General features: G+C 35.0%; 11 protein-coding genes and 1 long non-coding RNA gene across 14 annotated transcripts; 8 read left to right on the top strand and 4 right to left on the bottom strand.

Moving 5' to 3' along the window:
- The first annotated feature begins 32,631 nt into the window (after positions 1–32,631).
- On the top strand, positions 32,632–34,020 carry LOC126721923 (protein FAR-RED IMPAIRED RESPONSE 1-like). The gene has a single exon (XM_050425009.1). The coding sequence runs from the start codon at positions 32,632–32,634 to the stop codon at positions 34,018–34,020; it is 1,389 nt and encodes a 462-aa protein (XP_050280966.1).
- A 6-nt stretch (positions 34,021–34,026) lies between these two features.
- On the top strand, positions 34,027–35,022 carry LOC126721922 (protein FAR-RED IMPAIRED RESPONSE 1-like). Its single transcript, XM_050425008.1, has 2 exons — positions 34,027–34,192; positions 34,256–35,022. The coding sequence occupies exons 1-2, from the start codon at positions 34,027–34,029 to the stop codon at positions 35,020–35,022; spliced, it is 933 nt and encodes a 310-aa protein (XP_050280965.1).
- Positions 35,023–35,362: 340 nt separating this feature from the next.
- On the top strand, positions 35,363–36,510 carry LOC126724457 (uncharacterized). Its single transcript, XR_007654991.1, has 3 exons — positions 35,363–35,509; positions 35,615–35,674; positions 35,790–36,510. It is a non-coding gene; the product is annotated as an uncharacterized LOC126724457 (long non-coding RNA).
- Positions 36,511–43,896: 7,386 nt separating this feature from the next.
- Positions 43,897–51,205, bottom strand: LOC126724456 (NADH--cytochrome b5 reductase 1-like). Its single transcript, XM_050428985.1, has 9 exons — positions 51,060–51,205; positions 49,998–50,139; positions 49,264–49,354; positions 49,080–49,157; positions 47,951–48,031; positions 47,714–47,803; positions 44,902–44,967; positions 44,269–44,355; positions 43,897–44,129 (listed from the first exon to the last, which is right to left on the bottom strand). The coding sequence occupies exons 1-9, from the start codon at positions 51,160–51,162 to the stop codon at positions 43,980–43,982; spliced, it is 888 nt and encodes a 295-aa protein (XP_050284942.1). The 5' UTR covers positions 51,163–51,205; the 3' UTR covers positions 43,897–43,979.
- A 9,554-nt stretch (positions 51,206–60,759) lies between these two features.
- LOC126721963 (NADH--cytochrome b5 reductase 1-like) lies at positions 60,760–68,031 on the top strand. Of its 2 annotated transcripts, none has more exons than XM_050425105.1 (9): positions 60,760–60,930; positions 62,508–62,649; positions 63,983–64,073; positions 64,182–64,259; positions 65,151–65,231; positions 65,373–65,462; positions 67,017–67,082; positions 67,347–67,433; positions 67,823–68,031. In XM_050425105.1, exons 1-9 carry the CDS (start codon positions 60,786–60,788, stop codon positions 67,844–67,846), a joined length of 804 nt encoding a protein of 267 aa, XP_050281062.1. In that variant the 5' UTR covers positions 60,760–60,785; the 3' UTR covers positions 67,847–68,031. The 2 variants fall into 2 exon arrangements, with proteins under 2 accessions (XP_050281062.1, XP_050281061.1); XM_050425104.1 differs by having other exon boundaries at positions 60,761–60,930; positions 67,550–68,031.
- A 231-nt stretch (positions 68,032–68,262) lies between these two features.
- On the bottom strand, positions 68,263–73,885 carry LOC126721962 (uncharacterized). The gene is made up of 8 exons (XM_050425103.1): positions 73,723–73,885; positions 72,855–73,613; positions 72,587–72,693; positions 72,416–72,486; positions 71,673–71,739; positions 71,218–71,308; positions 71,076–71,138; positions 68,263–69,107 (listed from the first exon to the last, which is right to left on the bottom strand). Exons 1-8 carry the CDS (start codon positions 73,786–73,788, stop codon positions 68,442–68,444), a joined length of 1,890 nt encoding a protein of 629 aa, XP_050281060.1. The 5' UTR covers positions 73,789–73,885; the 3' UTR covers positions 68,263–68,441.
- Positions 73,886–79,118: 5,233 nt separating this feature from the next.
- LOC126721960 (vacuolar protein sorting-associated protein 36) lies at positions 79,119–88,239 on the bottom strand. Of its 2 annotated transcripts, XM_050425100.1 has the most exons (9): positions 87,393–88,239; positions 85,421–85,624; positions 84,465–84,558; positions 84,293–84,350; positions 84,016–84,085; positions 81,833–81,968; positions 81,673–81,757; positions 79,607–79,660; positions 79,119–79,474 (listed from the first exon to the last, which is right to left on the bottom strand). In XM_050425100.1, the coding sequence occupies exons 1-9, from the start codon at positions 88,023–88,025 to the stop codon at positions 79,465–79,467; spliced, it is 1,344 nt and encodes a 447-aa protein (XP_050281057.1). In that variant the 5' UTR covers positions 88,026–88,239; the 3' UTR covers positions 79,119–79,464. The 2 variants fall into 2 exon arrangements, with proteins under 2 accessions (XP_050281057.1, XP_050281058.1); XM_050425101.1 differs by lacking the exons at positions 79,119–79,474; positions 79,607–79,660 and adding an exon at positions 79,748–79,919.
- Positions 88,240–92,397: 4,158 nt separating this feature from the next.
- Positions 92,398–101,673, top strand: LOC126721956 (uncharacterized). Its single transcript, XM_050425098.1, has 4 exons — positions 92,398–92,652; positions 92,791–92,884; positions 93,085–93,189; positions 101,144–101,673. Exons 1-4 carry the CDS (start codon positions 92,480–92,482, stop codon positions 101,411–101,413), a joined length of 642 nt encoding a protein of 213 aa, XP_050281055.1. The 5' UTR covers positions 92,398–92,479; the 3' UTR covers positions 101,414–101,673.
- A 7,649-nt stretch (positions 101,674–109,322) lies between these two features.
- On the top strand, positions 109,323–110,258 carry LOC126721921 (uncharacterized). The gene has a single exon (XM_050425007.1). It carries the CDS (start codon positions 109,323–109,325, stop codon positions 110,256–110,258), a length of 936 nt encoding a protein of 311 aa, XP_050280964.1.
- A 279-nt stretch (positions 110,259–110,537) lies between these two features.
- Positions 110,538–110,948, top strand: LOC126721920 (uncharacterized). Its single transcript, XM_050425006.1, has one exon. The coding sequence runs from the start codon at positions 110,538–110,540 to the stop codon at positions 110,946–110,948; it is 411 nt and encodes a 136-aa protein (XP_050280963.1).
- Positions 110,949–111,674: 726 nt separating this feature from the next.
- LOC126721919 (uncharacterized) lies at positions 111,675–113,114 on the top strand. The gene is made up of 3 exons (XM_050425005.1): positions 111,675–112,208; positions 112,311–112,547; positions 112,710–113,114. The coding sequence occupies exons 1-3, from the start codon at positions 111,675–111,677 to the stop codon at positions 113,112–113,114; spliced, it is 1,176 nt and encodes a 391-aa protein (XP_050280962.1).
- A 2,225-nt stretch (positions 113,115–115,339) lies between these two features.
- LOC126721918 (stress response protein NST1-like) lies at positions 115,340–116,377 on the bottom strand. Its single transcript, XM_050425004.1, has 2 exons — positions 116,312–116,377; positions 115,340–116,218 (listed from the first exon to the last, which is right to left on the bottom strand). The coding sequence occupies exons 1-2, from the start codon at positions 116,375–116,377 to the stop codon at positions 115,340–115,342; spliced, it is 945 nt and encodes a 314-aa protein (XP_050280961.1).
- Positions 116,378–139,768: the final 23,391 nt, after the last annotated feature.

Here is a 139,768-nt window from a genome sequence, read left to right as displayed (position 1 = left end):
TTTTCTTGCTTTTTAATTCAACAACACGCCAACGGTCTAGCACACCTGCTTTGATGGCTTCTAGTGGTTGGACTAATTTGACTTTTTTTTTTCCAATGACAGAAATATAGGCATACATGTTCACATAGTTAATTTTGTCTTAAATATTTTTTTTATTGATTTCTTTTTTAAAATGCCCTCAATCCATGTTAATAGGGATTTTACTTTTTTTTTTTTTTTTTTTTTAATTCCATAGTTGAGGTTCCAGATGGTTTTATTATAATCACAAAAATTGTCAGAGTTACAAAGATCTTGGCATGTTAATAGGGAAGTTAGTGTCTTAATTTATTGGTAAAAAAAAAAATGTTATGTCCACAATATTTTTACAATAAATCTTAAGTGGCTGATTGTTTTTTACTGATAAAAAAATAATTTTAGTAGTAGGTTTAAATTAGAATCAATAATAACTTACCACTTAGAATTTATTACAAAAATATTATACTTCTCAAAAAACAATCATTATGAAAGGAGATGAAGCTACAAGGCTCTTGGCCTGTTAATAGGAAAGTTGGTGTATTGATCTAATAATAAAAGGCAATCATTACGAAGATGATATTTATAGGTTCAAATCCATTGCATCTATTAAATCCCAAAAAAAAAAAAAAAATGTTATGGTATCTCTGCATTTCGATGTTTTAATTTTCATAATTCCTTCATAATTATGAGTTGGGCTTACTTCTAGTATTTTTTTTTTTTTTTTTAACTAGACATGTTCTTTTGTTTTAAATATACAATGGCAGGTGGTAGTAGGTTTTAATTTCCACATTTTATTTAGTTAGTGGGTAACGTAGTAATCTCTCATTAAAATAAAGAAGACTCCAGTTAAAAAAGTATTGAAGATAAGCCACACCTCATAATTATTTATAAAAGGCTAAAACTAAAAACACTTGAAATAAAAAATGAGTTCAATTTACTTTCAGTACTTTTTTTTAACTGGAATTTCTTTTTATTTTAATGATAAACTGTCACATTATTCATTAACTAAATAAAATGTGAAGATTAAAACTCACTACCACTTCTCATTATATATTTAAAATAAAAGGACATGTCTAATTAAAAAATACTAGAGATAAACCAAACTCAAATAAAATAATCATAAAGAAGTCCTGTATAATAAATATATTTTTTATTTATTGTTAAGTATTTTTTTTTTTTTTTGATAGGATTGTCAAGTATCTTTAAAAGCATCTTCAGACTATTAATTATTAAAAAAAAAAAATCATAGACATTTGTTTCTGTATTAAAAGTCTAAACTTAGTTTCCTTCTTTGAAATACCATTACACCTTTTCTCTTCCAAAAATCTCTCACGTTTATCTCAGCCTTCCTTTTCATATCGTGTACTTTGGACTCAGAGTTAGCTTCAAAATTAGGTGGAAATATGGAATCCCTTTTACACGGATCACATCAAAATTAATTATCGTTTGAATTCTCTAACTGAACATTCTAGATAAACTGTACCAGATAATGTGTAAAAGTTTCGAGAATTTTTTCAAAAATTTTTTAAGTTGTAAAAGTTTTAATTAATGAATAAATAATAATAAATAATATCTTTGGGCCAAATTTGTTGTTGATTTGATCCTATATTACTGATTATTTAATCAACATGTACAATATCTTTGGGTTAAATTTGCTGGTGATTTTAATTCTATATTGTTGATTTTTTTTAGCAAAAAAAAAAAAAATATATATATATATATATATATTGTTGATTATTTAATCATTTTTGTCAAAATCTGAATCCAATTATTGATATAGGAATCCAAGTCAGGTCTAGAAGTTTTTCCAAATTCCAAATAGTCTGTTTTGTATGAGATGGTATTTTCATCAATTAATGTGGCATTAGCAGAGGCCGACATATATGGCGCCAGATCATGACGTGATATAGATCCCTTGTGCATTATCTTTTCAAGCTCCCATTAACTGCACATAGACTAACGTGTTTGTCACGTAGATTAATTAGATTTCTCTCATCTCTCAAGTTTTTTTTTTAAGATAACCATATCATTGAATTTTTAATAATGTTTTTATGAAATATGTGAATTGGATTTTGTCATATGGACGTTAAGTTTTACTTTCTTTCTTTTTTTATGTAGTGACAAAATTCAATTTACTTATTTTATAATAAATGAATAATATTTTTATAGTGAAATTATCTTTAAACTTTCAAAACATGTGATCTTTATCACGTCAGAAAAAATGTATCGTATAATTTTTTTTCATAATATTAATTAGACTCATGTCAAGAACCGGATTAAATTGTAACAATTTAAAGAAGTAAAAAAAATTTTGAATGAAAAAAAAACATAGTGATAATTAAATTGACTCAATTGAAATCACAAATAAAATAGTACTCAAATCGTAGTTTATCCTTAATTGTTCCTACATTACTAATTTACTAGTACTAGAGTACTACCCATTGTGATGATTAATTATCCCAGGATGAAACATATTTGTATTATATTTTGGGAGATTGACTTGATTTAAAAACTTTGAGATGATTGTGAGGCGGTAGTACAAGAGGCATGGAACATGGCAGGTAGTAGGGAGTCCGAGCTAGCAGCAATTAAGGAGAAAATAAATGCTTGTGGGGTGGATTTAAAGGCATGGAGAGCAACAAAGAAGTGGAGGCAATCAAACAGCTACAGAATCGGCTTGATAATTTGAATAGGGTTGATTGTACTGATGCTAGACAGGTCGAGTTCTTGGAGATGAGCAAAAAATTGGATGATCTTTTATTAAAGCAGGAGATTTATTGGGCGCAACGGTCAAGAGTGGGAGAGATTATAGAGTCCTCTGGTGGATCACGTCGCTTGTCCACCATTCCACTAAAAAACTTTCATCTGTTTAAAATTACTGAGTCAGTAATTAATTTATATTTAAAAAAAAAATTTATAACTAACAATTTTAAACATGTGAAAGTTTTTTAGTGGAATGGTGGACCACATCACTTGTCCACCATGTGGATCTTATAATTCTCCAAGAGTGGCTTGGCTAAAGCATGGGGATAAAAATACAAAGTTTTTTCATTCAAAAGCATCTCAAAGGCGAAGAAGAAACCATATAAAGGGTATTAAGAATCTACAAGATCATTGGGTGGAGGAGCTTAAGGATACTGCCAATGTAGCAATTGAGTATTTTGATAATCTATTTAGTGCAAGTTCATGTGATCAGATGGAAGAGTGTCTACAAACAGTTTCAGCTAAGGTGACACCTGATATGCAGAATCTTCTGTCCAGTGACTTTACTACTGAGGAGATTAAGACAACAGTGTTCCAGATAGGACCAACAAAGGCTCCTAGACCAAATGATATGAATGCACCATTTTATCAAAAATTTTGGCATGTTGTGGGTGAAGCTATTGTTACTGCTATTTTAGATTTTTTGAATGATGGGATTATGTTGCCTGCTTTAAACCATACTAATATTGTGCTTATTCCTAAAGTAAAGAATCCGGAGAAAATGTCAGATTTTAGACCAATAAGCCCTTGTAATGTTATTTACAAGATTATTTCCAAAGTTTTTGCAAACAAGCTGAAACAAGTGCTCACTAATATTATATCCCTCACTCAGAGTGCTTTTGTGCCAGGTCGCTTTATTACAGATAATGTTCTAGTGGCATATGAGACATTGCATACTATGCATTCCAGGAAGAAGGGTAAGATAGGTTCTTTGGCATTAAAGCTAGATGTCAGCAAAACATATGACCGGATGGAATGGCTCTTTTTACAAGGAGTCATGTAGAGAATGGGTTTTCCAGAAAAAATGGATTAATAGAGTGATGAGTTGTGTTACTACTTCATCCTTTTCAATTTTAATTAATGGGAAACCCTATGGTAATGTGCTTCCATCTAGAGGGCTTCGTCAAAGAGATCCTCTTTCACCATATTTGTTTTTGTTGTGTGCAGAAGGTTTTACATCTTTACTAACAAAGGCAGAAAATGATGCAAGAATCCATGGAGTATCTATTTGTAGAAGGGCACCCAAAGTCTCTAACCTTTTATTTGCAGATGACTCATTATTATTCTGCAGGGCAACACAAAATGAAGTGGTGACCATTTCAAAGATCCTTTAAACCTATGCCAATGCATTGGGATAGTGCATTAATTTGGAGAAATCATTAGTCTATTTCAGCAGTAATACATCTGATAGTCAGAAGCAAGAAATACAAAGGATTTTGGAGGTACGGGAGGTGAATAGATTTGAATCATATCTGGGGCTACCAACATTAATAGGGAGAACTAAATACCATACTTTCTCATTCTTGAAGGATAGAAGATGGAAAAAATTACAAGGTTGGAAAGGTATGATGTTATCCAAGGCTAGTAAAAAGGTGCTTATTAATGCAGTGACTCAATCTATTCCCACTTATGCTATGAGTGTAATTCAACTCCCTATGAAACTTTGTGATGAACTTGATGCGATGTGTGCTAAATTTTGGTGGGGTTAGGTTGGTAATGAAAGGAAAATTCACTAGAAAAATTGGGAAAAGTTTACGCTTTCAAAGAAAGATGGAGGAATGGGTTTTAGGGATCTAAAGGCTTTTAATTTAGCTATGTTAGCTAAGAAGGGTGGAGGTTGCTACATGATACTAATTCTTTAGTGTATCAGTATTTTAAAGCAAGATATTTCCCAAGATCTCACTTTCTTGAAGCTAAGGAGTCCCAAAATTGCTCCTTTGTGTGGAAAAGTATAATGGCTGCCTTACCTACATTAAAATCTAGGTGTTGTTGGAGAGTTGGGAGTCGGCATTCAATTCAGGTTTTAGGGGACAAATGGATTCCTAATTATCAAACAAATTCTATTATTCATTCAGCCATGGAGGATATCAGAGATGCATTGGTTTCAGAGCTTATAAATCAAGAGTTACATTTGTGGAGGAGTGATTTTATTATGGAGATGTTTGAAAAGGAAGATGCAGAAGCCATATGTAGAATCCCTTTAAGCAGGAGGTATGTGGAAGACTCTATAGTTTGGCTGCCTAACAAGAAAGTACTGTTTACAGTCAAATCTGCATACAAAGTGACTAGGGAAGCAGCATGTCCAATGTGTACTAGGTTCCCAGAGACAGTTGTACATGTGTTTTGGGAACGTGATGCAGCTCAGGATGTTTGGGCAGGGAGCTTAAAATCATTGCAGAAAGGGGTCCATGGAATGACTGATATGGTCCAGCTATTGGAGTATTTGATGGAGCGGTTGGCTTTAGAAGACATAGAGCTGGTGTTGGTTCAAGCATGGTTTATTGAATCAGTGGAACAAAGTTATCCATTGTGGAAAATTTCAAGAACCAAGTTGGTTGAATAAGTGTGCACTGGAGTATTTGGAGGAGTATCGGGCCACACGTGATCAATTGTTAGCAAACCAAATGCAACAGTCCAATCGGGATTCCTAGAAGCCTCCTCCACATTCGATCAATAAACTTAATTTTGATGCAACTGTGTTCTCAGGTTTGGACAAGTTCGGTTTTGGAGCAGTGATAAGAAACGATAAAGGGGAGGTCATGGCAGCCAAGGGACCAAAGGTTTTTTGCAGTGAAGAAGCTGAGTTCCTTGCATGTAGAAAGGTAGTTGAATTTGCAATGGATGCTGGTTTTTTTGAGTTTATCATTGAAGGAGATAACAGCACAGTCATGCATGCCATATCCTCTCCAAATGCAGATCAGTCATTGATGGGAAACGTGGTGGGGGACATCCAACAAATGATTAGAGCATTGCATTGGGTGAGTATAGATTTTACAAGAAGGGGGGAAACAAAGTGGCTCATGTGTTAGCTCAATATGCAAGAACTATTATTGATGACATGTATCGGATGGAAGATTTACCTCCATTAGCTATGGAAGCCTTGTATCAAGATGCAAACTTTATTGATTAAATGAATGAAGAGTCCATTTTCAAAAAAAAAAAAAAAAAAAAAAAAAAAAAAATTTCCCATTGTGTATAATGTGATAGTATGCTTTATTTATTCATAATCAACTTATACAATGAGAGAGAAAGAAGGGACATTCTTAGAGTTAAATAATGGTCTCCTCATTCTCTTCTATTGTACTCATTGGCAGAATCAATTTTTCAATTAAAGAGGGGGGGGGGGGGATTAACAGACATAATTAGAGGCGAAATTAATCTTATAAATATTAATCAATATTACTAAAAAATAAATAAACAATTATACAATAATGCAATTGTCATACAAAAATTAAATTCAAACATTAAGAAAAAAAAAATCAATTCATGGCATATCAATAAACTCAAGAAATTTATCTAAATACATAAAGTTCAAATATATAATTTGATTATTCAAAATAAGAGTATCACAATATACTTAAAAAGTTGTATACGGACCTTGATTCCTTTAAAAAATTATGTATTCAATCTTTCTTTTTCTATTTTTCAATTTTTTTTTTTTAATTATTAGGAGAGGGTGTCGGAAATTAACATTTAATCATTTTATTCAAATAAGTATTAGTACATAAGGGAGTTTTGGGGGAGTTCAGGGGCAATTGCATTCATGCCTCTCCTTCCCCCTTAGCTCCTTCTAAGCAGTACTAGCCTACTAGCAAGAGTTAAAGCAACATGATTTTATTTTAAAATGCAAATCTAAGATCTAAGCTAAGTAATATCTCCTTAAAACTCTCACAAATCAAAGTAATATATTTGGATACTATTCAGGTATGGATATTAACGGGTATTAATAATCGGATATTCATGGATAAAATTTTTGGATCGAGTATGGGTATACCTGATCCACACCCTACCCATGACCATTCCTAGTAATATCTTCTAAAATCTTAGCAATCTTCAAAGGGCAAATCAAATCCAAATTAAGTAATGCCACCACCTTTTTCTCAAAAAAAAAAAAAAAACCATTTATCTAACAGAAAACCAAACCTTTTCTCATGTTATGTCTGCCTTAGCACTATCTCTAACCATTAATTTTCATTGGAATCATACAGTCCTAGCCCACATGTCAGCACTAATGTCGACACTAAATTTTTTTTTAGGGCCCCGACGGATGGGAGTCTTAGTGACACGTGTGTAGATGTGTGATAACTTGTGAATGACACTCAGAATGATGTGTGCATGAGTTTGTCTTTCCATTATTTTAGAATTGTAAGAGCATTCGTATTCGTAATTTTTAACTATTCTATTTTATTATCTCAAAAGTTATTTATTCATTATATTATATTATTTTATAATATATTTAATATTTTAAATTATATATTTCTATACAACACATTAAAATAATATATACTCCTTTCGTCTTACTTTTTATGTCATGTTTGAAAAGTCAAATTTTTTAAGAAAATATCATTTATTATCTTCTCTACCTTTTAAAAATGTATAAATTTTCAAAATTATCCTTAAAAAATTTATCAAAAAATTGAATTAGTAAATTAATATAAGTATAATAAGAACATTAGTAAATTAATAACTTTTATTTTTAGAAGTAAGGTAATATTTTGGAATATCTCAAAATGAAATAAATGAGAAAAAAAATGTAAGGGAGGAAATATATATATTTGCAATAATAAAATATCTCACTTTCCTCTAATTTTGTCTCTCTTCCTCCCCCCCCCCCCCCCCCCCTCTCTCTCTCTCTCTCTCTCTCTCTCTCTCTCAACCCCTCTGTCACCGCTGTGAACAAACCCAAAACCCCATACAAACCACCATTTAAACCCCACGACCCCACCACTGCTGCACTCACGGCAAAAACCTGCAAAATCACTGCCTACAAAATCATGGCAAAAACCATAGCAACCACCACGCAAATCACAACAAATCCATAGTAACCATAGCAACCAACACAACTTGCAAAATCACAACTCCATAGCAACCACCACACCATAACCCCCACTGCAAAAACCCATGGCAAACCCATGCTGGAGAGATCTCACTGCAAACCCACTGCAAAATCGCCGGAGATCTCACATTCCACACCGGGTGAGACGGTGGCCAACGGTGGCTTAGGCTTGGGCATTGCTGGGTGAGACAGTGGTCAACGGCGGCCTGGGCTTGGCGTTGCTGGGCGATATGGTGGCCAACGGTGGCCTGAGTGAGCTAGTCACTAAGAGAGAGACGTAGGAGACGGAGAAACAAATGCTCTGAGAGAGAGAGAGAGAGAGAGAGAGAGACATGTGAGAGAGACTTGAGAGAGTGGGAGACAGAGAGTTGAGAGAGAATTTATTAATTTAAAATTATACCATTTCGCTATAGTAATGTCTTGCAGGTAAGATGGTACCGTAGCAGTATGGTATAAATTTTTACAATTGTAGGTTTGAGTGAAGCATGTCTTTTGTGCTTTGAGGGTAAAATTTAGCCTATTTTTGCCAATCATGAGAATTTTTTGCGTGATTAATCACCTATGTCTAATAAATTATATTTCCTACCAAGGGATTAGTTAAAGGCTCATAAGCTAGAAAGAAAACAAAGAAAATATCTTGAATTAAAAGACATGGATTCAGAAGCTCGGTTACATGTAGCGAATGTGTTAGGCACCCCACAACAGCCATCTTACATTGGTACCTCGTTTTGCTTTGTTTTGATTCACTCCCTAACTTCGTTTTTTGAAATGTAACTTCGATATTTAGTATTTACTTTTGAAAAATGCTTGTTTTAGATAATCATAAAAGAATTAATCTTGAATAATTAATATTTTTATTTATTTATTGTTAAGTATCTTAAAAAAAATCTTAAGACTATTAATCACTAATACAAAAAACATAGAATTTTCTTTATGAATTAAAAGTCTAAAATTGGTTTCCTTCTTATACCAAACCCCATTTTCTTCCACCACTCTCTCATGTTTGTCTTAGCCTTCCATTTTATATTGTACTAGACTTATCACACGCACTTTGTGCATGCAATAATTTTTTTTTTGGCTTAGTGCTATAAAGATTAAAAGTGATATATAAATAACCGTATATATATATATATATATATATTTTAAAGAATGAGGTAAGGTAACGTGGAATAATGTTTAAAAATGAGATAGAGAACAGTAAGAAGTTGAAACATAATAGGACATTTGAATTTATTGATTGGGCTAAGAATTGTGATAAGTAAGTAAAAAAAAAATAATAATAATTTGAGATTTGAACAAAAGAAAGATGATATATGTGTTTTTTTTTTTTTTTTTTTTTTTTTTTTTTTAAAAAAAATATATGGGGAAAGATGATATACGTTAGTGTAGATGGATGAGGATTTGTGATAACTGTATAGAATTTGGATAACAAAAATTTTGGAATGTTTTAAAGAATTGAAAAAAAAAAAAAGAAATTCCGGGATAAGAATGAGTAGTTTTTACTTTTTACGTGAGATTTTTTTTTGAAGAAGTAATTTTGTATTTTTTTTTATAAAGATAATTGAAGTATTTGAATTCAAATAGATAACAAATATAAATACGAATTGGACATTTGAATACAAATGGGTAGTGAGAATAACAATTTTTTTTTCTTTCCCTTTTGTACGTGAGATATTATTACTGTTTTAACATTTTTTGCTTTTTGTTAGGAAAAAAAAAATTAAACTAAAGGTTATGTCATTTCATAATTTATATGAGGATATTTTGGTATGCCAAAAATTGAAGACGAAACAGGTGAATCCTCTTATTAATGGTATAGATACTTACTTTAAAGTTAGCTGCAAAATTAGGTCGAAATGGAATCCCTTTTACAAGGATCATTATCAAAATTAATTATTGTTTGAATTCTCTAACTGAAAAATTCTAGATAAATTGTATTAGAAAATGTGTAAAATTTTCAAGAATTCTTTTATTTCTTAAAGTTGTAAAATTGTTAATTAATGAATGAGTTATTGATAAATAATAAATTGGGTCAATTTTGTTGTAGATTTGATCCTATATTGTTGATTGTTTATCTTTAATCATAGAGTAATGGTTATTATACACACAATATACGCACACATGCTTTTAACTAATATTGTAACTTCAAGTTATGATTTCAGTAAAAAGTATGTGTAGATTTCAGTTAAAAGCATGTATATGTGAACAATGTGTGTGTTGAAGTCATGATTTCAGTTAAAAGCAAGTGTGTATACATGCGTGTGTAAGAGTTCGTATGTGCAATTTAGATTTGAGCTTATTTATGGAAGTGAAATAGGTTATCTAACAATACATTTGCATGAGAAAGCTAAAAAAGATGCAAGTTTTGACATGACACTTGAACACTAAAAACAAGAAATAAAGAAAGTGATGGTAGGACATGAAAAAGACGCACATTTAGACAAGAAGAAGAAGATGATTATCAAAATAACACAAGATGTACAGGGAAAACCCTAGAGAAGGGATACAAAACCACGGTTTGAGCAAGAACATAACATTCTTGCTCGGCTCAGCTTGTATTATGTATCAGAAGGAGATCAGTTTACAATAAATTTGCCTTTCTTTCCTACCAACTCTCCACTTTCATCTCAAAATACCTAGTTGGGTTCTTGCCCTAGAAGTTCAGCTGCATGTTCCTTTTATACTCTAAGGAACATGGCTAAGTACAAGGACAGGTGCCAAGTCATCATATTCTATCTTTTAAGATCTTTTTTACAGTTGTGATGTTATCTGCTGACTAAGAGATAAGGATTGCGCCAACATGGCACTGGGACCCGTGGGTGGGTAGCGTTGCTACTACGTGAGAGACAAGTCTTGGACATTGAGAGAGACATCAGGATTACTGTGATGGGTATGCGTGTTCCCAAGGTGACTCATGGTGCACTCAACCAATAAAAGGTGTATTCATAGTCTCTGACTTTAAAAGGTCACTACCTCCCTTTTGGTGAGTGCTTAAGTACCATATCACGTGTAAATTTTACTTCCTTCCCAAGGTAGTCACGCCTTTATCACTGACCAAGACAAAGTTTCTTAGCCAACACCTGCTCTCCCTTCCTTCATAGCTGCTCCACGTGTAAGGTCCGGATTCAACCACTCATGCATTCTCCCATGCCTTAGTGGTGTTATGTACATTAGCTTCCTGACCGTCAATGGCATTTAATGGCAAAGGCCTTTGACAGTCACATTGGTTCAGGCATTAACACTTCAGTACTCATGCCTTATGACATTCAAAATGGACACGTGGCTCGAAAGGGTGCTTCTAGCCGTTTTGGTGCCTCTTTGTTTCTTACATTAGACAGACATTACTTCTCATAAATGTCATGTCTATTTACTCTGCAGCTAAGAATTTAAATAAAGAATTTTCTTCAATCTTCATTCCTTTTGTATCTTTCTGATCTTTCTTCAATCTTCATCCCTTTTGTATCTTTTTTATCTTTCTTCAAAACCTTAACGTTCACGAAAAATGTTAAACTCTTCCTCCAATAGCTCAAACTCCCCACAACACTCCTCAGGCTTTTCTGAGAATGCTTCTACTAATCATAGTCCTTCCCTACCACTAGGCCTGTCCAACAAAATCGAAGACCCAACCCACCCAGTCAAATCGACCAAACCCGAACCGTCCGCCGTCCAACCCGACTACTTGGAAATCAATGGCGAGTCCCTGCCATCCCAACCCAATTTCGACTGGTTGAGTGGCGGGTCTTCCCTTCCAAAACTCAATCCACCCGACCCAACCGTCATATATAATCTTTAGTCAGTCTTCAGTTCACCCTTAGTTTCTCAGTTCACTCGTTCTCTCTCAATCTCTAGTTCTCACTCACTCTTTTGATCTCTCAACAGCCGATCTAAGATTCTCCTCCATCTGTGATTCTCAACAGCCGATCTGTGATTTTCCAGTTCAGAATCTTTAGATCTTTAATTCTCCACCATCATCGATCTGCAATTCTCCTCCATCGCATCATTGCCAATCTGCAGTTCTCCATCGTCGATCTGTTGTTCTTCATCGTCAATCTATAGTTCTTCTCCATCGTCCCATCGCCGATTTGTAGTTCTCTATCGCTGATCTACAGTTCTCCTCCATTAGCCTATCTTCGATTTACAAATATCTTTGTGAGGTTTAATTTTCAATCATTTTCTCTCTTTATTTCTTCATTTCAGTCTCTTGTAAGTTCAGATTTGCTATCATCTCTCTCTATTTCTGTTTGTGTTCTTTAGATTTGTGAGCTACTGGTGTTTGGGTTTGTAGATCTGTTCGTAAGTATAATCTTTGTTCTTTCAGATTTGTGAAATTTGTACCAAGTTTAGTCTTTGATCTCTGTCTTTCGGTTGAAGTTGGATTTAACTGCCATCCACCCGAGCCCAATCCGACTCGATCTGTGGTTTTTTACGGTTGGCGGCGGGTCCTCCGTCCAGCAACCCGACATGATCAGATTAGTTTCAAGTTGAACCTAAACTTGAACCGACCCGACCTCTGGACACCCCTACCTACCACCAAGCCCCTTGCATCCTCCTCTTCCTTTTCCCATTTTTTCTTTGCCTCCTTAGGTCTTCATTATTGAGGAAGTTACTCCCTTCGACTGGAGTGACGAGGAGGAGGAGAACTCCGAAGACCTTTGATTGAGGGCCGAAGAGGAAGTTGAAGATGCAGTGGCTGCTGCATTCCTGGAAGCACCCATTCGTTGTAGGAGAAGGCGAAGGCTAGGTCGCTTAAACTCAAAGTCCAGCACTTTAGGGCTTTCTGACTCCCAAGAGGCAGACTCTTCTGACCGCTCTTCTAAGGGCTCTTTTGATGACTCCGACTCTGGGGATGATGAGGGCGAGAAGGAGGAAGAAGAAGATGATGGTGATGATGAAGAAGAGATGGAGTACTTACCTCCAAGCTATCTCCAAGAAAACTCTGGGGATGACACGAATGCCTATGTGCCAAGGTCTCTTTGAGTTGCTCGTCGTTGAACCTGTTGTTTTTTTTTTTTTTATAGGTTTATTTTGTTTAGCCAAACTTTTGGCTTAAGTTTTAAAAAAAAAAAAAAAAAAAAAAACTTTATCTTTCTTATTTTGAGTATAAATTTTTGTGTTCTTCTGTAATTTAGAAAAGAGGTGATAGGTCATAAGGGCCAAATCATTTAAATCCCTCTTTTCTGTTTTGTAAAAAAAAAAAAAAAAAAACTTTTAGACACAAAAATCTATAAAAGAAAGAAAGTTATTTATTATATGTTTATTTTCTTTCTTTAATGTTGTATTATATGTTTATTTTATTATTCCTGCACAACATATAAGAATAAACATATCAGTTTATCAAATGTGAAATGCAATGAATTAAATCATACCCGTTAGTGAAGGGTTACGCCTTTGCCCTTAGACTGTAAAGGAAGTTTTCTTGATTTTAGCACCATTAACGGCCATTCTTTGTCAAAAACTCAGTTTCTTCCCCCACACTAACACATGTCAATTTTGAAATGATGTCTCGCTTTTTGAACTAATTTCTTTTGGAGGGAAAATACTAACTCCTTAAATTATAAAAGGAAATAAAATTATTTCCTTCCTTATTTTTCACTTTTCTCCCTTATCTTCTTCTTTTCCTTCTTCAACCTGAAACCCAAAACTCTTCCCAACCATAGGTGTGAAACGCAGTCTTCGATCTAGCTCTGCCAAATTTGCAAAATCTTCTGCTTCAAAAGGTAACAAACCCCTTCTAAGAGGAAACGAAAATCCTTCCATAGAAGAATAGTGGATCATCCCTTCCTTCTTTGAAGAGTAGCTATTTGATAAAAGTCTTGATTAGAACTCAACTCCCTGCTCCGTTGACCCTCCTTTCACATCATGCGGGGAACCTGATGACCTTCTAACTATGGATCTGGAATTGAAGCACATTCCAAGGCTTGGCACTTGCAAAGAATATTTTGTACCCACCATAGATGTGATTTTTAAATCTCATACCTCAGTCTCTAAAGGTTGGAGAACCTGGTATCAAAGGGTATTGGCTCACCCTCCTTTCACGGATATCTTGTAGAGAGTAAAGCTCATGGAGACCATCATTGTATTCTCTAATTTAGAGATAAGTAAGGATAGTGAAAGCTTGCTCTCTTTTTTATACCGTTGGAATTCTGTTGCTCACACATTCTTCATAGGGTGTCAAGAAATCTCTATATCTTTAGAAGATGTCTATGAGATATTGAGGCTTTCCCTATTCGAAGATGGTGAAGTAGTCAACATTTCATTATCTCCTAATGAGTCTAAAGCTGTGAAGTTCCTTGAAGATGCGATGAAGAAAACTTTGAAGAAACCAGTTTTGAAAGCAGCAAGGAAAGGGAAAGTCCTCAATGATGAAGTACCAAAGGATACTAGTGTTGGCAGAGACAAAGGCTCCAAAGCCAACTTCTAGGGGTGGATCAGATATTTTTGGAGGAAGTATGCTGATGGCATAGATGAGGAAGCCAATGGTGACTCTCTGAAGGAAGGCACTGACTTTGTTGTTGGAAAAGGTAACCCTAGCTCCTATGAACTTGAAGCCTTTATTGCCTTCTTACTTTCCCACCATCTGTTTAAGGGTTATCCTCATGAAAAGATCCTAAGTAGACATTTCCCTTTAGTTATTAAATTAGCTAGAGGACAATCTTTCCCCCTTACCCCATATTTTCTAGGAACTTTATATTCTCACCTAGATCATTTTACCCTTGACTTGCAACGTTCCTAGGGTAGATTCCAAGTTGAAACTTTCATACCCGTTGCTTTTTTACAAATATGGTTGTGGGAACACTTTAGGAATTATGCTTCAGTCCCTAAAGTGTTAAGCTCTTATAAGACTAGTTTGCCTTCACCTTAAGGTTTGCCACGCTCTTAACGTTGGAATAAAGTAGCAGTATCTTCCAACAATTTCCTTAGAGAAAAGTGCTAGATGACCCAATTGATTGGACAACTAGACCTTATTCTGCTTTGGAGGGTGGACTTCCTCTACTGTTCACCTCTTTAGAAAACATCTTTGTCTCTTGTTACAGAGACACCCCTTGGTCTGAGGAAGAAATTTCTTTTATTGCTTGTGCTTTTCCTTCTCAATTCTAGGCTCGTTTTCAAGATGAGTATGAAACTCAATCCTGTAACCCCCATAGGTTTGCCCGCCAACTTGGTTTTAACCAAGGCATCTTGGGACATCTTTCTACCTCAGCTTTGCCTGTTGTGGTAGCTTCTTTAGCCTTTAAAAAGGAAAATTTTATCAAGATTTTAGTGTCAAACCCTGAGATCCTCTTCACTTCCCCCACCATAAATGGACTACCTTCACCTAGGTTTAAGTCATGGTGGTTTGACATCAAGGATCGTGTTAGGAATTTCAGGGAAAGCGGTGCCCAACGAGTGGACATTCCACCCATCTTTCAAGGAGATTTGACTTTGAAACCCCTTCCAAAAACCAAACCTTCAAGCACTAAGAGAAAGAAGAATACGAATACCCCTTCTAGTAAGAAACCCAAGATACACTTTTTCTCTATAGTAATTGTCTTGTAACCTCTTCTTTTATCCCTAAACTCAAGTAACTTTTCTTCTTTTCTCTATTTTTGACAGGTTACAGACTTTGTTCCTCAAGCTTTCCCCAAAGCTAAAGTCACTTCTTCAACCCCAAAGGTTTCTGTACAAGAAGTGACTTCCAATGCAGAGACAGAGTTTGACACTGAAATCGGGTGTGCACCAAAAATCTTCAAGAGAAAGGAGACTCCATAGAAGCTACTTCCAAGGAATAAGAGGGTGAAAGCACTTCGATAGCATTTGATCCATTGCTCTCACTAGTTTTTGCCAATCTGAAAGTAACTTGCTCTCTATTACACTCCAAATATCCCGAAACCATGAGGGATACTAGCAAGTGGACCTTGTCATTTAGAGGCTTTCTCCTACAACAAATTGGGTCTATCATATCCCAACTATAGTCAAAGGGTAAAGAGGAATGTCTGCTCTCCCCTTTGATAATTTCCTTTCCACACTGAGTGAGGCTGAGAGCCTAAGTGTCAATGCCGGTCGGTTAAAGAGCCGTGTCACTGTATTGAGGGACTTAAAGGAGGCAAGACCCTCTGTTCATACTTCCTTGTCCTCACTTCATGAATTAAGAGTTAAAGAAAACTCGTGTATCGACAAAGCAAAGGAAGTAGAATCAGCGTTATAGGTGCGTGCCGCTTTAATCACTCAGCTCCAGGAATCAATTAAAAGACTTCAAGTGGAATTGTCACCCCAACAAGAAGCAAGTTTTGCCCTTCAAGCTTAAATAGAAGGTGTCACTGCAGAACATAGCTCTTTAAGAAAAGAGATTGAGAAATTGGAAGACGAGCTAGGAGCTCTGAGCGATTTGGAATTCTCCCTTGAAAATTTTAGTTTTCTCACAAATATTCTCTAATTTTCATGTTGTAATATTTTTGTGGTCTTGAAAGGCCATGGGGTTGTACTCTAACTTTACCATGCCTTATTCCACCAAACTATTTAAACTTTGCATACATAATATGAATAACATCATATGAAATTACTGCATATAAGTCCTTGTTTATAGTATGAGTTTTGCAAAACATAAAATCATTTTTGACATGATGGCCACACAAAAAAAACAAAAGTGTTTTTACAAGGTTACGCATGATATTTCTTAAGGTGAGCTCCGCTAATGGGGTTGTACGCCTTTATACCTGCTTGATCCTTTAGCCAATAATTTCCTGTTGCACGTGCTTCCTCTACTATGTATGGTCCTTTCCATTTCGGAGAAAACTTATGTTTAACAACTCCAGCAACCCCTCGTACATGCGGGGCAGTTTTCCAAACAAGTTCTCCCACTTGAAACTTCCTTTCTTTGACTTGGCCTTCATGCCTAGCCTTTATGTTAGCCTGATAAAGGCGATTATGAGAGGTAGCGTTGTTACGCATTTCCTCCACAATTTCCAAAGTGTCTTCTTTAGGTATTCCTGCAATCTCTGCCAGTTTTACCGCTGGCCTTACTAAATTTATTGGGATAATAGCCTCTATGCCATAGACTAAAGAAAATGGTGAAGCTCCTGTAGCTTGTGATTTGGCTATTTTATGAGCCCATAGAGCTGTAGGAAGCTCCTCCTTCCACCCATTTCCATATTCCTTAGTCAGTTTTCCCAATATCTTCAGCAATCTTTTGTTGGAGGCCTTAGCTTGGCCATTTCCTTTGGGATTATAAGGTGTGAATGTCATGTGAGAAATGGAGCACCATTCTGTTAAATAACGCACATCCTTATTTAGGAATGGTGTACCGTTGTCAAAAATAATTTTGTTGGGTACCCTAAAATGACATATTATATTCTCCCTTAAGAAATTAGCCACTGAGCTACATGTTGCCTTCTTCAAAGCCACAGCTTCTACCCACTTGGTAAATAGCTCAGTGGCTACCAGTATCCATGTACATCCTTCAAAGGGGGGATTTATAAGTCCTATAAAATCCAACCCTCAACCATGGAATGGATATGGAGCCACAGTTGGATGAAGACTCTAATGGCTGGTGTGTTTTTCATCTCCCTGCCTTAGGCATTCTTGACACTTCCTTGCAAAGTCTTGAGCATCTCTTTGCATTGTGGGCTAGTAATATCCCTGGTGCAAAGCCTTTTGCCACAACTTCCTCCCACTAAGGTGTCCTGCTGGGTCTCTTTTATGCAGGTTTGAAAGAACGCCATTAACTTCCTTAGCAGGAATGCACACCATCCATCTCCCTTGAAAACTTCTCTTGAACAATTTTCCATCTACCACTTTAAACCTGGTCACATATCTTTTCAACTTCTCTCGTTGTACATGATTAACAGGCAAAATACCTTGCAAAAGGTATCTTAAGTAAAGTTCCTGCCAATCCTCTTTCAGTAGCTCGCTATTAAGCACTTCTGCTTGTTCTGAGGGAATAACGAAACAAGTTTTATAGCTCCATTGTTCTTCCTTAGCATCATTGGCCATTTCCGGCCAGAAGATCCCTAGCCTTCGCAATCTTTTATAGAGGCTGACATCAAGAAACAAATCTAACCCAACACACTTCCTTCGCAATCTTTTGCTCTCCTAAGAAACAAATCTCCATTGATTCTAAAGAAGTCTTTCATGTTTGCTAGTAACTCTGACCCAACACACTTCCTTTGAGCCATTGCCTTTAACAGGGGTTCTCGCCAATCTTGAGGGAAACATAGTTCATCCTGAGCTAAACCAAGTTGGTTCTCAACTCGGGGCGTCATCTTTTCTTTCTTTAGTACAGACTTGGTGGCTAGAGTAGCTAGCATATCAGCAAGCTTGTTCTCACCCCTGTTAACCACCTTGTACTCTATGAAAGTAAAGTGTTCCATGACTTTTTGCACCGCAGCTCTGTAAGCAGCCAAGCTAGGATTCTTCACTCTATAGATTCCCTCAACCTGTTTTATCACTAGCTCAGAGTCACCAAATACCTTCAATCTTTTTATGCCTAACTTTCTGGCAGCCTTCAGCCCTACCAACAAGGCTTCATATTCTGTTGCATTGTTAGAGCAAGGGAAATGTAGTTTATAGGTAAACATATGCTCTTCCCTTAGTGAATTCAAGACTACTCCTATCCCTCCTCTTTGAATCGTAAATGAAACATCAAAATACATTGACCACTCTTATTCCTCCATCACTATAATTTCCTGTTGAGGGGGTGAAAAATAACTTGTTCCAGGAAAATTAGCTAGCAGATAAGCTACTGCCTGGCCTTTGATGGGGGTTGGTCATATGCATTCGATATCTAGGCATGATGTCAGGATGGCCCATTGCGCCATTCTTCCTGATAACTGAGGGTGTGTCAACAGATACTTCACGAGATTACTCTTAGTCACCAGCTGCACATGATGTCCTAGAAAGTAATGATTGAACTTTGTCACAGCAAAAGCCAAAGACAAACATACTTTCTCAGTAGTTGAGTACCTCAATTCTAGTCCATTTATAAGCCTGCTTATATAGTACACTGGCTTCTCTACCCCTTCCTACTCTTGAGCTAACAACGCTCCCATGGATTGCTCCGTATTTGCTATATACAATAGCAAGGGTTTTCCAGGTACATAGGCCACCATAGTATGGGGATCCACCAATATCATCTGAATCTTCTTAAATGCTTTCTAACATTGATCACACCATACAAAGGTTACTCCTTTCTTTGTTTGCTCCATAAGATGCTCTAAGATCTCAGCTAGGCCTGTAATGAATCTCCTCAAATAAGAAACATTTCCCACAAAACTTCTCAACTCTTTTAAAGTTATAGGAGGACTGAGAGTAGTTATTGCCTCGGCCTTTGTAAGGTCCAAATCAATTCCCCTATAATGAACAAGAAACCCTAAGAATTTCCACGAGGACACTCCAAAGGCACACTTGGAAGTATTCATCTTCAAAAAATGCTCTCTACGTCTTTCAAAGACTTGTCTTAGGTGCATTAAGTGCTCAAAAGGATTCTTTGCTTTTACTACAAGATCATCAATGTAATCTTCCATGGCTCTTTTGTACGTTGCACCAGCATTCTTTAGTCCAAAAGGCATCACCATATAGAAGTAATTCCCAAAGGGTGTCCTGAAAGCAGTCTTTGGCGCATCTGTTAGGTCCATAAGGATCTGATTATACCCATTGTAACCGTCCGTAAAAGAGAAACACTCATGACCAGCTATTGCATCTACCAGAATATCAACATTAGGAAGTGGGAACTCATCCTTTGAGCAGGTTTTATTAAGATCCTGAAAATCTACACAAACTCTTATTTGGCCATTTTTCTTCTTTACAAGAACTATGTTAGCTAGCCAGCTCGGGCATTCAATCTCCTAAATGAATTTTACCTTTAAAAACTTTTGCACTTCAAGCTTTATCTTTTCCTCAACATCTAAACGATATTTCCTCGGCAACTGTTTCATAGGTTTAACATTAGGATCCACCTTCAGCTTGTGCACTACCAAGTTCGGACTTAAACTTGGCATTTCTTGATAACTCCAAGCAAAAACATCCTTGTACTCTTTCAACAGAGCTACCAACCTTCCTCTCTCCTTTCCGGATAGATTCTTGCTAATCTTTACCATTTTCTCATCTTCTTCACCATCACCCAGGTTGACCTCAACGATCTATTCTTGCACGTTCTTAACACCATCATTCATACACTCAAAGGCTTCCTTCACAAGCTCCTTAGTTGTATGAACTTCCTCTGGCTGTTGTGTTGGATTAAGGGAATTAGGCTCGCCATCCTCCTTATCCCCTACCTTTAACCTTCGAAATTCATACACCACCCGGCCGTCAGGCCTCGTGACCCTTCTTATCTTGGAAGACCTTTCTGGCTTTACCACTTCGCCATCATCTTCCCCTTCTGCTTGCAAGGCAATAGGATTGAAAGGAAGAATTCTATTCTCACCTTCAGGTTCGTACTCTTGATATAAAGCTGCTTCGATGAAATGAAGCTCTGCTCTATCAAAAGGCATCTTGGTGGCCTCAATAACTACCTGCTTGTTCTTCCAAATGGCCTTCACACATTGATGATATATGGAAGCCACTACTCTATACGCCTTTAGCCATGGATGCCTAAGATGATGTGGTAAGATGTATTCCCTTCATTACATGCATGAGAGTAGGTGCCCGAATTGGCCCAACCCTAAGGTCCAAAGACACATGCCCAAGAGTATTCTGCTGTAGAGCTCCTATTCCTACCACCTGCATTAGCTCTGGAATGATTCTTTTCCTTGGGATTCCCAAAGCATCAAAAGTTGGGAGAGATAAAATATTAGTGGATGCACCAGTGTCCACCAATGCCCTTTTTATTCGAGATGCTCCCACAAAGGTAGTAACATACAAAGGTCTATCATTGTCAACAGCTCGGTTGACTAGATCTTTATTAGAGAAAGTGACTGAATCTTTTGCTTCTTGATATGCCACTTGCACTAAACTCCCTTCAACAGCAGCCACTTCGTGGTTCCTTTCCATTACCCTGATCAGAGCTCGGGTTGCTTCTCTTCTAGCCATCGATCTAAGACCTATTCCTTCAAGAAAGGAATGTATTTTGTCTTTCTGCTGGATTCTCGCTATCATCTCTTCTACTAATGATGGCGGTGCTGAGCTACTGCTAGCCATGTTCTCTGCTTCTTTCTCCATAGCTTTTCACGACCTATGAAGAAAGTCATTGTCACCTCTGGCCTAGGCATTCTTAGGTCAGCTCTCTTCCTAGCTTTGATAACCAAATCTCCCTTGGCTACCCTATCATGGAAGATATTTCTTAAAGCATAGCAATCCATAGTATGGTGGTCACATCTCCTGTGATATCTACAATAAAATGGATTACACTTTTCCTCTTTTGTAGGCTTATGCTTACATTCAGGTAATGTCACTACACCATCTTTCACCCAAGCTTCTAGGATGCTATACAACTCTTCAGTGGACATGATAAAAGGAGGGGGAATACCACCTTTATCCCTCTTCTTTCCTTTGGCCATCTTCTTAGATTCTTCTGTCATAGCAACCTCAACTTTCTTGTTTTCTCTCCTCCATGGTATTCTAGTAGCACTCACAGTTTGTGAAGTTGAACCTTTTGAAGGCTTCCTTACAGGTATGCTTGTCCTCCTTGCAGCCTCTACAAGTCTCGTAAAACTAGAGATCTAGAGATTCTCTAAGTAAGGTTGATATTCATACAACATACCTGCGATACAAACATCCATCAACCTCTTTTCCTCCATAAGACCATAACACAGCAGAGAGAGATCTCTAAACCTGTGGATATACTCCAGCAATCCCTCAGACACCCATTGCTTCTCATGTTGCAGATCTAACAACATTAACTTTTCTTAAAAAGCAAAGAATTTTTTCATGAATTGTGTTGCTAAATCGTTCCAACTTAGCACTGACCTTGGTGTGAGACCGGTATACCAAGTAAAAGCTTGACCTTCTAAATATTTAGAGAACTCTCTGAGCCTCAAATCGTGGTCGTGAGAGTGTGTTGTCAGCGCATTTACATATCGCCTGATATGCTCTCTAGCGTTCCCTGTTATGCTATTATACTTAGGGAATATAAGAGGTGTATAGTTAGCAGGGTAAGGTTTCCAGCTATTTCTTTAGGATAAGGAGGCCTGGTATCAACATAGACAACACTTTCCATTTTCTTGGCCTCAAATAGAATATCATGTTTATCTTCCCTAGTTAGGTAAGGAGACCTTTGAGGAGCCTGAGGTGCGGCTGTCTCCTGACATAAGGACTGGAACTTTGCCCACATAACAACTTAAGAACGTTAAAGGTATTCAATGGCAGCCATCATTTCCCTGCTCTCACGATGAGCAGTTCCACCTGAAGACCCTACGCCTTCAAAATGCATGGATATGTGATCTGTACTTGGTTTTGACCGATGGTTCTCACCTACACCAGTCAATATCCCAGTACCCACTTTCTTCTTCGGAGGCATGGAGAAAGTGACCACAGACAGATGTATAACCTAATAAAAACACCCTTAAAAAGGAAAATAACTAGAGGTCCCCAGTGGAGTCGCCAAAAATTTACGTGCAAGTTAGATTAGAGCTTATTTATGGAAGTGAAATAAGTTATCTAACAGTAGAATGCATAAGAAAGCTCGAAAAGATGCAAGCTTTGACATGACTAGACATGGCAAAATGGGTTAGAATTTTCTGACCCGACCTAAAAAATACCTGACCTGAACCTGTTTTTTTTACCCGAAGCAAAAACGGGTTGACCCGTGACCCGACCCGTGTTTTTTGCGGGTCAACCCGACCCAACCCGCGACCTGACCCGAACCATTTTTTTAAAACTCTTTTTTTGGTAAAAAAAATAGTGACATTAAGACAATATTGGTTTAATTGTTTATTGTGAGTTTCAAGGAAACAATTGATACATTTATATAACTGCATGCAAATTAATTGAAAGATAAATGGTTGAGCATTTTGTAATGAGTAAAGATTTTTAGATATCAAATAGTAAAGTACATGCCAAGATAATCTGGTTATAGTAGAGTTAAAAATATAGGTTTAAAATTATAGACATATGTGAGAAACATTTACAAGTGTGTAAATAGTGAAGTCAAAGTATCAAATTAGCATAAATTATGAATGCTTAGACTTATCTTTTTAACAATTTATGTCCAAAATAAACGGCTTTTCAAAATAAATTGTGATATTTCCTAGAGTGCGTGTTGCTTAACAACGATATGATATTCATAAAAGAGACCATGTATAAATAAGTAAGCAATCAAACTTTAATGTATATCTCAATTGAAATAGAGTGCCAACCACAATTGATAATAGATTATAAAATTAATTTTCAAAATTGTAAATTTCTTATATGTTTTTATTCTTTATCAAATGAGTTATCCAATAAGTCATTTGTAATTTTGTTTTATATTTTGGAATGTTGATATTGTGTAGAAATAAAACGTGTGTATTTGTTTTACTTATCTTTGTATTATTTTGTTTTAGATAGCAATGTTAGGATTTGTATAATTTTAAAATTATTGAATAAGTATTAATAAGTTTAACTGAGTTCATTCTTAATATAAGTGGTGAATTCAAATTAATGCATTTTACATCAAGTAATTTGTTGCATAACTTTCCAAATGGCAAATACATGTTGTTTTCTTTATAAAAAATAAAATTAAATTAAAAAAAAAATTTATGTGAAAAATACGGGTTAACCTGACCCAACTCGCAACCCAATTGACCTGACCCGACCCACCCGTTTTGCCATGTCTAGACATGACACTCGAACACTCAAAACAAGAAATAAAGAAAGTGATGGTAGGACATGAAAAAGACGCACATTTAGACAAGAAGAAGATGATGATTATCAAAATAACATAAGATGTATGTGGAAAACCCTAGAGAAGGGATAAAAAACCACAGTTTGAGCAAAAACGTAACATTCTTGCTTGGCTCAGCTTGTATTATGTATTAGAAGGAGATCAATTTACAATAAAGTTTCCTTTCTTTTCTACCAACTTTCCACTTTCATCTCAAAATATCTAGTTGGGTTCTTGTCCTAAAAGTTTAGCTGCATGTTCCTTTTATACTCTAAGGAATATGGCTAAGTACAAGGACAAGTGTCAAGTCATTATATTCTATCTTTTAAGATCTTTTTACAGCTATGATGTTATCTGCTGTCTAAGGGATAAGGGCTACACCAACATGGCACTGGGACCCATGGATGGGTAGCGTTGCTACTACGTGAGAGACAAGTCTTGGACATTGAGAGGGACATCGGGAGTACTGTGATTGGTACACGTGTTCCCAAGGTGACTCATGGTACACTCAGCCAATAAAGGGTGTCCTTATAGTCTCTAACCTTAAAAGGTTACTATCTTCCTTTTGGTGAGTGCTTGAGTATCATATCAGGTGTAAATCTTACTTCTTTCTTAAGGCAGTTATGCCTTTATCACTGACCAAGACAAATCTCTTAGCCAACACCTACTCTCCCTTCCCTCACAGTTGCTCCACATGTAAGGTCCGGATTCAACCACTCATACATTCTCCAATGCCTTAGTGGTGTTATGTACAAAGTTATTTCACTTAATCAAATTCTTCCCTTTTGTTAAAATCCTTGTAATGTGAATCCAGTACTTGACAGGTATCCAAGTCAATCAAATTCTTCCCTTTTGTTAAAATCCTTGTAATGTGAATCCAATTCTTGATAGGAATATCCAATTCAAGAATTGAAGAAGTTTTTCAAGTAGTATGTTTTCTACGGCATTCTCATCAATTAATGTGGCATTAGCAGGATGCTGACATATATGGCACCGGATCATGACACGTGCCCTCTCTTTTCACATGAGCATTATCTTCTCAAACTCCAATTGACGGGACATAGACTAATGAGCGTGTCAAATAGATTAGAATTCTGTAACGTTTTAAAGATAACTTGATTATGGAATTCTTAGTCTTGTTCATCCATTATGAAATACATTAATTGGATTATCATATTATGAGTATTTAAATGAACAAGTATTTTTTATGTAATTAAATTATTAATGACGTAACAAAATTTAATTTACTCATTTTATAATAAATGAACAATATTTAAAGAATATTATAGTAGAATTATCTTTAAAACTCCACACATAAAAAATTAATCTAAGTCACATCATAAAAAATGTATCATATAAATTTGTAATATTAACTTTTACAATGGGATGGTATGCTTTATTTCTTTGGAATAAAATTTTACAGTAAGAAAGAAAAAGAAAGGACATTCTTCTAGTTAAATAATAGTCTTCCTAATCTCTTTTGCAACACTTGTAAGAGCTAAAGTGACACGATTACATTTTAAAGGACTACTAACAAAATAAATAGATCTAAAACTCACACAAATCAAAGTAATATGATATCTTCTAAAATCTAGGAAATCTTCAATGGACAAAGCCAAAATGGGCATTTGCCCCTTTTGCCCAAAAGATGTAGCAAAATGCCCATGTTCTAAACCTATCTAGCAAAATGTCCCTGTTTTGAAACTCAATTTTTAAAAAATCGAGTTTCAATAAAAAAATCGATTTGATGAAAATCGAGTAAAGTGAGAAATTTTACATGGAACTTGAGTTCCATGTTGTTGTTGTTGTTGTTGTTGTTGTTGTTATTGTTTTTTTTTTTTTTTTTTTTTTTTTTTTTTTTTTTTTTTAGTTTGATTTCACATAACTCGATTTTTAGAAAATCGAGTTTAAAACAGGGGCATTTTGCTAGATAATTTCAGAGCATGCAGCATTTTACTGGAGAGTTTTAGCAAAAGGGGCAAATGCCAATTTTGGCTTCAATGGAAATATCTTATCCGAATTCACTAACACCGCCAACTCACTAAGGTTTGCTCGCAATAATTTGGGAAAAAAACATATTCTTGACAAAAAAAAAAAAAAAAAAAAACCAAGGCTTTTCTCATGGTACGAATTATTGTCCACAAAGGGTTTGTACCTTAGTACAATCTCTCACACAAGGCAGCTACCATTTTCTCCCTGGAATTATGGACTAAGATACCTAGTCCGCACGTCGATGTTAACGTCAACACCAAGTTTTTCAAGGCAAACCCCCACTAATCAAAGTCTTGGTGACATTGCGTGTAGGTGTGTGATGACTTGTGTACAACATTTGGGGTGATTTGTGTGCATGAGTTTGTCTATTCATCATTTTACAATTTTTAGGGAGTTGCCATCAACCATAGAATTTCTGGGTGTGGTTGGCAACCTATGATTAATCAATTTTACCTTCTAATTAGCTAAGGGTTGACCTAAGGGATCCAACGCTAGGGAGGAAACGATAAAAATTTCTTGAACCAGAAGACATGAACTTGGAAGCTTAGTTATGCGTGAGGAAGGCGTATAGGCACCCTACTATGCCCATCTTACAGTTGTACCTCATTTTGATCCACTCTCTGATTTGGCTCTTTGAAAAAGGTTTGTTATGGAAACCATTTGGGAGGCATTATGTGGTCTTTACACATGCTTTGTTTTTCGGTTGGATTTTCTACTACATTTCTATAATGAAAATCTTTCAATGATGTAGCCTAATTTTCACCATGCGAATATAGTGGAAATCTAAGTCATATATCATGGTTGGGTGTATGTATGACATCATCAAATAGCACCAAACTCTTGGTGCCGCTCTCAGGATGCAACAAGCCTAGTCACCTAGCTGTATATCCTAATAAATCTACCCCACTTATATGATGAGAAACTCTCAAATAGTACATTCTTGAACCCAAAATAAAATATATCTTATAAAATTCGATGCTGCAAAACTCGTTGCTGCATGAGAAGATAAACAACTATTTTTCTTTTTCACACACCTTTGGCAGGACAAATAAGGGCGCATGAAATTTTGCAGCAAAAGACAATTCCTAATTGGATTTTAAATGTCGCAAATGCATTTGCTTTGAGTATCCTATCAATTAATAATACATTGAATCAAATATGGTAAATCTACGTATATTAAAGGTAAAACCGAGATAAAATCCAATTAGATTCTATAATTGAAGTCCAATTCTGCACCATATATCTTAAATTATTTATTTTTAGAGAGAGTTTTATTTCTTAATTTTGGAGTCAAATGTGAGATCATATCATAAATATACATTCAAGTGAGTTATTGTGTACAAAAACCAAAGAGTCTAGAATTAATAAACATAAAAAAATTAAAAAAATGAACAATTTACATTTTCTACCTAATAATATTCTTACAAGACTTTTTAAATTTTAAAGAGTTTAAAAAATGTATAAGAATAACTATCAATAATATTTAATTATATATATAATAATTATACTATAGTTTACCAAAAAATATATAATAATTATACTATGCATCTTGTTGAGGAGGAAATTGATGTCTCTGAATAAGATGTTGGGAAACCAAACCAAAGCTCGACTATGGGCTTTCGATATGACACCCAAAGCAAGGAAACAAAGGCTGCATTCAACAAAACAGCAACAGAAGCCTAATGAAAAATAATTTATGATAGTTAGTACATTAATGGTCCTTTTCTGATAGTTCAAGGGAAATAAATTCTCCAGCGGTAAGGGTGAAGTTACATTTAAGTCCAAAAGATAAATTGTCCAACGGTAGGGATGGAATTACACGATCCAGCAATCAATAATTAGATAAATTTAGGAAAAACTTTAGGTCCTATGTGTCTTATTCAAGAGTAATTTATTGTACTTTCAGCCATCATTACATTAATGTGAGGGAAGGGTTCGATTGTTACAAATAAATTGTATCCTTTAACAATAAAGTAAAAAGTAAAAATTAAAGGTTCCATAGGAAGAAAAAAGGGAGGATTAATTGGCATGGTGTGAAGAGAGAGAAAGATCCCAACTAAATGCAGCAAGTATTTAAACTAAGACTTCGGTGAATATGTGCTTATAAGTTATAAGGCATGGACGAGCTGAATATGGGCTGTTCTTGAGTGAGTGAGACAAGATTGATGCTGAGATTGAAGCTTTTTATGAGTAGTGGGTTATTTGTGACTAGTTAGAAGACGTTTATGAGCTGTGATAGTGTAAAAAGGGGGAGAAGAATATCTGGGATTAGATGAGTGTAGGTTAAAGGTGATGGGTGGTAAGCTAAAAGAGAGCTGAACCACCAGCAAAAATGGCCCACGAATCTCAAAGTCTCAGAGGGGTAGCTAGGTTGTCTTTTTGGTTAGTTGCGTATGTTTCTATAATGGAGCTTTAGGGAAGCATTAATTGACAAGAATCCAAAAACGTATGACTACTCAGAGGTGATGAATCAAGGTCAAGCTTTCCTAGGATTTTTGATTAGAAGTAGGAAAATCCATTTTAGGGGCTGACTTGCTTCTTTGGTAATGATGGGATTTTGAGTGTTTTGCATTAAATGCTAGGATTTGGGGTTGAGCTTAATTATTGTGATTGAGGCGTGTATCAAGAGTGAATCCTAATGCTACAACTGAGATTCGGGCCCCTGAAAAGTAAGATTTAACACCCCCAAGCCAGGTGTCAAGCTCTAGTCTACTTTAGGGGGTTTCGCTGAAAATCCCTTTATGCCCTCCAAACCACATGTACCTAATTTTTCCCCTTTAGGATTCATGGGCTTGGCACTTGGATCACATCTTGAACGTTTTCAACTTTTATAGCATCAAATTGTTGAAGTTTAGATAATTTGGTTTTCAGCTCCCCTTCCGCTGGAGGTGCAGTCTTGAGAAGAATGATGGAGTTTCATCATTCTTTAGACCTCAACTGACATGACAACCCTCGGGCACTATTCACGTTAGGTAGAGGGTGGCAGAAAACTGATGGGACAACCTTTAGTCCATTCTCAAGGGCTTGGTTCCATTGTATGAGTCTCTAGTTACTCTTTTTTTGTTAGTGATGAACCAAGGTAGTCAATACCGTACCGGTACCAGCCGTACCGGCCAGTATGTATACCGGTATCGAAATATCAACGTTTCGTACTAGTTTAAATACCGGCCATATCGGCCATGTACCAACCATACCGGTCAATTTTGGGCAATACCGGCCAGTACACCAAAAAAAGTTTTATTTTTTATTTTTTTATTTAAATTTTTTTAATTTTTGAATTTTTGTTAGGACAGAATGGTAACTAATTTGCATTAACTTATTAGTATTATTTGTTTTCTTAGTATGTAATGGTAACTTATAAGCTTTCTATTTTTTATATTGTGTTTTTTTTTTTTCTTTTAATTGATACTAAAGTCTAAAACCATGAATAATTAGTTTTGAATTGAGGAAATGTTTTATGGTAAACTTTTATATTTATTATAATACACACACACATACATACATATATATAAATTTATTTATAAATATAAAAAATAGAGGTAAACTCGAAACGGTACACCGGTATTGACTGGTATCCAAAATATATCATACCGCTAGCCAAACCGGTACAGCCTCCGGTACGGTATTGACTCCCTTGTGATGAACAAGGGTTGGTTGCCCACTCCTAATCCTTTGCCCTCTGCTGATGTCTTTTGGACTAGGCTGGTTCTTTTGGGCTTGTGTGCATCCTACAAAATAGTCATAACACATGTTTGCCATGGGTTTTTATCCCTCATGGATTTTTGTTAGTGAATAGTTTGGGTTTTTTCATAAATACTCACGATGGGCCTTTGGGCAATTAGTTGTATTGTTTGAAATAATAGGACAAGTCTCAAATACTTTTGTAAATAACACTTACTATGATGAATTCCATATTGCAAGTAATGTTCATGGTTTCTAATAATTTAAATGATGAGCTTGTGGGTTTGAATGTTTTACCACGAGTGTTGAAGGTATATATTATGGATGTCATGATGCAAATGATGTCCATGTATTTCATGGGTCTATAATACTAGAACATAATCCTCAAGATAACTCTCAATGAGTTTTTTCTTTTATAAGATGATTGCCATGGTCCTTTTTTCCACGGCAACATTTTACCATGATATTTTTTCTTTGCCAAGCGTTGATAATCTTGGGCTCTTTTTCTTTTTGACAAAGTAGTGCCAATGAAAATTGGGCTTTGATGTTGCCAATTAGAATTAGGCTTTTTGATAAAGTAGTGCCAATGAAAATTGGGCTTTGATGTTGCCAATGAGAATTGGGCTTTGATGTTGCCAATGTGAATTGGGCTTAGGATAGATAAATTGTCATGGGTTTAAACCATGAGCTTTGATTATGGACTTGAATTCCATTGATAAAATTGTTTTGCCACAAACTTAAATCATGGGCTTTTCAAATATTGCCAAGCATAAGTACTCTTGGGTTTTAAATAGAATAGGGTGTGTGTATTCGAAAGTAAATAGGTGGTACTTACATAAAATTAGGTGTAATAAAAAAAAGTACCCTAACACATCTTAAGGAGTATCTTTTAATTATATTCATGCATATGCATAGGGTTACAAACTAGTGAAATATAATAAGAAATAATTCTCAAATGAATACAAAACTTATTTGAAAGAAACCTGATGGTATGAAGAGATATTACCATTTTGATTTGAAAACAATATATTATTAATAATGAAAATAATTTGATTTCATTTTTTCAGTTAAATAAGCATGTAATCATTAATTAAAATATAATGATTTTATAAAAATACTCCAACAGAACAGAATCACTGCGGTTAGTAATCTACCTTAAATTCCACTAAGAAGATTTTTTTTTTTCCCTTTCCAATTTAGGCTGCATTTGGCAATATGTAAAATATTTTCCAAGCGTAAAATATTTTTAGGTGAAAATATTCTTGGGAAAGGAAAATATTTTCAAGTGTTTGACTACATTATGAAAATTGTTTTAGAAAATGTTTTTAGGTGTTTGGTTGCATTCTGAAAATGCTATTTTTCTACTAGTTTCTCACATTTTCTTAGCTTCCAAACAAATTTTATAATAGAAAATTACAATATATAAACTTAAAAGAAACAAAAATCAAAACAAAACCATTCGTTAAACTCAAACAATTCGGCCAAACTGAGCGAGGGAGGAAGAGAGAGTGATCGAAAATTGAGGGAAAGGGATAGGTAGATCGAGAAAGAGAGAGATCGGTCATGGGTGAATCTTGGCAGCGTGATCTCGGCAGTGCTGGGGTGCGATCTCGATGGCATGATCTCGAAGGTGAGGTTGAGTGAGAGAAGAGAAGAAAAGGGAGAAAACTCACCGGCGATGAGGGTAAAATGGCGGCGCTGCTCGTCTGAGTGTGGGTGGATCTCAAACTGGTGTCGACGTGTAGGGTGGAGCTCTGTCTCCCTCTCGTTGGTGCGTGGGGTGGAGTTGAAGAGCTTGGCAAGTCGGACCGTGTGGAGTGTGTGAGGAGTGAAGAATTTCGGAAATGTGTTGAAGGTAAAATGACTTCTACATTTGTTTTACGGGTCTGAGGGCTTTATTTTACGGTCAACGCAAATGTTTTCCGTTTGACCAAATTTTCCATGCGCAACCAAACACACGGGAGGGTGTAAAATATTTTCCCAAATCCATTTTTAGCAGAAACAAATGCAGCCTTAGTCATTATAAACAAGGTGACAACATTTATAATAAAATAATAAGAATTTTCAAATAATAAGAATAACACCCTATTACAACCGTCACACATGACCAAGACTTCGGCCCCCAAGACCCATCACTACTCATCGCCACTATTTATAATATAATATAAAAGTTGGATTTCAAAACTGGTGGATGCATGCTGCAATAATACTTATTTTGTTTTCAAAGCATACTACAATAACACATGACAAATTTATATATTTAACTTTTTTTTATAAATAGTTCCTATATTTAATTGGAATGATATAGCACATCAATCATAAAATTATTTGTACATGTCAATTTACTTTAGACGTGGACTTTTCTTTTTCTAAATTTCTTATTTTTTATCACTGCGTAGTAAACTTGAAGTTTCATTTGGGGTAATTCTGATGCCACACCCTCTCCCACAACTTTTTGCACAACTTTCACATGTGGCAAGCCATCTCAGCACCTTGGGCCCACCAACATACCACAGCATCAGAATTACCCAATCACTTAAAGCCTGAGTGCCAAAACAAATTCCACTGTAAACATTACTCCTTTAGACTTCTTCTCCCTCCCTCCGTGAAAAAGCTTGAGCGCCAAAACAGATTGCAGCTGCTGGAGTATTGGAACTATGGTGCGAAAATGAGAAAATCACTCCGGAAAGCACCATCCTACACCAGAAAATAAAAACCCAACCGTGAAAAACATAACCTCTTCACCGAAAAACCAAAACCCACCGCTCCCCAAACCCGCGAAAACCATCGTTCGTATCAGCTCCATCTATTGTGGAAAAAAAAAAAAAGTTCTCTTCCAAATCTCAGAGTTGATCACCATCTGCCATCCAAGGAGGTGATTTTTCATTCCGCTTTTCCTAGTATTTTCTCTAGATTTCTTCGTTACTCTTTGATTCTTTGTTTTCCCCTGTATTATTGCTCTCATTCAGTAAAAATTATTGTGCATTTCTGTTAGTTTACTATGTACTGTTGTGATATTAGTTTACTTTGTCCATTGTTTGTTCTGTTCTCAACTAAATTGTTGCTGGGAGGTTCCTTGTTTTAGGGTCCTCCACTGCTTTATATACTCTCCTTGTACTCTGTTCTGTTTCAATGAAATCTAAATTGAAATATCAACAAAAAATGCAATCTTGAAGTTGTGAATTTGTTGCCTGTAATAACTAGGTTTTCCATTTTTCTATTGCATTTGGAAATGAGATTATGAAGCACAAAATTTTTGAAAGGATAAATTATAATATTTAGAATTATTAATTTTCTTATGATTAAGTGACTTTATATTTTGATAATGTGTTATGAATTATATTGTATAGGCATGGCAGATGAAATATCAAATGTTTTCTCACATGTGAAATTAAACGAAGATCATATTGAGAATGATATGATGGAGGGGGATTCAAATGAAGATATTGAGAATGATATGGTGGAGGTGGAGTCGAATGAAGATAATATTGAGAATGAAATAGTGGAGTTGAATGAAATGGTAGAAACAAAAGGTGTGGAAAACAAAGCAGAAGACCCTAAGTTGGTAATGATGTTTGACTCCATTGATGATGCTGTGATATATTATAGAAGATATGCTAAAGAAAAAGGTTTTGCAGTGGCTAAAAGAACTTCTAAAAAGGGGAACGATGGGGTGGTGAGGTATGTGACCATTGTTTGTAGTTATGCTGGAAAGCCAAGGATTAGATTAAACTGTCCTGGAATTAAAAGGACTAGATCTACCAATCCAGTTCAATTGAAACCTCAAACAAAAACAGATTGCAAAGCTCAACTTAGGTTGTCTCTATGCCCAAATGGAAAGTGGATACTTAGATCCATGGTACTTGACCATAATCATGGATTGAGTCCTAGTAAGACCAAATTTTACAAATGCAATAGAATAATAGATCCACATGTGAAAAAAAAGCTTGAATTACACGACAAAGCTGATATTAGAATGAACAAGAGTTTTAATTCATTTGTGGTTGCAGCAGGGGAACATGAGAATTTGTCTTTTCTAGAAAAGGATTGTAGAAATCAAATGGAAAAAGTCAGACGTTCACATCTTAGGGAAGGAGATGCTAGTGCAATGCACCATTACTTTTTGAAAATGCAAGCTGACAATTCTGAATTCTTCTATGCAATGGATTTTGATGATAATGGTCGGTTGAAAAATGTATTTTGGGCTAATGCAAGGAGTAGGGCAGCATTCAAAGAGTTTGGTGATGTAGTTACATTTGACACTACATATATGGTTAACAAACATGAAATGCCATTTGCTCCATTTGTTGGGGTGAACCATCATGGGCAATCAACATTGCTAGGATGTGGATTGATCTTAAGAGAAGATACAAATTCATTTATATGGCTATTTAAATCTTGGCTTGCATGCATGTCTGAATGTCCTCCCAATGCAATTATTACGGATCAAGACAAAGCCATGAAAAAAGCGATAGAGATTGTTTTCCCTAATGCACGACATCGATGGTGTTTGTGGCATATCATGAATAAGTTGCCTGACAAATTTAAAGGGTTCAAAGACTATGAATTAATAAAATTATGTATGAAAAATGTTGTTCATGATTCATTGACAAAAGAAGAATTTGAAGAAAGTTGGGGCAGATTCATTAAGAAATATCAACTTGAAAGCAATGAATGGTTACTTGGGTTGTATGATGAGCGGCATCGTTGGGTGCTTGCCTTTGTGAAAGATATGTTTTAGGCAGGAATGTCAACAACGCAGCGAAGTGAAAGCATGAATGCTTTCTTTGATAAATACATTAATAAGAAAACTACTTTAAAACAATTTGTTGAACAATATGAGAATGCTTTGGCAGCAAAGGTGCATAATGAAACTGTTGAAGATTTTAATTCTTTCAATTCACGGATTTCTTGTATAACTATTTATGATATGGAGAAACAATTTTAGAGTGCTTACACTTTGAAAAAATTTACAGATTTCCAAAATGAGATAGTTGGAAGTATTTGTTGCAATTTGTCTTCATGCAGAGAACATGACAATTTTTCAGAGTATGAAGTACGTGAAGATATATCACGTGGAGAAGATCAGCAGAGCGTAATTTTTCATGTGTATTTTAATGAGGATAACAGTGAAGTTAAATGCAAATGCAAGCTATTTGAGTTCAAGGGGATAGTATACAGGCATCAAATATTAGGGTTTATTCATAGGAAGATTTATCGAATACCAGACAAGTACATCTTAGACAGATGGAATAAAAATGTCAAAAGGAGGCACACTAAAGTTCGAATAAGTTATGACAATTGGTCTTTGAAACCTGAAGCATGTCGCTATGAAAAGATGTGTAATGCCTTTTACGAGGTTGCTAATTTGGCAGCGGATTCTGAAAATGTATATAAGAATGTGATGACACAAATATGTGAAATGAAAGGGGAGCTCAAGGAAGGGGGGAATGCTTGTGGTAGCAATAAGCCTATTTCTATAGATATTCAGAATGATTCCACCTCATGTGACAATGGTCATGTAACATCAAAAGAAGCTAGAAAAATTCTTGATCCAGTGGTTGTTTCTCAAAAGGGGCGACCATCTTTTAAAAGGAAGATGTCAAAGGTTGAACAAGCTGTGAAGAAAAAAAAGGAAAAGGAAAAGAAAATGAAAATGAAGACTATAACTAACGAAAGGAATGTAGTTAACCAAGTTGAGACTTCAATTCTTGAGGAAACTTGTGAGAAGGTTAGGCTATAATTATATTATTTACTTATTTTTTTGGATAATTAATCATTGTTATTACCAATATTAACTTTTGTACTTTGTGCTTTTGTAGGATTCTGCTAAGGTTGGAAATGTGCATAATACAAATTCTACCATGGGATTTGGTATGCTTGAAATGCATGAGAGTTTTAACTTTAATGTAAGGCTCTTTATTTTCTATTATCAAGATGTTGCTAATAGGTTTAAATTAAGTATACTGAAATGCAATTATATTGTATATAAAATGTAGCATTTTGAAATGCAACAGTCACAATCACAGCATATTGGTGATAAGAGTTGTCAATTTTTTCCCCAATCGTTTGTGTGGCCAAACATAAGTGGAATTCCTAATATCCCTGGGATACATCCATATTTTGGCCAACAAAATATGTTACAAGGAGGAACTTTTCCATTTCAAACAAGTATAACAAGTCAAAAGTTTGGTATGCACCCTTTTCTTTCCCATGATAATGTATCTCAGGTATGCATTTTTTCAGTTAGCTATTTTTAAATTTTTAGTGAAATTTACGTTGCTAATTTGAGTGTATTTATTATAATATATATTATCATTCATTTTATTTTGTAGGGTCATCACTATCAAACGGTTGGTATGAATCAAAAGAAGAAAGTTGATAACGAATCTCAGGTACAATTTTTTCCCCTTAACTATTTTAGAGATTTTATAAATTTATAGCAAATTTGAATGGCAAAACCCCTAAACCCACTGAAGTTATACTAACTGCCCAATCTTGGACTTGCAGGTTCAAGGAAGCTTTTGAAACAAAGAAAAACCATGACAGACCTAACAAAGGAATTCAGTTTAATCACTAGAATATTGGACGAGGCTGGGATCTTATTATCAAAATAGCAAGAGCTAGGAAAGCTAGACCAAAGAGGACCTCTTTTGTTATGAAGCTTCAAATAAAGAAGGATCATGTTCTCAGGTTGTGCCAGCAGTGGAGCTTCTACAATTACTGCAGCAACGCAAGAAGCTTTAGTAGTGTCTGCTGTTAAAGCAAAGAGTTTGGGATTCTGCAGAATTTTGATCATGTGTTGTAGTAAAGGTTTAGTTAGTGTTTGTAATTTGCAGTGTAGTCCTAACTGGCAGCAAATAACCTTGCTCTCTAACTTGGCATTTCTGCAGCAACAGACCCTTTTTGTTCCTCGGGTCATCTTAGGCTCAGTTTGTAACACAGCCAAGTTTGCTCTTAAGTTCCCTGGTCCTTGTTGCTGGGTGCACCCAGCATTTGTATAGTTTGTATTCCTTCAATTCTGGTATTAAAAAAAAAAAAAAAAAAAAAAAAAAACGTATATATTGTAATTGACAGACTATGGATTTTGAAGACTTTTGGACAGTTAACTGCATTTGTACAATTGATAGGTACTGTAGTGTGACTCTGGATATTTGCAGATATTTGTAAATGTATGCATATGTGGATATTTGCTGATATTTGTAAATAGGTATTTGACAGTTGTAGGCTATTGATATTTGTAGATATTTGTGAGTGAGTGTAAGGGTGTGCACAAGTGGTGCCTATATATCTGTTGGGGTGTGAGTGTGTAGGTGTGACAATTGTGTGTGTTAGGATGTGCAGGGGAGTGTGCGTGTGTGTGCAAGGTGGTGCAGATATAGCTGCCAGGGGGTGTGTGTGCCTGCATGTTGGTGCAGATATAGCTGCAAGGATTGTAAAGCTCATGTAGATAAGAATTTCATTGTTTCTTCCCTATTATTTCTCTCTACCTTGTTCTTTGTTCCAAGTATCAATTCTTCTTCCCTTTCTTCCACTGAACTAGAATCTTATCAACAATACACAATACTACAACATAATTGGAATTATACTTTGAGCAAATCAACATAACAACAAGCAAATATTACACAAAGAACAAACAAAAGGAATGTTCCACAAATTACAAAGAACAAGTTTTAATTTTTTATTTGACTTCCTTCTGTACCAGAGCAATCTTATAGTTGCTATGCATCCATTTTCCTCCTTTAAGCTTGTTAATGCCTAGTCCATATCAAAAGAGCAGCACGAATCTGCCCAGAAGTTACATTAGCTCAATTGAAGTTATTCCTTTACTTGGATGGAATTCAAAACACAAACAAGATTTTTAAGTCCATTGGATGGAATTTAAAACACACAAAATTTGTAAGCTCATTAAGAAATGGGTTTTTGTTTTCGGTAATGGATTAATGTTTTGCAAGGATGGGTTTTCATTTTCCGATTTGGGATGGCGTTTTATGGCGTGGGATTTCCGTTTACGAGCCACCGTGCCAGTACTCTTGCAAAGCAAATCTGAGACGGACGATGTCTTTCGCGGATTCAAGGAGCAGTGGGTTTTGGTTTTTCGGCGGAGAGGTAATGTTTCTCAAGGTTGGGTTTTTATTTTCTGGCATGGGATGGTGTCTTCCGGGGTGATTTTTCCATTTTCGCACCACCGTACTCCAGCCGCTGCAATTTGTTTTGGGGCTGAAGCTTTTTCACATATGAGCTTTGGGAGGAAGAAGAAGCAAAGGTAGTTACGGTGGTATTTATTAATTGAAAATTTGAAATAATTAAAGTTAAGTGCTGTGGTATGTTGGTGGGCCCAAGGTGCTGAGGTGGCTGGCCACATATGAAAGTTGTGCAAAAAGTTGTGGGAGAGGTTGTGGCATCAGAATTACCCTTTCATTTGTAATGCAATTTCTACCTTGACTTTTGTGTGTGAATATATATATATATATTAAAAGGAATCATTAACTTTTGTATATTTAGTTTTAATATTAAAATCACATTGTGATCTTCTCATAACTTGATTTATGTTTTGTTTCTAGATGGATTATGACGCCTTTAAATAAGATTGACATCATCAACTCCGTCATTGTGAAAAAAAGTTTGTCTAAAGATTACATCCAGATTGTTCCAATTGATGGTTATAATTTTTGGTTCATAGGTTTTGTTTATTATTATAAAGCAGTATAATCGGTGGTGGTGTATTAGAAGAGTGACAATAATTGTTAAATTCTTGTTTAGCTTTTTCTTTAAGTACCGGTACATTTCTCAATTCTTTATTTCTACTTATTATATATATATATATATATATATATATTTTTTTTTTTTTTTTTTGGTTTTCCGTTTTTTAGAAGATTTTTTTTTTCTTTAAAATGAAGCATCATTAACTTTTTTATATATATAATAATAAGGCTATTGCCATCGTTATTTTTTCTTTCAAATCAAAAATTCCCGTATCAGATTGATAACAAATATATGATTAATTGGGAAATATTTTATTAAAATAAAAAATGATAAAGAAATTAAAAAGGAATTGAATATCTTTGACATAAAAAGAAACAACCGTTTGCTTAGTTTCATTATAATTTTTTTAATAGACACTATAATTTGTTTTAGTTATTACAAAAACTTTATTGAAAAAAAAAAATCATTCAATGCACGGACCAATAGCTAGTTAAACATTTAAACTTTAAACCAATTACATTGTCGGCGAAAAACCATCCCAAACTTCATGGAGAGATAGAGGTAATGGATTCGGCTTGGATCCAGTGCTTTTGGACTCTTCACAATACAATCCAAATACATGTCCAATATACGTGTCTATGTGGTATTGGGTTCAGTACAAGAGCATTAAACCCAACCTTTTTCTAAAAGGTAACACTAAGGATGACAATTTTGCCTCGTTCCGCTTGACCCGCCCTTCCCCGCATTGTCCCAAGAGGGTTTTTCTCGTCCCGTAAAGGTGGTAGGGTAGGGATGGAGGGAGATTTTAGCCTCACAGCACAGGGCGGGGCGGGGATGGATTTAGACTTTTTAGACCCAACCCGTACCACCCCACCCCGCCCCGCATTGATAAGGGTGAAATTATAAATTTTTCATACCTTAAAACCCTACTATTTAAACAAACATATCATCAGCTTATTTTATTCTACCCAAAAGGGCTTTCTACCTCTCTTTTTTTTCTCTAGCAAGGTTGGAAATAAGGTACCTGTAGACACTGCATTGTGTACCCCTTATGACTCGGGCCCCCATTCCCCATTTTGGAAATAAGGCTCAAGGCCAATTTAGAACCCAATTAGATATTAAATTGACTTAAGGAGTGTTAAAATGGAAAATATAGCATTTTAAATAAGCAAAAATCTATTTTTGGAAAATTAAATGGCCAAAGTGGTTCTCGGCCTGCATACGTGAGTCGCGGCCTGTGTACGCGAGCTAAAGCATGCGTAGGCAGGCACATTCTTGCGTATGCAACTAGGGTTTCAAAAGCATATGAAAGGCAAGTTTTCTATAGTAATGGTTGAGGTTTGGAATGAATCCCACCTCGTCTGGGAGCCGTTCCAAACCCCATTTTTTCAACTATAAAAAGTCTTACATGGTACATTTTCAAAACACACAGAAATCCCACGGAAAAAAACCTAAAATTCACTAGAAAATAATGAATCAAAAAGAGAGTTTTTTACAAAAAACCCTCAAGTCTTTTTATTTGATTAAGACCTTTTCTAGCCTTAATCCTTTGAGTTTTAGATTACTAATTACTATTTTAATGAATTGTGAGAGATTTGATTGAAGGGATCAGTCAAAAATCAAGCCTAGGAGCTTTTGCTTTAAGGTATTCTTTTGAAATTTTCTTTTTCCTTTTCTACCTTTAATCTTTTCTTTAATCTATTTCTTTGTTTAGTTTATGTTTATATATGTTTGTTTAGGTTAGTTTTAGGCTTTCTTTATGTTTTTTAGCATGTTAGGTTGCTAGATTTACGTTTTTGTATCTTATTTGGTTTTTGCTCTGTTTTGTGTTAATTAGGGTTTCTAGGTAAGGATTTACGTACGCATGATCTAGCTTGCGCACACAGGTTGAACTCATGCGTACCCAGACCTGTTCTAGCGTGCGTGATGTCGTAACCCAGAAACCGTAATTCTTTTTTGTTTTGTTTCTGCTTTCATATTTTTGTTCTATGTAGCCTCTTTTTCATATATTTTAAGCCCCATAACTGCTTGTACATCTTTTAACATGTTTATTTGTTATTACATGTTTAGATTAGGGTTTTATGCTTGTTTATTGCTTCGATGCCATAAACATGCATTCACATGCCCATTCATAATGCCATAAGTGCTGAGGTGCTGTTTGGTAAGTAAGGTAAGTTATGCATTCACATGAATATGCATGTTGATTATTTAATCCTTCCTTGATATATGTGTATGAAGTTTATGCTTTGTTTTGATTTATGATGTGATTTGTTTTGCTACCATGTTTGGGTTGCTGCCTTGCCTTGAGATGTAAGATGGGGTTTCACATGCTAGAATTTCTCATATGTGTTCAGCTCTTTATTGCTTTAAGGATGGATATGTGTTTTGGGATGAATGATGTCATGATTGTATGCTTAGATGTGTGCTAGTGTGTGTGTGAGTATAGATGCAAGTATTGAACATGTTTTTAATAAGGTTAGGATGTAAGACACAATGATGGGAAGCCAACCTTAGGGTTAGGCGATCTTGGGTGCCTAACATCTTCCCAAGAGCGTATCTAAACTTTGAACCCATACTCTGGTAGTAAGACCAAAGGTCCTTCCGAACGTTATATTCATGGTTCCTAGACCATATAATTAGGTGGCGACTCCGACACTCTTTCCCTTGCATCCACGGTACCAATTTTAACATTTTATTTTGTCTTTGTTATAAAAAAATTTATATACTATTGAATCATTGATTTTGTATTATCAGATTTTTGTTTCTGTTGTGGTATTGTCTTGTTAAACACTTTAATAATATTATTCAATTCTTGCTAAAAAATAGTTTGATTTGATGGGATAAATTTATTTGTAATTTCAAGTATATTTTTATTAACAAAATAGAATTTATTAAAAAAATTGTAATAATAGTGAGAAAATTAACAAGAAGTAGAGTTTTACGAAGTGGGGCGGGGCTTCGCGAGGTCCTAAAGGGTGGGGATGAGGTAAGAAAATTTTTTCTATCATGCGGGGCAGGGCGACAATGGGGTAAAACAAAATCATGCGGGGTGGGGGTGAAGACCCCATCCTTCAGATCTGCCCTCGCTCCACTGCCATCCCTAGGTAACATGGCTTCTTTGACCATTTCACCACGTTCTCAAACCTTTGGTTGTTGAAACTTGAAAGTTTCTTAACGTACAAATCCAATGGTTTAAAAACCAAACTATTTAAATAACCAGAAAACAGAACACTTTCAAAGTTTTAAAGTTAGCGTTATTCACTTATTTGGAGGTTAAACTGTGATGAAAGTATAGATAATGCATTATAAATAATTTTAAAATATGCAAAATTAATGTAAATATATATATATATATATATATATTTTAAGTGATAAAAGTTCCATGTTCCAATTTTATCGGATGTCCCCGAAGGCACCGAAGGAAGATGCAATGATTTTTGCTCTATAAATAAGTTAGAGATTTTAATACGAAGGACTACAAGTTCCACATTGGAACAAAAAAAGAAAAAAGAAAAAAAAGGAAGATATTATACTTTTTCCGCTAAAAATAACGTCCTCCTTAGTATTAAATGTGTAGATCAAGGGTACGTTTGGTAAACTGTAATAAGCATTGTAATGTAATAATGGTCATATTTTTATTACAGGGAATAATCATTCTTTATGAATAACTATTCTTTAAAATGATGAAAAACTATTCATCTCTAAAAGGGTTATAATAGTTATTTCTTAGTAAATGTATTAGGGCCTAATTGGTAAGAGCATTTTTGTTTTTGTTTTCAAAATAGTATAAAAAAACTTTTCAAAAAATTGAACTTGAAACTAGTTTTCAGATAATAATTTTTATATTTTACGTGTTTGGCTCTCATTTTTAAGAACAATTTTCAAAATACTAAAAACAAAAAATAATTGTTTGGGATACCATTTCTATTTTTGAGATTTAAAAAAAAAATACAAAAAGTAACATGTAGAATCTGTAGATTACTTTTTATGTGGATAATAATAAGGGAACAGAACTCATCATTTTTTTTTTAATGATAAGTTTCAAATTTGAAGTGTGAGAATTTTTTTTGTGATAAAAATAAACTCTTTAATTTAAGAGATAAAAGAGTTTGATTTTATATGGGGTTCACTGTTTTCAATTTATTTACAATTATATCATTAAAAACATTTTCTGTATTCTGAAAACACCTCCTTAGCCATTTTCAAAATCTTGTTTTAAATCAGGAAAATATGATACAGTTTTTTGAAAACTGTATTTAGAAAAAATTAGCCAAATAATAAATTCAAGTGTAGAACCCATAATTTTATGGATTACAAAACAAAAAATTATATTTAAATACTCTTACCAAATAGACCCTTAGTTTCTAAAATTAATCTATTTCCAAATAAACAAACTTTCTATATGCACATAACAATTATAAAAATAAAAAATCATAAAAAAATAACTAATCTCTTTTTCAAATTTTTTAAAAAAAATATTATTTTTTAAGAAATATAATTATATGAGTTAGATATTTCTTAAAATATATCTTAAATTTGATTTAAATCTAATATCTTCAAGGTTCTATTATTATGTTATCACCAAACAAATGAATAGTAATAAGTATTACTTTACAATATCTTGTATTCCTTGTAATACCTATTCATATTTTTATGTAATTACTGTTACAGTTTGCCAAATGTGCCCTAACTTTTATTGGGTCTGCCAACAATTTTGTAACTCAACTAGTTGACATTTCTTGGTGTTTAATTTCTCAATTTAAACTCTTTCTCCCTAAACCCCCCAAGCACTTTGTGCATGGAGATGTGTCAATTAAGTTATAAGACTCTTGACTTCTTAAGTTAATCTAGTCTATTTATTCTTATAATAATAAAAATAATTTTTTTTTAGGCTTGTCAAGGGTCTTGTAACTTAACTAGTTAATATTACTTGGTGTTTAATTTCTCAATTTAAACTTTTTCCACCTAAACCTCCGAACACTTTGTGCATGTCAATTAAGTTACAAGACTCTTGGCTTCTTAATTTAAATGAATAATTTAGTTTATTTATTCTTATAATAATAAGGATAATTTTTTTTTGTGAAATTTATAATAAAAAAAAAGTCAAGTTTTTGATTGGTTTTTGATCAATTTTTAATGTGGTTGGTTTTTAGCTAGGACTGGATCGCCCTAACCATTCATTCACTATTAAATTGGTTCTAATGACTGCTAATTGGTTTGATTTTTAAACCGAAGCCTCAGGCTTTGTTTATTTCATTGAAAAATAATTTTTGATGTAAAATATCTTACAATTGAGAATATATTTAGGTGTTTAATTACTTGTAAAAAGTTTGATCCCAAAATTGGTGGATACATGCTGTGATAAAATTTATTCGTTTTCCAAGTATATTACAATGACATGTGACAAGTTTCTATATTTATTTATTTATTTGATAAGTAGTTCCTATATTTAATTGGTATGATATATATATGCTAAGACAATGGCATCTGTCATAATTATTTATGCATGTCAATTAACTTTAGACATGGCTTTAATATTTAAACTAAATATACATTTTTAATGATTTCTTTAACATGTTTTATGTTTTGTTTCTAGATAGATTATAATACTTTTAAATAAGATTGACATCATCAATTCCGTCACTGTGAAAGAAAGTTCATCTAAAGAGTACACCTAGATTGCTCCAATTGATGGTTATGATTTTTGGTTCATGGGTTTTGTTTATTATCAGAAAGCAGCATAATGGGTAGTGGTGTATTAGAAGAATGACAATAATTCTTAAATTTTTGTTTGGCTAGGACTGGATCGCCCTAAGCATTCATTCACCGTTAAATTGATTCTATCAATCGACTGCTTTGGTTTGATTTTTAAACTGAAGCGTGAGGCTCTGTTTATTTCATTGTAAAATAATTTTCGATGTAAAATATTTTTCAATTGAAAATAATAAAAATATATTTAGGTGTTTAATTACTTGTAAAAAATCAAAGTGCCCTTCAAGTTCTCATGAAATCTCGAAGAATGCGTTGGACCACTCCATGACCTAAATCACAGCAACTCCACTCCATGGACTCGAATCGTATCTCTGATTTGTATCCAAGTGAGTTAAGTTGAGCTGCCATGGCTGCTGAGCCGCACCTCAGTATCTGCAAAATAATTAGTTTTGGCTAAGTGATCAGTAAAATATATTTTGCGACTCAATAACTAAACTAACAATTGGAGTTACATGAGAAGTAACTTTTGATAATTTTGCTTGGAAATAAATAAAAAATTTCAGAGACCAACCTGTGTATCTTGGGCTGGTTTGCAAAAGCTTTGAATAACTTCCCTGGATATAGTCTTCCCAGTGCCACCATTCCATGCCACAGGAGGCTGGTCATTATGGATAGAGAGAGCAGAGGCAAGATGTAGAGTTAGTTTTCTGTCATCCTTGGGGTAAGGTGCAAGTATGGAAGGTGTTCAAGTACACAAGGCTTAAAAGTCTCATATACATATATTCCAATCTGATTATTTGTTGATTCAAAAGTTTCATTTATGCATATTTCAAAATGTGTTTTTATCTTTTATACCAGTGTCATTAATTTACAGTGTGACACATACACTGTTATAATTATAGTTAAGTGATTAAATTCATCATTTTTTGAAAGTTAAGTTTTTAAAACAATTGGTAATCCAACATGGTATCAAAACAAGAGATCCTAAATTCGATCCTTGAAAGTTTAGGCCACAAGCAAGAGAGAGTATTAAAATTATGACTAACTGATTAAATTCATCATTTTCTAAAAACTTAAATTTTTGAAATAATCGGTAATTTAACATACACCAAAAGATATCTTTTACCATTGTTTTTAAAATAATCAAACAAAAAGAAAAGGAAAAAAATAAATTTGAAAGAAATGTTGAAGCAAAGGAACTGACCTGACTCAAAACATAATAGACTTCGAAACGACTACGGAATTTGCTAGCAAAGGCATCTAGCTCCTTCTGCAAAAGTTTATAACAAATGCATTACCCATCAATGATACATAGAAAGAAAATAAGAGTTGTGAGTTGTGACAACCAAAGAGACCTCTTTTGCAAAAATATGTTCAAAGAATAATCTATGATATAGCTGAATACAAATCATCTATACCACTTTTTGTATTTTTATTTATGTTTTTCCACCAATTATAACTTACTATTTATTTATTTAACTTTCTTTATAAAATAAATAAAGTTAAAAATGGAACAAAATTAAACTCATAACATATCATAATTAGTGGAATATAAAGAGAAACATAAAAAATGGTATAGAGGATTTGCATTCGATTTATCTACTTGAATACATCCTAGTGCCTCAAGAGTTTTTGCTGGTATTAGGCACTGGCAACCTGGTAGTTCTGAAGGTCTAGTTGGTATACAAAAGCAGCTGCTTAACTCTGCCTATTAGTTCAAATCAGGAACGTTCAGTTCTTTTTTCTTTTTTAATCTCTTTTTGCTTTTATACAACTGTTCAGCTACTTGAAATGCAATTAACTAGAGGTTCACTTCCTATTGTTCTTTGTTGGAGAATCATCCTGTTTCTTAACGCCATTACAATCCACTAATGAAAGATTTTTTCAACGGGCTTATGGGGTTGTTCTCTGCAGTTTTAGTAGAATTTTTATCTATGGGAAGCAGAAGTCACTATTTTTATGAGAACTAGTCACAGATCCATATGATGTGTGAGAATATATGATTACTTTGAAATTGTGGTACGATGTATAATATGTTCTCTCTAAAAATAAAAAAAATTCTAAAATCATTTTTCATCTATCCATCTTTATATATATATATATATATATATATAAATATATCATTTTAATATTTTAGGTGTGTTTGATTGAAATTATTTCTTTTTGAGGTGGTCCATATTTTTTAAAATTATAATATGGTAAGTTGTGTTTTCCTTCTTCTTTTTTTCTTACAATTAAATTCTTTAAGTTTTTTACTCAAAAAAAAAAATCTTTAAATTTCAAATATATTATTCAAATTTCTCATTTCTAAAATAAGATATCATGATAATCAAAACTCATTACAAAATTACACCTGATATTACTCAAAAGTTGAGAAACACATTCAAATGCATAGCAAGATTGTATTTTAATATAAATTCTAATTTTCACTTTCAAAATAACTAAGTATTATGTCAAACAAAAGCTATGAAAGGGAGAGAGAAGGCTTGTGATGGAGAACTCAAAAACACACATAAAATTGTATATTAACCCAAAATAGTGTTATAAAAAAAAAAATGATTCATCAACCTAAAGTTAAGTTGCAAGAAAGAATAAATAATCGAGAAAGAGAATAATCACATTTTTCGAGAGAGACCTAAATTTGATAAATTTATAGAAAATAAGATAAGAAGAAGAATAATCCAGATAAAAGATATAGTCACACCAAATTATTTAAATCATGTTATGTTTTCAGGAGAGACCTGAATTGGATAAATTTATAGAAAATAAGATAAGAAGAAGTATAGTCAAAATAAAAGATATAGTCACACTAAATTATCTAAGTCATGTTATGTAATTGAATAACATTATATTTTTATATATATTCTATCTTTATAATGCAATATGATAGCATTTAACAATAAAAAATAAGATAAGAAGAAGTATAGTCAAAATAAAAGATATAGTCACACTAAATTATCTAAGTCATGTTATATAATTGAATAACATTATATTTTTATATATATTCTATCTTTATAATGCAATATGATAGCATTTAACAATAAAAAATAAAAAATAAAAATAGAAATAAAATCTTGAAAACAAAAAACCAAAAAGTTTGGAGCGTGAAATTCAATTCAATCCTATTTATTTTTTGAAGGGGTATGCATCAACCTAAAGTAGAGTTTTAAAGAACACACAAATTCATCAACCTAAAGTAAAGATATAAAACATAAAAAATAAATAAAAAATCCACACACAAAAAAAAAATATATATATATATATATATATGAGAGAGAGAGAGAGAGAGAGAGAAAGAGAGAGAGAGGGAGAATAATAGTAGAGTTCTAAAGAACATGGAAATTCATCAATGTAAAGTAAAGATACAAAAAAATTTTTTTTTTTTAAAACTACCAAAAAAGGAAAAGAAAAACACGATAAAGAAAGAGAGTAATAGCCTTTTTGTGTGATAAAATATGTATAGAGTGAAAGAGATTAGCAAATTTATAGTGAGAGGATGGAGATAAGAATAGTCAAAATAAAAGGAAGATGAAGGGGTAAAGGAATAGTGATATTAATGTTAATAGTAGTGGGGAGATGAAAAGGTAAAAGGGAATGGGGAAAATTGGAGAAAATGTAACCATAAACTACAAAATTAGTAAATAAATAAATAAAAAGAGTCAAAAAAATAAAAGAAAAATGATTGAAAATAAGTAGGTGATATGGTCACTGACGTGACTCAAAAGAAGAGTAGCAATAATAAATACTACACTTCAGCTTTTAAATATATATAGATGTAGATGTGTGTTTTCTAGAATGATAGGCAGATGACAGATTGAGAAGCTAAGCTCGTGTGGGTTGATGTTGAAGGCTTGGAAGTTGGAAGAGTCTGGCTTTTATCATAGGGCTTGTAAATGATTCTCTGATTGCAGCTACTTTAGATGTTTTGTACTAGGGTACCACTGTACTTGTTTGCTTGATTGAACTAAAGTTTCTAATTCATCCCAAGAAAAGAATAATTGAAGCAAGCAAATTACCTTTAACAGCATGTCATCCAATGTGACACTGGCATAAATTAGATGCACATTGGTCTTATCTTTTGGGTTTTCTAGTATGGCTCGAATGATCTGGAACCAAAGAAATAAAGCAGTATATGTAAGATCCTTAAAAACGTTAAAATGCTTGATAAGTAGGAAAAGAAAAAACATAACAATAAATCAATAATGACAATAAACAAGACAAGGTTCCTGCTTTTTGAATGCGCATGTTCGTACCTGAAACATTGGGGTTATGCCAGAATCACCAGCAAGCATTCCTAATTCTCGAGCTTGGCCAGGTTTGTATTTGAAATTCCCCTTTAAGCATGAAAGAATAATACATATGATTCTCAAACAAAGACATTTTAGAAAGTTTGACCCTAATGAATATAGATGTAATCATTCTTTACTCCCAATTGATGTTGACATACATTAATTAAAGCTTCAATACTAGATCAAGATTAAAGTTTTGTAGCTAATGCTGACCCAAAAGGGTATCACCCATTACTTTAGATGAACAGCCAATCTTCTACTGCACTTGAAAAAGAACAATCTTCCACAATGTTTTGGTGCTAACTGATAATTGTTAAATATTATGGCCCAAGAGACTCAAACTCATTGTAGGCTCATTACTCATGTACTTATAAAGCATGTAAAGTAACTAAAAGCTTACTTGTAGTGCAAGTACTACAACCCTAAAATTAGTATATATAGGGTTAGCGATTATATGCATGCCCCGCGTTGGGTCCCTTATTGTAACAAACAATTAGTATGTGTTTTTTCCTTGGATTATAACAAAGGATTATCAAAGAATAGATGACTAGAATTTGGAGATTATCTATATATATATATATATATAATTGGAATAGAACCCTTTTAGTTTTAGTGTCTTCTTTTCTATACTTTCTAAAAATAACACAATTATCTAATTGAAAATTATTATTTTTAAATAAGGATATAAAAATAAATTGAAAATTTTGAAATTTAAATTCAAACTCTATAAAAATGGGCACACATATTTCATTTATATACACATACACACATATAGACACACCAGTATAGCCTAAGTGAGGAGTCTAGTAAATAATATTATCATTAACTTCAAGATGACAACTCATGTAAATTAAAAAAATTATGAACCATCACCATGCATCCTTGGCGTGATAGTTACTTTACAAATATAAGTGCTTGTAGAGTGTGGAAGGTAAGGATCGGGATTCAAGTTTTCAGAATGGAGTTTTATACAAATATACACTTAGATTAGGCTAGAATTAATAAAGATATTTGCATGTCTAACACTAACATTAATTTGTGTGTGCATTTACACAGCCTAACATATGATTATCTCCAAAAACAGAGCATGTACCTTGGGGCCCAGAACAGACAAGTAATCACCTTCGCGCATCTCTCTGAAATGGTGGGACATCCTTCCCTTAGGATACATCTTTTTTTATGAGAAAACAAAATGAAAAACTAAGTTCCGACTGAAACAAAAAAATCAGAATGGAATGCTCAAAGATGTGTAAATATTGAAGGGAGATAAGATATACCTTTACAACCAGTTCAAAGTAACCAACATCAGAGTCCAAAGTGATTGGGGTATACCGTCTAATCACTTCTAAACCTTCGCTATCTATTCCCCTGCTTAACAAAATGGAAACATGTTTTCTAATATTTGTCACTTGTCTCATCAACTTGGTATCCATAAGCATATAGAGAGAATAAATATTGAGGAATTCCAGAATGGGGGGTATTCAAGTTTAGGATTTGATCAAGCAAACATAAAGAGAGTTGGAAATCCTGTTGCAACGAACAAATTTGGTTTGCTTAACTGGAACAGTTCACAAAATGGTCAAACAATTACTGGTCTAGAGAAAGGGAAGATCAAGTTGTCTTAGGTGGTGAAAAGGCATTGGTATCATATCATGCATCAAAATCATAGTGTGCACATGCACAACAAAATTCTTTATTCAGAGTTTTGAGATTTCAATAGTTAGCTATATATTTCAAGATGGTTTCAAAACCTTACTGAACTTTGAAGTATATATTCTCGTGAATAAAACACCAAAAAACAGTTTTGTAGAAGACAAGTACGCATTAAGTGCGTTGTGTTAAATTACTAAAAAAAGAGAGTAGGAAGAATGGCAAGAGATAGGTAAGTATTTTTTGGGTAACTTATCAATCTTTGCCAATAAAGCAATATCATAACAGGTATAATTGCTTTTGGCCACTAAGAAAACTATAATTTGAAACTACAGATACTAATAAAGTGAGTTACTTGAACCTGCAAATTATATGTTGTCCAACGGGAAGACCCAATACTGAAGTAGGTGTAGGAAGAACAAATCTAAACTTTGCAGTGTTGGGGCTTAGTTGAGTTTTCTTTTCAAGTTTGAATTCCATAAACTTCTCCGGATTTAAGCAACCTGAAGATACATCACACCGAGTAGTCATTTTGCAGGAAAAAAGAATTCAATTTGGAACATATGAAAATACTCAGATCATTAGAAATTAAACCAACATCAAGGAAAAATAATTGTTTTGCATGAAAAAAATTTTACATGTATTTTCTCTTTGTAATAATATCTGGACCAGCATTTATAGCCTAATCTAATTTCAATAAAGTTAATTGATGCAAGGGTCATTTATGATTAACATTTTGTACGTTTACATACTATATATTTGGATTAGGTTTAAGTTAGGCCTATGACTGTATCACTTAATAATCTTTCACTTATTCAGCAAAGGATTCAAAAAAAAAAAAAAAAAAGTCAATATATCGTAATCAATACTTTGTCAAACCCACCTTTTTTACACGTTCATCATGCTTTCAAACAATTTAAGAAAGCATTTTCGCGAAAAAGGGAAAAAAAAAAAAAAAAAAAAAAGTTTGAAGCAAACCATTTTATGAAAACCTTATCAGACATAAAACTAGATATGGCCAATCCACTCTTTAAACCACGCAAATAATTAGTGGTTCAAATAACAAACTCCAATATATAATCCATTTTAAAGATTCTTTTTTTTTTTTTTTAATATTAAGAAATCAACACATGCATATTTAATCTTTTAAGACGTTTTCATTAGCTTTGTTGTAATCCATTTAAGATAGTTACAAACAAATAATAATGCAGTGACCAAACACATAATTGTTTTTTTGAGGAACACCAAACACAATACTCTCAAACAACTCATTAGACAGCAACAAACGCGCATTCATGTTGACATGCATGTACGTACTTCATCATGTATGTGTGTGTGCATGTAAAAATAATGTAATATTTCCAAATACAGATAAAAAGATGACAACTTTTTTGATTGATAGCTAGAGGATGCGTATTCACACCTTTGGGTTTGTTGTAATACAAATAGGCAGCAGCAGTGCCAACCAAAGATAGAGTAACTGTCACCCCCAGCAGCTCGGCAGGGGAAATGCAAATAAGCTCCATTTTGAGAGACACAAAGATCACGTTCAAAATGATAACTTGAACTTTTTCGGCAAACAAATTTAAACCAGATTACAACGACATCATATGGATATTAAATACCATTATCTATGTTAATGTTATGCTTGACTTGTTCTTCTCCCTTCCTTTTTTATGGATTCATAGTTGGTTGAACAAGTAACAGCATAGAATATTAAGAGAAGGAATAAAGTAAGGGATCGATCACCAGAAAAGGCTTATTATGGATTTTATCAAAGAATTCCTCATGGTTTAAATGATGGTCCACATTTCTTTAAAAGGGCGGTAAACGAAAGTTTTTTTTTTTTTTTTTTTTTTTTTTTTTTTTTTTTTTTTTTTTTTTTTTTTTTTTTTTTTAAGTTTAAGGCGAAAGTACACATTTGGTCTCTACATTTTGGACCGATTTTCATATTGGTCTCTATTTGATTTTGCTACTATTCCAATCCCTAAAAACAGAACATCAATTCTATTTTGGTCTCTGCCATCAGTGGCGAAAGCAAGATTTAAGTTGGGGGGGGGGGGGGCTGTGGGGGGGAGGGATTTGTAATGATACATGTGAAAAGCATGCTAGTGGAGGACTTGTAATTGCTTATTGGTTCATTTAGAAGTAGAATTATGCTCTATTTCAAGGCCAAAGAAACAAAGTGGAGTTTTAGTTGACTAAATTATCATTAAATGTGAGTGAGTAGAGCTTTTGGTTAGATGATATTCCTCTCAGCTTAAGAAAGATAGTCCAAGTAGATGTATTACTTTGATCTAGACTGCTATTTCTATTAAAAGAAAAAAGTACGCAAAGGTTTTTAATAAGTATTAACTAAAAACTAAGGATTTTTTCTAGGCGGGTTAGGGGGGGCAACTCCCCCCGACCCCCCTTGGCTTCGCCCCTGCCTGCCATCAACCCACTAACATAAAACTTCTACGTGGCAAACAAAACGCTTATATGTCAATCTCACTAATTTAAATAATATTAAACTAATCGTACGTGTAGGAGTGTTCACCAAACTACATAAACTACACAAACTGCACCAAAACTACCCACAAAATGGCATAACCGCACTACGAGTAACAATGCACCACTCCGCACTACATCGCATGGTGCAATGTAGTTTTCAGTTTTATAATGAGAAAACTGCACAAACCACACTGCACCCTCTCTATATTATAATATATTTATTTTTTTTAATATTAAATATATTATTAATAGTTTAATAACTTTAGTTTTCAAATATATATATATATATATATATATAGTTTAATAGCCCTATCAAGTGTTGATTAGGAAAACCAACCCAAAATAAAGAAAAACTAGCTCAATAGCTTAAAACTTGGCCCAAAACAAAGGGAAAAGCAGTTTTGGGTTAGGCAAGAAAAGCCCAGAATTCAAAAAATATATAGGTTTTATATCATTCAAACCGCATTTTAAATACCGCACCGCACATATGACTACAAAAATGACATGCGGAGCGGTTATAGTTTTAGCTAAACTCTAAACCGCACCACACATGTGATTACAAAAATGAGGTGCGGTGCGGTTATGATTTTGGCGAAACCACACTGCAAAGTGCAATGCTAATAATGACCTAATTAAAGCTGCACTGCACCGCACCATGAACACCCCTACCTATATGTACCCTGAAGCTCACGTGACCCACACTTGACCATTCCACTTCAGTTTCCCGCCACTCAGCCTCATACGTGACCCCACTCATCAACTACCTCATTGATTACTCAGACCTAAAACCCTCAAATTTCAGTTGAACCCTAAAATCCCCAAATAATCTTGCCGCCCTCCTCCTCATCCCTAAACCCTAAAATCCTCAAATCAAACCCATTGTCAATAGAAACTTAAATCGTTGAACTGAGATACTGATTCACAGAAAAATCACTTTGAATCTCGCTATTTGAAGAGGGAACAATAATGTGATTGGAAGAAGGAGAACGTCGCAAGAATCTGTGATTTGGAGTTTCAAGTGTGTAGCAGTGGGTGAAGTTTCAAGTGTGTAGAAGTGGGTCTAAGTTTGAAGCTTGAAAAGGTAACTTCTTTTCACTTTCTCTCTATCTCTGTGTATGTATCTATGTCTCTCTCTCTCTCTCTCTCAACACATACCATATCTGTCTCTCTCATGGGTTAGGGACCACTATTTTAAATTATTTTTTATGCTTTTATTTCTATAATGTTGTCTGTTTGGTTGGTGTTTTCTATTTGGCCTTTAAGGGATCAAGTTGGTTCATGTATTCCCTGTTATCATTAAGCTTGAATTTTATATTGTTTTGTATTCCATGTTGGAGGAATATTGTTTTGAATGTAATAGTGTCAGTGCATGTTTGACTATTTGGTTAGGTTTTGTCTGTATTGGATTAAATATGTTGACTATATGTTTCATGTATGCAAAATGGACGAGTTCTTTACTTTGTATGTGCATCATGGTGGGTATTTCAATGAAAATCCTAAGGAGTATGTAGGGCGTGATGTGGAGGTAGTAGATGATTGTGATCCTAAAAGTGGTCTAAGGTAGAAATTGAGGCCATTTGTAAAGATTTTGGGAATACATCTGTGAGTAGGCTCTGGTACAAAATGCATGGGGATAATAAGGAGGGTAGGATGTTCTACTTGATTAATGATGATCATGATGTAATGTTCATGACTGATTTGGCAATGGGTCATGGACAAATTCATGTATATGTAGAGCATCCAGTACATAAGCCTATCCTTATTAATGGTGGTAATGGTGTGACTCTAGATCTTGTTGTAGAGCCTGAAGATGTAAGGCCTTTGGATGTTAGTGAACTTGATGGGTAAACTTGTAGTGAACCTGAACTTGCTTATGATGGTTTTTATAATGGTTAAGGCTATTTTTGTAGTAGTGGTTCTAATAATAAGGAGGAGTTCTATGGTGGTGATGATGATTGGGATAGTCATCAGAACTTCTATGAGGGTGGTATGAATGCTGGTAGGGATGGTGGTAGGGATGAGGAGTTCTATGATGATAGTGGTGATTGGGATAGTCATCAATACTCTGATGAGGGTGGTAGGGATGCTGCTGATAGATATCATGATAGTGAAGGCCCTGCTGCTCCCACTAATGTCCATGATAACCAAAGTGACTTAGAAGTTAAAGTACTTAGGTGTAGGAGATAAGGTGTGGAACTAGTTGTTGAGGAACCACAAAAGGATGAGGCTGTCACCACTAATAGTAATGAGAGTACTAGAGATAGTGATGTGGAAGGGGCTAGGGAAATGGACCCCAACTAGAGATATTTAGGTGAAGATAGTAGTGACAATGACAGTGATGTAGTGGCGCAAATGACAGATCAGATGGGTGTTGGTGTAATGAACTCAGACTACACAAGTAAGGAGCTGTTAAGTCTAACTAAGTCATCATCTGATAGTGAGGGTAAGAGTGATGGTGATAGTGACAATAAGGGTGATGGTACTATCAATCATGGATATGGTCCAACATGAACAATGTCACCAAGAGGAAAAAGTTCCCAGTGTTTAGACCAGTTTCCAATCTTAAACACCTAGTATTTGAGAAGGACATATTATTTATTTCACCTAAACAGTTCAATGAGGCTATTCTTAAGTATGCAATTAAGGCTGTGTTTGGTTCGCGTAAAACCATTTCTGGAAAATATTCTATTTTCCGGAAATGCTATTTTCCGAAAATGCTATTTTCTGGAAAGGAAAACGTTTTCATGTGTTTGGCTGTCACAAAATTCATTTTACGGAAAATTAATTTTGGTGTTTGGTTCATTTAAACGTTTTACCAGAAAATGCATCAAATCCGGCAAAACGCTTGTCCGACGAGCGGCGCGATCATCCGACGAGCGCGCTCGTCGATCGACGAGAGACGAGCGCGCTTGTCGATCGCGATCGTCGATCGCGCCGCTCGATCGACGATCGCGATCATGCACCACGCCGCTCGTCGGCACGGCGAGGCACAATCGTCCCTCTCTCTCTCTCTGATCTGGGCTCTCTCTTCTCTCTCTCTCTCTCTCTCTCTCTCTCTCTCTCTCTCTCTCTCTCCAGAAGTAATTTGAAGTGAAAATGAGGGGAGTAAATGATTTCTGGGTCAAAGGTGAAAATAATGGTCAACTGGAAGTCATTTTCTGAAAAATGCTATTTTTCGTGACAGCCAAACACTCCGGTTTTACGGAAAATGATTTCCGGAAACAATTTTCACCCAATTCAAACACACCCTAATGGTGAATAAGGGGTGAAGTTTGTGAAGAATTATAAATTAAGGGTTAGAATCAGATGCCAACCTCCCTACAAGTTTACAACTAACTTAGAAGAGATGTCAAGGGAGATGAGTTACTAGTTAAAGACCTTGAAATTGAAACACACATGTACTAGGGGCTACAAAAATCCAAGGTGTTCTACCAAGTTCCTTGCAAGGAAGTTAGTGAAAAAAGTAAGGAGATAACCTTATATTAAGCTGAAGGACATTCAAGATGTTGTGCATGAGAAGTATGTAGTAAATATCAGTGTAGAGAAGGCCCAACAAGGCTAGGGAAAGGGCTCAGGAGTTTGTTGATGGGTCTTGCATAGAGCAATACAATCAGTTGTGGGATTATTGTGCAGAACTAAGGAGATCCAGTCCTAGTAATACAGTTCTAATGAAGAAACACACCTTTAATGAAGGAGACTTGGTAGCTGAGATGAACTTACAGACTGGGGTGCCCTTTTTTGAAAGGTTGTATATCTATTAGTATGGGTGTAAGTAGGGATTCCTGATAAGTTGCAGGCCAATAGTTGGTCTAGATGCTTGCCATCTAAAAACCAAGATTGGGGGGCCAACTGATTGTTGTAGTTGCCAGAGACTCTAATGAAGAATATTTTCCTCTAATAGTTGCAATGGTGGAAGTTGAAACCAAGGACTCATGGACATGTTTTATAAACTTGTTGCTGACTAACATCGGTGATAACAAGAGGTGGACATTCATATCAAACCAACAAAAGGTATCTCCAATATTTCTATTTTGAACTTAATTGAATACAATAAGCTAATGTGTAATGAATATATGCTAACCACTATTGTCTTTCTTGGCAAGGGTTGGTGCAGAAATTTGCAGATAACTAACCACAGTGTAAGCATAGGATTTGTTGTAGATATTTGTACAACAACCTTAGAAAGCATCATCTCGGTATCTTGATTAGGGATTTGTTTTGGAAAGCAGCAAAAACAATATATGCACATAAATTTGAGAGGGTCATGAATGAGATGAAGGACATTGATGAGGGTGCATATGTTTGGTTGAAAGGGCATATCACAATAGTACGGGCTAGGCACATGTTTAAAAGTGATGAGCTAAATGATGCTGTCCTCAACAACATATGTAAAAGATTCAATAGCAAGATACTAAAATTCAGAGGGAAGCCCATCATTAGCATGGTATGCATATTTTATGAATTTAGGTACAAGGACTTGGTTATATAAACTATATCATGCACTAATATGTGCATTGTTTATGTTTGCAGCTTGAGGACATCAAATTGTATTTAATGAACAGATTCCAACAAAATAGACACAGTATTTTGAAGGTGGAGTCTGAGCTATGTCCTAAAGTTTGTAAAAGACTACATAGGGAGAAGATGGGCAGTGGTAGATGGTTAGCTTGTTGGACTTTTGACACAAAGTTCAATGTGAAGAATAATTTACAGAGCTTCATTATAGACCTGGCTAAAAGGATGTGCAGTTGTAGGAAATGGGATATCACTATATCCCATGCTGCCATGCAATTTCATACTTATTCTTCAACAAAGAGGCAATTAAGAAGTACACCAATGACTACTACAAAGTCAGCACCTACACAGTTTGCTATGAGCCCATGATTGATCCAATAAATGGTCAACATATGTGAACCCCAATTGGTCTCCCACCTATGTAACTTTTCATAAAGAGAATGCCACTAGGCAGGCCTAAGAAAAAGAGAGCCTTGGAGCCTAATGAACCAAGGAAGGGTCATAGCAAGGATGTAATTATTGCTAAGAGGTGCAAGTCATGTGGGAAGCTAGGCTACAACAAAAGAAGTTACAAAGGTGAGGTTGGAGGGAATTCTTCATTACCTGGTGGCCTAAACCAAAGGAGATCTAGACCAAAAAAGGTAAAACCTATCACGTGTCTACATGTTTTGAAATTTAGAGTTTTGATGTTAACTAAGTTGTATATGTTGCCTGTAGACAATTGATAGAGCCCATGCTAATGGATCAAGTGGAGGAGTGACCATCAATGAACCAAATCCCACAAGGGTACCAGCTAGCAACAATCCAACTAGCAACTAGCAAGTCAACCAGTAGCCATCAAGTAGCAACCAGCAACCCACCAACCATCAATCCAACAACCATCAGTGCACCACCCAATGTTACCACCTCCAATCCAAGCAGGAACACCTCCAATCCAAAGAAGAGAAGGGGACTGTCACAAATGAAACTCTTATTGTATCAAGAAAAGCATCAAGGTATAGAGAAGTATTGAGGTTTGTTGAGAGCTAATCATATGCGCATGGTCCGAGGGTATAAATTGGTGGAGTGCTATAGTGTCCACTTTTTTGTTCTTTTTCTTTTTTTTTTTTTTTTTTTGGTTGGTAATAGTGAATTTGAACATTTGTAATTGGCTGATATGGCCTATTTTTTGTTGTAATGATGGCTGAAGTATGGTTGAATTATGTAGATTTTGGTATTCCAATCACAGTGGGAGTTAAGTACTGTTAGTTGGTTGTTCTTGATATGACTGAATTTGTTTTTGTTGCCTAATAATGGCTGAATTGTTGGATTCTGTAAGTGCCTTAAACATGTTGTTTTTGGTATAGCAATCAATTATTTTGTAGGAGTTTGTCAATGCCTTAAACTTTTGTGTGTTGGACAGAATCATGTACTGCCCCAAATGTGTAGTTGGATTTGTATGTTGTCTATATATGTTGTACATTGTTGCTTGGTATCACATGGTTTGACAAAATTGGTAACTTAAGTTCAATCCACTACACACAATGAACAATTTAACTTCAATCGATTACACACCAATTTAACAATGACCAATCTAATTTCATTTCATTCATACTAAAATACAAGGTGATTGGAATACATAAGATAACAAAATGTTCCACATTGCCAAATGGAAACACACTGACAAAAAGCATGCCACACCTTGGCCCAATGCATGCTATTCTACTTCTTTTCTCTGCCTTAACCTTACCTAAAGCCACATTGATCAAAACATAGTACTCCATAACCCACCCATCTAACCCACTAAAGCTAGAATCACACAAAGGCAGATCCCACACAGCACCAATATCAATATCAAGTACACTGTCAAACACTTCTCCCTCTTCTTGCAGGTTAAAACCTCAGCCTAGAGTCTGAGAATAATTTGCCTCTGTTCTAGGATAAACACCTTACCATGCTTACAAATCTCATCATCAACTCATTGAAAAATTTGCACTTCCGACCAACCTGAAATTTAACCCAAATTCAAACCAAATCAACATACACAATGTGCAAACAAAAAAACAAAAAATACTTCAAAACCAACATCAACCCAAAACAAAGTAAATGACTATAAAAAATAACTAATGAAGAAAAATAAGGAGAAATAGAAACAAAGAACGCCAATTTTCCTAGTAATTGGGACACCCATAGAACCTTCTGCCTAGATTGTTCACTATCCAGGACACCACTAGAATGGGTTTAGCAGGGGAGGGGCAATAGCACATGCGTCGTGCTCTCCTCCTCAAGCATACCTTGGATGATGCCGAGCTTGATTCCATCCACCCTCCCTCTTTTTATTGCGGTCTAGTGTGAGTTCATGTGGGTGATGCAAAGGCATAGCATGATTTAGGGTTCTTCGAGTGTGTCTAGGTAAGGGATATGTGAGGTAGTTGATGAGTGGGGTCACGTGTGGGGCTGAGTGGTGGGAAGTTGACATGGAATGGTCAGGTGTGGGTCACATGAGCTTTAGGGTACACATAGGATTAGTTTAATATTATTTGAATGGGTGGACTTGACACATAAGCGCTTCGTCTGCCATGTAGGAGTTTTTTGTTAGTGGGTTGACGGCAGGGACCAAAATAGAATTGATTTTTTTGTTTTTATGGACTAGAATAGTAGCAAAATCAAAATAGGGACCAAAATGAGAATCAGCCCAAAATGTAAGGACCAAAAGTATATTTTCACCTAAGTTCAACAAAACTTTATCTTCTTTCTTCATTAATTTTTTCCCTATATATGGTGTGAAAGAGTCCAATCACATGCATATGGTATAAATTGTAATTTACTCTTAATAAAATTAGCTAAAGCTATCATGAAAAATGTATAATAAAAAAAAAAATATTCTACCCTTTGTTAACAATAGAAAAATATCTATCCTCTGATTAGATTGAAGGGAAGGAGGGAGAGTATAGTAGAGTTAGAAAAAAAATTAGTCTATTTTTTGCCAACTCTACTCTACTTTCCTCCATTTCCCCTCCTTCCCACCCCCTCAATCCAAACAGGTCCATATATATATAGTCACAAAAAGTAGAGTAATGCTACAAACAACAATTTTCACAACAGCTAAATTGATAAGTTTTTATTGGTTATAATCTGATCCACTATTGACATTTCTTTATCATTTAACACTAACAACTTGTCACTTTGAGAGTTATGAAATATTTTGTAAAAATTGTTGTAACTCTGAGGTGAGGTGGACTATCATTTTAAGGATGAGTAGTTTCAGTATATAGTTTGATAAAATCCAATAAAAAGGGGAAAAAAGAAAAGGAAGAAATATGTGATTTGAATCTTGGGACTGACGCAAACCTAGGTTAAATTTTGGACCTGGCCCAACACCAGCCTAAAAATAATTAGGTTAAATTGCAAATTACACCCCTAAAGTTTAGGAGTTTATACCTTGAAATTTTAGAATTTAGATTTTACCCCTGATGTTCTATTTCATTTGCATCAACAACTCCTCCATCCATAATTTCTACTAAGTGTCACATAATCTTGCCACACGTATTTAATTTGTCAAATAAAATGATGCCATATCATTTTTGTAGCCTAAAAATAATTAAATAATTAAAAATGTCATGACATAATAAAAATGACGTCACATCATTTTATTTGATGAATTAACATGCGTGGCAAGTTTATGTGGCACTTAACAAAAAATATAGATGGAGGGGCTGCTGATACAAATGAAATAGAAATTTAGAGAATAAAATCCAAATTATGAAATTTCAGGATGTAAAATCTAAATACCTTCAAACTTTAGATGTGTAGTTTGCAATTTAGCCAAATAATTATTCAAAACCGACTTGATTAGAGTCAGGCTTGATTTCATTCATCCCAGATTCATGCCTATTTTCAAACTTATGATTACAAGAATTTTATATCTATTTAAAAAAATAAATAAATAAATAACTTTTTATGATCCCTTACTTCATTCCTTTGTTTATCTTATGCTGCTACTTGTTAGTAACAAACCAACTTTGAATCAATAAAAGGGGAATGAGAACAATTAGAAGAACACGTAAAGCATATCTTTTTGGATAATGTAAAGCATAATCGACACTGGTATTTAAGAACCCGGCCATATGATGTTGTAATCCAGTTTAAGTTTGTTACAAAAATGTTCAAGTTACCACCCAACGTGACCTTTGAGTCTCTCAAAATGGAGCTCATGCAAATACCCCAAACCGATCTCTTGAGGATGGCTGTTGCTCTAGCTTTGGTTGCCATTGCTGCCTATTTTCATTACAACAAGAAACCCAAAGGTGTGAGTATGCATCTTCTCATGTGTATTTGGGCATATACATTATTTAATTATTATTCATAATGAATTAGTTTGTACATGCATATATCTACAGGTGCATCTTTAAAAAGAATGACTATGGAGTTGTTTGAGAGAATATTTAATTATGTGTTTGGTAATGCATTGTCATCTGTTTGTAACTGTCTTAAATGGATGGTAAGACATTGATTGAATATAATAATAATAATAATGAATCTTTAGAATGTTATTGGTATATAGTAACAACTAACAACTATGCAAGGTTCAAATGGTGGAGTGGTCATATCTAGTCTAGTTTAAAAATGGGTATTGTTATAATGTAAGGTTTTCATAATGTGGTTTTGCTTCCAAATTTTCCCTTCCTATCTCTCGCTTACTTTAACATGAAAAATATCCAATTAAGGGTCAAAATCAGCGAATACCTGAGATTAAATTAGCCAATTTAAAAACTCAACAACTAAAGTAGTCATCATTTCGCCCAGGGATGAGCAATGCCCCACCAATACTACTTTAGTATCTACCCTTTATAGCTTGCCAACTCAACGGTTTTGAAAAATTTTGTGGGGAAAAAAAAAGTGAGGTCACCACTGCCCACCAACACTACTTTAGTATCTCCCATTTTATAGCTCACGAATTCAACAGTTTTGACAGTTTTGGTGGGTAAAAAAAAAAAAAAGGTCACGCACTGACTCACTCTAGACTTATTGCTGATGCCCTCTCCCTGAGGTCAAAATTTGTTTTAAAATGAAAAAAGAAAAAAAGTTGTCATTTCATTTCTTCCCTGTTAAGAAAAGAAAGTGACATGGGAATCCCCATGTAAAGTGATCAAGATTTTCTGATTAAAATAACTTTCTATATGTTTTTCTTCTTTCATTAAACTCTATATGTATGCCCACCAAAAACACAAATCTTGGGAGTTCGAAATTCATTTATAAGTGCGCGATTCTATACATTTTGGTTTTCGAATCTTGGAAGCATGATAAACATGTAAAGATCATAGGATTTAATTGTGAGTTTGACAAAATCTTGATTAAGTGAAAGATTTTATTTATTTATTTGCTGAATTAGTGAAAGATCATTAAATGACATAATATTAATATAGACACCAACCTTAACTTTAACTTAATCTGAATAGGATATAACATAAGTACAGTACTTAGGTACTATTTCTTAGATTCTCCTTTTAAAATTCAGTAATGTTACTTTTTTCTCATGAGATGGAAGTGTATTTTTAGTTAAATACTGTCACATGGCTGAATTTTAAAAAGATAACCTAAATAACAGCACCTAAGTATTGTATCTAAGTTTTGTCCATCTAAATATATGCATACACAAAATATTAATCATAAATGACCCTTGCATTAAGTAACTTTAATTATTGAAAGATTAATGTTGGCCCTGATATTTAATTATAAAGAGAAAATACATTTTATCACGCAAAACAATCATTTTCCTTGATGTTGGTTTAATTTCTAATGAACTGAGCATTTTCATCATATGTTGCAAATTGAATTCTTGTTTGCCTGCAAAAAATGACTACTTGGAGTGATGTCTTTGCAGGTTCCTTAAATCCTGAGAAGTTTATAGACTTCAAACTTGTTAAGAAAACTCAGTTAAGCCACAATACTGCAAAGTTTAAATTTGCTCTTCCTAAACCTACTTCAGTATTGGGTCTTCCAGTTGGACAACATATAATTTGCAGGTTCAAGTAGCTCACTTTATTAGTATCTTTAATTTAAGAATGGTAGTTTTCTTATTAGCCAAAACTAAAGTAATTACTTTCTATGATATTGCTTTATTGACTGATTGATAATCTAGCCAAAAGTACTTATCTATCTCTTGCCATTCTTCCTACTATCCCTTATTAGAAATTTTTATATTCTGCCTCTGCAATCGTACAGAACACAATTAGGGATGGCAATGGAGCGGGGTGGGGCCAAAGGATAGGGTCTTCGTCCCGCCCCGCATGGTTTTGTCTTACCCCATTCCCGCCCCACCCCACCCCGCATGACGGGGAAAACTTTCTCACTCCATCCCCACCCCTTAGGGCCCCACAAAGCCCCACATGCCCTGTAAAACTCTACTTTCTGTTAATTTGCCCTACAACTAGTACAATTTGTTTAATGAAACCTATTTCATTAATAAAAATATACTTGAAATTACAACTAAATTTATCACATCAAATCAAATCAATTTTTAGAAAAAAAAAATTGAATAATATATCCAAGTGTTTAACAAAACAATCACACAAAAAAAAAAAAAAAACTCATAGTATAACACATAACAAAATAAAAGCAGAGAACCACATTAAGTAGAATAAAATAGGCTAATATTGATATGTTTGTTTAAATAGTAGAGTTTTAGGGTATGAAAAACTTACAATTATAACCCTTAGCAATGCGGGGTGAAGCGGGGTCGAGGAGGGGCAGGGCGGGGTGGGTCTAAAAGGTCTAAACCCATCCCTGTCCTGCCCCATGGTGCGAGGCTAAAATCTTGCCCCATCCCCACCCCACCACCTTTGTGGGGTGGGGAAAACCTGTGCAGGACAAAGCGGGGAAAGGCGGGTTAAGCGGGACGGGGCAAAATTGCCATCCCTAAACACAATGCACTTAATCTACTTTGTCTTCTACATAACTTTGGTGTTTTTATTCATGTGCATACGTACTGCAAAGTTTTGTAAGGTTCTGAAACCATCTTGAAATATAGATAACTATTTTGAAAACTCAAAACTTTGAATTAAGCATTTCCTAGTGCATGCACGCACCAAGATTTTGATGCATGATACCAATGCCTTCTTACTCCCTAAGATGACTTGATCTTCCATTTTGTGAAATGTTCCAGTTAGTCATTCGGAATTTGATTGTTTAAAACAGAATTTCCAACTTTCTTTAAGTTCCTTTAATCAAACCATAAACTCGAATCCCTCCGCTAAGGAATTCCTCAACATTAATTATCTTTATGTGGTTATGGAGACCTAGTTGATGGAATAAGCGACAAGTATCAGAAAACAATGTGCTTTCCATTTTGTTAAGCAGGGGAATAGATAGTCAAGGTGAAGAAGTGATTAGACCGTATACCCCAGTCACTTTGGACTCTCATGTTGGTTACTTCGAACTGGTTGTAAAGGTATATCCTATCTCCCTTTCATTTTAACACATCTTTGACCACTCCATTCTGATTTTTGATCTATCAGTCTGAACTCAGTTTCTCATTTTGATTTTTCTCATATAAAAGATGTATCCTAAGGGAAGGATGTCCCACCATTTCAGACAGATGCGCGAGGGTGATTACCTGCCTGTTCAGGGCCCCAAGGTACATGCTCTATTTTTTGAGATAATCACATTCATGTTAGGCTTTGTAACATGGACGCACACGTTAATGTTAGTTTCCAATACAGATATAGTGTTAGACATGGAAATATCAATCAATTGTTTATAAGTGTTTTTATTGTACCTGAGTTGGTATTTTGAAGTCAATAAACTCCGGTTGTCCTTCCTTAAAAAATCAAGTACAATGTGTTTATAAAAATAAAAAATCAAGTACAATGTTGGTTGAGGGAACTATATTTTGGATTTCACTTTATAATATTGAGTAGTAGCTAAAATAACGGAGTTCAAGGAAGTTTTAGTTTGAGCATAGGAATCGGCATTTCTAGTTATGAAATATCATGCAGTGAAATTCTAATTTAGTTTTTGTGGAAAATATCTTCCAATCACAATATTGAAATTGAAACCCTCCATTCATAGTTTGCATTCTAAATTCATTGATAAAACCATTTAAGATTTTATACTCAAGTAATTTCACTTCCAATTGCATGATTGAATTTTGTGCCCTATACGTTAATGATTATGATAATTTTTTAAAACCTATGAACCAATAAATTGGCTAACACAGTATTGCTTGTTCCCTTCAGCAGCCAACAAGATTCAACTTTTATCTTCAAATATCATTTATTTCGTTATTCTTATCACCAAAACATTGTACAAGATTAGTTGTTCATCTACAGTAATGGATTGGATGATACCCCTTTTGGGTGGCCATTATCTAGAAGCCTTTAATCTTAAGCTAGTATTGAAGCTTTAAATTTATGTCTACATCAGTTGGGATTTGGGAGTAAACATGATTGCATTTATATTCATTAGAGCCAAACTTTCTAAATTTTCTTTATTTGAGCATTTTCTGTATTATACTTTCATATTTAAGGGGCGTTTAATATACAAACCTGGCCAAGCTCGAGCTTTTGGAATGCTTGCCGGTGGCTCTGGCATAACCCCAATGTTTCAGGTACATACATGTGCATTTAAAAAGCTGGAACTTCTTCTTGTTTATTGTCTTTATTGTTATCTTTACCATTATCTTGCATTTGAATGATTTTAAGGATCTTATATCTACTTCTTTCTTTCTTTTTTTGATTTTTTGTTCCAGCTCACTAGAGCCATTCTAGAAAACCCAAAAGATAAGACCAATGTTCATCTAATTTATGCCAATGTCACATTGGAGGACATTCTGTTGAAGGTAATTTAATTGCTTCACTCTTCTTCTTTTTTTTTCTTTTTCTGGTATGACTTAGAAAATTTAGTTCAACCAAACAGACAATCACTTATAAGCCCTATGAAGCAGGACACACAAAACAGAAGAAACATAATAAAATAAAGCACATTACAGAGACACACACACAGACAGAGAGATCAACAGAATCAAACGACATCTGATGGGAACATCAATAGAAATGCCTCATCTTTGACAGAATCTGTGCTTCATTCTTAAGTCTTTAGTCTTCCCGCACTAAGCAGCTCAACCTCAGATTAGCAACAGCAACTGTGTCTGGAGCCTCTTCATCTTTGCACACTTGCATATGATTCATTGAGTTCCCTTCCCTCCAAATATGATATGTAAGTCTTGCCAAGCTAGATTCAACAACACAATAAAACGCCAGACCCTTCCAAGCCTTCAATGTCCAATCGAGCTCAGCTTCCCAATCTGTTATTTTGCCTATCACTGGAACAGTTTGCAGTAGCATCTGAATCATTCTAGGAAACGTGCATTCTGAAAAAAAAAAAGTGACTTTTGCTTTCCATAGATAAAAACCTTACAAAACTAGCAACAACATTACAGCCCCTTGAATTAATCTGTCTTTAGTGGAGAACCTATTTTTAACAGTTAACAAGGCAATGAAAGAGTGCCTTGTAATAGCTGTAGGAAACCGGATGATTCTCCTTTAAAGAACTATAGGAAGTGAACCTTTAATTATATTTCAAGTAGCTGAACAGTTTTAAACTCCTGATTTGAGGCTTTGCAAGTAACTGAATCTTCCTAATTCAAACAAAACGGCCTAAACATTTGCTTTTGTATATCAACCAAAGCTTCAGCACTAGCAGGTTGGCAGTGCCTGTCGCAAGCAAAAACTCTTAGGGCACTAGGATTCAAGTGGCTAGCTAAATCGTATATTATTCTTTGACCATATTTTTGCATAAGAGGTCCATCTGGGTTCCAATTAACATCCAATTGAAGAAAAAAAAAGTTGACTTTCCACTGCCAATTTGATGCTTTAGATATTGCCTTGCCACCTCTTTAATCTAGAAGAAAAACAAAGCTTCACACATGACACATCAATACAAAACTTCTTCATATTCTCTATGTGGCCTCAAAAGTAATGGCTTATTTGAATTTGAGGGGAGGTCATGAGACCTTGTGCTTCCCTTTAGTTTTTATTTATTTTTTTTTTTTTAAGTTGCATGAATTAGCTTTAGCATATTTGGACAACTTGTATACAATATGAAGAAATAATCCATGTTTTGACAGTGAGTCTACCAAGATTTGGCTTGTCCAGCTTAACTACTTGAATAAATAACACTATGAAATCTCCAAGTCCTGATCCTTTTTCTGCAGATGCTATTTTGCTTAGCTAGGAAAAAAAAAAAAGAGATGTCTCTCTCTCTCTCTCTCACAAGATTTTCACTCAATTTTCAACTGCAAATCATTACGTATTATGAAAATCTTCAAACTCTTATTTTCTTTTGATGTGTCAATGTCATTGATGCGAATGCATTTGTTATGGACTTTTTGCAGGAAGAGCTAGATGCCTTTGCTAAAAAATTCCCTAACCAATTCAAAGTCTATTACGTGTTGAATCAGGTCAATTCCTTTGCTTCAACCTTTATTTATTTTTATTTTTTTGGAGCTTATTTTAAAAACACTGATAAAAGATATCCCTTGGTGTATGTATGTATCAGTGTATGTCTACAGACACACGTTTTGAAATGTGCATATGAACATATATGATAGTACTGAATCAAGAAATAATCAGTAATATGTGTTTGAGACTTTTAAGCCTTGTGTCAAAATAACTTAGTATCAAAATGTTTTATCACTGATGCTCACTCTATCCATGATTACCAGCCTCCTTTCGCATGGAATGGTGGCATTGGGTTTATATCCAAGGAAATCATTCAAAGCCATTGCCCGGCACCAGCCTCAGATATACAGGTTGGTTTCCAAAATTTTAATTTGTTTTAAAGCAAATTGGCAAAAAGTTACTTGGTTTAGTTGAGTCACAATATTTTTTTTTTTTGCTCACTCAGCTAGTACTAATTATTTTGCAGATACTGAGGTGCGGTCCACCAGCCATGAACAAGGCTATGAAAGCTCACCTTGATGCACTTGGATACCAATCTGAGATGCAGTTCGAGTTCTGATTTACTATTGTTTATAATTTTCGTTTTATTTGCTTCATATGTTCTTTATGTATAGTTGGCTGTTAACTCGAGCAAAGCATGAACATCATATAAGAAAAAATTTACTATGAATGTTGTAGTGTTAAAATCAAACACTTTGAGTCAAACACTTTTTGAGTCTAAACTTTGACCAATGATCAGGTTATTCTTGGGATCCCTCATTGACATTCTATGGAGGAACATGCGTTGCACAATTTCGAGTGGCAGACGTGTACTCATTTAATTTGAATTTTCATAAGACAGCCTCACTTAAGAAAGGGATTACAAATTATCAGACAAGTCCTTGATTTACATTTTTGGTGTATATACACTATGATAAATAAGTTTTAACATGTGCATTTTAATTGACTCGGACATTTTTGAGTGGCAGGCATGTCAATCATTTAATTTGAATTTTCATAAGACAAATTGACTATGAATTGAAACTTAAGAAGGAGATTACACATTACCAGACAAGTCCTTGAATTACATTTCTGTTTATATATACTGTGATAAATGAGTTTTAACCTGCACACTTTAATCGACTGAGACTTTGCATATCAACGAGCCTTGGACTAAAAATTGTGCAACGACAAGGAGACTCATGATAAGGGAGATTCAAGTGGAATTTTTCTAAAACTTACAATTTGTGTGTGTGTGTGCGCACACCTGAGGCACAGAGATCATGTTTTGCTTTAGCATATAATTACATTGAACTTTTCATCCCTGATTCTCTCAAAATTTTAATTGTTTGATAACCTGAACTTTCAGCACAATGCTTTTAGAGAGGAAGAGTATCATTATAGTCAACAATTTCACCCTCTTCCTCCTCAGGTATCTCAGTTCTCTCCCCGATTATACCTTCTATCCTAGCAAAATAAGACAATTCATTATTGTCATCACCTTCATTCTTGTCTTCATCTACACCATTATCATCTTCATCATCATCTTCATCATGGGATTTGTTAACCACAGCCTTGTTGCCACCTTCAGCATCTTTTCCCACAGGTGAAGATTTCTCTTCAACCACCTCACTCTCACACCCACTTTCTTTAACTATCACTGAAGGAAATTTTAGAGGTTTATCAGGCCAATCGGTGAAGAAAGAGTTCATCACCATGAACCTAAAAATCTGCAATAGGTGGCTTTTATCTCTCCTTACATCTGCACTGAGAAGCTTTTGCAGTAATGTTGGCTTTTTCTTGTTCAAAGAAGGGGCATCAGATGAATCCTTGTCTGCAAGCTTCTGCTTCTTAGCAAACCGGTCTTTTTTTTCATATCTTCCTCTTTTATCAAACCTGTTTCGGAATCTCCCTTTCTTTGTAAATGGCATTCTGTTTTCTTCCCTTCTCTGCCCTTGTTTCTCCGACTCTGATAGATAGTGTAATGGTACCTCTGCAACTTCAACTCCCAATTCAGCTTGCTTTGCTAGAATCTCCTTGAGTTGCTGGAAACAAAATTTGTAACACATTTAACAGAAATCAAAGATTTTTTTTTTTTTTTTTAATAAGAGAATTCAAATATTATTCATGATACAAAGTTTTAAAAATAATGAAAGAAAACATATTACCAGAATTATACCAATGAGAAAATGAATTGTCAAGTAGGGAATGTCTTAGACATTTGTTTCTCTGTTTCTCTCTTTACTTTTTCCACTTATTCACCCTCTTTGGAATTTTTTTTCTTTTTTTTTTTAATGTCTATACATTTTGTGAAAAAAAATAAACACTTCATTACCTGCCTCTCCAATTAAATGGATTAAATTAACTTCAACAAAATAAGTGTGAGTTACCTATGGGTCCTCCATCTGTTCTGTTGAGACATTACTCTCCCTGGTAATGAATGGACCATATTTGTGCAAAGGTAATCCAGATTTTTTTTTTTTTTTTAATTCCAAAGTAATTTCTTTTTCTTTCTTTTTTTTTTTTTACTTTCATTTAATAAAAATGAAAATTTGAATTTGGACTATTTATAAATTATCAATAGCATTAATCAATATAAACAACCTATATACACAACACATATGTGCATATATATGAGTCAGGTTTAAGTTAACCGAAGGAATAGCACAATCAGCTGGGATCACACCTTATGAAACAAAATTTGCTAGCTCAAATGTCCCCTTCCCCTGGGACAAAAAACTTAAGTTACATATGATAACTAATATCTGTATTAACTTTTGCATACCTAATGAGGCAGTAAGTTCTGCTTCTTCTTTTTTGGGAAAAGTGAGAAATAAGTCCTAAGTTTTTCCACACACACAGACAAGGGAAAAAACAAAAACAACATGGTAAGAAAGTACTTCAAAGTGATTGGAACCTGTCAAAGGAAACTACATGGTATCAATGTATCATCTCTTTTTTTTTTTTAATAAGTGGCATCAATGTATCATCTTGTGAAACATAAAAAAAATAAAAAAATAAATTCTCTTAAGGAAGGTTATTGGGGTCTGAAAATATTGGTGGTTTCCAATAACTATAACATATTAAACAAACATAGCTAAAATCCATATAAATTTAAGTTACATCAAGTTACAACACTAGACAATATTAAACTTTGTCAATTCTGTTCTCATTGTTTCTGGTTATGCAGTGTATCTAGATGTTATGTTGAAAAGAGCTGTTTGGCAGGCAGGTAATTGAAATTTCTGCTTCTGATGTTGCATTTCAAGTGGATGGCACTATCTAGTTATTATTCTCTCTCTTCTTTTCACAATTTTTTGAATATGTCAAACTTCAGTCATAGTCGTATTTTGGTTCTTTCTTTGTTTTCTTTTTGTCTTGGTGCTTCTATTGTGTACTAGGATTATGACCCTCTCATTCACCTATTTAATAATATTTTACATCTGAGGGGGTAAAACACCAGACTATAATCAAAGGGAAGGAAAAGTAGGAGGAACTAAATAGGAAAGGGAACTACCTTTTCTTCATAAGTCTAATTGACCATAAAAGGAAAAATAAGAGAAAGTAAATATTGAACCCAAATAGATTAAAATAATTTATCGAATACACTGTTTCACATTCCTTTCTTTCCATCCACTTGGTGGAATAGCAAGGAACAGAATCCTTTTTTACCCTCTTCAATTTCTATCAAGGCAAGGTAAACACCCTTCTCTCACCTTCCACTTCCAAGTGAGAAACATGGAGAAAAAAGGGGAAAAGAATTTAAATTTGTAGATACTATTCTTTTGAATTTAGCAGAGTACAAAACTACAGATCTCCATTTCTTTATTTTCCTTTGTCCATTCACTGTCCATAGTTGAATATTTTTCTCTTTTACATGTACAAGTAACAAGAACTGCCTTATAAGTTGGCTAGTGTATTGTAAGATCGACTTAAAGGATTTCTTAATTTCCAGTAATATCATATCACATGTACCTGTAGGAAAAATATATATGAAAAGGAAATTATTGTACCTCTCTTCGCAGTTTGGCCTCTCTAGCAATACCCTCAGCATCTGCTAGCTTCTGACCCTGCTTCTGCAGGTGGTAAATTCAATGTCAGAAATCTTCATCAGATGAAAAAAATATAGCAGGAAGGTACTGCAATAAATTAGACCTTCTCTACGGTGGCTTTTGATGGGTAGTTCTTCCGACGTGCTTCACACCACTGTTGGATTTCTTGTTCCGTGTAGGTCAAAGAAAGAGATCTTTTCATTTTAAAAATGACAGAAGACACACCCATGCACATCAAAATAGTAACAAGTTAGGCACTTTAAAAAATAAAAATAAAAGGAAAGGAGGGAACTAGCATATGAGAATGTCAAAGAGGCAGTGTGCAAAATATAGAGCTAATAAGCATACAAAGCCAGTTCATAGGAGATAAAATAACAGACTGCAGTATCCAAACTGGAACACAGAGGAACATATTACATTTTAAACTTTTTTTAGGACCACAACAACCATTTACACAGAATATTTGAAAATTCTAGCATCTCTGCATGCAATTAAAAAAATTTACTCTTGAATTTGCAAGTTATACTTTACCATATGGCGAGATCAAGCAGCTATTACCTCTTCTGACCCCTGGCTTGGTTGTTGGAATTAAGACCAAACTTTCCTGCCTTCTCCTTGCTAAACCCTGGTTGTGATTGAGGGGTGTCAAATGAAAACTCAATGATATACTTAGTAATATGTGAGAGAGAGAGAGAGAGAGAGAGGAGGCACACTGCCTTCTAAACCACATTACTTCTATGCCTAAATCAATTATTCCAATAAAAAGACAATGATTCTGCCATATAAAATTTTGCACAAAGCTGAAGATCAAATAAAAAATGCTACCCTAGGTTTGCCAAATGCCTTTCCAGGGGGAAAAAAAATCACTTCCCCTCCTTAACACCCCACTGAATGTTCTGGCCTCAAAATCACAATTCCAGCCATAACATCATATTGTTACCAATACCAACCCTGCCGAATTGAAAGTGTATAGCAAGTCCAGGGAAAAAAAACTATTAGCTTCAAGTTCCAATCTTGGACTGCTTAATATCCTAGCACATCTAAATAACAGCTTGGATGTCATAAGAGCTCTTTGCATGCTGTTGGTAAGTTTCTAATAGAGGCTATTCCGATGAATCTATGTAATACTAAATGCTAATAACAAGAACTTACTGTATTGAGTGTATTCAAGTTATAACTTACACCTCTCAAGAAGGCATGAAAACTTTAACCTTTTTTTTTGTGGGGGGCAGGAAGGGAGAGGCATGTGGAGGTGTGTTTGAGGAAATTTAAACATACCAGCGAGGTATAAAAGCACAAACCTTTCCCCTTGTGTTCGTTAGGAAACCCTCTCTTTGCATTTTTCATACGATGAAACTGAGACTTCTGAAATCTACATAAATTAAATTGATTGTAAATTGTAAGCAACCAGCTCAAATCTTTGAATAAAAAGATGGAAACAAAATTAATCCAAAAAAAAAGAAAAGGCATACCCCCCTCGCAATTGCCCTCCTTTTGGATTCATAGTATAGTTTTTGTTTGGTGAATCTTGCCTGTTGGAGCTTGGGTTATCAATCCCACCATTATTAACAAGATTCCCCTGGAATAATTGATAAAAAGAAGCGTCAATTACAAGCACCACAGATCATTTAACATAGGGTACACATTAATTATTTCGGAAAATGATATCACAGAAAATTATTCTTCACAACAACAACAATACACCCAACAACTCATGTACTGAGGGCAAGATAAAGCTACCTGCGGTTGAACTGAACAGTGATTAGGCAGTGCAGGTAAGTTCCCTCCTTGCAATTGCTGAGCTGCAAAAGGCGATGGTTTTAATGCATTTGCATTTGCCGTAGGTGGAACCAAGTTTTGCTGATTCTGATTAACTTGCTGCCTGACCTGATTACAATGACCAAGACCAAACTGCGAATTTGCGAAAAAGGTGGGATTTTGAGGAACTGTGGCCCGAGGTGCTTGATTCGGAACACCCATGTATGGAGGACAAAAAGGGATACCATAAGAAACAACTTGAGAAGAATTTGGCATTTGCAAGGTGGGCATAAATTGGTTCATATTTTGCAACATATTGGGCATACAAAACTGCCCATTTGGAAAACCCATGTTTTGATTGAGCTGTTGGTTTGAACTCTGCATATTATGCACAAAAGCAGGCTGAGAAACATTGACTTGGTTCGGATTCTGCGCCATATTGCAGAATTGCCCATTAACCGGAAACCCTTGAACCGGGTTCATATTGCTTACATTGTTTTGTGCACTGAACCCCACATGGGACTGACTCGGTTGAGAACCCAAATGGGGCATACCCAGATGAGAATTTTGCAAAGGTGGGTTCATGAAACCAGGTCGATTTATGGAAGGCCTCATATTGGAATTATTGAAAGGGACTTGAACTTGAGGATTGTTGTTCATGCCAAACTGGGGTCGAAATTTCGTGGTGTTTTTTTGCACTGAATTAGATGAATTTGTATTTGAATGAGTAGGTGGCATAACCTGAAGAGTGAACAAAAATAAAACCAACAGGAAGAAAGAAAGCTTCAAATTAGAATGAAGTATTTATTTCACAGAAACTGTAGAGAGAGAGAGAGAGAGAGTGTGTTACCTGTTGAGAAGGTGGAGCAGTGGAGGAATTAGGTTGCTGAGGAAAGGAATTGTAGAGAGGTCGCATGTTTGAGCATGGAGTTGCAGAGAGAGGTCAAGGAGTAGGGTTTAACGTTTAGCTAAGGGTTTTGAATTTTTTTTTTTTTTTTTTTTTCTGTTTTTGTTTTTGTTTTGTATTTTTGTTTTTTGTTTTTTTTTTTGAGTTCTGTCTTCTTTTCCCAATTGCGCCGGTGGTGGGTGCACTTTCGACTTTCGGGTACTCGTACGGGCTGAAAACCAAACTGGGTCGGTTGGTCCGAGTCCCTTGCAAGAATAGGGGGAATAATTTGCCCCATCCCCGCCCCCCAAACATTTTACTTATATCCGGTCAAAATTGACACTTTACTTACTTAAGATTAGTTCCATTTATCTCTTATTACTCACCTTTATTAAAAATAAGGATAAATTTATATTTTTGTTCCCCTTTATGTTTGGTAACTGTTTTTTTATCTTATTTTCTGTTTCCAAAAATAATTTTTTATTTTTTAGACTAAAAAACTTGTTAAAGAACCTAAAATTGACAGAAAACAAAAACTGTTTTCAAATGGACAGAAAACAAAGAACTTAATTTGTGAAAGAAACTGAAAACATGCAAAAGGCTGTTTTCAGTTTCTAATTTTCAAAAGTCAATAAAAACATGCATTTAATTTAATGAATCTATCTCATTTAATGAGTTAACATTAGAGTTCAAATCCTAGTAACAACATATTTTGGTATTTTCTATTTTTTTTCTTCAAAAAACTATATTTTTAATTTCAACTAACCAAACATGTTTTTTATTTTAAAATTCAAGAAAAAAGAATTTTTCTTTATATTCCCAAAAACAAGTTTTTGAAAATATAAAACAAAAATTGTTACCAAATATAACCTAAAAAATCAAGGGAAAAGAAAATCTAAAAGCTAGATTTTGTATAAATTAAAACCTAACTTTGATTTGCAAAGCCTTTTTTTGGCAAAATTTGCCCAATAGCATGTTTTTAGAAAAAAATTAAAAAAAAATAGCACACAGACGAAGTTAATTAGTTAAGTAAACTGTTTTTGGAACTCGAGTTTGTCAACCTCAAGTTTGGGCTAGAACACTACTTGGAATTCGAATAGATTGTCATTTTATATATATATAAAAGAATGTCTCTTGATAAATGTCAGGAACTTGTAGAAATATTATTACGTATATGGTGGATAACTCTCAAGAAAAGCCATATAAACACGTAAGGGTTTAAGTGATATCCATATGAATTTACAAGGAGTTGCTATCCAAAAGTAACAATAATTAATCATTATTATCTATCAATACCTCATTATTTATCATCAGACTAAGACACAATCGGTTTTTGGTGTACGCAGGGATTAAATCTCAGATCTCTTATTCAACTATTAGAGATTTTACCAATTGAACAAACTAGAACCCATGACAACGGAGTTGATTGAGTCATTTTAAAACGATCAAATATAAAAATATTAAATGCCACCAATTAAAAGGTCACCCTAGTTTGGACCCTCGTTCATTACACTTTGATTGCGTTTGACTAAGTCAAGTTCAATTGAAGATCAACCAAGCTCAAAAAGACAGCTGAACTGTTGAACACCAAATTTAATGATTTTATGATCAATTACATGTTCCAACTTCCAAGATATGCTAAAGTTGAATTGGTTTGATCAATATTTGATTGAAAATGCAACCGTTTGATTAGGTTAAATCGATGTCCATATGAAAGAAATAACTACTCATGCACTAGGATTGAACTAAACTGAATAAGACATCTGAAAATCATCTAAAAATTCCCCACACATTTGTTATTTCTTCTAAGTGCTACCATGTTTGACTATCAGTTTAACTGTTATCAAACAATGTTGAGTTGACACAAATGAGATGTAATTAGAAATATCTTGATCCAAGAATCAATTTGGATGGCTTTGAGCATGGAAATTCAACACAGTTAGAGAGAACTCACAAAAATACGAAAAGTGAGATTTTGGAGCAAAACATGATCAAAGGACACATTTGGGACACGTTTTCGTGTCATAATTTTCCAAATAGTTGAGTGTTGGGTTTTGTAGAGCCCAGTAGTGTTTGATTCGGATTATAACCCAACCCGTAATAATATTGCTATGGTTTTTAATGAGAAATTTTCTGAGGTTTAGTCCATGGAGTAGAGACTTGAGCCAATAGGTCTAAGCTCAGAGGTCTGGGGACAATGCCCCTGGGAAAATTTTTTGGCCCGTTTTGTAGTCCATTTTGAATCCTTTGCGCAGGATAGAAAAATTGTTGTTTTGGATATTAGGGTTTTATGTTGTTTTGGAGATTAGGGTTTTATGTTATTTTGGAGATTAGGGTTTTATGTTGTTTTGAGATAGAAAACTGTACTGCCGCATCTTGTATTTTTTCCTGAGAATAGTTAAATTCCTGCAACTCTGTGGACATAGGCAAATTGCCGAATCACATAAATACTGTCTTATGTGTGATTATTTTTCTTAGGCGTATATTTTTCCCTATTTTTTGCATCTCACAAATTTGAGAATTTCGTGTATATTCCAATCATTAAGCTTAACCTTGATAATTTATATAAGGCCAAAATGTAAAACTTATCCTCTAAGTTTTACCTTTTGTCAAGTTTGACTTTTATCATTTCAATCCTCTAAGTTTTAATTATACACAATTCAGTCCTCCGTTTACTAATCGTTAAATTGCACCGTTAAATTATCCAAAACGACACCGTTTTACACTTAGTTAATATTTAATTTTTTTTAATTTCTGAATTTTAGAAAAAAAAAACATTTATTTAAATAAATTTAAAAACAAAAACAAAAAATACTAAACCCAAACGGTAGGGACCGAGAGGAAGAGAGATTGAGAGGGAGAAAGGGAGAAAGAGGGACAGAGAGGAAGACGGCGGCTGGACTCCGTCCAATGGTGTCCTCGGCTTCACTCCACCGCTTCAGCAAGCAGCTCCAGCCATTAATTGTGGCTGGGGTTCACTAAAAAAGAGTAAGACTTGGGTTTCCCTAAACCCTATTACTTGTTGTTTATTTCCTGAACATTTTTATATCTGGTAATTAGATGTTTCAGAAATTAAACCCCAGTAAACCACAAATTTTTCACTTTGCTAACCCTTACTTGTTATATTTCCGATAGATTCAGTACGTAGAGGGCCAGTTACTGAAGCATAAGCCTTGATATAATTTTCTCGTGTTTGAAATTTTGGTTTGAGGAAGCTTATTCTCATGAATGAAGACAATTGTATTGGCAGGGAAGGATCACGGTTGCAATTATCTTGTATATCTCAATAGTCTGAATTTTGACCAAGAGGAGTAAGCATATTGATTTCTGTTGCTGCTATACTTCTTCTTCTTTTTTTAATTATTTTTTATGGGGAGCAACCTTTCGACCAGCCTCACGTTTCAGAAGCAGAGTTTGCAGAGGCAAACTAGTAGAACTGGGAGCACGTATTTGATAGCTAAGGCACTAAGAATGGATTTTGATGACAAGAAGGAAGCAAGTGGTAGTGGCCGGAGTCGCCTCCTGAAGCGGCGGAGTGAAGCTGAGGACACCACTGGACAGAGCCCAGCCGCTGTCTTCCTCTCTGTCCCTCTTTCTCCCTTTCTCCCTCTCAATCTCTCTTCCTCTCGGTCCCTACCGTTTGGGTTTAGTATTTTTTGTTTTTGTTTTTAAATTTATTTAAATAAATGTTTTTTTCTAAAATTCAGAAATTAAAAAAAAATTAAATATTAACTAAAGTGTAAAGTGAAATCGTTTTGACTAACTTTTAATGGATAGTAAATAGAAGACTGAATTGATTATAATTGAAATTTAGAGGACTATAATAACAAAAATCAAATTTAGAGGACTGAAACAACAAGAAAGTAAAAATTAGAAGCTGAGTTTTGCATTTTGACTAAAATATAAATATCTAGCACGATGCACAAAGTCATTACATAAAAGCAAACAAGTAGCGAAACCAAAAAGCAGTACAAAGTACAAACTGCTAAAGCTATTACATGTCCAAATGGTTTGTAAATTTAAAGGGGAGGGGGGCAAAAGAAAATGGAATTGGCATAAGATGCATCATGGCTCAATGACCCCTCCTATGGATCCAGACACCACATCTGAGGTCAAGGCTGTTGTTTTGCTATCCCTATCCCCACTAGCCTCAACATCATAGGACTCCTCCTGGTCTCCCACATAAAGGTCCTATGAAAGCCGGGTCAACTCAAACTTCAAACCCCAACCCATCTAGAGAGTAAGGGGCTGTTTGGATTTATTGTTTTCCATCACCCATCATTTTGTTTTCATCACCCATAATTCAAAACTATTATGTCCCATGGTTGTTTGGTTTGTTTGGATTTGTTTTCAGTTTTTGTTTCCATCACTCAATTTTCTAATTTTTGAGTGATTAATTATGGAAAATGAAAACAACTTTTAGATGTTTTTGAGTTATAGAAACAGAATTATGATGGCATTTTGGTAAATACACACATATTTGAAGGACCCACAGTCAAAGAGTAGTCAAATCCAATCAGACCTTTTACTCTCTCCAAAACATGTTGTCTTTTTTTTTTTTTTTTTTCCTTTCACGCTGGGTCGAGTCTTCTTCTTTTTTTTTTTTTTCATTTTTTCCTTTCACACTAGGTTTGGTCTTCTTCTTCTTCTTCTTCTTCTTTTCTTTCCTTTTCACATTGGGTTTTTTGGATTTGGTTTCTTTTTTTTTTTTTTTTTTTTTTCTCACATTGCGTTTGGCCTTGGTTTCTCTATTCTTCTCTTCTTCTTCTTCTTCTTTTTTTCCTTCTTTTCTTTTCTTTTCACATTGGGTTTCTGTGTTTGGTTTCTTTTTTCCTTTTCTTTTTCTTTTTTCTATTCCTTTTCACTGGGTTCAATGAGTTTGGGTATTGGGGGTTGAAGGAAAAAAAGAAAAAAAAAGAAATAAGAAGTAAAAACCACACCAAGTCAATCCATGGGTCTCATAAAAAGTAAAAATTTTTAAGTTATCAAAATTTGAAACAAATGCCAAACATGCCACCTTAGGAAGTTGTGGTATTTTCAGTGATAAGTGAAGATATTTGAGTGATGAGTGGGCATTTTTTGAAATCCAAATAGCCCCTAAGATTTTGTATGTGGAAATTGGTCTTAATTTAGCCTGTTAAGTATCCATCACAATTCCATAATTTTGAGACTAAGAGTCCGTTTGGATACTGCTAAAAATTGAAAACGTTGTAACAAAATAATTTTTAAATATGTGAATAGTGCTATGAAACCCATTTTTAATGAAAGTTTTGCTGAAAAAAAAAAAAGGTTTGTGAGTCCCATGCACGGGACCCACCGGAAACGTGAAATGCTCTTCTAAAAAAAAAAAAAAGCAGACGTTGTATCTAAGATTTTATTATTGTTGTTGTTCTAATATTCAACATACACTATTCGAAAGATTAACCACATGAGACAAAAACATGAATCACCTAACACTGTTCTTGCCAATCGCCTCCATTGCTACAAATGGCTCAACTTTTCACTATACTACAAAATGCAATCACAAACAATACAGTTGCCTCACCCCTCCCTCAGCTTTCCCCAAATTTCAACGCAAGCACGTCCAAAATGAGAAGCACCAACACTAGAAAGTGCATTGTGCATGATTTTTTTCTTTTCTTTTTTTGGGTCTGTCATGTATGTTAAATGTGTCCAAGGCATGGTTTTGGAACCTTGACTGTGCAATCACTCCAACCTAGAATTTTCAAATTAAATAATTAAAACACAAAAAAAAAGTCAGTTTATTTGTGAAGTTGTCAATCCATCTTAATTTCTTTTGATTATTGTTGCATGAATAAGAAAGTGTGTTAATGAAAGCATCTCTTACCTAGAAGCAGAGGCCACCCTAACCCATGTATTATAGATCCCATAATCTTTCACCCTATAAAAATACAATAAACATCATAATTACCAAAGATGGAGAAGATAAAAATTATAAGACAAAGTGATAATAACTTCATTGATATATGACATTCAAATAAATCTTACCATTGTAAATTTTGCTCCAATTGATACATATTAATTTTGAGCAATGATGGTAATATAAGTTTTCAATGGAGGATCCCATGAAGCAGTCTAAGATTCTAAAGTATAAACAATGATACAAAGCCATTGACCAGGGCAAACGTGGTAGCCATCACCTGTCCAAAGCACGGTGGAATCGGTTTTAGGAAGCCCCATGCTCTTTGGGTACAAGGGAACTCTACTTACCATTGGTCAGCAGCAATTCTTAAGTATTGAAATTAATGTGGATGGCACAAAATTTGCAAGACCAAATTTGCTTTAGAAAATAGGTTCCAGTTAAGCTGTGGGATTTCAATTCGAATTGAAAAAAAAAAAAAAAAAAAAAACAAACAAACAAACAAAACCAAACCTAAATTGTTAATTTTTAACTAATTACCTCCAATTCATGATTCTTTTCAGTGTTGGTGAAAGTGTGAGGCACACCTAAGCGCAAAGGCTTCTTGGAGCCTAGGCACATAGTACAAGCACGTCTTTTTGAAATAAAGCACACATTTTCACAACATAATGTATAATAACTTCTAATAAAAAGATTCACAATCTATACTACTATAAAAGAGTAACCAGATTTGGTCTCATCTTTTGATTTTCCTAACATATCCCTACTATAAATGTTCTTGCAAAATCAAGAGATGTTAAAAACTTTTTTTTTTTTTTTTGGATAGGTAATAAGAAAAATATTATTGATAAAAGATAAAGAAAGGAGAATACAAGGTGATCAGGATGATGAACACAGGGTAAACAACAACCAAAAACATAGAAACAAAGAAATCAAGAAACTATTCTAAGAGAAGAAAGAAACTCTATAATAGAAGAACAAACCTAAAATAGTAAAATAACACAATTTTAAAATTCAAAAAGTAGCAAACTTATCTCCTACATTTGGCATAGTTTTATATATCAATTAACTTCCTCTTTCCCCTTCTCCATAAGTAACTATTTCTTTATCGTTTCCCACTAAATCAAATAAAATTCTCCCTCTCTCCATTAAAAAAAAATCCTCAAACATGCTCAAAGCACATTTGAGGATGCTAGTATATAATAAAGAAGTTCAAGAAATAAATATATTTAGACCATCAATTCAAATGGTTAGTCTTATGCAATTGCATTAAAGTTGTAGGTTCAAATCCTCCATGTAGGCTAGTTCAACTTCTTAAAATTTCTATGTAGTATTTTTCCAACAATTATTAATGGACAATAAGACAGTCAAGTTATCAGCTAATCATATAAAATTTAAACAAAGCATTTTGTATAATTCTCTTGCCCTTTACAAAAGATACGCAACCATGACTTTTGATTGCCATGACCACAGTTACATACATGGTTGAGTCAAAATATACAAAGGCAAAGAACAAAAAGTACAATAATAGTAAGTAGTGACTTTTATGTCTAACATAAGCAATGTAAGGCCATCCTAAAGCAAATATTAATCATGCATTTTGGTTTGGAATATTGCGCTTCACGCTTTTAGCATGCTTTGACCAACAATGTACCAAATGGCACACAACTATGTCATTTTATAAGAAGTAACGAAAGATTTTATATTTAGTTTTTTTATTAGATATAAGAAGTAATGAAAGGTACGTGCACATATACAGTAAAATAACAAAAAAAAATTAAATATACATTGTAAATATCAAAAAAAAAAATGCTATGTCCACAATATTTTCCCAACAAATCCTATGTGACAGGTTATTACGGATTGTCATTAGTGAGGTAAAATAGTAATTTCAGTGGTAGGTTCAAATTAGAACCAATAACAACTAACTACCTATAATTTGTTGTGAAAATGTTGTGAACATAGCACCTCTCATATCAAAATATTAGGAGAAAGATCAATAACCAAAATCAAACGATAGAATATTTACTTACAAGTAAACATCATCTGTATTAATTTCGGGAAAGAGGTTGATGTAAAATCGGAAGCCATCAGGGCTTATATCTCTGCATAGTAAACCTGCCATACATTCAATGGTCAATTAAAGCACAACAACAGCATTAATATTTTCAACAAAGTTGTGAAGCAGGGTACCTTTGCTCTCAGCAGTTAGAAGATGCTCCTTCGCCATGGCTGGAGCAATTCCTAATGTCATTGCAGCATCACTTGCACTTATCCCAGTTCGTAGGGTATCAGGATTTGTTACAAGGGCCTTGATTCTTGCAAAAACCTACATTTGACGGCACTAGTTGGTTATTGTCGTGCAATTTTAACTAGCTTCTGACATTGTGCAGAAAAAACAGAGTGAAAGATATTCACTTGACATGGTCAAGATTTTTCCAATTTTCTTGTTATATACAAAAGCAGATATGAAAAGAATAACTATGTTTTGTTTGCTCTGCCATTTACATTAGGCCACATGGTAGGAAGGCGGGAAAAAAAAAACGAACGTACTTTTCCTTCAGCATATGTTTTTACTTCAGATATTAAGATTTAAAAGATAAAGAATGATGGGGCAGCACCACTTCAACATTAATGGAGCCTCACTCATTTTCGAATGAATTTATAAGGTTAGGTTAAAACTGCCAAATAAATTTATAGACAATGATAGTAGACATTGCCATGTCATGATTTATCCAAAAACTTAAAATAGAAGCAGCTACTTTTGCCATACAGGTACTATTGGTGTTCCAAAAGTACCTTTTCGAAGTCCTGGAGAGGTATGTTCAAAAATCAACGGAAAAAGGCTTTGAGCAAATGTACAATATACACATGGCATACCCAGAGACTTCCTGGTCAAACTTGTTACTTTGGATGAATCATTGGGGAGAGAGAGAGAGCATGTTTAGTTATTAATTTCTTTTATAGGTGCACTATTAGTTATTGAAAAAAGTTTTTGAACTTCCATCTTCTGTTTTCATTCCCACAATGAAGAGAAAACCATCCACTATTATATTTAGTGTACCTACAAGACCTTTTCCAACTTGCTTTTCGGCAAATCATTTTCATCTTCAACCAACAGCAAGCAGCACTTTCACATGGATTTTCCCATTTTAAAAGACAAAAGCAGAAAACAGGAACTTTTACAATAAGTGAAGCTGCCAAAGCCAGAAATGATGACCACACTTTTTCTCATTCCCACACCCCCTCCCCCTTTTTCCCCCTTAATAAGATGGAAAATATCTGGAGTGTCAAACAATACAAAAACATATTATCTCACGTAGCAAAATGTTTTAAAAACATTTCTCGGCAGTACCACTGGGCATGACTCAAAACTTGAATGATACATAAAAAGACAATACAGAGTGTCACCCTATTTAGAAACTTCATTAAATTCATCAAGTTGTGGTTTTAATATTCCCCCAAAAGTAAGATCCTTGGGGAAAGGCTGTCTATTATTTGAGACATAATAACTTAAATGAATGAATGATTGACATAAAGGCCTCATAATGATGAAGGGAAGAACTGCATTCAGTTCTGCTATACTAGTCATAAAAAGATCTACTATTAAGAGCTTGTTTGGCATTGCATTAGCAAGGCTCCTTAAAGCTCTTTCGCAATTTTCTTTTACTTCATTAATCATAATAATCAAATAGTTAAATATTAATTGCATATTTGAATTAAGTATGAAAATAAGTATTTATAAAATATAATAGCAACACTTTTACAATGTCTTCTTTAGTCATTCTTGCATCTGAATGCTTTTTATCAATTTGACTACCAACCCGGTGTAACAGTTTCAAAACACTACATAACTGTAGTCTGCCAAACACTAGCAACTTTTCAGTTAAAGCTCTACTCCTACAACCCAAATGGGCACTAAGTAGCTAATTCTTAAAGTAAATGCTCAATTTTTTTTTTAAGTAACAAAAATATATATATCAGAAAAAAGGAGTTACCCAAGTATACAGGAAATATACTGGGGGTGAAACAATCAATTACAAAAATGGATTTACTGTTGATTTTACTCAATACAGTATGCAAAGGTGTTCTTCTGTTATGTACCACTAGAGAACTTTTTCTTATTTACCATAATTTTTCAAATAAGTTAACAAGCATATTGCAACTAATTTTAGGTAAAATATAGGACAAGAAATTAGCGACCATCTACACCATTTCACTATTACGTGTTGGATAGATTAACTAGTAAAATCTCTTAGTAATATCAAATCCTGCTTTAACTAGGAAAGTTTCTCTAGTGATATGATAGGGCTTTCCCTTATAGGTCATTGTACCCTCCAATAGGCAAAAGTATGAGAGAGAGAGAGAGAGATCACCTCCTCATCACTGTGGGACTTATTCTGGATGACCATGACTCCACTATCAAACTTCCGAAGCATCACTGGACTGTCATAGAAAGATATGATAAATGACTTCAAACATTATTTTATTTTACTTTTTTTTTATAAGTAACTTCAAACATTTAAATATGAGCTTTGAAAAAAATTTCCAGTGACTATAATCTTGAAATAAATTATTCTGTGATTTTGCACTCTTTATCTCAACTATACAGCAGATTACAAAACTAATAATTTGAAGAACTGTCAGACATACACATCAAACTTCTCCCAGAGAGAACATGCTCGCAACAAATCATCCGGTGAGATCAATTCTGCATAAAAAGAATATACAAAAAAATAGGTTTCATCTTCTACAAAAGCAGCCGATATATCAAAAACTTATGCTGCAAGGCAAACCAGGAAATAAAGAGTATGGTTAAACAGACCTGTGCCTCGAGCACGGTTGAAGAGACAATAGACATCTATAAGATTGATCATTCCTCCAGCTCTCTCAAGCGGAATTCTGACATAATCTGCCAACTAAGTGTTATAAAATAAAAGTTAAAATTTTCTTTTCTAAGAAAGAGAAACAAATAAAAAGGAATCCTATATCAACACATGGAAATCAACAACTAAAATAATGATACAACACCAGAGAGAAAGAAGTGGACAGTGCTCCCTCTTTTAATCTTTTTTTTTTCTTTTTCTTTTTCTATTTAAAAAATGATTCTTATTTCTTCTTCCATAATTCCATATTTAAAAGTTGGCACTTACATAGGGACAAGATTGTCACACACTTTTTTTTTAAAAAAAAAACAAGATTTAAGGACATGACGTATTTCATTGGTCTACACAACACATGCTCTTTTTATCTTAATATCTTTAATACGCATATAGAGGAAAGAGTATGATTAGACAATCTCAAAACACATGGATGTGATTAAATTAATCCTTAACTAACAGCGTACAATTAAAAAAGGGTCAAAGGTAGAGTGCTTTCTGTACACTTTACCCTTTTTTATGCAGGAAATTCCATAACAATAACAGAAGTTCCAGCAGCTCAACTTTTAATCAATGATACATACTCACAGTCAAGTCACATGAAATGATAGGCAAGTGCAGAAGTTGGCAATTATAAAGAAAAGGAGAGATCTCATATATAAATCTTCAGTTATACTTGTTATGCTGATGAGTTGTAGCTCAAGCAGCACACCCTCCCCCAACCCACTGGTGCATGTTAAATTTTACCAAGAAAGTAGAAACAAAAAAGCACCCCCCAAAAAAAAAAACCCTTCAATTATCAAACTTTGAAACACCAGCCTCTTAATTTTCCCACTCTCTTTGTATAAAGATACGCTAATAATACTAGAATCAATAACACATAATGAGGAAAGAATAGAACCTGGCGGGACAATTGTTGATGATACAGCGCTCCAGCAGACTCTTTCGTAACAGGGGATACAATACCAACACTCAACAACCAATCTTGCATCGCTTCTTTAGAACCCACTTCATCATCATTTGTTGCACTAGATTTAGAGTTTGAGCCAGACAAAAGTTTTTGCCTCATTTTCTCTGCTAGTATAACCATCTCTTTAGCCTTACTCTGTATATCCAAGATGGTTCATATATTTAGAGCAGCAAAAGCAAATAAACTAAACAATAACATAGCAATAACTATAAAGTGCTCAATTATTTTAAAGCTCAAAATTTGAATTATTTTCCTTCCCTACATTTTCTCAGAAATAACCCAAATGGTTAGGATTAAGTTCAGTTTATCACTTTCTGTTATCCCACATTAACCCATTCAAAAATATAGCATAACAAATTCCAATATTTTCTCAGCAGCCAAAAATACCATAATTACACCTAGAGATTTAAAATATAAATTATTCCTTTCCTACACATTTTGAGCAATAAAACAAACCCTTTCTCTTTTCTTTTTTTTTGCTTTTATTATTTGGATGATAGCTTTTTATTTAAACCAAGGAAAACCTGCGGAGCAGAAAGAAAATATACAGAAACAGAACGGCTGCAACCTAGCAACTGGCCAAGACGCAACTGCAACCAACAAGCACAAAATACTGCCACTCAAACAGCATGAAAGCACTGCCAACTACAAGAAGCAGATCTAACAACGAAGGCCCAAAACAGATAACGTAGACTAGATATCAAACACAGAACAGGGGATCCTCTAAAGCTTGCCAGGGACATGATTCTCTATCTTGGACTTTGAAGCTAGACAACTTCTCACATCAAATATAATTGACTTCATCAACTCCATTTCACTATTAATCTTCCCATTATGCACCCCTTCATTTCAATTATTCCATGCCAAGCCAATTTGCAGATAGCATGCTTCAGAACAGTGCCCTATGACTTCTGTACAACCCAGTCCAGCACATAATCCTAACTATTTACATGTCTATTAAACAGGTATCTTATAAGGATCAGCTACCATATCCCTTTAGTAACAGACAGATGATCCCGTTGATTCAATTGTGCTTCTACAGAATTCACAGAACCATTGTAACCCCATTTTACTAGCATTTCTCATTGTCAACTGGGTGACGAATGCATGTTTTGGAATAAGACCTGGAAACCAGAGAGCTTCCCACCAACTAATAAGAGCCATCTTTTCTCTAACTGCTTTCCCAAGTGACAGAACAACTGAAATCCCGATTTGCAGTCGACAGACAAATAGCTTTATTTGCAGAATGATTCGAAACATCTTCACACAGCCTACTCTGAATCAGAACCAACTGTTCTCAGTCTTCTGACCCAGCAAGAGGCTAAAACCACTTTCTTCTTTGATCATACAATAACACCCAAGCCTTGGTCCGAAATTTTTGGGATTGTCTATGGATCCTAAATAAACTAGTTAGGGTAAGCCGCATGTATTCTTTAACCATACTATGCCCAAATTTCGGTAACAAAGGCCCCCTCTAGGTGCTAATCATCCATAGCTTCCACATTCCCAACTTTAAATTTCAACAGAGGCCTAGGTAAGCTATAAATTTGGAGTAATGTCCTCCAACTACAAGAACAACTCCAAGGAATTTAAATAAAGGAAAAACTTCATTTAAGTTTAAACACATTACTAGATTAAATTTATTTCTCCTAAGAAACTCGTAAATAATGAGTAAAACAATACTGCTCCTACAAAATCACAAAAATAAATATTGGATGCGGATTTTAGTCCAGAAACCAATCTCTCCTAAAACATCAAGAGTAAGGCTCCTTACCAATCACCTCGTCTAGAACCCGAAAAAATGGGAGCTTTGTAAACTGTGTACGAACCTTTTTAACATAAATTCAGCATAGCAATTAGAAAACAGAAAAGACAGAAAAAGAGAGAGAGAAAAGTCAGTTACCATTAGAGCATTCAAATCCTGAAAAGCTTCCTGCAAGCTCTTGTCAGTACTTTCCCACATCTCCTGCTCCTTCCTCAGTATCCCAGACACCCCCACCATTCTCACCGCCCCTTCCCTCGTGTAAAACCCACCAGACCCAGAACCGGGACCCGACCCGGAAACCGAACTGGACCCAACAGCACCCTGAGTCTGGGTCTGAACGTCGTTCTCCCAAGCCCTGGCCCTCCAGTTCTCCCAGAACTTGGCCAGAAACGCGTCCGTATCGCCCTTCCCTCTCATAACGACGGTCATCACCACCGATTTGGAGGAGTCGAGGGAGGCTTGGAAGCGGACACGCGGGGAGTGGAAGAGGGTTTTGACGGACTTCTTGGTGGAGAAGATGTGGGTTACGAAGGAGAGAGGGAGAGCCACGGTGGCGGAGGAGGTGGAGGTGGAGGAGGAGTTGTTGTCCGGGAGCCAGAGGAGGCGGTGGGTGGTGAGAATGAGGAGGCCGGATTTGAGGAGAGGGAAGTTGGGGATGTCGTCGCATTCGAGGTCGACGGAAGAGAGGATGGAACACTCGATTTCGTTTGGGAGAAAGACGGGTCGACCGCTGCTTGTGAGGTCTGCTTTTGGGAGATAGTTTGTTGCCATTGATAATGATGATGATGATGATGTCGAGAAGAGAAGGTACACTACTACTACTGCTACTACATGGGATGGAGTTGTGGATTGTGATTGATTTGAGTTGAGACTCAAAAAGATTTTATCAATGGGATTGAAGTCGAGCTGGTGTGGGAGCGAGCGAGAGAGAGCAGGAAATGGTGTCGAATTAGTTTTTGTCAATTTGGTCGTTATCGAATGAAATTAACCACCGAAATAAACTGTTTTATATGGTGCTTTACATTAGGTTTTTTAATTAAATTTAATTAATTTTTTAAAAAATAATATTATTTATATTTTATTAAACAATATAAACGTGTGAATTTAATTTAAAACATCTAAATTTTATCATCTGTTCAAATCTAGAGATTGTTTATATATATAATATATATATAAGATATTTGTATCATTAATTAATAATATTAAAATGTTGTTATTATTATTATTGTGAAATTAAATCCTTTAAACTTTAATAGAAAGTAACAAGTAACAACAGAAGATTTGATTTATCGTAAACAGAATTTCCATAGGTTTATTTGGATAAACACTTTGCTGATTTGTTAAAAATTAGTTAACATTTAATTGTAGTTAGAAAAAGGATTTGACTTCCATTGTTTACTACTAAACTTTATTTTATGAAAACAAAACTTTTATTAAAGTACTAGCAGAAATAAAACAAAATCAAACAGAACCAACAAAACATGAACTAAATAGATGCCTCTTTCAATATGACATGAACAAAACTTGGAGGACAATGACCCAAATCAAAACACCCAATCAATCCTTAACTAGAAACTAAAGTTTTTTTTACTTATATAAAAAAAACTAAAGTGTCATCTCACCCTATTTATAATGTTTTTATTTATTTATTTATAATTTAGAAGTAGACCATTATGAGTATTATTGAATGACTGGTAAATTAACAAGAAAAACATTATATATGGGTGGTGAAATAGACTCCATCCATACTAAAACATGAAAAGAAAGTAATGCTTTCTAGGCTAAAGCACGTGCTACAAATATTGCAATGTGGAAGGGTATAACTGTATAAGAGAAGGAAAAGCTCTATAAAGAGTTAAGCTAAGACAAAATGTCTTTTACTAAATAAGCAAAAGAAGAATGATGCATATCACCAGTTCACCACACCATAGAGAGTTTATAATGATCTCCAAATCACCTTTAAAAATTGACCAGTGGATGCGGATCCCAATCTCTTGAACAAACTATATTACCCTTCTTGTTGCAAGTAACTCCAAGATGACCATAGAAGAAGGCTTTGGAGTTTTTTTTCAACAAAGCAACCATTACATTACATCACCATGTCTATTTCGAATCACCACCCCAATATTGTTGGGTTTTGTAGAGTCTAGTTGTATTTAATCTGGATTATGACCTGACCTGAAATAATGTTGTTACAATTTTTAATGGGAGATTTTTTTACGCTTAGTCTATGGAGCGAAGGCTTGGGCCGATAAGCCCAAGCCATAGCATTGCCCCTAGGAAAAAATTTTGGCTCGTTTGGTAGCCTATTTTAAATCATGTGCACAAGATAGAAAATTTGTTGTTTTTAGAGATTAGGGTTTAATGTAATTTTTGAGAGAAAAACTGTACTATTGTATTTTATCTTTTTTTCTTGAGAATAGTAAAATCTCTGCAACTCTGTGGATATAGGCAAATTGCCAAACTATATAAATATTATCTTGTGTGATTGTTTTGTCTTTGGCACATATTTTTTCTCTATTTTTGCATCTCACAGATCTAGAAATCTCATAATATTCCCCTTCAAATACCTGCTTCATTAGAGGTACCCTCAAAGATTGATTCATCAATGTTAGTTTTGAGAGTCACCAACAGGAGGAACCCAAATTTTTCTTTTGCAGGGCGTGTATTCATTATAGAAACCACACTACACTATTTGAAGCTTAAGAGGTATTTATTGGCTAAATTCGCAACTTTACCCAAAGGCACCACTGGTTCATTTAATTGAATTTTATTGTTATGATTCTATAAAACCAAGCTGTGACAGGAAACAATTCAAAAGTGTGAGACCTCTCTCGTACCTTTTATTCCTATTTATTTTGTAATAACATACCAAGTTTGTATTTATATTTAGCTTACTATGAGTAATGAATAATGATAAGGGTGCAAAATTTTTTGTTTTTATTTATTTATTACAGTTATTGACATGACAGGTTACGATGAAAAGTGTCCAAATGTTGAAAGGAAATCCAAGAGAAGTTATTTTCATGATATTAATACTTCAAGTGCCCCCCCAAGTACTCCAAGCATCCAAGCACTATATAAAGTTCAAGTGCATGGAAATAATACTTGGCCTCAAGCTCCATAGTTTGTCTTTTGAGATAGTCATGAGACCACAATTAGGTCTCATGAGATAATTTCATAAGATACATTTTCTTTAAACTTTTCCAATTGCTTCCAACAATTGTTAGAGATATCTTGGGTTATATTTTAAGTTTTCATATAGTTGGAGTTTAGAATGGCATCAATGTCAATCTTGCAATCCCAATTAGAATAATTTTTGAGAGCCTTAAATGGGAAATATATCTCGAATTTAGAGTCTACACTAAAAATTAAGTGGAAATTTGAGAAGAAAAAAAAGTCATTTGGGAAAAAGATAATGATTAATTAATGCAACCATGAACAATGGTTGGTCTATAAGGAAGAGAGAAGAGGCAAAGAGAGAGGTTACTATTGAGAGTTGTGTGTGCGTGGTGATTTGTTGAGCATGTGATATTTTGTAAAACGCTCTCTTATTTGAGAAAGGTGACATTTTATGTTGACTTGCATTTTCTGTTGTATCAAATACTAGAAAATGCATAAAACTTTTTCCACTAAAACAAATAGGGTGTCCTCTCTCTCTCCCAAAAAAAAAAAAAAAGTGTTAATGCCCATAAAAAGAAGGGTGTTAATGTCTCAAAATTTATCAAAAGTTTAAAGAAAAAAATTTGTACTAATTACATTAAAACCCCTATATTTTAGGGATGTTTCAAATTAAATTCTATAATTTCAAAAGTTCATGATTCAATTTAATATAAAACTAACAAAACTATATATAAGTTGTATTTTGTAAGAGTTATAATATCATTATTGAATCAATATAAAACTAACAAAACTATATATAAGTTGTATTTTGTAAGAGTTATAATATCATTATTTAATTTGAAACTTTGAAAATTGTATTAATTTAAACTTTGAAACTTTCTGGGCTTGACATACATTTTATAAGTTAGGGCTTAATTTGAAAATAATAAAACTATAAAATTTAATTTGTATTAATCTTAAACTTTAGTTGTTTATTTTAAAATTACTGAAATTATAAAATTTAGGTATTAATTAACTTAATTTGAAACTGACCTAAGGGTGTGTTTGTTTGGAGGTGAAATAGGGATAATGAAAAACTTTAAAGAAAAAATAAGAAGAAAAACTTTTTTAGAGTGTGTTTGATTGGGTGGAAAAGAAGGAAAATAAATAGTGGAGTCAGAGTTTTCTTTTCTACCAACCAAAAAGTTTTCTCTCCAAAATGGAGAGAAAACTGAGTGAGTTTCCAAAAATACCCTTAAAATTCACCTTCAAATCTCCAATGTGTTGGCTTTTTATTTTTTCCTTTCATTTTTTCTTCCTTTGTTATTGACGTGTTGACTTTTTTTTTTACTAGATTTTTTTTCCTCTATCGTTGATGTGATGGTTTTCATTTTTTATTATTATTTTCTTCTTTTCTTTTGTCCGAACGTAGCTTCTTTTCTTTTCTTCCTTTTATTTTCTTTGACTTTTTCTGGATGTGTAGCTTTCTTTTTCTTTTTTCTTTTTTGCTCATATGTTTATTTTCTCATTAATTTTGGTTGGTTTTTTGTTTGTTCTGCTTTTTTTTTTTTTGAAAACATATTGTTATGCCTTTTTTTTTATATATATTTTTATTAGTGTTTATCTATACATAAATTTTTAAAAAAAAGTATAATGTGTTATCTTTTATTTTATTTAATAAGGATATAATAGTTAATTTATATAAATTTTATTTTTAATAAAATAAAATTTTTTTACATTCATCCATTTTTCCATTATTTCAACTAAATACAAATAAAAGAAACTAAAATCTTTTCTATTCTACCACTCTTTCATCCTCTCAGCATTTTCTATCCTCTCACTTTTCTATCCATCTAACCAAACGGCCCTAAGTATAAAAGATAAATTTTCCAAAAAAAAAATCTAAATTTTTGCCCTAAAAAAATTATGTTTTTTTTTTTCTTCCTTTTAAGAATAATCCCATTGTTTTTAACTTGTGTTCGCTGGTCATTTATGGTAGGTCACAACTAAAAGTGCTAAACTCTAAAGATTTGGCGAGAGAGAAATAATTTTTTTTAAAAAAAAAAAAAAAACCTGAAAGGGTTGTGGATTCTGAAAAAATTGGGTTTTTGGGAGAGAAGAGAATGATGGAAGATTTTGAGAAGAAGGTTTCGATAACAGAAAAAATGGAGTCTGACATTGACGAAGCCACCTGCTCCTCCTCCTCGACCGCCTCTTCCTCCAAAACCGTCCATCTGCTTCGCAGTTTTCTTGCCATTCAAGAACGCAGAGCCCAAGCCTATTCCAAACTCAAAAGGTACTTTCTTCATAACCCACTTCGTTTATTTTCAATTATTAGTCTTTGTTTCATACGTACATAAGAGACCCATTTGGATTTTATCTCTGAATCATATTATGTAATGAAGAAACTTGTTTTGTTTTGTGTTTTTGTTAGTGGGTTTGCTGAGTATATGGTATCTGGAGGAGAATTAGCTTATCAACAACTTTGTAGCGAGATCACACAAGAGTTCAACGATTGCTCCAAACAAGTACGCCCCCCTTATTATGATTCTTAGTAATATTAGTTTGATAATTCGATAGTTACAATAGGGGACGGGCTATTTGAACTTTGTACGTCTCTGTTGGAAACATCAGAAAGTACCAGTTGAGCTACAAGCTCTTTGGTGTATAATCTTATTAAAAAAATGAAATATAAAAATTGTTGCATTTCTAAGTTAAACTAGTGCAGGTCCTTGAAATGGAGTCGCTATTTATGAATCCTGATTACTGCCGAATTGATCTAGCTCAGTTGCTAAAAGCTGTTCAAACGCAGGAAAAGCAGAAGTTGCAACTGGTATGGATTTGTAGTTCATATTTATTAATTAGCAATGCCCTTTTCAAATAATTAACTTAATAATTTTTGCTGGGAAATTGGTTTAAATTGATTTGTACGATTTTACTCTTTTCTGCTGCACACTTTTTGTCCATGTGAAGTGCAAACCTATAACACGATTCTTCCTTTTGTTTTAGTATTCGATTTGTAGAAATTAAACAAAATGCAGCTGGATGGGAGTTATACACTTTTATCCAAATTCAAATGCCTATCTATAAGCTTCTGCTGAGTTTTTAAATTTTAAGTTCAACATTTTATATGAATTACTTTTTTGGATGTGGGGTGGTGCCTTCAATATTACCTTAATGTTTACTTTGTTAAATGTGTACTTCTGCTTTTGCTTGATGGACCTTTGTTACAGTCTGGAGTAGTTAGGGATGCACTCATCTTTTAAGGAAAAGATTTCTATTGTAGTTTAACCTCTATGAATGTTATCTTTGGTGTGATGGCAAGTGCCTCACCCCAAAGGGGCATTTCTGTAATTTGGTAAAAAGGTATTAGGGTAGTTTCATACTTTAATGGTCCGTTTGGATTAAGAAAAGAGGAGGAGGAGTGGAGTAGAGTAGAGTAGAATTGGCCAAAAATTAGCCTATTTTCTACCGACTCTACTCTACTGCCCTCTACTCTCCCTTCCTCCCCCCTCAATCCAAAAGGGTCCTAATTCAACTTTGTAAGTCTCTTTCTGACCCTCTCCTCATCAATTTTGCTGCAGATTTTATGTTTTTGTTATTGTAAATTTCAGTCACATAATCTTTAGCTTTGGTAGTTGTTCTCTATTTTTCTCCTCGATTTTTTATAATATAAGCTTATTGTAAAGTCGATTCTTAGATTAATTAATAGAGCCTCCTATCAATGTGAAAAATTCAAACCATACCTAATTAGCATATATGCATATATCATTAGTTCTTTTTTTTTTTGGGGGATAAATTATATATCATGAGTTTTATAAAATCATTGCTAAGGTCTTAGACAACAGATTTCGCATAGTCATGGAAGATATAATTTCAGCTTCACATAATGCTTTTGTGAGGAACCAGCAGATTCTTGACCCTGTACTTATTGCTAATGAATGCCTTAATAGTAGATTGAAAACTAGGTTGCTAGGACTACTTTGTAAATTAGGTGTTGAGAAGGCCTTTGATCATGTATGCTAGGGATTTCTTATGCAGTTACTAGAAAAGGGTGGGTTCTCTACTAAATGGCAGTAGTGGATATTCTTTTGTATATCTACAGTTCGTTTCTCTATTCTGATAAATGGCTTTCCTTGTGGGTTTTTTGAGAGTTCTAGGGGGTTGAGACAAGGTGACCCATTGTCACCTTTGTTGTTTGTACTGGTTATGGAAGCCCTTGGGAGAATGTTGGATAAAGTTGTCCATGATGGTCACATGTCAGGCTTTGGTATGGGTTGTGAAGAGGGAAGATCATTGGCGGTGTCTCATCTTCTCTTTGCGGATGACACTTTGATTTTTTTTGGTGCTGATCTGGATCAGGTTTTGTTTCTTTGTATGATCCTCATTTGGTTTGAGGCGGTCTCTGGTCTAAAGATAAATTTGGGTAAGTCAGAGTTGGTTCCTGTTGGTATGGTGGATAATTTTGACTTATTGTTGATTGTCCTTGGCTGTAAACAAGGTACTCTCCCAATGAAGTATTTAGGTCTTCCTTTGGGAGCTAAATTCAAAGATAGGGCAATATGGAACCCAATTCTGGAGAAGAGAGAACGGAGATTAGTAAGATGGAAACGTTTGTACTTATCCTAGGGAGGTAGAGTCACTTTAATTAAAAGCACTCTATCTAATTTACCCACTTATTTTCTATCTCTATTTCCTATTCCTGCAGCTGTGGCTAACTGAATTGAGAAACTTCAGAGAAATTTTTTATGGGGTGGCATTAGAGATGAACCAAAATTCCATTTGGTTAAATGGGCTACTGTTTGCAGTCCCATTGCTTCGGGTGGCTTGGGGATAAGGAAGGTAAGACTTTTTAATGAAGTTTTGCTTGGGAAGTGGTTATGGGGATTTGGGATGGAGAGGGTTGCCGTTTGGAGGCAAGTGATAGAGGTGAAATATGGCAGTGAATGGGGTGGTTGGTGTACTAGGCCTGTTAATGGTCCATGTGGTGTTGGCTTGTGGAAATATATTAGTCGGGGATGGCCTTCTTTTTCTCGCCACATTCTATATGATATTGGGGATGGGTCTAGGGTGAAATTTTGGCAGGACCATTGGTGTGGAGAGACTTCTCTTGCAATCAGCTATCTTGAATTGTGTAGAGTTTGTCGAGATAAGGAGGTTACAGTAGCTGAGCTTATGAAGCTTGATAATGGAGTCCTTTTTTGGGATGTAAGTTTCTTTAGAGGTGTGCATGCTCGCGAATTAGAGGCACTAGCTGGTTTCATGGATACCATTTATGGTGCTTCGGTGAAAGGGTTTGGTGAGGATAAGATGTGCTGGAAACTTGATAGAGAGAAGGGCTTCCTGTTTAAAGACTATTATAGTCTCTTAATGGGCTCTAATGACTATTGCTTTCCTTGGAAAAGTATTTGGAAAAATTTTGAAATTGGAAAGAAACTGGAAAGAATGGCTGGGTTTAGAAGGTAGTCCATGTGTGACTATAGGCCAGACCATTGTGAAAAATTTTGATCCCTACATCCTTAAAATTTTACAGCCTTTACCCTCTTCACAATTTGAATACAGAACAATTTTTGCAATTATCTGAAGAATACATTCCCTGCTTTAACCCTGTAAATGTCTTAAGCATTCTCTTTCAAAATTAAAATTTTTCTCTTAAAATATTTTTGGAAGCTTATAGAAAAAGGAAAAGAATGGTCAACACCCAAAGTGTCTGGAGAAGCTGTAGGATAAACAAATGGAGTAGAATGAGCCAACATTGACATCATTTATCATTTATGCCCTGACATGAATCACTTGGTTAATGATAATATATCATTATTTTATATGATTAATATTGCCTAAAAATGTTCCTAACCTAGGAGATACTCAGACTAGAAAACAATTAAACTAAAAAATATATTACTGAAGCAATAGAAACTAAAACAAAAGTGGAATTCAAAATAATTTTAAAGGAAAAGGAAAAGGAAAAGATCAAGCATATCCAGAAATGAATGTAACAAAAAAGAGCCCAATGCTAACATCCAATCATACAAATTTTGGAAGAAAAAAAAAGCTTAAACTCGGGGATAGTTTTTTTTTTTTTTTTTTTTTTTGAGAAAACGGGGATAGTTAATTTCACCAGTACTCAAAACTTCGAACATTGTGTTCCCGCCAAATGCACCAAATCAAACAATGCGGAATGGCTATCCAAATAGCTATATTCCGATGACGCCCAAACCAACCTTGCCAAGAAGCTAGCAACTCCACAACACACTTTGGCATAACCCAAGAAACTCCAATCAATCCAAACACCATAGACCACAACTTTCTAGCGATAGGAGAGTGGAGTAAAGGTCCACACTCTCCCCATTGCATTTATACATATAACACCAGTCTATCACATGTAAGCTTCTCTTCTACAAATATAAATTACCTAAAGTTGCAGTTCATGTAAAGAAAGCCACTTTGGGAGGTACCTTCGACCTCCAAATGCTTGTCCAGGGAAAAGATGTATCAAAAGTACAAATCAACGAACGAGAGTATCTGTCTACCTCAAACCCCCATCTTTTAGCTAGCTTCCAACCTCTCTAACCCCTCTCACATGCATAGAATAGATTAAATTTGTAAAAACCCCCCAAAGGCCTCAACTCCCAGTTCTGCATAGCTCTAACAAAATTCTGATCCCATTGTAGGGTATCGTTGCAGAACTTAGGGGGGGTGTAATAAAACTTACTACTTACCAACAAGAGTAAATAAACACTTTGAATGTGCCAACTAGTGTTGGTGAAAGTCTCAAGCGCACTTAAGTGCACAAGCCTCTTGGAGCCAGGGTGCAAAGTGCAACTATGTGCATGATTGAAGTAAAGCACAGATTTTCAAATATAATATATAATAATCTCTAATAAAAAGATATATAGCATATAATAAGGAAAAAAAAAGTTAATAACCTCAAAATGGTAATATATTTTGCTAATTAGCTAAATTGGATGGTGCAGTTGCACACTTTGTAAGTTTAAATTTTATGCAAGTTATTTCAATTTAAAAAAAAAAAAATTCATATAGTAAAATTGAAAACAATAAAATAATAATCCAATAATAGAAAGTCTAAACATAACATTTTGGATAATTCTCTTGTGCTTTATAAAAATGCATAAGTATATGGTTAATGGCTCAATGAAAATAAATCCAAAAGGCAAAGACCAAAAACCACAAGAATAGTAAATTATCATTGTTCATGTCTATCGATATGTAAAGAAAAAATTGTTTGTGTAATGGAGCACCTTGAGAACAATGTTTGTATATCCAATTTCCATGTCATTTCCATCAAGATCAAGGAGTTGATTTTAGTGATTCATATATTTTTTTAGCAAAAAATAAAAAGCGATCCTAAGCGTGTCTTTTACTTCTTCAAAAAGTGCTAGAAAGCCATGTCTAAGGCGTGTTCATTAAATGAGCTTCGAAGTTTGAGCTTTAAGTGTGCTTTTTCCTTCTTCAAAAAACGCTAGAAAAGGGTGCCTGAGGCGTGCTTCATTAAATGAGCTATGCGCTCAGACCTTGAGGCTTTGAACTTTGAGAGCACTTTTAACTGTCCTATCCCCTAAACTCGATCATGTTTACAAATACTCTCTCTATATAGTCTCTATCTTCAAACTCCTCCCCCCCCCAAGCTACGCCATAGAAGCCTCTCTATTGCAACCGATCCCAAATAACTATGGAAATGCCGCCTTTAAGGAACTGTCCCCACACCACTTGTCATACCAAAACTTCACTCTGGACCCATCTCCCATCTCATACTTAACAAAACATGAAACCTATTGATGTGTTTTTGTTTTGCTTTTGTCCTGTGTCAGTCTGGGAGGACCAAACTTGTACAAGAGTGAACTGGTATTTTCACTAGTAAAATGCTGGACCCTAGTGAAGTTTTTCTCTGCGCTTTGATAGTAACCATGGTTTGCTACTGATAGATGAACATACTTAATGGGATAGTAAGTGTTCATTTGGGGATTGATCACCCATAATTTTAGTTCGGCAAAACTAGACCCTTATAGGTTTTCATTTGTCTAAGTTAAGGTTTAAGGCCTACTTGTTCCGTTTTGCAAGTATCTATGTGGTAAAATTCTCAACTGGATCTGGAGAAAGCATTTGATTATGTAAGTTGGGACTTTCTCATGTATATGTTACAGTGATGTGGGTTCTCTGAGCAGGGGAGGAAGTGGATTTTGTTTTGCATTTCCATGGTGAAATTTTCCATTTTGATCAATGGTAGCCGTAAAGATTTCTTTGGGAGTTCTAGGGGACTACGTCTAGATGGGGCTGTTCTGGCTGGTCATATCTCTGGATTCATAGTGGGTCCCAGATCTCATACCCCCTTAATGGTGACTCATCTCCTTTTTGCAGACAATACCCTAATTTTCTGTGATGCTTTACCTACTCAGATTGGCAAATTGAGAGACATTTTAGCGTCATTTAAGGCTGTGTCAGGGTTGCATATTAATCTGGCTAAATCCGAATTGGTTCCGGTTGGTGATGTGTTAAATATGGGAGAGCTGGTGGCCATTTTAGGGTGTAGGCAGTCCTCACTGCCAATGACTTGTTTAGGACTTCCGTTGGGACCTAAATTTAAGGATAGGGCAATTTGGAACCCTATTCTTGAAAAAATGGAGAGAAGATTAGCAAGCTGGAAGCATTTGTATCTATCAAAAGGTGGTAAGGTTACTCTACTTAAAAGCACTCTCTTAACTTTGCCTACTTATTACATATCTCTCTTTCCTATTCCGGTGGAGGTTGCAAATCGCATTGAGAAATTCCAGCAGGATTTTTTATGGGGTGGTATTGATGAGTCCCACAAATTCAATTTGGTTAATTGGGCCCAGGTGTGTAGTCCCTTGAAGTTTGGTGGATTGGGTTTGCGAAATTTGAGAAAATTTAACCAAGCTCTGCTTGATAAATGGTTGCGGAGGTATGGCATAGAGACAAGCCACCTCTGGCGGCCGGTTATCGAGATCAAGTATGGGAATATTTGGGGTGGGTGGTGTACAAAAGAAGTAACAGCTACTTATGGTGTTAGTCTGTGGAGAGCTATAAGACAAGGCTGGCTAGCTTTCTCTAAATCCATCATCTTCAAAGTTGGCAATGGTAGTAGAATTAAACTCAAAGTTGGCAATGGTAGTAGAATTAAACTTTGGCATCACTTATGGTGTGGGGGTTGTACTCTTTAGGAGGCATTTCCAGAACTTTATAGCTTTAGCTGTAACAAGGATTCCTATCTTGCGGATGTTATCTCTTTTCCTAATCAGCGACTACTTTGGGATCTTCGATTCTATAGAGAGCCCCAAGATTGGGAGATGGAACAATTTGATATTTTTTGGAATCTTATACACTCTATGACCTTTATTAGTGATGGGCAAGACAAACTTTGCTGGAAGTCAACAAAGAATAAGGGCTTTAAGGTTAGTGAGTTCTATTTATCCCTTTTCTCGACCCCCTGACAACCTCTTCCCGTGGAAACTTGTGTGGCGCTCAAACATCCCTCCTAGAGTTGCTTTCTTTTCTTAGACTGCCGCCTTAGACAAGATTTTTACCCTTGATAGATTGTGGAATAAGGGTGTACCTGTCATGGATTGGTGTTATATGTGTAAAAGGAGTTGGGAGTTGGTAAACCATCTTCTTCTTCATTGTCCCATTGCTTTCGAGCTATGGTCTATGGTTTGGAGCCTTTTTGGTGTGATTTGGGTGATGCCTCTAAGTATTGCAAATTTATTTGCTTCTTGGCAGGGTCCATTTGGTAGACAGCGCAATATAGACCTATGGCAGGCTGTCCCACATTGTGTGTTATGGTGTCTTTGGCGGGAAAGGAATAGTAGATGCTTTAAGGGGACGGAAAGGTCGATTCATGAGATTAAATCTCTCCTCCTCCACTCTTTATTTGATTGGTGTTCTGTTCTCTCTCTCTAGATCACCCTCATCAATTTCATGTCCTAGTTTTGAAGAATTGCTCTGTCCCAGTTCTGTGTCTGTGCTTCTTGGTTTTTTGTCATTTTTCTTTTTTGAGGGGGGTAGTTTTACTGCAATTCTCAATTTTTGCAGTTGCAATTTTATTACACGGCCCCACTATGCATCCTCTGGTAGAGGCAAGGCTTATATGGGTTTAAAGGTTGTGTCACAAGTAATGTAGCTTTGGAATTATTCTATTTTATTTGATTCAATGGTTTAGCTTTTGGTGATTTTATTTTTTAGTCTCCCAAATTCCCCTAAAAATAGCTTCCTCGCAATTCTTTCTTAACATTTATATTGCCATTTTTTCCCCTTTAATTTCTAATTATAGTTCTTTTGAATTTTGATAAGTATGATTTTATACACACCCAAAGAAAAAATAAAAAGAGTGCAGTTTAATTAAGAAAATAGAGGAATGATCTCAAACATACTGGATGTATGGAAGGAGAGCCTCTGTATCTATCAAGTAGCTTGTGCTTCTGCATTTTTTCTTTTTAACTTGCAGAAAGAAAGAGAAATGTGTTCACTACCTATATCACATGTATATTATTGAAATGATGATATTCACAAAGCATATTAATCAAATTGTTGCATTCAAGTATGATTGTTTTATAGATGTTTCTCTATGTTCCACTACTTTTATCATAGATAATTAATATAAATATAATAGCATTTATGTATGTATCTTTTGTTCCGAATGCAGCTTTGATATATTGAGGTCTGACTGTAGTGATCCCTTATTTTGTTCGTTGTAACTCAACATTTAATATTGCTTGCTTCTGTGTTTGCTGATAACTACAGAACTCTTTTTGTAGACAGCTACAATTCAGGTGTTAAAGAAGGCTGGTCGTCCCTCGGAACGTCTAGTGAGCCATGAGAACTGCAGGTATAAGACGGCAATGGAGCATGAGTGTGTCCACGTCCATGAGATAACTGAAGATGCCGGAACTGAAGAGGCAGAGGCAAATGCTGAGTACGATAATGCTCTCAAGGAGGCCATTAGGGGTGTGCAGAATGCAGTGACAGCTATAAATGAACATTTAGAAGAAGTCAGATATGAAATTGCAGCCCTCGAACCTGAGTGACTTTAACATCTTTGTTTAGCAATTTGCTTGTTAAGAAGCAGATCTATGTCTGTAAGCTTAAAGGATGGAGGAAAAACAAAAAGACTGAATAGCTAATGTAAATCTTTGTGCCAACTTTAAATCAGTATCTTTGCTTGGTCACTGAAATGTAGGTAGATCAACTCATTTGCCATTACCTCTTCTGTTTTTGGGTGGCATGATGGGAATGATCTCTGGTGGCAATTAAATTTAATACAGGGACTTCCAAGGCTCTAGATTTATTGTGCATGTTGGTCCCAGTCCACCGATGGGCCTTATCCTTTATAGTTATAGAAAGAGTATTATTTTTAGCTAGGTTCGTTTTGCTTCTTTGCTTTTTTTCCTTAATAAGAAGGTCAAATGAGGTTGATTAGTCATGGTGATCCTACTTAGGTGTAACCATAATAACTATCTGCAATTGAGAAAACAATACGTAAGGGGCCTAGACGGTAAGGGGTCACAAGTGTTCCCTCAGGTGGGTGGAACTATAGCTTGACTTACTGGTCTTTAGGTCAAGTGGTTTCAAGCGGTGGGAGGCAATAGTCCTTGATCCGAATTATCATCAAATATTGCTTCTGAAAGTTTAAACCCATGATTTATCTCATACCAGAACTCTAAATCAGTAATCACTGCACCATGATTTTGGGTGGTTTAGCACTATAAAGCTTCTCTAGTTCTGCATTGAAGAAAAGGCTTTAAACTTTTAATTGATTCAAAAGAGCTTTAGCAGAAATTTCAAGTTTTCCTTTGGTAAACTTTGAAAAAGGATTTTAGGGGGGGGGGGGGGGGGGGGGCAATTACACTTAACTATTCTTAAATATACCCTAAATTAAACTTTGCACCCTAATTTTTTTTTTTGATAAGTGCACCCTAAATTTTTTGAATACACATTCTGCACCTTAAATTATGGCTCTTATTACACTTTGCACTCCGACATTAAGTTTGCTGTTAACTTGAATGGAAAAGTATGACATCTTGTGAAATGACATAATTGCCCCTCATCCCAATCCATTAAAAATAAAGAAGAAATTACATTTTACCACCCTAAGCCCTAAACTATACTTTTTATTACACTTTGCATCCTAAAACTTTATATTTCTATCTAAGTTAACGGCAAACTTAATGCCGGGGTACAAAGTGTAACAAGAGTTAAAGTTTATGGTGCAAAACGTACATTCAAAAAGTTTAGGGTACAAAGTATGTTGAGGTCTAAAATGTAATAAGGAGCCAAAACCATAGAAGTGAGAAAGGCCCAGCCTCTAGCAATGAAAAAGGGAGAAGGCTTGGCTTAAGATGAAAAAGGGGAGCCTGGCCTATGGGAAGAAGAAGATAAGCCTTGGGCCTAAGGCTTGGCCCAATAATGTGAAGAAGTCATGATGCTCAATGAAGTCCAATAAGGAAAGGAAGAAAAAAGGAACATGAGGGGGCTGAGAAGGAGTAGGATCTAGGCCTAGGTTGTGTGGGATCCACCAATCTTAGAGAGCAGATTCTCAAGGAGAGCTGGAAGATGCTAAACAGGACGTGGACAACTCAGGGGATGATATGCTCATTTTAAAGAAGCACGAAAGATGAAGGATGTTCTGTCAACATCAGTTTCCTGGGACTCGAAAGGGAGTGACAAAGACATATGATGGCTTCGGGACCGCCTGTTGAAGGAACCTAGGGACCTCGGGCAAGGTAGAAAAGGTGAAACGGTAGTTAGGAGCCTTTTTAACTACTCCATTTGCAAGAAGTAATCTATCCCATTTTTAGGAAAGGAACAGATTAAGAGAAGTTAACATCAAAGCCTCAGAACTTTGAGGTGTCCCTTTTAAGGCCTGGGAAGAAGAATGAGGAGTTTTGACCTCAAAGAAGAATTTGGATTTACTCAGAAAGGATCTCCCGTAAGAGGAAAGTTAGTAGGTGGGCTTTCATCTTTCAATTTTCAGGAGAGTGAAATAAGAGAAAAAAGGAGAAAGAACCAGCTACCAATGCTTTAGATAGAATAGTAGTTTTGGTACCCAGAGCACCCAAAGAATGGACTATTGATTTGAAGAATCTTCAAGCAGCACTATAAAAGGGGTGAACCCAAGCTAAGGAAGGACATTCAAACACAAGCACTCAAGATACAACAATACTAGAAAAGGACATTAAGCTTCTACTTGAGATATAGTGGGAAGAGGGAGGCATTGTACGAGGTCTTGGGGCAAACGCTTGAGGAGTTACTTGGATTCAAAGGAATTCAAACTTCACAAGTCTTGAAAGCCCAAGTGAAGCTATTCAAGTCTGTGATTTTTGAACTTTATTGAGCCTTGTGGAACATCTCAGCAAAGCAGGACCTAATATACTTGAACACTCAATATAATAAAATATAATACCACTCTATTTGGAGGATCTTTGTCACTCTATTTGCTTTGCATTTTATTCGCTATTCCTTAATTATTCACTCAACCAATATATATATATATATATATATATATGTATGTATGTATGTATGTATGTTTGTGTCGTGGGATTCATGTCTTATGTATAGGTTGGTTTGTACAACAACCCAATAAGGTCGCGGTGAGCCAAGCCCAGTCCAACCAACAATCAACCATACATCCTTGGAGCCCAGTATCCCCTATCATTATTGGGCCTTGGAACCATCCAAAAAGGGAATCCACAAAGTATAATCTAAGGTATAGTTTAGGATGGTAAAATGTATTTTTTCCGAATTTTAGAGAATTGTTGAATAGCTTTAAGTTGGTTTTTGAAAAAGCTGGATTTTTAATAAATCCCTAAAACCCTTTTAAGATTTTTTATCCCTTAGAAAAAACTATTAATGTTGGAAAAATCATTTTTTTTTTCTTGTCTAAAATATAAATTCACATATTAATGCCATCATTGTCATCATTAAATAAACATATATGCCATTAACTGAATGATTGGGATTTAAGTAAGGAAACAAATACCACTGCACACCCTTGGTAAGATGGTCGCTCCACAAGAATAAGCGTTTGTGGAATGTGAGCGGTAAGGGTCAAGGTTCAAGTCTTTAGGAGAGAGCTTCACATACATATACACTTTTATATATATATATATATATATATATATATTTTTTTTTTTTTAACATTTCTCATTTTTAAAAGTTTTATATAAAGTCAAGAGTTTTATAGTTCAACTGATTAGTATTTTTTAGAATTTCCAACAAAGATATTTAGGATTCTAAATTTCTAATCTATATATTTATATAAAACCCTTCACCTCTTCTCTTAGTCTTGCTCTCTCTGTTCATAGCCTCTGCTAGCTCAAGTCTTGGGCTCTAAAGCTTGGTACATTTTTGTAATCCTATTTGGTTCTAGAGAACATGTTGGTTTCATATGATTTTGTTTCTCTCTTTTCATAGTCAAGTCAAGCTATTTTATAGATTATGAAAATTATAAAAAAGATTGCTCACAGAATTACTAATTTTTTGTTCCAATTTTGTTTTAGGCCCTTTTGTTATGTTATGGTTTTTCAGCAATTTAATTTGATTTTTTGTTTGCTCTGTAATGAATATGTGTTGTTCATTCTGTTATGCATGTTTAATTTTTGGTTTTTTTTTGGTTGGTTTTGTTATTGTTTTATGGTGAGATTTAAGGTTCGTTGTAATTGGTTTTGTTATGGTTTGATGTATTGTTGAATCCATAAATCAGACTCATCAAACTTTGGTTCTCTACCATTTGATTTGCAAATGTTAGGTTTGGTATATTACCTTTGTTTTGCTGCTGCTTAGGTATTACATGAAAGGACAAAGCTTTTTGGGTTTAACCATCTTTATTTTGCTTTTTGGGTATAAAATTGAAGCCTTTGACCTTTTTTAGAGCTCCCACATTTTTACACAAAATAAATCTCTTTTTTCCCATCAAATACAAATTACAAAACCCAATACTTCTTAAAAAAAAGCACATGGAGGAGACCATTAATTTCTACATGATTAGAACAACGTGTATGTGGCTTGATTTTTTATAACATTGACGTAAAATTAGATTATTCTCATGAGAATATTTACATAGAATTGAAAGTTGAAACTTCCTCTGACAGTTCTGTGTTTTTTTGGGTGGATTCATGTTGTTAAACTGTCATTTCATTCCCATTTAGAATATGTACACTACATGTTTGACAAAATATCTCACTTACTTTTGCATTTTTCTATATTTTTTGGATGGATTCGTGTTGTTAAACTATCATTTCATTCCCATTTAGAACATGTACACCATGTGTTTGACAAAATGTCTCACACACTTTTGCATTTTTCTTTTTTGATAATTTGATAGTTATACTTAGGGGTGTCCACGGCAACCCGTAAACCGACCCACCCGCCCAAACCGTCTGGACCGACCCGAAAACCGACCGACTCCATGCCGGTGATGGTCGGAGACGGGTCTCCGCCCCTAAAAACCGATTGACGCGGGTCGGATGGCGGGTTTTCTTCTTTAAAACCTGATATACCCGATCCGACCGAGGAAACCCATGAAAGAAGGCTGGAGTTATGTAGATCCATTCAGATTCATCAATATTCCAGTGAAGGTTTGGTAGTTTTTGGTTAGATCCGGTGAAGATCTAGGTTTTATTCCTTAGATCTGGCGGTGAGATGAAGATTGTGCTTTGATTTTCACTTAGATCCGGCGAAGATTTGGTGCTTGTGCTTCGATTTTCACTTAGAGATGATTTTTTCGCTCAAATCTGAGCTTGATGTGATGGTTTTTGCTTCGATTTTTGCTTAGATCCGGTGATTTTCGCTCAAATTTGGGTTTAATGTGGTGATTTTGAGCTTCGATCCGGCTAAGATTTGGTGCTTGTGCTTCGATTTTCACTTAGATCCGGCGATAGAGATAAATTTTTCGCTCAAATCTAAGCTTCATGTGATGTTTTTGCTTCGATTTTTGCTTAGATCCGTGATTTTCGCTCAAATCTGGGCTTGATGGGTTGATTTTGAGCTTCGATCCAGCGAAAATCCGGTGATTGTAACTCAGTACGAGGCCGACCGACCCGACCGTTTTCCACTGGAGTCCGATCCGACTCGACCCGAGGTCGTCTGTGGTCGGCGGCGGGTCGTTCAGCCGTTCACCCGATGTAAGTAGGTTGGTTGCGGGTTGGGCATAAACCCAACCCGGACCGACCCGTGGACACCCCTAGTTATACTCTTATATTAGTTTAAGTCAACTTCATGGTTTGTGTCTCTTGGTTTTAGTTGTCAAAGGAATCACTAACACATTGAAACACCACCCATGTGATAAACCAAAAATGCTATTGACAATTGAAAAACCAAGCATGGCAGGTGTTACTTAAACCCAAGCATGACAAGTATTTTTGAACAGGAAAAATTAGTGTAAATGGGATTTAAGATTGAAAGCACATTTAGGTAATTCACACTTTTCATGGTAGCAAATTGAGGGGGTTTTATTGGGACTGATGAAGTTATTACTTTAATGCCCATTGAAGCAAATGAAGATTCATCTTGCATGACAACAGCGTAAAGAGCTGGCTGATGGCAGCCAAATTGGGAGAGCTGGAAATCATCAGGTCCTACTAAGAGCCAGTATCTCAGTGATCCTTTTCTACACTTGGAGACACTCATAGTTTGTATTAGGATTTTCTTATGCTCCCCCGATCAAATGGGAGATTAATTTTAGCCAAAGATGCAGACTTTAAAATTTGCTCAAGGTGTTGGCCCAACTCATAGAGGAATCTGGAGTTAAAAGCAAATATAAAATTAGGAGCTTTGCTAATAATTAGCAAGGCCAGATTAAAAACTAAAATATTTACATAGAATTGAAGTAATGAACTAGTCTAAGACTTAAACCAAAAAATGCATATTAGCCGTTTTCTTTAGCTACCAACAAAGTCTGTCTTATGATTCACCATGTACAAGTAACTATTTTTGCTTTTCAAATAACATGCATAAGTTACAATTTGATTCTGCTTTATCCTAGAAAGAGTTGTAATAGTCCAAGTTCACAATTGATTATGACAAATTCTAATTGTATAAAAGTTATCATATGATATATTCATAATATGCTATATCTCTGTATATAAATCATTTTGAGGTCTTGGTATAATATATGTACGTATGATTATAGCATTTTGTCTTTGATTTAGATATTTGGATTATTGGTTTTGATTAAGGTTGAATGATGAACAAAAGAATGACACAATCAATGAGATCTACAAACCCATTTATAGAAGAAGCAGTGAAGGCAAAGAAAGACCGGAATGGGTTTTTCGGTATTGGTTTCGTTTGAACTGTATGTATATTGAATTTTGGTTTGTGTATGTGATTCAAATTTGAGAAAATATTAGTTGAAAATTTAGAGACAATAGGTTTGGATAAATTGGATTATGATTTATGTAGATATAAGGATTCATAAAGATCCTATTTTCTTGGGTAGGACTTGAATTCTCTGAAACTTTTGTTCAATGGTTGATAGTGAGGACTGAGGTGTCCCAAAGCCATACAGGTATGTTGACTGAATTCTAAGTTTGAAATTTTTTTATATAAAACTTTTCCATGCATAGCACGGGTTAGCGACTACTGTATATATATAAAAAAAAGCTCTTCACAAAAAATTATATAACAAATTCAAAAAAATTTATAACTACAGTTTACAAGTTGTGGGGGCCGGCTAGTCAATAAAGTAATTAAAGTCAAGTTAATAGGGCCTGTGGCTCATCCGAGGACGTAAAGCTGTCCGAGGATGCCCATGTCAGTAAAGGTAACCAAACGAAAGGAAGAGTAGATATCACCTAAGGTGAGTTTAGTATTTGTCCGAGGACAAAATCCTTCTCGGCAATATGAGTCTGAGGATGACTAGAATGCTACCTTGTTACAAACGTACTTCGGAGCTACGTTACCACTAAAAGCGGGATATGGGACCAAGGGTAAGAAAGAAAAGGCAAACAAATATCTATAACGACAGCTGCCACCGCATTAATTGCCTCTCAACCAGCTCTCTGGCTGCATTAATGTGGAGGTGATGCCTGAACAGTGATGTCTGAACAGTGATGAAGCAGCCTTACAGCTGCTAGTTGGAGGTTCCAGAAGGTGTTAGATGGGACAGAAAGAGATCCTCTGAACCCAACTAACACGTGTGTGGCGAAGATGATATGAAGAAGGCAGTATATAACATGAAAGAAAGTATTGAGGAAAAGGATCAGAACAAAAAAAAGATAAAGAGTACTCAGAAGAAAGCCTTAAGAAGAAAAGAACTAAACTTGTTTCGAGGAAAAAAACTAATAGTTATATCAGTGCTAATCCATCTATAAACGTGGGATTTAATCGTTTTTCTTTTGGAGTTTACCTAGTTCTTGGACACCCACGCTCTACAAATTTTATTGTTTGGGCCTTTAATGTACGAACCCAATATCGGTTTGGGATCGTTACAAATTGAGTCCTTACAATTGGCGCTGTCTGTGGGGAGAGCTTGATTTAACTTAAAAGAACTCCGGTGCAACGTTTATGATGGAGGAATTAGGTCCACATCACTACGCGGCGAGACCACATCAGGAAGATGCCAACCCGCACCAGGCAGAGTCAAGGGGCTCCCAGCATGGTGATCCCCATCGGAGTCTCGAACGGAGAGAGAGCCGTGAGGGGAGTGTGCGCACAACTCATACCACCAAAAGTCACTCTCGTGGGAAGAGTCATGTCTCCCATGCAAAGCATGATGGGAACCTACAACGTGAGATTGCCGATTTGAGAAGAGAGTTGCGTCATGCCCGGTGAGAACGCTCCCCACCTTGCTCCGAACCATCATCCGAGGAGACGGATGGAGCTAGTTATAGGCGGAGGTCAAGAACTCCGCCTAGTGAGACTTTCTCCTATGAAGAGGAGCACGGCCATCGACATAGGTACAGAAGCCCGCCTAGTAGGGGCTTGGGTAACAACACCATGAACAAAGCATTGAGCCAAGTTTTCAAATCACCCTTCACGAGGAATATAGAAGATGCAGTTCTTCCTCGGCAATTCCACCAGCCTACGTTCATCCTGTATGATGGCCGGTCAGACCCAGTAGAACACGTTAGCCATTTTAGCCAGAAAATGGCTATCTACTCTAGGGACGAGGCTTTGATGTGCAAGGTTTTTCCATCGAGTTTGGGTCCGGTGGCGATGAGATGGTTCAACGGCTTAAGGGCCAATTCTATTGAGTCCTTCAAAAAGCTGACCCGGGCTTTTGGCGCTCACTTTATCACATGCAGCAGGGTTCCTCGGCCTTTGGGATCCTTGCTGACTATGTCCATGCGAGAGGGCGAGACTCTCAAAACTTATTCGGATAGGTACTGGGAAATGTTTAATGAAATAGAAGGAGAGCACGATGATGTGGCCATAAGTACTTTCAAAGCTGGCCTCCCAGCTGATCATGATTTAAGGAAATCCTTGACGGGTAAACCTGTTACCAGTGTACACCAGTTGATGGACAGGATTGATAAGTACAGAAGAGTAGAGGAGGATCAACTTCAAGGAAAGGGAAAGGCTAATGTAATCCCTCAGAGGAGGGATTTCAGGTCAGACCGTTATAACAGTAACCGACCTCGGAAAGACTTCGTCGGGCAGTCAGGTTCTACGGATACCCAGGTGGTTAATGCAGTGTTTCGGGAGCCGGTGCAGCAGGTTTTGGAGAAGATAAAGAATGAACCATTTTTCAAATGGCCGAAAAAGATGGCGGGAGAGCCTAGGAAACGCAACCCGAACCTATATTGCCACTATTATCAGGATCATGGGCACACGACGGAAAATTGCAGGAATTTATGGGATCATTTGGAACAGTTGGTCCGAGAGGGGAAATTGAAGCAACTCTTGCATCATTCCAGTGGTAGGGCAAGTTAAGCAGGCTCAGAGATGCGTGGGGACGCTTCTTCAAGACTTCCCTTTGGTACGATCAATGTTATTTTTGCTGCTCCGGGGAGGACTGGATCTTGCCCTTCCAGGGTACTGTCGGTGTTCTGACCTCCGGCCGAGGATCATTCCCAAGCGTCGAAGAGAGCCAGGGTGGACGTCCCCCTGATTTTGGGCTTTTCGGATGAGGACAAGGTTGGAACCATACAGCTCCATGATGATGCTCTGGTGGTCACGCTGAGAATTGGTGGGTACGATATCAAAAGAGTGATGGTAGATCAAGATAGCGCTGTGGATATAATGTATCCAGACTTGTATAAAGGGCTAGGTCTGAAGTCAGAGGACTTAGCAACCTACAGCTCCCATCTAGTGAGTTTTGAGGGAAGGATGGTCGCTCCGAAAGGACTGATCAGGCTACCTGTGCAAGCCGGAATGGATGTGGTGGAGGTGGACTTCATTGTCGTAGACGTTTTTTCTCCATACACGGCTATTATGGGCAGACCTTGGCTTCATACCCTAGGAGCGGTCTCATCTACTCTGCATCAGAAAGTGAAGTACCCATCCGGAGGCCAAGTATTGGAGATAGTAGGAAGCCAAGTGGCTGTTCGGCAATGCCTAGTAGTGGCCATACAGCATCGGCCAGAGGCAGAGACCTCAGCTACGGCCGATAATGAATTATAGCAATTAAAACCCCCAGCATTACCCTTGGATGTACCAGCCGATGAGGTAAAGTGTGAAGATTTAGATAGGGTAATTGTTTCTGATGATTCGGAAAAATTCTTCCAAGTTGGGGCTAAGTTGCCTTTGCAAGAAAAGGAGAAATATCTGGAATTCCTCAGAGCAAATGTAGACGTGTTTGCATGGAGCCCATATGAAGCCCCGGGTGTGGATCCGAATTTCATTTGTCATCGACTTAACGTGAATCCCTCAGTTATTCCCAAAAGACAACAACCTCGGCAACCATCGAAAGAGCACGCCGAAGCTGTCAGGAGTGAGGTGGTCAAGCTCAAGCAAGCTGGGGCTATCAAAGAAGTTTTTTATCCTCAATGGTTGGCTAATACGGTGGTGGTAAAAAAGAAGACAGGAAAGTGGCGAGTGTGCGTGGACTTCACGGACCTCAATAAGGCTTGTCCCAAGGATCCATTTCCCATGCCGAAGATAGACCAGTTGGTGGATGCAACCGTGGGTCATCCTAGGATGAGTTTCTTGGATGCCTTCCAAGGATATCACCAAATACCGCTAGTATCGGACGATCAAGAGAAGACTGCTTTTGTCACCCCTATTGGAAACTATCATTACAAAGTGATGCCCTTCGGTTTGAAAAACGCTGGATCTACCTACCAACGGATGATAACTAAGATGTTCGAACCACAACTTGGTAGAAGCATTGAAGTTTATATCGATGACATGGTAGTGAAGAGTAAAGTGGTGTCCAAGCATATGGAAGATCTCACGAATATCTTCGGAATACTGAGAAAACATAAGTTACACCTCAATGCTTCAAAGTGTTCCTTTGGTGTGGGCTCCGGGAGGTTCTTGGGATACATGGTGACTCATAGAGGGATTGAAGTGAACCCAGATCATATTAAGGCCATCAACGATTTACAAGCACCTCAGAATCCAAAAGAAGTGCAGAAACTGACTGGAATGACAGCTGCTTTGAACCGATTTATCTCTAGATCAGCCGAGAGGTGTCGTCCCCTTTTCCGTCTACTGCATAAGTGGCAAGGATTTGAATGGACCAAGGAGTGTGCTGTGGCGTTCCAACAGTTGAAGGAGTACCTGTCCAGGCCACCTATCATGTCCAGTCCTGAGGTGGATGAGGTATTGTTTGCTTATCTGGCAGTTGCTCCCCATGCAGTTAGTTTTGTCTTAATACGAGAGGATAGTGGCATCCAAAGATCGGTTTACTACTTAAGCAAGTCCCTTCATGAGGCCGAGGTGAGATACTTGTCGCTGGAAAAGGCCATCTTGGCAGTGGTCTATGCAACACACAAACTTCCGCATTACTTTCAGGCCCATACTGTGGTTATTTTGACTTAGTTACCTTTTAAGTCCATACTAAGAAGTGCAGACTACACTAGAAGAATTGCTAAGTGGGGTACAATTCTAGGTGCTTTCGATATCAAATATATGCCTCGCACCTCTATGGAAGGCCAGGTCCTTGCCGATCTGGTAGCTGAGTTCGCCGAGTGCCCAGAAGAAGTTAATATGAAGCAAGACAACATGGATGAAAAGTCGGTTGGTCTAATATCCACACAAGGCGGATCCTCCTGGAGGGTATACGTGGATGGGGCAGTAAACCAACGGGGGGCAGGATTGGGATTAGTTTTGATATCCCCTGAAGAGGTCATCATTGAGAAATCCTTGAGGTTAGGATTCTCGGCTACTAACAACGAAGCAGAATACGAAGCTTTATTGATGGGAATGAGTATGGTCCAGAAAATGGGCGGGAAGATAGCAGAATTATTCTCGGATTCAAGATTGGTAGTCAGCCAAGTGAAAGGAGAGCTGGAGGCCCGAGATCCAAGAATGCAAGGGTATTTGAGCCAAGTTAGGCGTATGCAAACGAAGTTTGAGTCTTTCGACTTGGCGCATATTCCCCGAGGTGAAAATACTCACGTCGATTCCTTAGCGACCCTTGCCACTTCCTCGGTACGAAATTTTCCTCGGCTGATTATCGTTGAAGATTTGCATACCCCCACCTCACCAGAAAATGGCGTTTGCCAGGTTTATCAAGCCAATCTAGCGCCGAGCTGGATGGATCCCATATTGAAATTCCTTGAAAGTGACATCTTGCCCGAAGAGAAAGTACAAGTTGAGAAAATACGGAGGAAAGCTCCTTGATTTTGGTTATCTGAGGACAAAAAGTTATACAAACGGTCATTCTCTGGGCCGTAACTGCTCTGTGTACATCCCGAGACGTCAGAATCAATCCTAGAAGAGTTGCATGAAGGCATTTGTGGAAGTCATACAGGGGGAAGGTCCCTATCACACCGGGCCATCACACAAGGATATTGGTGGCCAAACATGCAGAAGGAAGCGCAGGAGTATGTTAGAAAATGTGACCAGTGTCAAAGATTCGCTCCAAACATCCACCAGCCTGGAGGAATTCTTAACCCTCTCTCCAGCCTCTGGTCTTTTGCTCAATGGGGGCTGGATATTGTCGGCCCTTTTCCTAAAGCCTTAGGAAACAAAAAGTATCTGTTGGTCGGCACAGATTACTTTACTAAATGGGTTGAAGCTGAGCCATTGGCTAATATCAGAGATGTAGATGTTAAGAGGTTTATTTGGAAGAATATTGTCACGTGATTCGGAACTCCGCGCACTCTTGTCTCGGATAACGGACTTCAATTTGATAGTAAAGCCTTTAGGCAATACTGTTCAGACTTGGGTATAAGAAACAGATATTCCACTCCGGCTTATCCTCAAGGGAATGGGCAAGCTGAAGCTGTTAACAAAGTAATAGTCAATGGCCTTAAGAAGAGACTGGATGATGCAAAAGGAAAATGGGTAGAGGAATTGCTACATGTTCTTTAGACCTATCGAACAACGCCCCGACGTTCAACGGGGGAGACTCCCTTTTCCATAACCTATGGAGCCGAGGCTGTCATCCCTCTAGAAACTGGATTCCCAACGTTAAGGACCGGTACATTTTCCTCGGACAGTAACGATGGGATGTTGGAAAAAAGTTTGGATTTGATAGAAGAGCGAAGGGAGAGTGCGATGGTCCAATTGGCTTACTACCAACATAAACTCAAGCAAGGCTATGATAGTAATGTAAAGCTGAGGCCGTTAGCCGTGGGGGATCTGGTGCTGAGGAAAGTTTTGGGGACCACCAAGAATCCAGCTTGGGGAAAATTGGGGCATAATTGGGAAGGGCCTTATCGGATTACTTTAGTAGCCGGAATAGGAGCCTATTATTTGGAAGACTTAGATGAAAAAGCTGTACTTCATCCTTGGAATGTAAATAATCTCAAGAGGTATTATTATTAATAAAAGTAGTCCAGTTTGAGTTTTTCTTTAATTTATGTTAACCATGCATCTTGTGCTCTAACACCCTATGATATGTATTGAAGTGTTAAATAGAAACTAAGTTATGTCAGGTCCTCGGATTACAAATTTAGTGGAAATTAACACCCTATGATATGTGTTGAAGTGTTAAATAGAAACTAAGTTATGTAAGGTCCTCGGATTGCAAACTTAGTGGAAATTAACACCCTATGATATGTATTGAAGTGTTAAACAGAAACTAAGTTATGTCAAGTCCTCGGATCACAAACTTAGTGGAAATTAACACCCTATGATATGTATTGAAGTGTTAAACAGAAACTAAGTTATGTCAGGTCCTCGGATCACAAACTTAGTGGAAATTAACACCCTATGATATGTATTGAAGTGTTAAACAGAAACTAAGTTATGTCAGGTCCTCGGATCACAAATTTAGTGGAAATTAACACCCTATGCTATGTATTGAAGTGTTAAACAGAACTAAGTTATGTCAGGTCCTCGGATCACAAACTTAGTGAAAATTAACACCCTATGATACGTATTGAAGTGTTAAACAGAAATTAAGTTATGTCAGGTCTTCGGATCACAAATTTAGTGGAAATTAATACCCTATGATATGTATTGAAGTGTAAAACAGAAATTAAGTTATGTCAGGTCCTCGGATCACAAACTTAGTGGAAATTAACGCCCTACAATATCTACCGAAGCCTTAAATAGGAATCTATGAATATTATTTAATGTACAATCGAAGTATTGAAGACCCAACTTCATTCAACCTTTGAACTTTCCATAAAGTTTCAATTGGCTAGAAAGAACACGTATGTATCTAAAATGTCTCCCTGAGACTTTGAAGTATTAATGCTTATCACCCATTTTTAATTGCCAATTAGTGATATTTATAAGTAATACTTCCCCATGTAAACAAAAGATAGCCAAAATGAATCCATCCAAATTACAATAACACAGTAAACAAGTACAAAAATAACGTAAAGCAGTAATAGCAATAAGCAAGTAAACATAAAACTCCTTACAAAACTTCTAATCAGAATACAAAACAAGTCCTATTTTTTCAATTTAATTTGGATCCTGGGAGCTTGGCTGGCTGGTTTGTCTGCCTCCGAGGTGGTGACTTCGTCTTTATCCTTAACAGCTCCCCTAGCTGGCAAGACTGTGGAGGCCAAATCCTGTTGAAAACTTTGGGAGGTCACCTCTGCCTCAAAAGCAGCTACAGTCTTGTCTGAAGAGGCTTTTGGAGGGGCAGTATTCTCTTTAGCTGGTTTTGGCAGGCCAGGAGGGGGGAGACTTGGAGGCAAAACCTCCTCATTGGGGTTAGCAGTTGAGGGAGTGGCTTCAGCTTGATGGGTTGGAAGAGCTGAGGGGCGGATTGCTTCAGGATAGAATACATTCTCTGGCTTCCTCAACTCGAATGAAGCCTCAACCCCAGCTCGGTTAAGGGCCTCATCCCAAGTTTTGGCACAATAGATGTGGCATACCACTGGCACCTCGGCTCTCAAAGCCTCCTCAGTCTCAACTATACCGACCTCATAGCCTCTCTGCTCAGTTTCATTCGTTGCCTGTTCGGCCTCGATTTTTGCTTTCTCGGCTTCCTCCCTGGACTTTTCAGCTTGCTCCCTCAGCTTTTGAGTTTCCTCCAAGTGCTTCCTAAGGGCTACAATTTGTTCCCGAGCCTTCTTGAGTTCGGCATTTGCCTCACGCAAGCAGTTCCCCTGGTCCTCGGCCTGCTTTTGATAGCCTTCCAGGGCCGAATTAGCGCTCTTGCGAGCTTGCTCCTCAGCAAGTAGCTTTTTTCTTGCATCGGCCAAATCCTGTTCGGATTGGGACAAAGTCTGTACAGCCGTTGCCCGTTTCTTCCTTTCATCATCTAGCTGATTGGAGTAGATATTGAACATCTCATCCAGCTTGAAAGTATTTTGGATAATCTGTAGGGAAGAGGTTAACACTATAGTCAATAAAAAGTACATATTAGCGAGTAATGATCACAAAAAGAAAAAAGAAAAGAGTTAGCTTCTTACCATGCCCAAGTATCTTTTATTGTTGAGGATGAGTTCATTCTTCCTCACATTCTTTATCTCGGCCATATCCCTTGGGAGCAACAAGGCCTTCTATATGGCCGAGGCTATGTGGCACCCTACGCCGCCGTTGAAGTCCCTAATAAACGCATCATCTCGTAGGAGCTCCCCGCCGTGCATAGGTGCTGACAACCATGCTTGTGGCTCAGAAAGTTGGGTATCAGACCTCTCCTGGCCTCGCGGAGCTTGGTGTCTGATTTTTGCTGCTTTGCAGCTTGTTGGGCATCCTCTTTGTGAGTAGGACGAGACTTGCCAACGTCTACCACCTCCTAACCCTTCTGCTCCCTGCGCCTTTTTAACTTGGCAGCATCAGGACGGGTTGGCTGGGGAGGTTGATGAGAAGACTGGTGAGGAGCAGGAGGAGGAGACCTAGTGGGAAGAGATGGAATCTGGGATTGTGTTGATTTTGCCAGTGCACTCTTCTCAGGCTGACCTTCCATCAATTCCATCAAACTCCTTTGGGGCTTCCTTTGTATCTCCATCTTGTCAGGATCTTCTTCGGAACGTATGGATTGATCAAAAATCCCAAAGTCGTCCGAGGAGTCAGAGAGTTCTACAACTTCTTCCTCTTCTTCTTCCTCTTCCTCTCTCTCTTCTACTTCCTCTTCTCTGAGGGTAAGCTGGGATGAAGAGGCTCCTATCGAGACATTGGCCACGAAAAGGGGCTCGATACGGGATGCATCTTGGGGAAGTGGAATACCTTCTGGAATAATGAACCCCTTGAAGGCAACACTGATACGGTGAAGCCGAGGATTGCGGGCTCTGATCACGCACTTCGGCGCCTAGAAAGCAAACGATAGGGGGGTATAGCTGAGGATTAAATGTGCTGCCCAGAGTTAGCCGTCAGCTTCGTTCACGTATATCTCAACTTTCAATACCTTATCCAAGCTCACCTTATTGACCAACCTAAGGTTGGGCTTTGTGTAACGTCTATCTGCAAAACCATTGAATTGAAGTGAAGCGTTGTTAGAGATAGGAATACCAAGACTCAAAAAAAAAAAAAATGCATATGTAAACCAAATGTTATGAATCTATACTTCCCAAGACCCTAAACATATTTGGGGCACACTGAGTAGGGGATAACCTAAAGAATCTAAGGTAGCTCCTAGTAATACTACCCATGGGGATGGTCATCCCGCCTTCTATGAAGGCAATCATGGGAATAACCACTTCCCCTGTTTGTCTAGCGTCGGCCCATTCCCCTTGGGCTGCGTACCTCATACCCACCGTAGAGGGGATCCTATACTTAGATCGGAAATTTCTGATACCTTCCTCGGACTCAACTAGACATCGAAACGTACTCTTCTTTTTCCCCATTTTTCTAAAGGATTTAGTAGAGAAATTAACAAGTTTAAGATAAAAGCGGTAAAGGTTTTGAGAAGACTTACAGGTTTGAAAGAGGGACCTCGGACAAGATTTGAGTATTTGTAGACGCCAGGAAAACGATGAAAAAGGAGAAAGACAGGTTCAATGTATGAGCTCTAGAACTGTGTGATCACTAAAGGTAAGAAAGAGAATTGATTTAAGAACGCCTTTATAGTCGTGTAGAAATTATGAGCGGTAAAGTTCCCGCTCGCGAAACGATATAGACCCTCTACCGTTTGATTTACATCTCACCGTTAAACGTAGGAGATAAGGGCGTCGCCAAAATTTAATGCTGTCACGCTCGGGATGTTGAAGCGTCAGAAGCATGCCCCAAAACATGAACGGGTATGGGCTTATGACGTCAAAATCCATCTTTTCTCCCGAGCAGTCGAAAAGCAAGATTTTTAGCAGCTATTGTGGGGGCCGGCTAGTCAATAAAGTTATTAAAGTCAAGTTAATTGGGCCTGTGGCCCATCCGAGGACGTAAAGCTGTCTGAGGATTCCCATGTCAGGTTGTAAAGGTAACCAAATGAAAGGAAGAGTAGATATCACGTAAGGTGAGTTTAGTATTCGTCCGAGGACAAAATTCTTCTCGGCAATATGAGTCCGAGGATGACCAGAACGCCACCTTGTTACAAACATACTTCGGAGCTATGTTACCACTAAAAGCGGGATATGGGACCAAGGGTAAGAAAGAAAAGACAAACAAATATCTATAACGACAGCTGCCACCACATTAATTACCTCTCAACCAATTCTCTGACCGCATTAATGTGGAGGTAATGCCTGAACAGTGCTGAAACAGCCTTACAGCTGCTAGTTGGAGATTCCAGAAGGTGTTAGATGAGACAGAAAGAGATCCCCTGAACCCAACTAACACGTGTGTGGTGAAGATGATATGAAGAGGGCAGTATATAACATGAAAGAAAGTACTGAGGAAAAGGATCAGAACAAAAAAAATAAAAATAAAGAGCACTCAGAAGAAAGCTTTAAGAAGAAAAGAACTAAACTTGTTTCAAAGAAAAAAACTAATTGTTATATCAGTGCTAATCCATCTATAAACGTGGGATTTAATCGTTTTTCTTTTGGAGTTTACCTAGTTCTTGGACACCCACGCTCTACAAAATTTATTGTTTGGGCCTTTAACGTACGAACCCAATATCGATTTGGGATCGTTACAAATTGAGTCCTTACACAAGTTAACGATTTAATTTTTAGGGGAAACCCATACGACTCCATAGTTTCCACAAGATAAAGCATGAAGGATACAACAACTATATATTAATTTTTTTTTAGTTAATTTTTATTGGAAACTGTTTACTAATCCTAGTTGAAATAAAATTATCTTTTTTTTCCCCAAGAAATACAATTTGCATTGAGTGTAAGGACTTCTTACCTTTTAGGGTAAATTACACCTACGTTTTTGGAAGTTTCAATGAGTCCTCTCCATCCCCCCACCAAACTATGAACAATATGACACTTCCCTCTTAGGACCCGTTTGGTACATGTGTTTAAAAACTGAAAATTGTTGTTTAAAAACTTTTGTGAAAATACGTGTGGGTGAAAAAGTATGTGAAAATACGTGAAATATTGTTTAAAAACTAAAAATTGTTGTTTAGAAACACTCACCAAACACCTTAATGTTTGAATAAATGAAACACATTAGTCTTGTCGTCTCAAACGATGGCATCCCTTGGATTTTTTTTTTCTTTTTCGTTTTAAAAAACTGATTTCTACTCAATTATATGAAGACTAAAATGTAATTACATTCTTAAAATTTTGGAGTCAATTTGATTTTCCCTCCTATAGTTTCAAAATTTAGATATGTATCATTAATAATATAATTTTGATTTGAAATATCCATTAATGAGGTAGCTGTTAGTGCCACCTAAGCTTAAAAAACATAGTTTTGTTATCTAAACTATCATTTTGTAGGTTCTAATTAACTTAACTGGTAAAGTCTCTGATGGTTGAATAAGAGATTTGTGGTTTAATTTCTGCCTACACCAAAAAGCAATCGGTGTGTTTGGTTTAATGATAATGAATACAATCATCAGAAGTAGTAACCATACATTGAAACTTTATATATATATATATATATATATATATATATATATAATGAACTATGTCATTTTGATTATGTCATAAAAAATAATTTTCTTTCTTTTATAGTTTTAATTCCATTTTAGTAAAAATAATAATTATTTGTTTTTCCTTATTGTTTTATTTTTTAAAATTTTCTTTTCCCCCTTGCTGTTGCATACTTGGACATCGCCATTGATACCTAGACATCACCATTGACCCGCTTTCTAGCCACAAACCATGATACCCTATCCAATCATCCTCGTCGGTCTCATCTCAAAATGGTCCTTAACTTTGGCATCATGTTTCAAAATGATCTAACCTTTTAAGTGTCTCAGTTTAGTGCTTAGCCTTTTCTTCATGTGTCAAAATGGTCTTTACCATTATGCGGTGGATGAAAAAAAAATCTAATTTGACAAATGAAAGGAAAACAATTATGTATTAATGCGGCCCATATGATACATGATATTTATTTAAACTATATTATTAAAAAAACCAAAAAAATATTAGGAAAAAAAAGATAATAATTTAGGAGAAAAGAAAGGACTGTTGCTAGTTCTAAAATTATTAATTTTTTCTATTTTCTTATCACAAACTAAAAATAATAAAATTTGTTAATGTATTTAACTAGTTTTTATAATATATATTTTTACATATTTTTTGAATTTTTTATTAATATATTTAAATAAATTCCAGGTGGCATATAGTCAGCATAACTACATTAGTTTATTCTTTCTGTCTATCGCATCAGAATTTTTCATCTATTATTAAGGACCTTTCTAACACAAAATGTCAAGAACATGGTGGTTCTTAATTTTTTAAAGGTTGGAAAATAGCTAACTTTATGAGTAGCCTAACCTCCTAAGAGAAAGGGAGGGAAACTAGAGAAATTGAGGGATAGAAGAGTGATTCAGCTATATATCCAAATGGATATTGATCAACATGGTTAGAAACATCATTGAGGAGGTAAGACCATTACTGAACAACTTTGAGCACTATGAAGCTTTTGTTGTTAAAAAGAGAAGTTAACATGGAAAATCATTCAGTGGCTAGGCATGCCCAAATTGTGACGAATTTGATAGTGTGGATGGATGAAGCTTTGTCCAACAACAATTTATCCTTGATGCAATTGCAATAAAATATATGTTTCCTTCAAGAAAAAAAATAGGGAAGATAAGTTATTTAATTATTTGTGAAGCATTTGGATTGGCATTTTAGAGCTTCAACAATTATGAGGGAAGCAAATGGAGAATTATTAGTTAAGCTTTCTGCTACTTCTATTTTTTGATTGTTGATGGAGTTGTCAACCTTTGGTTTTCCTACAAAAATTTTTTTTTTTTTTTTTTTTTTTTTTTTTTTGTTTCCTACAATGTTTGACATTTAAGGAAAACGATTCATCAAAATGTGCAAAACATATCCATATTACATACTTTAAGCTTTACTTTCTTATGCAACTGAAAATTAATCAAATAAAGATGTGGACACATTTATACTAAATCATATTCATAGTAAGCTGAAAACCATTAAAACTATATTTTTTTCCCCAAACTAATATATGTCATGATCATCAACATCAAAGTTCTCTTCAAGAATGAAAAATGCACAATAAGTTCCTTTAGTTATGTATTTAAATTCAATCATGTGAGTTTAAGAGTAAAGAGCACTACAATATTTAGACGTACAGAACCCAAGAGATCCCCCTATACTAAGCCAATCAAAAGCATTGAAGTAAGTATCTTAATTCTAGTATGTTTAATCTAAAAATTTATTTATGTAAAACTACTATTGGTTTGTTTTCATTTATATTTTAAATGTTTCCTTGAAATCAAAGTAAATAAGCAAATAACTGACCTTTGTGAACAATGACAACTCTAGCCCTACAAAGTATAAGGTAGTGGTTATGGTCTGGAGGCATTCCTCTAGGAATATTTCAAACATATTACCAAAAAAACAAAGTGAGAAACAGATCCATGGATTGAAGAGATAGTAACTGGCATCATACAACTATGGCCTATGGGCCATCCTTTGCCTTCTCTTGTGTAGGCATCTATTTTATGAGCTAGTAATGCAATCATCTTTTAATACCTATGAGTCTATAGTGCAATCATCTTAATGGTATTAAAAGTCAAAGGATTTGTTTTGCAGGTATATATTTTCTGAACAACATAATTCTAAGGAATTAAAATGCAGGTCTATAAGACATTTTGTCAAACACGTATCATGCTATAAAACTCAGCCAACAGTCAAGCAAACATTGTTAACTCAGTTAAGATAAATCTGTTGTATATTAATTAGCAGGCCAAGTATTAAAACAATCTAAATATCTTATCCTTTGAATTATAAGTCTGGAGTACCCTAAAAAATAAATCCAAACATTCCAAGCAAAACCAAATCATTTCAAAGGCTGCAAAATGAAGAAGTAATTGAATTTAAAATCAGAAGAAATTTTTTTTGAAGATTTTGGTAATCTAACAATTACAGCATATGTAAAATTCAAGGCGCAATCAATTAAGATAAACAATCTTTCTCCAAAAAAAAAAAAAAAATTAAGATAAACATTATACATAAACTATATCAGTTGTGAGATCAATGCATGCACTATTTGAAGGCCAAAGATGTATTATGTACTAAGTGTGATTCAATAACATATAATTAATAAACACTAGAAAACTAATCTTCATGTTGATCATGGAAATAACACTAAAAAATGGCAAAACAAATTATTTTAAAATAAGATCAATGTGAAAAGGCATTTAACAGAAGTAATAGAAGTCCAAAAACAAATAGGAAAAATTACAAAGTGTCTCATATAAGAAAGGTGAAGAAGAAATAAAACCTGTGTTAGTGAAAGATTGCTTTAAAGAGAATGAAGAGGTATTCCGTCAACTCCAAATCTTCAACCAATCATGGTGAAATTACATCCTTTGATGGACATGCTTTTGATTCTCTCATCACCTTTTCTACTTTATGCTCTATACATAGATGGAAAGTCAATGGCAGATAAACAGGAAAAAAAATCTAATAAAAGCATCATACATAGGCGGGGAAAAAGAACGGATCAAGCATGAAAAAAGAGTAGGAAAGTAAAAAACCTGGAGAACATTAATAGAACAAATCTAAAGGTCTAAAACCTTCTTCATAATTGTCTTTGCCAATGATCATAATCATCGCCCATTACCTTATCATTCCACAGTTGCCACATTACAACGAAATTTTCAATGCCATACATATAAAGTCAATATATATTCCAATCCGGATGCCCACCAAAAGCCAAACACAAATAGAGAAACCAAGATATTGAATTAGAAATCTAACAAAAAAGCAAAATACACTATCCAATATTGATTTAGTCTGCTCTCTACGATGATTGCAAAATTACCCAAAAAAAAAAAAAAATCATCCAAATATCCAAACCAAAACCAAAGCTAAGCAAAAATAAATTATAACCAAAATACCTTTATCGAAACCATATTTAACCCAAATGCCTCAATCAAAACCCTATAATCAACACAATAAGAAATAGAGAAAGCAAAAAGGTAAAGGAAACATTAATGAAAGACATTTCAATTAAAAAAAAAAAAAACCACAGAATACATTAGAAAGCAAATAGAAAGTCAAAGGTTATATATGCCAAGGAAAAACATACAAAGAAAGAGCACCCAAAGAAAGAGCATTACCCCCATCAATTAACTATGCAATTGAAGTAATAGTATTTGAATAGGAAAAGCAATCGTGGAAAACAATGAACTGGGAATTGCATAAACTATTGGCAGAAACAATATTTGATAAAGAGGGGAAAAAAAAAACATTATGCTAACCTTGGGTACATATGGTTAAAGCATATTCAAATTAAATATAAGTAAAGAAACTTAGAACTAAGAAATGTGTAAAAGATAATGGAATAATTCATATAAGAAATGTGTAAAAGAATAAGTACCAATTTAGTGACAGATTGTTGTAGAGAGAGAAGCGGCATCTAACAAAGAAAATATGGTTGGCAGCATAGTATGCATATTGTAAAATTAATCACATAACAGCCTAACCATACACCAAATCTAATCCAATAACCTTAATCAAAATCAAATCTAACCCAAATGCCTAAATCGAATCTATAGTACCAAACACCCAAACATAAATCATAATTATGGCGTAATTTTAAAAAGAATAAAGAAAACCTTTACCGGTAACAGTTTCGGCTGCACTACGATGGTGGCTGCCAAAACCTAAGCCTAAATCAAAATCAATTCAATTGAAATAACCAAGCCTAAATCATATTTAAATGATATAATTTTAAAACAAAACAAAAAACCTTATCGGTAAAGGTTTCGACGTAGTGACAGAACGGTAGAAAAAATAGTGAAGCGGTTTGCTTAATCAGCCAAATGAGAAGTTTGGATCTTTATCCTTATTTGGCAGTGGATTTCTCACAACCCACAAAAATCTTTGATCGTTGTTTTCTAAACCCACTGCTATTTCTTTCAATTGTTTCTCCGAAAAAGATCCCAAGCTTCCAAAACATAGAAACACAACGCTTTGACTCGGTTGTGAGTTTAGCCAATTCAAACACTCGTGCTCTTCTCCATCTTGAATGGTGTCTGATGTTTTGGGTTTCAATTTTTACTTTTTAGAGCATGCAGTTTTTGATCTCTCCTTCTCTGTTCTCTATATCGCAAGTTTTTTTTTGGGAATTTTTTTTCCAAATAACATTAAATATCAAAAAATTTAGTTAGTTGTCATGTTGCAAAACAATGTTGAAAACTAGCATCTCGAGTGTCTAAAACTCGAGTTCTAAGATAAAAATCGAGTTTTTAAGTCTCGATTTGTAAGGGGTGGTAGCTGATGTGGATAGAAATCCACGCGGAACTCGAGTTTCACCATTTTCAGACCTTGCTTTCTTTGTTTCTGTTCTTCGTCGTCAAATCGTTCTTCCTGTCGTCAGATTGTTCTTCGTTCTGGGTTTCTTCATCTTCGTCAGATCTTTTTTCCTTCTTCTTCTTCGTTCTTTGACGACAGATCTAAAGACCGAATCATGCCTCTTCAAATCATCTCTTCGTTCTTCCTCTTTAGATCAGATCGAGCCTCTTCAGCCTCTTCAAATCGTTATTCCTTTGAGTACAAAATCGAGTCTTTAAGACTCGAGATCTATGTGGCATCACACTGCCAACTCACCAATTGGGAATCGAGTTTTTAACCCTCGAGTTTTAGATTGAAAACGAGTTTATAAAACTCGAGATGCTAGTTTGCAACTTTCTTTCAAACGCATCTTAACTTACGATATACTTCCTTCTCACTGTGCTAGTCTACACATTCCCTCTTTTTTGGGGAGTATTGCAAGACCTTTTAATTGTATTTTAACTGGTTAGTTTTCCTTTTATACCGGGAGGCTTTTAAATGGTGTTGTAGCGTTGCCAAACAATATAATTTATCACTTTTTAACATGGCTGAATTTTAGATAAACATTTTTCCTACATGGCAGCATCTCCTTAATTACAGGAAAAGGCTTTTGCTATTATATATAGTATATGATATATATATATATATATATATGCATGTCACTTAACGGTTTTTTTTTTTTTTCTCGTTCAATTCCACCCCCTCTGCTTTGCCAAACAAAGTGAAAGAGGCAATGGAAAATTATTGAGAAAGTCTATAGACATAAAAAAATGACTAGGTTTGAATAGGATTGTAAATGAACTAAATTGTTTATGAACAGCTCGAGCTCATTTCCTTTTTAACTTGCGATCTGTGTGGTTGTTCATTTTAATAGTGGCAGCTGTGGGACTGTGAAAGTGTTCTGTATAGGCTGCTTTCATGGAATAATAGGCCATCTTTGAATCAGAGGTACCAGATTTTAGGGCTTTATGCAAGCAAGGATATTTCAGAAGGGAGAAGATTTTGTTACTAATGGAGAGTAATGTTATGTGGGATTTAGAGTTTCGAGTTATTGTTGAGCAAGAAAGAATGGAATTGTGTTATTGTTTGGCTGTTGCAATCTTGAATTTAATGGGGGAGTGGTGAATGTAGATTATTGAAAAAGTGGGCATATCAATAATAGATGATTTGGAGAAATGTGGTTTCTGAAGATGGAAGGTGGTTTCGATTTATACAAACGAGACATTGTATTGTGTAAAAAAAAAAAAAAAAAGTTTCTAATAATTGAGATGGATTTGAGGATGATTTTGATGAGCAAATTCAGATTAGTTTTTTCAATTTTGGATTTTGCTGGCTAAAAAAAAAAAACACTTATTTATGTTTGTTTTTTTAGTAAACAAGTCAATCTCAAGCCCAACTATAGACACGTTTATTAAATGAGTCAAGTTCAAATAATGTGTTTCTAAACAAATTCGTGAACATGAGATCTCAAATTAATTATATATAATACTATATATTTATATGTATAATTATCTAATAATATATTTATAAAAACTTGAAATTAGATTGTAGAAGTTAGTAAATTTGTTCATATAATATAAAGTCATTATTTATAGTTTATTCATAATATGAACAATTCATTTGTAGTCAAAATTCATAAATTTGTGAAGGAGCAAAACAGTTTAGTCATAGTTTTACTATATAGAAAAAAATAAGTTGATCAAATAGATTGTGAACGAACTCAAACTTGCTCAAAAAGTAAATGAACCAATGAAGATTGAACATATAATCTTGTTTGGTGATGAACTTGAACTTGGCACATGTTTGAAATAAAATTAAATGAATAAGTTTGAACTTTAAATATATGGCTTGGCTTAGCTCTGCTCGTTTATAGTCCTAGGTTTAGAGGAGATGGAGATAATTGTGGCCTCGGGTCTTTTCCTTAATAAATTTCCTTAAAAAGATGATTAGGTGTAATTGTTAAGTAGACTCCTCTCCATCAAGTGATGGCCCCCCAATGTGGAATGCATAGATAGGAATTACCTAATATTTTATTGTGTAGCTTAAATTAATGCTAACAATAATGCAAGAAGCCAAAACGTTGTCACAGCTTGAACTTTTTTGACATAAAAATTTGTTATCTATGGAATTATCAATTATGGCATGTCTTACCCACTCAATTTTCAGCTTTAGTAGAGTAGAAAATTGTTTGTTTAATACATAACCGCGTTACTATTATGTCATAGCAAGAGCTTTAGTAATGCAGGGAAACACTTTCTACTTAGTTTGCTTTTGGTGTCGAGGGACCCTAATTAAGGACCAACACAATAGTTAGTGTTTCGTCTACTTTTGATGCAAGTTTGGAGAAAAACACAGGAATTCCATCTTTTGACTCACTGGCCTTATCTATTCTTGCTTTCTCTTTCGCTTTCGTTATTTGGATGTCTTAAAAAAATAAAAAGAAGGTAATTAGATTCTTGATGAATTACTGTATACAAAGAAACCAAAAGAAAGACCAATGTTTTTTTATATTTAAAAATAATAATAATTTGTCAGTTGATGGGGAGGGATTTGAATCATGAATGTCTCTATTGAAAATAATATGAAGTGTTAATTGAACTACAAGACTAATTATTAATGATTAGGTGTAATAATATTATAGAGTTATTTAGATAGGATGATTTTGTTTTATGAAAAATTTGATCCAACAATCTTATATTGTTCAAACTTATCAATAAATTTTACTACAAAATAGACTATTTTTATTATCAATAAATCTAAAATAATAATTTATAAATTTATAAATTTATTTACAAACTTACATAATCTGATCTCAACTTGATGTAAGCTTATTTTTATATATCCATTTGGGGACACCCATATGGTGGGTTGAAGGGCATGTTGTAACCTAGAAGTCTTAAGTTCCATTTACTACAATATTGGTTCATGAGGTTTTTAGGATATCTCATGGTTAAAAAGTGGAATAGTCTGGAAAAAAACTAAGACATTACTTCCTTTATTTTATATATATATATATATATATATATATTATACTTTTCAAAATATGTAGTTAAGTAACTCAATTTTTTTTTTTTGAGAGAGTTTCAACTTATGACGTCCGCTCCTGATAATAAATCTTTATCATCATACCAAGATACAATGTCTTACTAGCATGAATTCTATACTCCTTCCACCATTTTTTTAACCTGTGAATTTTAGTTAACTTAATTAGTAAAGTTTTCGATAGTTGAATAAAAGATTTGAGATCCAATTCCTGTTTACATAAAAAAAACTCGAAAATTATTATAGCATAAAAAAAGTTAACATTATACCTTTTTTTATATAAAAAAGATAAAATTAGTAGTCCTTTTACTTTTTTTTTTTTTTTTTTTGAAAGATCCTTTTACTTATTTAGATTCTAGGAGACACAATAATTGCAATTTCTCATAACACCACATCACCAATAATGCTTCAAGAATAATGCGGGGAACACTTTGGGATCTGTGCGCTTTCCTTTCGGTGCAGGGGCCTATGGGCCATGACCCATCATTCATGGTTACTTTGTTCACTTTGACTCATGAAGCCCACTTAGGAAAAATATGTATTATTTTTTTTAAAAAAATTTTTGCATCGTTATTCGTTATAGTATGCCCCCACAATTACGTGTATCATGTATAGCACTCAAGAGTAATGACTAGTGAGTAGTGTCTTATATTTTGATTACTCTGCCCCTATCCAGTTCATTTTTCTCTCGCAGATCATTCTAAGCTTACCTTTCTCACAAAGATATAGAATTCATTCATTTCATAGTAAGAAATGACAGGAGTTCTGTGACCTAACTTGGACTCCCTTCTTTGCAACGTGATCCAACAGTGCATGGTCCGAATATATACATTATTTTTTTGAGGTAAATTAGATATATAAAGATCTAAATTTTATATCATATTTTAGATTAGGTATCGAGTATTACGATTTTGTCAATTAAAGTCTTAAATTAATGAAATCGTTTCAATTTAAGGCATTTATCTCATTTAAGTTATTCTGACAGTAACAGAGCTTATAAAAGCTGAAATTCGTTAATTGAACCTCGTGTTTTACATAAGACTTACTCATCAATCAATTTAGTGGCTATTGAACTGAGAAGGTAGAGAGAATGTTTTGGGTAATTGAAAAAGATAGATAAAGACTTCCAATTGAAATAGGAAAAAGGAATCGTATATCAGCCATCAAGAATAATGTGGGGAATTGGCTCTGTGACGAGAGAGATATCATGGACCACATCAATAAGAGTTTTATGGAACTCTATTCTACCTCTCAGGATCGGCTTGATTGGAATTTTTCCCCCTCATCCACATGGCAACTTTCACTCACGGATAGTGACAAGAATAATCTTGACTATGAGGTTACAGATGATGTCTTTGAGGAATTTGTTTATAGAAAAAGGTACAAATAAGACATTATTTTACTTAAAATGATTATTACGAGCTAAACTAGCTACTTGGGTTTGGATTGTATCTAATACTCTTGTGCATTAAATGCAATACATGCCATAAAATCACCATGTGTCTGTCCCGTATCCCATTTAGTGCACAAAAGTAGTGCAAGGAAGCCTAATTTAGAAAGTAATTTTTAAAATTCTTAGTTTACATGGCTAGTACAATATAAACCTATAATCACCCAGAAAAATCCGATCCAAATATTTTTTAACCTTTTTTTTTTAGAATCATTTTTTTTTAAAATTTATTTTTATTAAGTTAATGGTTCACATTTAGATCTCGGATTGTTCTGAGGGCATTAACGTTCAATTGCTCTCATCTAAGTGATTGTGTCTTTCTTTTGTTTTTGTTTTAAATCTTTCTTTTACGAGTAGGATGGAATTTAACAAGTCCAAAGATGAGCTCGTTTGTTTTCCAATTGAACGATGGAATACATGGAGATATTTGGGTTCTTTTTGTTATTGATAAATGATAAGTCAACTATTAGATTCGGGGTTTTTGAGTAGTCAAGTTTTGTATTGAAACCAATATGTCACTTAATGGTTCCTGTTGTTTTAATTTTCCCTATCTTTAATTCTTCTCTTTCCACCCCTTCATTTGCCAAACAAAGTGAAAGATACAACGGAAAATTATTGAGAAAATCTATAGACATAACAAAATGACTAAGTTCAAATAGGGTTGTAAATGAATCAAACAATTTATGAATAACTCGAGCTTGTTTCCTTTTAACTGGTCTTTGTAATTGTTCATTTTTGGAGTGGCTGCTGTGGGACTGTGTGAAAGTGTTCTGTCTAAGCTGCTTACATGGAATAAAAGGCCATCTCTGAATCAGAGGTACTGGATTTCAAGGCTTTATGCAAGCAAGGATATTTCAGAAGGGAGAAGATTTTGTTACTAATGGAGTGTAATGTTATGTGGGATTTAGAGTTCCGAGTTATTGTTGAGCAAGAATGGATGGAATTGTGTTATTGTTTGGCTGTTGCAATCTTGAGTTTAATGGGTGAGTGGTGAATGTAGATTATTGAAAAAGTGGGCATATCAATAATAGATGTTTTGGAGAAATGTGGCTTCTGAAGATGGAAGGTGGTTTCAGGGAAGATATAGACGAAACACTGTACTTTGTACAAAAAATGGTTTTGAGAATTGAGAAGGATTTGAGGATGATTTTAATGAGCTAATTCAAATTAGTTTTTTCATTTTGGATTTCGCTGGCTCAAGAAAGAACTTGTTTATATTTGTTTGTTTAGTAAGTTAAGCTCAATCCTAACTATAGGCACAATTATTAAACAAGTCAAGCTCAAACATAATAATGTGTTCATAAACAAACTTGTAAACAAGAGGGCTTGAGTTTTTTTGCTAAGAATAAAAACCATGAGGGCTCAAATTAATTATATATAATACTATATATTTATATGTATACTTGTCTTCTGAAAATATATTTAAATATGGATTTGAAATTAGGTTGTATAAGTTTGTAAATCGGTTCATATAATATAAAATTATTATTTGTGGTTTGTTCATAACATGGACAATTCATTTTTAGTCAAAATTCATAAATTTGTAAAGTGGTAAAACATTTTAGTCATAGTTTTACTGTATATAGGTAAAGAATAAGTTAATCAAGTAGATTGTGAACCAAACTCAAGCTTGCTCAAAAAGTAAATGAACCAAGATTGAACATGTAATCTTGTTTGGTGATGAACTTAAACTCGACACATGTTTGAAAAAAAAATTTAAATGAACAAGTCTAAATTTTTAATCAATGATCGAAATACTTCTCAAACCATTTACCTAACAACAAATCAAGCAATGAGAAATCAATTCTAGCTCCAAAACAGGGGGTAAATACTTTAATCTTTCTTGAGACTTGATTTATAACATTATCTAATTATTTCTCCACCACCTAAATGATGGAAAAGAAATAAAACAATCACTTTCATAATGTCTCGAGATCTCCTCATAAAATGTTGAAACTCAAGTCTCTACTTAAAAAAATTGGAATCTTATCTTGAAAATTGTTGTATTATGTGATTTATAAATATTAATTGAGAACTTGAAGAAAAACTAATGGCGTCTTGGGTAAGTTTTTGGATTTTGATTCCTATATATATTGGTTATTGCGTTTGTGAAAATTTATATTGAGAGTGTCAGCGTAATTGAAAAATACTAAAGTTGCTATATGTTTTAGTATAAGGGATTTATAAATTTACATGCCAATAAATATAATATTAATTGGTGTCATATGATAAACATAATATTAACATTTTAATTAATTCTTTTGTGTCACCACAATTTATATAATAATATTTATGATTTCTGTAACATTTTTCTAAATTATTTGTGGACTACACTTCCGTGGAACATGATAGTTTCATTTACAAACATGACCCTTGCCTAGGACTAGGAGGTGGTATATTAGGTAATGTAAATATTCCCCTCATTACTTAATGAATCTGAGATTAGACTCCCCAAGTTTACCCACATTCAATGTTTAGCACTAATTGAGGAAAAAGTGTCGTTAGCTAAACTTAAAGGCACCACTTATATACAAAACTTTTAGAATATATATATAGTTCTTTAAGCACCTAATTTTAGACATACAAATAAACCAAGTTGTTCATAAACAATTTGGGTTTTACCAGATAAAAAACTCATTCATGTTTGTTTGATTATAAATAAGTTAAACTTTTTTTTTTGAACGATAAATAAGTTAAACTTAAGCCTTAGTTTTAGGTTTGTTTAATAAGCAAACTAAGCCCAAGCAAAAAACATTTGTACATGACCCACATGGGACCACTACTCATTAGGTCATTACCTTAACTTTTTTATTTCCATCTAAACTAACCAACTATCACTTTAAACTTTAGTTACATTAAAAAAAAAAAAAATTAAGTGGGCCAAGTTAGTCCTTTCCCATTCACAATAGTTACAAACAAGTCTTCTTCTATAGAAAATTAAGGATGAACAAATTGTATTTTGACCAATTGCTAAATCTATAGACAAGTAAGAATGAATGGACGAATTTAATTATGTAAACTTGTAGTTTGAACAATGGCTAATCATAGACGGGACTAGAAGTGTGATAAAATGAGTATGCTATTTTCTCATTTTTATTTATTTGATTTTTGGAGATTTAAACATTTGATAATGTCAATTTTATTTGATCTTAAGTCTAAAAACTTGACTTGAGCTTGAGTTTGAGTTTGATATTAAGCTCGAACTTAGCTTGACTAATTAATCAAGCCAAGCCAAAGTCAGCTCGACTTTTTGGCTTTCTCATAAGCTTAAGCTTAAATATCATTTTAGGTTTGTTTCAACCTCAAGTCAAGCTTGAACCTTACCTAATTGTTCCCTTGGGCGTGTGTTATCTATTGGTCCCACACACACACTAGGTATAAAAATCCTTTATTTCTTTTGAGTGTTTCACTTCATATTTTACCTAAGTATAATATGTAATGGATTTATTTTTTTCCTCTTTTATACTTTGGTTATTTTTAAAATTAAAAAAAAAAAAATGACATAGTGAAAAATTGTGGCTACCCATAGATGGTCTCTGTAGTCACCACATATTAAGTTAGAGTGAGATAGTTTCAAACATGTTTAGAGCTAAACTTTTTTTTATTTTTTATTTTTCTATATAACTAACTCATTTATATACATACACACATATAATAAATATTACAAAAAACTTTTACCCTTAAAAAATCAATGCTAGTAATTAATAAATTATATTTAAAATTATATTATCTAAGTTAATTAGATAAAATGATTTTAGTTTAGGAAAATTTTGATTTACCGACCTTTTATTGTTTTAAGTGGTCGTGTGGTTTGACGTCAAAATCTCACAACATATGCTAACAATCATTATGATCAACGTTGAAAAGTCAAATCCTCCATTGACCACCGTCCCGTTCACTACTGAGTCTTGACAGCACCATTTGGCGGTCTAAATGGCTTGGTTTCCTTCGGCAGGCTTGTTGGTCCAAATCAAGTTTTGAACAGCCTCAACATATATAGAAAACACCAAAGTTATTATTAGTCTTATTGCAAAAAGGTTTATAAACCGATATGCCATTACATGTGAAACACTAAAGTTATTATTAGTCTTACTGCAAAATGATTTATAAACTAATATGATATTACATGTGATTAGTATCGCATCAATATAATAGATAATTTTTTCATTAACTTTTAATTTGGTATTTAGAAGTAGATGATTTTTTTTTTTTTAAGTCAACATCTCAATTTATAAGATTTACATAATATAATTTATAAATTATAGAAAACAGTATATAATAAAATTTATAATTTTCATAGTATTATTCTATCACAACATGTTGGATAGCACTTCTCAACTTTATCAAGAAACGTGATCCTTGATTAGGCCATCAATTTCCAGCACTAATTGAGGAAATAGCATATTTAAGGCTAAACTTAATGTTACCAGGTAGCACCGAGCCCTATTGTTTTTGTTTTTATTTTTATTTTTGGATAAATTGATGGTTACAATCTAGAAAGAATGAAATTGTGTTATTTTTTGGCTGTTGCAATCTTGAGTTTAATGGGCGAGTGGTGAATGTAGATTATTGAAAAAGTGAGCATATCAATAGTAGATCTTTTGTAGAAATGTGGCTTCTGAAGATGGAAGGTGGTTTCTGGTAAGATATAGATGAGGTACAATACTGTCTACAAAAAAATGGTTATGAGAATTGAGATAGATTTGAGGACGATTTTAATTAGCTAATTCAGTTTAGTTTCTTCATTTTGGATTTTGTTGGTGCAAGAAAAAGCTTGGTTATGTTAACTTGTGTAGTAAACAAGCCAAGCTCAATTCCAACTATAGGCACAATTATTAAACAAGTCAAGCTCAAACATAATAATGTGTTCGTGAACATGAGAGCTCAAATTAATTATATATAATACTATATATTTATATGTATATTTGTCTAATAATGTATTTATATAAGCTTGAAATTAGATTGTATAAGTTTGCAAATTTGTTCATATAATATAAAATTATTATTTATAGTTTATTCATAATATGAACAATTTATTTGTAGTCAAAACTCAAAATTCATAAATTTGTGAAGGGGCAAAACATTTTAGTCATAGTTTTACTATATATAGGAAAAAAAAAAAGTTAATAATTAGCATGTGATCGAACAAGCTCGAGCTTGTTCAACAAGTAAATGAAATAAGATTGAACATGTAATCTTGTTTGGTGGTGAACTTGAACTTAATTGACACGTGTTTGAAATAAAATTAAATGTATAAGCCTAAACTTTTAATACATGGCTTGACTCGACTTAGCTTGTTTACGGCCCTATTTAGAGGAGATGATGATGATTGTGGCCTTGGGTATTTTCCTTAATAAATTTCCTAAAAAAAAAATTATTAGTGTAATTGTTAGGTAGACTCCTCTCGGTCAAGTGATGCCCCCCAATGTGGAATTCATAGATCGGAATTACCTAATATTTTATTGTGCAGCTTAAATCAATGCTAACAATAATGCAAGAAGCCAAAACGTTGTGACAGCTTGAAATTTATGGCATAAAAATATGTTATTTGTAGAATTATCAATAATGGCATGTTAATTTTCAGCTTTAGTTGAGTAGAAAAATGTTTGTTTAATACATAACCACATTATTATGTCATAGCAAGAGCTTCAATAATGCAGGGAAACACTTTCCACATAGTTTACTTTTGGTGCCGAGGGACCCTGATTAAGGACCAACACTACAATTAGTGTTTCGTCTGCTTTTGACACAAGTTTGGGGAAAAATACAAGAATTCCATCTTTTGACTCACTAACCTTATCTATTCTTGCTTTCTCCTTTGCTTTCGTTATTTGGATATGTCTTTAAAATAAATGTTTGTTTAATACATAACCGCATTATTATGTCATAGCAAGAGCTTCAATAATGCAGGGAAACACTTTCCACATAGTTTGCTTTTGGTGCTGAGGGACCTTAATTAAGGACCAACACTATAATTAGTGTTTCGTTTGCTTTTGACACAAGTTTGGGGAAAAATACAAGAATTCCATCTTTTGACTCACTAACCTTATCTATTCTTGCTTTCTCCTTTGCTTTCGTTATTTGGATATGTCTTTAAAATAAAAAATTAAATTAGGTTCTTGACATTACATTTGCTTTTATTTTTGGAGAAGGTCTTATAAAATTCAAAAAAAGTTCTATTCTTAGATTCTTGATGAATTACTGTATACAAAGAAAATGAAAAGAAAAACCATATTTTTCTTACGAAAAAATGATTTGATAGTTGAGGGGGAGGGAATTGAATCCTAAATGCCTTTGTTGAAAATAACAAAAAGTATTAATTGAACTATAATGCTCTTGAATTTGAAATATTATTAAAACTATGAATAATTGAGAGAGGAGAAATTGAGACATATCAAGCTAACACTTGTAGATAAGAAGAAGCCTACTTTATTTACAACATTATGCCTTGTAAGTATATGTTATTGTCATGCATGGTAGTACCTAGGTTATAAACAAGCTAAATTGACAAGTACAAAAAGTTCAGGATTTTTCTTTTGATTTCATTTTGAATAAGAGATAAGTTTGAACTTATCATCATAAATAAAATTATACGTGAAATCCTAGTTCATTTTCCTGTTGAACAAGCTTGAACTTGTTTACAAGTTACTTGATTAACTCAATTCCACCCCCCCAAAAAAGTAAATACTGCGACTAAAATTTTTTATCCTTAACAAATCTATGCTAGTAATTAATAAATTATAGTTGAAATTATATTATCAGAGTTAATTAGATAGGATAATTTTATTTTATGAAAAAATTCAGCAATCTTATATTGTTCAAACTTATCAATGAATTTTCCTACAAAATAGACTATTTTTATTATCAATAAATTTAAAATAATATTTTAGTAATTTATAAATTTATTTACAAACTTACATAATCTAAGCTCAACTTTATGTAAGTTTATTTTTATGTCCCTTTGGGGACACCCATATATGGTGGGTTGAAGGACGTGTTGTTACCTAGAGGTCTAAGTTCCATTTATCACACTATTGGTCCAAGAGATATTTAGGATATCTCATGGGTAAAAAGTGGAATACTCTGGTCAAAGACACTACACACACACAAACAAAATTATAAAAAATCTTTTATTTAAACAAATGTATATTTAATTTGATATATATATATATATATCTATAATATGCACAGATTATACATTTCAAAATTTGTAGCTAAGTAACTCAAAAATTATTATAGCATAACAAAGTTAACATAATACCTTTTTTATTATATAAATAAATAAAAGTAGTAGTAGTCTTTTTATTTTATTTTATAGAGTTACGATAGAGTTTTAACCTAGTTATAACGTTTATTTTATGATGATTACTTTTCATCATCGAATTAAGATACCAATCGATTTTTAGTATAGCCAAGATTTAAACTCTAATTCTCTTATTCGACGATTGTCGAATAAGAGAATTTACACATAAAGCTAACTAGAACCCATATAAAAGTAGTAGTTAACTCTTCACATAGTTTTACTACATTCTCCCTTTCACCTATTTAAATTATTATTGTATCTTCCTTCACCTCCAATCTATAATCAAAATGGACAAAGAAAATAGAAAAATTATTTCTTTTTACACAACATTGACCTTTTCCCTTTGGTATTTCAAAGAAAAATAGTGATATTATAATTTATATAAATTTTACTACATATGTCTTATAAATAAATATATCAAATTCTAAAACATAAATTAAAATTAAAATTAAAATTAAAAAAATAATTTATTATTATTTATGTGATACAAATCACATATATTAACATGCTAATTTGTAAGTCTTTAATAGTAATTGTGGGGTCCAATAATTTGTGGCCCTGGCCCATTTTTACATTGGGGTCCAAGGCCTGAGCCGAGGAAGGGTATAGCCGAGGATAGGTAATAAAAGTCCAAATAGTCTTGAGATACAGCCGAGGATGATTCTGTCCTCGGCATATTCGAGGTCCCCCTGGAAGGAAGGGCAAAAACGGTATAGGAACAGTTTGGGAAAAAATCTAAAATATCTATGTCAATAGAGAAGGAGACGCTGGATAGTATAACGACCAAGGACAAAGGGAAAGCTGCCATTACTGCCATTCAATACTCTGCACCTGACAGAGCCATACTCTTCAGCTTTTACAACCACCCCCAACCACTCTAGGTATGGGCTGACAGGACAAGTCTTAAGTCCTAGGAAATAGAGCTTATACGTGGACGCTGGTGAAAGGATAAATGCCCGTATAAAAGGATAAGAGAGGCAGTGTGAGAGGGGGGGGGACAATCCGTCCTCCCAGCCATGGTGTCCTAGAAACAAGGAGAATAAAAAAAGCATAGAGCTCCCCAGATTCCTCGGACGAGATTCACTGACCGGAGCCAACCCGAACTACCATCCGGAGACCAAGACCTAGCCTTTCAAACTCACGCTCTACAAATGATATTGTTTGGGCCCTCTTTATGTACGAGCCCAATTTTATCTTGGGGTCGTTACGAATCGAGTTCCTACAATTGGCGCCGTCTGTGGGGAGGCTTGTGTCTTGGCACAGGTGGTGGGTTGAGACAATCCCTCACATCATTTCCAACAGCCGGATATAGTGTTCTAGCGTAAAGTTCCACTAGGGGCTACGTTTCTTCACTAGGGGTTGCGCTTTGTGGCGTCAGCAGCACGGATGGGTCTAGGGGCTTGACCGAGGAGCTAATCCCCCTAAACCAAGGTCCCACGCCATAGCCGAGGGGTTAATTCCCCCAACTACTTAAAAAATCAAGTTTTGGACAGAACCAAGGTATTGCATGGTCCTCAGACTCAAACCTATGAGGAAACCAACTACTTAAAAAATCAAGTTTTGGATAGAACTAAGGTATTGCATGGTCCTCGGACTCAAACCTATGAGGAAACCAACTACTTAAAAAATCAAGTTTTGGACAGAACCAAGGTATTGCATGGTCCTCGGACTTAAACCTATGGGGAAACCAACTACTTAAAAATCAAGTTTTGGACAGAACCAAGGTATTGCATGGTCCTCGGACTCAAACCTATGGGGAAACCAACTACTTAAACAACTACTTAAAAAATTAAGTTTTGGACAGAACCAAGGTATTGCATGGTCCTCGGACTCAAACCTATGGGGAAACCAACTACTTAAATATCAAGTTTTGGACAGAACCAAGATATTGCATGGTCCTCGGACTCAAACCTATGGGGAAACCAACTACTTAAAAATCAAGTTTTGGACAGAACCAAGGTATTGCATGGTCCTTGGACTCAAACCTATGGGGAAACCAACTACTTACAAATCAAGTATTGGACAGAACCAAAGTATTGCATGGTCCTCGGACTCAAACCTTTGGAAAAGTCAACTACTTAAGAAGAATTTTAAATCGCTCAGTCCTCAGACCAAATACCAGAAAAGGTTAAGGCTATGAAAGTTATTAGGAAGATGGCGAAACGCCTTATTACTCAGCGACCTGCAGGGGCTGTTCATTTTGGGTTATATATCCTCGGATGATTACTTCCTACACGGCATCGAACATTCAGCCATCATCTCGTTCAAGTTTGGGGTACACAACCGATTTTCAGGTCGGTCTTATTGTACACGATACCTCTAATAAGTTCATAATAACATCTTTTTTCTTGGTAAGGGATTTCGGCCCTAAGTATTGTTTTCTCAAGTCGGCGTTATTATGCCAGACAACTCTAATAAGCTCATCATAATATATTTTTCTTTTCTTCTTAGTAAGGATTTCTGCCCTAAGTATCATTTGTTCAAATCGGCATTATTATGCCGGATAGTTTCAATAAGCACAGAGCAAGGTCTTTTTATTAACTGGGATTTCGGCTCTAAGTATCGTTCAGAGCATAAAAATAAAAAAGAAGTCACAGGGTAGTACGTCTATTCACGGCATAACCATTTCAAAAAGAAGAGATAGAATATACGAAATAAAGCAATGATGACTTTTATTAATATAAGAGGTATTACAGCGTACAATGAAGGACTTAAACAAGCCTATATAGAAAACGAATTACAAAAGCAATAAAAAACAAAACAAACAAACAGCCAGAAGTCTTTTTAAGCTCTGTTCCCAAGTCTTTCCAATTCTACCCCAGTAGCACCCATATTGAGAGGAGGACCTTCCTTGGTGGAAGAGGAGAAGAAGAGGAAGAATGAAAAGCACCAGAATGGATTTGGTGATGGGAAAGAAGAAGAAGGGGAGGCAAAAGGAGGCACCAGTGAAGGAAGAGAGGAAGAAGCAGGGATACTTTGTCCCTGCGTCAGTCCTGACTCCTAACACGCTGGTGTCATGTTAGCTATGCTCATAAAGGAGCGGCTGGTATTGATAATGGGTGACCCCAGCTCAATCGTACCAAAAGTTTGACGCGACGAGCCCCTGCTTCGGATTTTGGCTGAAGGGAGGATGAGAGGTATCTTGAGTCTCTGCCATCCCTGTCCTGACCGAGCTATCTTAAACTTCGGAAGGGCAGAATGCTTCTAAGAAGGATATGATCTTTTCATCCCCACTTCTATTTCAAATGTGTCACACTATAAGCTG

This window comes from Quercus robur, chromosome 4 (genome assembly GCF_932294415.1).
Source record: "Quercus robur chromosome 4, dhQueRobu3.1, whole genome shotgun sequence".
Lineage (NCBI taxonomy): Eukaryota > Viridiplantae > Streptophyta > Magnoliopsida > Fagales > Fagaceae > Quercus > Quercus robur.
Note: the sequence above shows the minus strand (reverse complement) of the source record. Positions and strands in the feature narration are given on the sequence as shown.

What these genes read in the sequence shown, in the direction of transcription:
- LOC126721923 (XM_050425009.1), top strand. Translation starts at nt 32,632, where the DNA reads ATGGCAGATGAAATATCAAATGTTTTCTCACATGTGAAATTAAACGAA.
- LOC126721922 (XM_050425008.1), top strand. Translation starts at nt 34,027, where the DNA reads ATGTCAACAACGCAGCGAAGTGAAAGCATGAATGCTTTCTTTGATAAA. An exon ending in TTTCAATTCACGGATTTCTT is followed by an intron (nt 34,193 to 34,255) that starts GTATAACTATTT and finishes AAAAATTTACAG; the next exon opens with ATTTCCAAAATGAGATAGTT.
- LOC126724456 (XM_050428985.1), bottom strand. Translation starts at nt 51,162, where the DNA reads ATGGAGCTTATTTGCATTTCCCCTGCCGAGCTGCTGGGGGTGACAGTT. An exon ending in GTATTACAACAAACCCAAAG is followed by an intron (nt 50,140 to 51,059) that starts GTGTGAATACGC and finishes ATGTATCTTCAG; the next exon opens with GTTGCTTAAATCCGGAGAAG. An exon ending in TGGATGACATGCTGTTAAAG is followed by an intron (nt 44,968 to 47,713) that starts GTAATTTGCTTG and finishes AAACTTTTGCAG; the next exon opens with AAGGAGCTAGATGCCTTTGC.
- LOC126721963 (XM_050425104.1), top strand. Translation starts at nt 60,786, where the DNA reads ATGTTCAAGTTACCACCCAACGTGACCTTTGAGTCTCTCAAAATGGAG. An exon ending in ACTTCGAACTGGTTGTAAAG is followed by an intron (nt 64,074 to 64,181) that starts GTATATCCTATC and finishes CTCATATAAAAG; the next exon opens with ATGTATCCTAAGGGAAGGAT. An exon ending in CACCAGCCTCAGATATACAG is followed by an intron (nt 67,434 to 67,549) that starts GTTGGTTTCCAA and finishes ATTATTTTGCAG; the next exon opens with ATACTGAGGTGCGGTCCACC.
- LOC126721962 (XM_050425103.1), bottom strand. Translation starts at nt 73,788, where the DNA reads ATGCGACCTCTCTACAATTCCTTTCCTCAGCAACCTAATTCCTCCACT. An exon ending in GGAGGGCAATTGCGAGGGGG is followed by an intron (nt 72,487 to 72,586) that starts GTATGCCTTTTC and finishes TAATTTATGTAG; the next exon opens with ATTTCAGAAGTCTCAGTTTC. An exon ending in AGGCCAAACTGCGAAGAGAG is followed by an intron (nt 69,108 to 71,075) that starts GTACAATAATTT and finishes TTTTGTTTCCAG; the next exon opens with CAACTCAAGGAGATTCTAGC.
- LOC126721960 (XM_050425100.1), bottom strand. Translation starts at nt 88,025, where the DNA reads ATGGCAACAAACTATCTCCCAAAAGCAGACCTCACAAGCAGCGGTCGA. An exon ending in CAACCGTGCTCGAGGCACAG is followed by an intron (nt 84,351 to 84,464) that starts GTCTGTTTAACC and finishes CTTTTTATGCAG; the next exon opens with AATTGATCTCACCGGATGAT. An exon ending in TCTAACTGCTGAGAGCAAAG is followed by an intron (nt 81,758 to 81,832) that starts GTACCCTGCTTC and finishes AATGTATGGCAG; the next exon opens with GTTTACTATGCAGAGATATA.
- LOC126721956 (XM_050425098.1), top strand. Translation starts at nt 92,480, where the DNA reads ATGATGGAAGATTTTGAGAAGAAGGTTTCGATAACAGAAAAAATGGAG. An exon ending in GCCTATTCCAAACTCAAAAG is followed by an intron (nt 92,653 to 92,790) that starts GTACTTTCTTCA and finishes TGTTTTTGTTAG; the next exon opens with TGGGTTTGCTGAGTATATGG. An exon ending in AAAAGCAGAAGTTGCAACTG is followed by an intron (nt 93,190 to 101,143) that starts GTATGGATTTGT and finishes CTCTTTTTGTAG; the next exon opens with ACAGCTACAATTCAGGTGTT.
- LOC126721921 (XM_050425007.1), top strand. Translation starts at nt 109,323, where the DNA reads ATGAACAAAGCATTGAGCCAAGTTTTCAAATCACCCTTCACGAGGAAT.
- LOC126721920 (XM_050425006.1), top strand. Translation starts at nt 110,538, where the DNA reads ATGGTAGATCAAGATAGCGCTGTGGATATAATGTATCCAGACTTGTAT.
- LOC126721919 (XM_050425005.1), top strand. Translation starts at nt 111,675, where the DNA reads ATGGTAGTGAAGAGTAAAGTGGTGTCCAAGCATATGGAAGATCTCACG. An exon ending in AGTCCCTTCATGAGGCCGAG is followed by an intron (nt 112,209 to 112,310) that starts GTGAGATACTTG and finishes ATTTTGACTTAG; the next exon opens with TTACCTTTTAAGTCCATACT. An exon ending in AAGGCGGATCCTCCTGGAGG is followed by an intron (nt 112,548 to 112,709) that starts GTATACGTGGAT and finishes AGTATGGTCCAG; the next exon opens with AAAATGGGCGGGAAGATAGC.
- LOC126721918 (XM_050425004.1), bottom strand. Translation starts at nt 116,377, where the DNA reads ATGGCCGAGATAAAGAATGTGAGGAAGAATGAACTCATCCTCAACAAT. An exon ending in ATAAAAGATACTTGGGCATG is followed by an intron (nt 116,219 to 116,311) that starts GTAAGAAGCTAA and finishes TCTTCCCTACAG; the next exon opens with ATTATCCAAAATACTTTCAA.